General features: G+C 43.9%; 4 protein-coding genes and 7 non-coding genes across 11 annotated transcripts in view; all 11 read left to right on the forward strand.

Annotated features, from left to right (window-relative positions):
- The first annotated feature begins 24,995 nt into the window (after nt 1–24,995).
- Nucleotides 24,996–58,560, forward strand: LOC120036837 (transmembrane protein 19-like). The gene is made up of 8 exons (XM_038983150.1): nt 24,996–25,175; nt 25,566–25,716; nt 26,540–26,653; nt 35,453–35,590; nt 37,856–37,932; nt 38,055–38,232; nt 54,963–55,172; nt 57,465–58,560. Exons 2-8 carry the CDS (start codon nt 25,587–25,589, stop codon nt 57,623–57,625), a joined length of 1,008 nt encoding a protein of 335 aa, XP_038839078.1. The 5' UTR covers nt 24,996–25,175; nt 25,566–25,586; the 3' UTR covers nt 57,626–58,560.
- LOC120036838 (12-(S)-hydroxy-5,8,10,14-eicosatetraenoic acid receptor-like) lies at nt 27,264–29,027 on the forward strand. Its single transcript, XM_038983151.1, has one exon. The coding sequence runs from the start codon at nt 27,486–27,488 to the stop codon at nt 28,443–28,445; it is 960 nt and encodes a 319-aa protein (XP_038839079.1). The 5' UTR covers nt 27,264–27,485; the 3' UTR covers nt 28,446–29,027.
- trnak-cuu lies at nt 45,085–45,157 on the forward strand. Its single transcript has one exon. It is a non-coding gene; the product is annotated as a tRNA-Lys (tRNA).
- On the forward strand, nt 45,896–45,968 carry trnak-cuu. Its single transcript has one exon. It is a non-coding gene; the product is annotated as a tRNA-Lys (tRNA).
- On the forward strand, nt 48,952–49,024 carry trnak-cuu. Its single transcript has one exon. It is a non-coding gene; the product is annotated as a tRNA-Lys (tRNA).
- On the forward strand, nt 49,434–49,506 carry trnak-cuu. Its single transcript has one exon. It is a non-coding gene; the product is annotated as a tRNA-Lys (tRNA).
- Nucleotides 53,820–53,892, forward strand: trnak-cuu. Its single transcript has one exon. It is a non-coding gene; the product is annotated as a tRNA-Lys (tRNA).
- trnak-cuu lies at nt 54,705–54,777 on the forward strand. Its single transcript has one exon. It is a non-coding gene; the product is annotated as a tRNA-Lys (tRNA).
- Nucleotides 58,561–58,953: 393 nt separating the features above from the next.
- Nucleotides 58,954–59,026, forward strand: trnak-cuu. Its single transcript has one exon. It is a non-coding gene; the product is annotated as a tRNA-Lys (tRNA).
- Nucleotides 59,027–65,449: 6,423 nt separating this feature from the next.
- On the forward strand, nt 65,450–99,218 carry LOC120036840 (ras-related protein Rab-21). Its single transcript, XM_038983153.1, has 7 exons — nt 65,450–65,811; nt 90,920–90,979; nt 91,868–91,975; nt 92,284–92,347; nt 95,526–95,580; nt 95,872–95,960; nt 96,239–99,218. The coding sequence occupies exons 1-7, from the start codon at nt 65,671–65,673 to the stop codon at nt 96,379–96,381; spliced, it is 660 nt and encodes a 219-aa protein (XP_038839081.1). The 5' UTR covers nt 65,450–65,670; the 3' UTR covers nt 96,382–99,218.
- Nucleotides 99,219–128,140: 28,922 nt separating this feature from the next.
- Nucleotides 128,141–144,179, forward strand: part of LOC120036839 (TBC1 domain family member 15-like) — a 49,829-nt gene continuing 33,790 nt past the window's right edge. Inside the window, exons 1-5 of the mRNA XM_038983152.1 lie at nt 128,141–128,220; nt 128,877–128,975; nt 129,067–129,138; nt 132,300–132,462; nt 133,492–133,717. Coding sequence (XP_038839080.1) covers nt 128,197–128,220; nt 128,877–128,975; nt 129,067–129,138; nt 132,300–132,462; nt 133,492–133,717 — 584 coding nt within the window. The 5' untranslated portion in view covers nt 128,141–128,196. The remainder of the gene's footprint in view (nt 128,221–128,876; nt 128,976–129,066; nt 129,139–132,299; nt 132,463–133,491; nt 133,718–144,179) is intronic.

Genomic DNA, 144,179 nt, shown 5'->3' on the forward strand with positions numbered 1-144,179 from the left:
TGGTCATCAATATGTTGAACATGGAGACACTAACCATCTCTGTCTGTGGTCATCAATATGTTGAATATGGAGACACTAACCATCTCTGTCTGTGGTCGTCAATAGATTGAATATGGAGACACTAACCATCTCTGTCTGTGGTCATCAATATGTTGAATATGGAGACACTAACCATCTCTGTCTGTGGTCGTCAATAGATTGAATATGGAGACACTAACCATCTCTGTCTGTGGTCATCAATATGTTGAATATGGAGACACTAACCATCTCTGTCTGTGGTCATCAATATGTTGAACATGGAGACACTAACCATCTGTCTGTGGTCATCAATATGTTGAACATGGAGACACTAAACATCTCTGTCTGTGGTCATCAATATGTTGAATATGGAGACACTAACCATCTCTGTCTATGGTCATCAATATGTTGAATATGGAGACACTAACCATCTCTGTCTGTGGTCATCAATATGTTGAACATGGAGACACTAACCATCTGTCTGTGGTCATCAATATGTTGAACATGGAGACACTAACCATCTCTGTCTGTGGTCATCATTATGTTGAACATGGAGACACTAACCATCTCTGTCTGTGGTAATCAATATGTTGAACATGGAGACACTAACCATCTCTGTCTGTGGTAATCAATATGTTGAACATGGAGACACTAACCATCTCTGTCTGTGGTCATCAATATGTTGAACATGGAGACACTAACCAGCTCTGTCTGTGGTCATCAATATGTTGAACATGGAGACACTAACCATCTCTGTCTGTGGTCATCAATATGTTGAACATGGAGACACTAACCATCTCTGTCTGTGGTCATCAATATGTTGAACATGGAGACACTAACCATCTCTGTCTGTGGTCATCAATATGTTGAATATGGAGACACTAAACATCTGTCTGTGGTAATCAATATGTTGAATATGGAGACACTAACCATCTGTCTGTGGTAATCAATATGTTGAATATGGAGACACTAACCATCTGTCTGTGGTCATCAATATGTTGAATATGGAGACACTAACCATCTCTGTCTGTGGTAATCAATATGTTGAATATGGAGACACTAACCATCTGTCTGTGGTCATCAATATGTTGAATATGGAGACACTAACCATCTCTGTCTGTGGTAATCAATATGTTGAATATGGAGACACTAAACATCTCTGTCTGTGGTAATCAATATGTTGAACATGGAGACACTGACCATCTCTGTCTGTGGTAATCAATATGTTGAATATGGAGACACTAAACATCTCTGTCTGTGGTAATCAATATGTTGAACATGGAGACACTAACCATCTATGTCTGTGGTAATCAATATGTTGAATATGGAGACATTAAACATCTCTGTCTGTGGTAATCAATATGTTGAATATGGAGACACTAACCATCTCCGTCTGTGGTAATCAATATGTTGAACATGGAGACACTAACCATCTCTGTCTGTGGTAATCAATATGTTGAATATGGAGACACTAACCATCTCTGTCTGTGGTAATCAATATGTTGAATATGGAGACACTAACCATCTCTGTCTGTGGTCATCAATATGTTGAACATGGAGACACTAACCATCTCTGTCTGTGGTCATCAATATGTTGAATATGGAGACACTAACCATCTCTGTATGTGGTCATCAATATGTTGAATATGGAGACACTAACCATCTCTGTCTGTGGTAATCAATATGTTGAACATGGAGACACTAACCATCTCTGTCTGTGGTAATCAATATGTTGAACATGGAGACACTAACCATCTATGTCTGTGGTAATCAATATGTTGAACATGGAGACACTAACCATCTCTGTCTGTGGTAATCAATATGTTGAACATGGAGACACTAACCATCTCTGTCTGTGGTAATCAATATGTTGAACATGGAGACACTAACCATCTCTGTCTGTGGTAATCAATATGTTGAATATGGAGACACTAAACATCTCTGTCTGTGGTAATCAATATGTTGAACATGGAGACACTAACCATCTCTGTCTGTGGTAATCAATATGTTGAACATGGAGACACTAACCATCTCTGTCTGTGGTAATCAATATGTTGAATATGGAGACACTAACCATCTTTGTCTGTGGTAATCAATATGTTGAATATGGAGACACTAACTATCTGTCTGTGGTCATCAATATGTTGAATATGGAGACACTAAACATCTCTGTCTGTGGTAATCAATATGTTGAATATGGAGACACTAACCATCTCTGTCTGTGGTCATCAATATGTTGAACATGGAGACACTAACCATCTCTGTCTGTGGTCATCAATATGTTGAATATGGAGACACTAAACATCTCTGTCTGTGGTCATCAATATGTTGAATATGGAGACACTAAACATCTCTGTCTGTGGTCATCAATATGTTGAACATGGAGACACTAACCATCTCTGTCTGTGGTAATCAATATGTTGAATATGGAGACACTAAACATCTCTGTCTGTGGTAATCAATATGTTGAATATGGAGACACTAACCATCTTTGTCTGTGGTAATCAATATGTTGAATATGGAGACACTAACCATCTTTGTCTGTGGTAATCAATATGTTGAATATGGAGACACTAAACATCTCTGTCTTTGGTAATCAATATGTTGAATATGGAGACACTAACCATCTGTCTGTGGTCATCAATATGTTGAACATGGAGACACTAACCATCTCTGTCTGTGGTAATCAATATGTTGAATATGGAGACACTAAACATCTCTGTCTGTGGTAATCAATATGTTGAATATGGAGACAGTAACCATCTCTGTCTGTGGTAATCAATATGTTGAATAAGGAGACACTAACCATCTCTGTCTGTGGTAATCAATATGTTGAATATGGAGACACTAAACATCTCTGTCTGTGGTCATCAATATGTTGAATATGGAGACACTAACCATCTCTGTCTGTGGTCATCAATATGTTGAACATGGAGACACTAACCATCTCTGTCTGTGGTCATCAATATGTTGAATATGGAGACACTAACCATCTCTGTATGTGGTCATCAATATGTTGAATATGGAGACACTAACCATCTCTGTCTGTGGTAATCAATATGTTGAACATGGAGACACTAACCATCTCTGTCTGTGGTAATCAATATGTTGAACATGGAGACACTAACCATCTATGTCTGTGGTAATCAATATGTTGAACATGGAGACACTAACCATCTCTGTCTGTGGTAATCAATATGTTGAACATGGAGACACTAACCATCTCTGTCTGTGGTAATCAATATGTTGAACATGGAGACACTAACCATCTCTGTCTGTGGTAATCAATATGTTGAATATGGAGACACTAAACATCTCTGTCTGTGGTAATCAATATGTTGAACATGGAGACACTAACCATCTCTGTCTGTGGTAATCAATATGTTGAACATGGAGACACTAACCATCTCTGTCTGTGGTAATCAATATGTTGAATATGGAGACACTAACCATCTTTGTCTGTGGTAATCAATATGTTGAATATGGAGACACTAACTATCTGTCTGTGGTCATCAATATGTTGAATATGGAGACACTAAACATCTCTGTCTGTGGTAATCAATATGTTGAATATGGAGACACTAACCATCTGTCTGTGGTAATCAATATGTTGAACATGGAGACACTAAACATCTCTGTCTGAGGTAATCAATATGTTGAATATGGAGACACTAACCATCTGTCTGTGGTAATCAATATGTTGAACATGGAGACACTAACCATCTGTCTGTGGTAATCAATATGTTGAATATGGAGACACTAACCATCTCTGTCTGTGGTAATCAATATGTTGAATATGGAGACACTAAACATCTCTGTCTGTGGTAATCAATATGTTGAATATGGAGACACTAACCATCTCTGTCTGTGGTCATCAATATGTTGAACATGGAGACACTAACCATCTCTGTCTGTGGTCATCAATATGTTGAATATGGAGACACTAAACATCTCTGTCTGTGGTCATCAATATGTTGAATATGGAGACACTAAACATCTCTGTCTGTGGTCATCAATATGTTGAACATGGAGACACTAACCATCTCTGTCTGTGGTAATCAATATGTTGAATATGGAGACACTAAACATCTCTGTCTGTGGTAATCAATATGTTGAATATGGAGACACTAACCATCTCTGTCTGTGGTAATCAATATGTTGAATATGGAGACACTAACCATCTCTGTCTGTGGTAATCAATATGTTGAATATGGAGACACTAAACATCTCTGTCTGTGGTCATCAATATGTTGAATATGGAGACACTAACCATCTCTGTCTGTTGTAATCAATATGTTGAATATGGAGACACTAACCATCTCTGTCTGTGGTAATCAATATGTTGAATATGGAGACACTAAACATCTCTGTCTGTGGTAATCAATATGTTGAATATGGAGACAGTAACCATCTCTGTCTGTGGTAATCAATATGTTGAATAAGGAGACACTAACCATCTCTGTCTGTGGTAATCAATATGTTGAATATGGAGACACTAAACATCTCTGTCTGTGGTCATCAATATGTTGAATATGGAGACACTAACCATCTGTCTGTGGTCATCAATATGTTGAACATGGAGACACTAACCATCTCTGTCTGTGGTCATCAATATGTTGAATATGGAGACACTAAACATCTCTGTCTGTGGTCATCAATATGTTGAATATGGAGACACTAACCATCTCTGTCTGTGGTAATCAATATGTTGAACATGGAGACACTAACCATCTCTGTCTGTGGTCATCAATATGTTGAACATGGAGACACTAACCATCTGTCTGTGGTAATCAATATGTTGAATATGGAGACACTAACCATCTCTGTCTGTGGTAATCAATATGTTGAACATGGAGACACTAACCATCTGTCTGTGGTAATCAATATGTTGAATATGGAGACACTAACCATCTGTCTGTGGTCATCAATATGTTGAATATGGAGAAACTAACCATCTCTGTCTGTGGTCATCAATATGTTGAATATGGAGACACTAACCATCTGTCTGTGGTAATCAATATGTTGAACATGGAGACACTAAACATCTCTGTCTGTGGTCATCAATATGTTGAACATGGAGACACTAACCATCTGTCTGTGGTAATCAATATGTTGAACATGGAGACACTAAACATCTCTGTCTGTGGTAATCAATATGTTTAATACGGAGACACTAAACATCTGTCTGTGGTAATCAATATGTTGAATACGGAGACACTAAACATCTGTCTGTGGTAATCAATATGTTGAATATGGAGACACTAAACATCTCTGTCTGTTGTAATCAATATGTTGAATACGGAGACACTAACCATCTCTGTCTGTGGTAATCAATATGTTGAACATGGAGACACTAACCATCTGTCTGTGGTAATCAATATGTTGAATACGGAGACACTAAACATCTGTCTGTGGTAATCAATATGTTGAATATGGAGACACTAACCATCTGTCTGTGGTAATCAATATGTTTAATACGGAGACACTAAACATCTGTCTGTGGTAATCAATATGTTGAATACGGAGACACTAAACATCTGTCTGTGGTAATCAATATGTTGAATATGGAGACACTAAACATCTCTGTCTGTGGTAATCAATATGTTGAATACGGAGACATTAACCATCTCTGTCTGTGGTAATCAATATGTTGAACATGGAGACACTAACCATCTGTCTGTGGTCATCAATATGTTGAACATGAAGACACTAACCATCTCTGTCTGTGGTAATCAATATGTTGAATATGGAGACACTAACCATCTCTGTCTGGTCATCAATATGTTGAATATGGAGACACTAACCATCTCTGTCTGGTCATCAATATGTTGAATATGGAGACACTAACCATCTCTGTCTGTGGTCATCAATATGTTGAATATGGAGACACTAACCATCTCTGTCTGTGGTAATCAATATGTTGAACATGGAGACACTAACCATCTCTGTCTGTGGTCATCAATATGTTGAATATGGAGACACTAACCATCTCTGTCTGTGGTAATCAATATGTTGAACATGGAGACACTAACCAACTGTCTGTGTTCATCAATATGTTGAACATGGAGACACTAAACATCTCTGTCTGTGGTAATCAATATGTTGAATATGGAGACACTAACCATCTCTGTCTGGTCATCAATATGTTGAATATGGAGACACTAACCATCTCTGTCTGTGGTCATCAATATGTTGAATATGGAGACACTAACCATCTCTGTCTGTGGTAATCAATATGTTGAATATGGAGACACTAACCATCTCTGTCTGTGGTAATCAATATGTTGAACATGGAGACACTAACCATCTCTGTCTGTGGTCATCAATATGTTGAACATGGAGACACTAACCATCTCTGTCTGTGGTCATCAATATGTTGAACAAGGAGACACTAACCATCTCTGTCTGTGGTCATCAATATGTTGAACATGGAGACACTAACCATCTGTCTGTGGTCATCAATATGTTGAATATGGAGACACTAACCATCTCTGTCTGTGGTCATCAATATGTTGAATATGGAGACACTAACCATCTCTGTCTGTGGTCATCAATATGTTGAATATGGAGACACTAACCATCTCTGTCTGTGGTAATCAATATGTTGAACATGGAGACACTAACCAACTGTCTGTGTTCATCAATATGTTGAATATGGAGACACTAACCATCTCTGTCTGTGGTAATCAATATGTTGAATATGGAGACACTAACCATCTCTGTCTGGTCATCAATATGTTGAATATGGAGACACTAACCATCTCTGTCTGTGGTCATCAATATGTTGAATATGGAGACACTAACCATCTCTGTCTGTGGTAATCAATATGTTGAATATGGAGACACTAACCATCTCTGTCTGTGGTAATCAATATGTTGAACATGGAGACACTAACCATCTCTGTCTGTGGTCATCAATATGTTGAACATGGAGACACTAACCATCTCTGTCTGTGGTCATCAATATGTTGAACAAGGAGACACTAACCATCTCTGTCTGTGGTCATCAATATGTTGAACATGGAGACACTAACCATCTGTCTGTGGTCATCAATATGTTGAACATGGAGACACTAACCATCTCTGTCTGTGGTCATCAATATGTTGAATATGGAGACACTAACCATCTCTGTCTGTGGTAATCAATATGTTGAACATGGAGACACTAACCATCTGTCTGTGGTAATCAATATGTTGAATACGGAGACACTAACCATCTCTGTCTGTGGTCATCAATATGTTGAATATGGAGACACTAACCATCTCTGTCTGTGGTCATCAATATGTTGAACATGGAAACACTAACCATCTCTGTCTGTGGTAATCAATATGTTGAATATGGAGACACTAACCATCTCTGTCTGTGGTCATCAATATGTTGAATATGGAGACACTAACCATCTCTGTCTGTGGTAATCAATATGTTGAATATGGAGACACTAACCATCTCTGTCTGTGGTAATCAATATGTTGAATATGGAGACACTAACCATCTCTGTCTGTGGTAATCAATATGTTGAACATGGAGAAACTAATCATCTGTCTGTGGTAATCAATATGTTGAATATGGAGACACTAACCATCTCTGTCTGTGGTCATCAATATGTTGAATATGGAGACACTAACCATCTCTGTCTGTGGTCATCAATATGTTGAATATGGAGACACTAACCATCTCTGTCTGTGGTAATCAATATGTTGAATATGGAGACACTAAACATCTCTGTCTGGTCATCAATATGTTGAACATGGAGACACTAACCATCTCTGTCTGTGGTAATCAATATGTTTAAAATGGAGACACTAACCATCTGTCTGTGGTAATCAATATGTTTAAAATGGAGACACTAACCATCTGTCTGTGGTCATCAATATGTTTAATATGGAGACACTAACCATCTCTGTCTGTGGTCATCAATATGTTGAATATGGAGACACTAACCATCTCTGTCTGTGGTCATCAATATGTTGAATATGGAGACACTAACCATCTCTGTCTGTGGTAATCAATATGTTGAATATGGAGACACTAACCATCTCTGTCTGTGGTAATCAATATGTTGAATATGGAGACACTAACCATCTCTGTCTGTGGTCATCAATATGTTGAATATGGAGACACTAACCATCTCTGTCTGTGGTAATCAATATGTTGAATATGGAGACACTGACCATCTCTGTCTGTTGTCATCAATATGTTGAATATGGAGACACTAACCATCTGTCTGTGGTAATCAATATGTTGACATGGAGACACTAACCATCTGTCTGTGGTCATCAATATGTTGAATATGGAGACACTAACCATCTGTCTGTGGTAATCAATATGTTGAACATGGAGACACTAACCATCTCTGTCTGTGGTCATCAATATGTTGAACATGGAGACACTAACCATCTCTGTCTGTGGTAATCAATATGTTGAATATGGAGACACTAACCATCTCTGTCTGTGGTCATCAATATGTTGAATATGGAGACACTAACCATCTCTGTCTGTGGTCATCAATATGTTGAATATGGAGACACTAACCATCTCTGTCTGTGGTCATCAATATGTTGAATATGGAGACACTAACCATCTCTGTCTGTGGTCATCAATATGTTGAATATGGAGACACTAACCATCTCTGTCTTTGGTCATCAATATGTTGAATATGGAGACACTAACCATCTCTGTCTGTGGTAATCAATATGTTGAATATGGAGACACTAACCATCTCTGTCTGTGGTAATCAATATGTTGAATATGGAGACACTAACCATCTCTGTCTGTGGTCATCAATATGTTGAATATGGAGACACTAACCATCTCTGTCTGTGGTCATCAATATGTTGAATATGGAGACACTAACCATCTCTGTCTGTGGTCATCAATATGTTGAACATGGAGACACTAACCATCTCTGTCTGTGGTAATCAATATGTTGAACATGGAGACACTAACCATCTCTGTCTGTGGTCATCAATATGTTGAATATGGAGACACTAACCAGCTCTGTCTGTGGTCATCAATATGTTGAACATGGAGACACTAACCATCTCTGTCTGTGGTAATCAATATGTTGAATATGGAGACACTAACCATCTATGTCTGTGGTCATCAATATGTTGAATATGGAGACACTAACCATCTCTGTCTGTGGTAATCAATATGTTGAATATGGAGACACTAAACATCTCTGTCTGGTCATCAATATGTTGAACATGGAGACACTAACCATCTCTGTCTGTGGTAATCAATATGTTTAAAATGGAGACACTAACCATCTGTCTGTGGTAATCAATATGTTTAAAATGGAGACACTAACCATCTGTCTGTGGTCATCAATATGTTTAATATGGAGACACTAACCATCTCTGTCTGTGGTCATCAATATGTTGAATATGGAGACACTAACCATCTCTGTCTGTGGTCATCAATATGTTGAATATGGAGACACTAACCATCTCTGTCTGTGGTAATCAATATGTTGAATATGGAGACACTAACCATCTCTGTCTGTGGTAATCAATATGTTGAATATGGAGACACTAACCATCTCTGTCTGTGGTCATCAATATGTTGAATATGGAGACACTAACCATCTCTGTCTGTGGTAATCAATATGTTGAATATGGAGACACTGACCATCTCTGTCTGTGGTCATCAATATGTTGAATATGGAGACACTAACCATCTGTCTGTGGTAATCAATATGTTGACATGGAGACACTAACCATCTGTCTGTGGTCATCAATATGTTGAATATGGAGACACTAACCATCTGTCTGTGGTAATCAATATGTTGAACATGGAGACACTAACCATCTCTGTCTGTGGTCATCAATATGTTGAATATGGAGACACTAACCATCTCTGTCTGTGGTAATCAATATGTTGAATATGGAGACACTAACCATCTCTGTCTGTGGTCATCAATATGTTGAATATGGAGACAATAACCATCTCTGTCTGTGGTCATCAATATGTTGAACATGGAGACACTAACCATCTCTGTCTGTGGTCATCAATATGTTGAACATGGAGACACTAACCATCTGTCTGTGGTCATCAATATGTTGAATATGGAGACACTAACCATCTCTGTCTGTGGTCATCAATATGTTGAATATGGAGACACTAACCATCTCTGTCTGTGGTCATCAATATGTTGAATATGGAGACACTAACCATCTCTGTCTTTGGTCATCAATATGTTGAATATGGAGACACTAACCATCTCTGTCTGTGGTAATCAATATGTTGAATATGGAGACACTAACCATCTCTGTCTGTGGTAATCAATATGTTGAATATGGAGACACTAACCATCTCTGTCTGTGGTCATCAATATGTTGAATATGGAGACACTAACCATCTCTGTCTGTGGTCATCAATATGTTGAATATGGAGACACTAACCATCTCTGTCTGTGGTCATCAATATGTTGAACATGGAGACACTAACCATCTCTGTCTGTGGTAATCAATATGTTGAACATGGAGACACTAACCATCTCTGTCTGTGGTCATCAATATGTTGAATATGGAGACACTAACCAGCTCTGTCTGTGGTCATCAATATGTTGAACATGGAGACACTAACCATCTCTGTCTGTGGTAATCAATATGTTGAATATGGAGACACTAACCATCTCTGTCTGTGGTAATCAATATGTTGAATATGGAGACACTAACCATCTCTGTCTGTGGTAATCAATATGTTGAATATGGAGACACTAACCATCTGTCTGTGGTCATCAATATGTTGAATATGGAGACACTAACCATCTGTCTGTGGTCATCAATATGTTGAATATGGAGACACTAACCATCTCTGTCTGTGGTCATCAATATGTTGAATATGGAGACACTAACCATCTGTCTGTGGTCATCAATATGTTGAATATGGAGACACTAACCATCTCTGTCTGTGGTAATCAATATGTTGAATATGGAGACACTAACCATCTCTGTCTGTGGTAATCAATATGTTGAATATGGAGACACTAACCATCTGTCTGTGGTCATCAATATGTTGAATATGGAGACACTAACCCTCTCTGTCTGTGGTCATCAATATGTTGAATATGGAGACACTAACCATCTGTCTGTGGTCATCAATATGTTGAATATGGAGACACTAACCATCTGTCTGTGGTAATCAATATGTTGAATATGGAGACACTAACCATCTGTCTGTGGTAATCAATATGTTGAACATGGAGACACTAACCATCTCTGTCTGTGGTCATCAATATGTTGAACATGGAGACACTAACCATCTGTCTGTGGTCATCAATATGTTGAATATTGAGACACTAACCATCTCTGTCTGTGGTCATCAATATGTTGAATATGGAGACACTAACCATCTCTGTCTGTGGTCATCAATATGTTGAATATGGAGACACTAACCATCTCTGTCTGTGGTCATCAATATGTTGAATATGGAGACACTAACCATCTCTGTCTGTGGTAATCAATATGTTGAACATGGAGACACTAACCATCTCTGTCTGTGGTCATCAATATGTTGAATATGGAGACACTAACCATCTCTGTCTGTGGTCATCAATATGTTGAACATGGAGACACTAACCATCTCTGTCTGTGGTCATCAATATGTTGAACATGGAGACACTAACCATCTGTCTGTGGTCATCAATATGTTGAATATGGAGACACTAACCATCTCTGTCTGTGGTCATCAATATGTTGAATATGGAGACACTAACCATCTCTGTCTGTGGTCATCAATATGTTGAATATGGAGACACTAACCATCTCTGTCTGTGGTAATCAATATGTTGAATATGGAGACACTAACCATCTCTGTCTGTGGTAATCAATATGTTGAATATGGAGACACTAACCATCTCTGTCTGTGGTCATCAATATGTTGAATATGGAGACCCTAACCATCTATGTCTGTGGTCATCAATATGTTGAATATGGAGACACTAACCATCTCTGTCTGTGGTCATCAATATGTTGAACATGGAGACACTAACCATCTCTGTCTGTGGTAATCAATATGTTGAACATGGAGACACTAACCATCTCTGTCTGTGGTAATCAATATGTTGAATATGGAGACACTAACCATCTCTGTCTGTGGTAATCAATATGTTGAACATGGAGACACTAACCATCTGTCTGTGGTAATCAATATGTTGAATATGGAGACACTAACCATCTCTGTCTGTGGTCATCAATATGTTGAACATGGAGACACTAACCATCTGTCTGTGGTAATCAATATGTTGAATATGGAGACACTAACCATCTCTGTCTGTGGTCATCAATATGTTGAATATGGAGACACTAACCATCTCTGTCTGTGGTCATCAATATGTTGAATATGGAGACACTAACCATCTCTGTCTGTGGTCATCAATATGTTGAACATGGAGACACTAACCATCTCTGTCTGTGGTAATCAATATGTTGAATATGGAGACACTAACCATCTCTGTCTGTGGTCATCAATATGTTGAATATGGAGACACTAACCATCTCTGTCTGTGGTCATCAATATGTTGAATATGGAGACACTAACCATCTCTGTCTGTGGTAATCAATATGTTGAATATGGAGACACTAACCATCTCTGTCTGTGGTAATCAATATGTTGAATATGGAGACACTAAACATCTCTGTCTTTGGTAATCAATATGTTGAATATGGAGACACTAACCATCTGTCTGTGGTCATCAATATGTTGAACATGGAGACACTAAACATCTGTCTGTGGTAATCAATATGTTGAATATGGAGACACTAACCATCTCTGTCTGTGGTCATCAATATGTTGAATATGGAGACACTAAACATCTGTCTGTGGTCATCAATATGTTGAATACGGAGACACTAACCATCTCTGTCTGTGGTCATCAATATGTTGAATATGGAGACACTAACCATCTCTGTCTGTGGTAATCAATATGTTGAATATGGAGACACTAACCATCTGTCTGTGGTCATCAATATGTTGAATATGGAGACACTAACCATCTGTCTGTGGTAATCAATATGTTGAATATGGAGACACTAACCATCTGTCTGTGGTAATCAATATGTTGAATATGGAGACACTAACCATCTCTGTCTGTGGTCATCAATATGTTGAACATGGAGACACTAAACATCTGTCTGTGGTAATCAATATGTTGAATACGGAGACACTAAACATCTGTCTGTGGTAATCAATATGTTGAATATGGAGACACTAAACATCTGTGGATGGATGCTTCTGTAAAAGTAACTAAACTCAGCAAATAAAGAAACGTCCTCTCACTGTCAACTGCGTTTATTTTCAGCCAACTTAACATGTGTAAATATTTGTATGAACATAACCAGATGCAACAACTGAGACATAAACTGAACAAGTTCGACAGACATGTGACTAATAGAGGAGGCAGGTAGCCTAGTGGTTAGAGCGTTGGACTAGTAACCGTAAAGGTTGCAAGATCGAATCCTCGAGCTGACAAGGTACAAAATCTGACATTCTGCCCCTGAACAAGGCAGTTAACCCACTGTTCCTGGGGGAATGGCCCTAGCTCTGATCCAACAGGTCCCAGATGTGCTCAATGGGATTGAGATCTGGGCTGTTTGCTGGCCATGGCAGGAAATCACTCACAGTATGAATGGTGGCATTGTCATGCTGGAGGGTCATATCAGGATGAGCTTGCAGGAAGGCTACCACATGAGGGAGGAGGATGTCTTCCCTGTAAGGCACAGCGTTGAGATTGACTGCAATGACAACAAGCTCAGTCCGATGATGCTGAGACACCGCCCCAGACCATGACGGACCCTCCAACTCCAAATCGATCCTGCTCCAGTGTACAGGCCTCGGTGTAACGCTCATTCCTTCGACGATAAACGAGACTCCGACCATCACCCCTGGTGAGACAAAACCACGACTCGTCAGTGAAGCAGCACTTTTTGCCAGTCCTGTCTGGTCCATAGGCAACAATGTTGCCGGTGATGTCTGGTGAGGACCTGCCTTTGAACAGGCCTACAAGGCCTCAGTCCAGCCTCTCTCAGCTTATTGCGGACAGTCTGAGCACTGATGGAGGGATTGTGCGTTCCTGGTGTAACTCGGGCAGTTGTTGTTGCTATCCTGTACCTGTCCCGCAGGTGTGATGTTCGGACGTACCGATCCTGTGCAGGTGTTGTTACACGTGGTCTGCCACTTCGAGGACGATCAGCTGTCCGTCCTGTCTCCCTGTAGCGCTGTCTTAGGCGTCTCACAGTACGGGCATTGCAATTCATTGCCATGGCCACATCTGCAGTCCTCATGCTTCCTTGCAGCATGCCTAAGGAACGTTCACACAGATGAGCAGGGACCCTGGGCATCTTTCTTTTGGTGTTTTTCAGAGTCAGTGGAAAGGCCTCTTTAGTGTCCTAAGTTTTCATAACTGTGACCTTAATTGCCTACCATCTGTAAGCTGTTAGTGTCTTAACGACCGTTCCACAGGTTCATGTTCATTAATTGTTTATGGTTCATTGAACAAGCATGGGAAACAGTGTTTAAACCCTTTACAATGAAGATCTGTGAAGTTATTTGGATTTTTACGAATTATCTTTGAAAGACAAGGTCCTGAAAAAGGGACATTTCTTTTTTTGCTGAGTTTATTTTTTAACTTCTTAAAGCATTGTTGGTTAAGGCCTTGTCAGTAAGCATTTCACTGTAAGGTCTACACCTGTTGTATTCGGCGCATGTGACAAAAACAATTTGATTTGATGTAGTGCTACTTTTGACCAGAGCCCTACATCGACCTTAAATTCTCCATCTGAATCTATCCATACAGCCTTTACATTGATATCACTAACAGCCCCTGAGTGAAACTATTCTTACACCCCCTCTGTATGTTAATTTCCTTGCCTCCTGCGCTGTGATTGGATGCCAGAAAGCATGCCAGGAAATGCATTAAAATAATACCTTTAGATGGATCCAGGCTGTAGAGGCGAGCGAGGCTCTTCTGAGTGGTTCTGTTCTCTTCTGGGTATTGGAAACACACCAATACCCATTGGGTTGATTGGTTGACTGGTTGATTCTGTTATTGTTCCAAGAACTGCCATAGGCTAAGCACAGGACCAAATCTTTATTGACCATGGAATCCAAAAGATCCATCTCATGGTTGATAAATAATGTCCTAGTTTTTCTGTGTATTTCATATCTCTCTCCTTCTCTCTGTCTCTCTTTTAAGTATGCAGGCACATGCACACACACACACACACACACACACACACTACACATACACTACACATACAAACACCAACACACACACATTTACTACACATACACAACACATAAACAAGCACCGCCGCCCCACTGTCCACACACAACTACTGAGAAACAACACAGAGACTTGCTCCCCGAGGGAGTGCATTATGAGCACGATGGCCTGGGCCAGTAAAGGGAATACAGGCCATTCTTCCCCAAGCAGACTGAACATCATGACATCACCTAGTTCTGGGAACAGAGGTCTATGTATCCACCCATAGAGATACAACTGTGTTCTATGTTCTAGAATCTAACTAGTGTTCTGTGTGTCCACCCATAGAGATACAACTGTGTTCTATGTTCTAGGATCTAACTAGTGTTCTGTGTGTCCACCCATAGAGATACAACTGTGTTCTATGTTCTAGAATCTAACTAGTGTTCTGTGTGTCCACCCATAGAGATACAACTGTGTTCTATGTTCTAGAATCTAACTAGTGTTCTGTGTGTCCACCCATAGAGATACAACTGTGTTCTATGTTCTAGAATCTAACTAGTGTTCTGTGTGTCCACCCATAGAGATACAACTGTGTTCTATGTTCTAGAATCTAACTAGTGTTCTGTGTGTCCACCCATAGAGATACAACTGTGTTCTATGTTCTAGAATCTAACTAGTGTTCTGTGTGTCCACCCATAGAGATACAACTGTGTTCTATGTTCTAGAATCTAACTAGTGTTCTGTGTGTCCACCCATAGAGATACAACTGTGTTCTATGTTCTAGAATCTAACTAGTGTTCTGTGTGTCCACCCATAGAGATACAACTGTGTTCTATGTTCTAGAATCTAACTAGTGTTCTGTGTGTCCACCCATAGAGATACAACTGTGTTCTATGTTCTCTAACTAGTGTTCTGTGTGTCCACCCATAGAGATACAACTGTGTTCTATGTTCTAGAATCTAACTAGTGTTCTGTGTCCACCCATAGAGATACAACTGTGTTCTATGTTCTAGAATCTAACTAGTGTTCTGTGTCCACCCATAGAGATACAACTGTGTTCTATGTTCTCTAACTAGTGTTCTATGTTCTAACTAGTGTTCTATGTTCTAACTAGCGTTCTATGTGTCCACCGTAGAGATACAACGGTGTTCTATGTTCTAACTAGTGTTCTATGTTCTAACTAGCGTTCTATGTGTCCACCCGTAGAGATACAACTGTGTTCTATGTTCTCTAACTAGTGTTCTATGTTCTAACAAGTGTTCTATGTTCTAACTAGTGTTCTATGTTCTAACTAGCGTTCTATGTGTCCACCCGTAGAGATACAACGGTGTTCTATGTTCTCTAACTAGTGTTCTATGTTCTAACAAGTGTTATATGTTCTAACTAGTGTTCTATGTTCTAACTAGCGTTCTATGTGTCCACCCGTAGAGATACAATGGTGTTCTATGTTCTCTTACTAGTACTCCATGTTCTATCTCTGTGTTCTATGTTCTCTTACTAGTGCTCCATGTTCTATCTCTGTGTGTCCACCAGAGTAGAAGTTTTCAGATTCTTCATGTTCTATCTCTGTGTGTCCACCAGAGTAGAAGTTTTCAGATTCTCCATGTTCTATCTCTGTGTGTCCACCAGAGTAGAAGTTTTCAGATTCTTCTTGCTTTGATAGCCCACCACTATATTATGTCCATTGTACATACTTGGGTAACTTAACTAATTGTCAAGTTTCAATTTTATTAGTCGTATGTACGGGATACGCGTGGTATACATCGTCCAATGAAATGCTTACTTGTAGGTTCCTTCTGGAAAATGCAACCAATAAGAAATTATACAATATAAGAATTTGAACATAAAATAAACAGCTCAGTAGAATAGAATAAACCTTTTAGCATCAATATAATACAGTAAGACACAGTTTATAGAACAATATTTACATGTGTATTGAGGAAGGAGGATGGGGGGGGCAGTGTGTAAACTGAGCAGTATTTAGTCATCATAATAAGGGAGTCTTATTGATGCACTGGGTCGTATTCACCACCCGCTGGAGGGCCTTGTTCTAGTGATGTACTGGGTCGTATTCACCACCCGCTGGAGGGCCTTGTTCTAGTGATGTACTGGGTCGTATTCACCACCCGCTGGAGGGCCTTGTTCTAGTGATGTACTGGGTCGTATTCACCACCCGCTGGAGGGCCTTGTTCTAGTGATGTACTGGGCCGTATTCACCACCCGCTGGAGAGCCTTGTTCTACTGATGTACTGGGACGTCTTCACCACCCGCTGGAGAGCCTTGTTCTAGTGATGTACTGGGCCGTATTCACCACCCGCTGGAGAGCCTTGTTCTAGTGATGTACTGGACCGTCTTCACCACCCGCTGGAGGGCCTTGTTCTAGTGATGTACTGGGCCGTCTTCACCACCCGCTGGAGGGCCTTGTTCTAGTGATGTACTGGGCCGTCTACACCACCCGCTGGAGGGCCTTGTTCTAGTGATGTACTGGGCCGTCTACACCACCCGCTGGAGGGCCTTGTTCTAGTGATGTACTGGGCCGTATTCACCACCCGCTGGAGGGCCTTGTTCTAGTGATGTACTGGGCCGTATTCACCACCCGCTGGAGGGCCTTGTTCTAGTGATGTACTGGGCCGTATTCACCACCCGCTGGAGGGCCTTGTTCTAGTGATGTACTGGGCCGTATTCACCACCCGCTGGAGGGCCTTGTTCTAGTGATGTACTGGGCCGTATTCACCACCCGCTGGAGGGCCTTGTTCTAGTGATGTACTGGGCCGTCTACACCACCCGCTGGAGGGCCTTGTTCTAGTGATGTACTGGGCCGTATTCACCACCCGCTGGAGGGCCTTGTTCTAGTGATGTACTGGGCCGTCTTCACCACCCGCTGGAGGGCCTTGTTCTAGTGATGTACTGGGCCGTCTTCACCACCCGCTGGAGAGCCTTGTTCTAGTGATGTACTGGACCGTCTTCACCACCCGCTAGAGAGCCTTGTTCTAGTGATGTACTGGGCCGTATTCACCACCCGCTGGAGGGCCTTGTTCTAGTGATGTACTGGGCCGTCTTCACCACCCGCTGGAGGGCCTTGTTCTAGTGATGTACTGGGCCGTCTACACCACCCGCTGGAGAGCCTTGTTCTAGTGATGTACTGGGCTGTCTTCACCACCCGCTGGAGAGCCTTGTTCTAGTGATGTACTGGGCCGTCTTCACCACCCGCTGGAGAGCCTTGTTCTAGTGATGTACTGGGCCGTCTTCACAACCCGCTGGAGAGCCTTGTTCTAGTGATGTACTGGGCTGTCTTCACCACCCGCTGGAGAGCCTTGTTCTAGTGATGTACTGGGCCGTATTCACCACCCGCAGGAGAGCCTTGTTCTAGTGATGTACTGGGCCGTCTTCACCACCCGCTGGAGAGCCTTGTTCTAGTGATGTACTGGGACGTCTTCACCACACGCTGGAGAGCCTTGTTCTAGTGATGTACTGGGCCGTCTACACCACCCGCTGGAGGGCCTTGTTCTAGTGATGTACTGGGCCGTATTCACCACCCGCTGGAGAGCCTTGTTCTAGTGATGTACTGGGCCGTCTACACCACCCGCTGGAGGGCCTTGTTCTAGTGATGTACTGGGCCGTCTTCACCACCCGCTGGAGAGCCTTGTTCTAGTGATGTACTGGGCCGTCTTCACCACCCGCTGGAGAGCCTTGTTCTAGTGATGTACTGGGCCGTCTACACCACCCGCAGGAGAGCCTTGTTCTACTGATGTACTGGGTCGTATTCACCACCCGCTGGAGAGCCTTGTTCTAGTGATGTACTGGGCCGTCTTCACCACCCGCTGGAGGGCCTTGTTCTAGTGATGTACTGGGCCGTCTACACCACCCGCTGGAGAGCCTTGTTCTAGTGATGTACTGGGTCGTATTCACCACCCGCTGGAGGGCTTTATGGCCGTGGACAGAGCAATTTCCGTAACAAGCCGTGATGCAACTGGTCAGGACGCTCTGGAAGGTGCAGCAGTAGTTTTATGGAGGAGGACTCTTGACAAGAGTGTTGTTGGTTCATGTCAAGTCCTTGGTGATGTGGACGACAAGGAACTTAAAACGTCTGACTCGCTCTACTGGCTAAATCCATTTTGAATTCTATCACTTTTTGACAGCATCCCTTTTGATTTAAACAGAACTTTCCATACAGGTTTTCCCATTAAAGAAGTGGTCAGAGAATGACTTTTTGGACCTGAATGCTAAAACCATTCAGGAGATCAAAGTGCTCAGAGTTGACCCATTTAGCATACCCCACTATACCATGAGACATACCCCACTATACCATGAGACATACATGTCTTCATCACATCATACCCCACTATACCATGAGACATACCCCACTATACCATGAGACATACCCCACTATACCATGAGACATACATGTCTTCATCCCTTCATACCCCACTATACCATGAGACATACCCCACTATACCATGAGACATACCCCACTATACCATGAGACATACCCCACTATACCATGAGACATACCCCACTATACCATGAGACATACCCCACTACACCATGAGACATACCCCACTACACCATGAGACATACCCCACTATACCATGAGACATACCCCACTATACCATGAGACATACCCCACTACACCATGAGACATACCCCACTACACCATGAGACATACCCCACTATACCATGAGACATACCCCACTCTACCATGAGACATACCCCACTACACCATGAGACATACCCCACTATACCATGAGACATACCCCACTACACCATGAGACATACCCCACTATACCATGAGACATACCCCACTATACCATGAGACATACCCCACTATACCATGAGACATACCCCACTACACCATGAGACATACCCCACTACACCATGAGACATACCCCACTATACCATGAGACATACCCCACTATACCATGAGACATACCCCACTACACCATGAGACATACCCCACTACACCATGAGACATACCCCACTATACCATGAGACATACCCCACTCTACCATGAGACATACCCCACTACACCATGAGACATACCCCACTATACCATGAGACATACCCCACTACACCATGAGACATACCCCACTATACCATGAGACATACCCCACTATACCATGAGACATACCCCACTATACCATGAGACATACCCCACTATACCATGAGACATACCCCACTATACCATGAGACATACCCCACTATACCATGAGACATACCCCACTATACCATGAGACATACCCCACAATACCATGAGACATACCCCACAATACCATGAGACATACCCCACTATACCATGAGACATACCCCACTATACCATGAGACATACCCCACTATACCATGAGACATACCCCACTATACCATGAGACATACCCCACTATACCATGAGACATACCCCACTCTACCATAAGACAGACATGTCTTCATCACTGGAAAAGATAAACGGTATCATTTAAAATCTTACAAACACAGCTGTCAAACGTTTTTAAATAATTTCTTGAGACAAAATAGATTTTTTTTAACCTTAAATATCAATTATATAAAACGTGTAAACTTCGATTTGTTTTCATATTCACATATGTTGTAGCTTAGTCACTATCTTACATCATCTTAGGTTTTTTGTGTTGGGCCCACCATCAGTTGAGACACAACATGCTCTTGAATACAGGGTTGGTGTCATGTTTTGGCTGATAAATGTACTAAAATAGGAATATAATTGAAATGTAAACTTTCAAATGGTACCACAGAGATGGTTGGAGGTCCACACATAAGAGATTGTTGACTCGGTGTCCACATCACTAATGAATTATCATGGTCCACACACACCAACACAGTCGTGAAGAAGGCAACGACAACATCTCTTCCCCAGGAGAAGGAGGCTGCTAAGATTTGGCATGGGGCCCTCAGATCCTCAAAAAGTTATACTTCTGTACCTCTTGGTATGGCAACTGCTTGGCGTCTGACTGCAAGACGTTACAGAGGGCAGTGCGTATGGCCCAGTACATCACTGGGGCCGAGCTCCCTGCCATCCAGGACTTCTATACCAGACAAGGTATCAGAGGAAGACCCTAAAAATTGTCAAAGACTCCAGCCACCCAAGTCATAGACTGTTCTCTCAGCTACCTTACAGCAAGCGGTACCGATGCACCAAGCCTGGAACCAACAGAAGCCTGAACAGCTTCTACCCCCAAGCCATAAGACTGATAAATAGCTAGTTAAATAGTTAATCAAATACAGTAGCTACCTGGACTATCGAAATCATGAATCAGCTGGCATCATTTTGATGGATATATGCAAAGAAATGTCAATTGAAAAAAGGTCAAACAAAACGAAGTGCAGCTAGTTTTCAGACTTTCCATCGTCAGTTTGAAGTGATTGTGTTAGCTGTGTTGTTAGCTGTGTTGTTAGCTGTGTTGTTAGCTGTGTTGTTAGCTGTGTTGTTAGCAGTGTTGTTAGCTAGCTCTTCTGAACAACACAGTCCTGACGAGAGAGCACATTTTCTATGCCAGGCGAAATCGCTCCTCATTAGCTCATTGTTATTGATGTATCCAAATAAATTTCGCTAGAAAACAGCTTAAACAAATGCAAATGAAGCTACTGTTATTATTCTGGCTGCACTGTTTGACGTGACTGTAAGTTAGCCATAGTTGGCTAGCTAGCTAGCTAGCACGGGATAAGAACTTTGCCAGCTAGTATGGAATGGAACTTTTAGAAGGAACGACTGGGTAACGTCCATAGATACAGACATAAAGACTTAACGATTGGGTCGTGTCTCTGGCAACCGAACCGATAGAATGAACGACCAGCCGGTTTAGGTAGCAACAACCCTAGATTTGAGTTGGGACTATATCTTGTAGAAGGATGAAATAGTATGAATAAATTAATACAAATAATGTTTTTAATGAAAATACGTCAATCATTATTTGAATATGTTGCTAACCCATTGTATAAAAGTGATAATGCCGGTGTTTGGAGGATATATTGGCACGGTTTGCCGGCCCTCGACGAACTACACCCCCGTGTCAATATATCCTCCAAACACCAGCTTCTCGGGCATTATCACTTAAACGCCAACTGCTTGAGAGTACTTAGTCATTATGAGTATAATGTGTGTCTGTCATATCCTTTATATTAATGTTCTAGACTGAGCAGAATACATGGGTTGAAATCTGGATGGAAATCTGAATTGAGTGTATTCATTGATCATGGGTTGATGTGATTTAAAGTGGGGTGAGATCCCCCTCTACTGGGCGGATATTGTAACTACAGGTATCCTGTTCTACTCTTGAAATAGTTCACTGTTGTCTAGGCCCAGGCCTGGGGTTTTATTGGGTGTTTTGTAACTCTGATAGGCCTATTCATTAATTAGTCTCGGTCCATTGGGGTTTTTCGGGGGGTTTTCAACTTTGATAGACCTATTAGTTAATTAGTATGTCCAGCCTGGGGCTTTATCAGGCGGGATTTGCAAATCTGATAGGCCTATTCCTTAATTCATGTTGCAAGAATTTCCCCCACAGATGTCCCACAGAACAGACGTGGTTATTACTCTGACGTAGACACGGTCTAAACCCTCTATGAATGTATATAAATATAATGTATGTCTTTCAGTTCGTCTTTCTAGAAGGCATTGAAAACAATAATTGGAACTAATAAATATTTTAACGACATACTTCTGAGATAATGTCCGTGTGGTTGAACTGTTGGAACCAACACACCACTGTGAAGCCGTGGTTTCCTGGTATTACAGGAAAACAGCTATGAAGTTTCCTGGTATTACAGGGCTCAATCAAAGAGTCCTCAGTCAGTGGCGGGGGCTTCTTGATATCACGTCATACGACAAATTATTTGACATGCTTTTTGATTCAGGGTGAATCCAAGTCCGCTTCAATAAAAAGTCATTACGACGGTTTGATTTCAGAAGGTAGTGATAGAGGATTTTCGACCAGCAGACAATTTCGTTATATTTGGGTAGGTAACAAGGGCTTTTAACCATAATGCTTTATAGTGTACACACTATTGTACTTTGATGGTAAACTATTGGTGGTGAGTTTGTTTGTAAAGAAAGAGTGTTATGTTTAGCTTTTATTGTAACAGAAGACGACTCCACTCCCTGGAACTGAAAGTTGATCGTTTTATGAAATCGCAGTAATAGCCAATGCCTGCTAATGACTACTCTTATATTGACACACAGGTGAATTAATTGTACATAAGTATATTAAACATGTAAAATAGGCTAGTGCAAAGGTTGTCTCGGTACTTGCTTAGCTAGTACCACTTCCTCGGATTCGATCCACATCTGACGCGAACTCGGGACCTCAGCCTTCTTCCATTAAAAGAAAGGTCATGTTACCTCAACAGATAGCTAATGAGGCGATGCAAGCGGGACACCTAGGCTAAGGAGTAAGTTTCACACATCTCCATGTGCCACGCTAGCCACTATAACATGCCTGGTTTACACTCTTTATAAAATGTCAGGGGCCTCATTTATCAATATTGCTAGAAACTATTCTAAAATACTACTTATGAACGGAATGTAGAATGTTCCTACGCATAGAAAAATTGTGATTTGTTTATTTATTTTATATAAAATAAATGAACAAAATAAACAAATCACACTTTTTCTATGCGTAGGAACATTCTACATTCCGTTCATAAGTAGTATTTTAGAATAGTTTCTAGCAATATTGATAAATTAGGCCCCCTATATATATATATATATATATATATATATATATATATTAATTAACCTTTATTTAACTAGGCAAGTCAGTTAAGAACAAATTCTTTGGGGAACGATATCTGATAAACCAATCTGTACTTTATGTAAAAAGTACCACCGGTCTCTAAAAACGCGCTCTGCGAAATGCAGTGTGTGCCAGATCTTCTAACAGCGCATGATAAGCCATCTCTCATTTGATTTCCATTATCTCAGTCTTTTATAGTATTTCTACAATGGTTTAACTTTAACACTTGCCTCTAATTTAACATATTACTGTACAGTATATGGATTATTATCATAAAAAATGCACTGATGTGGTCAAATTACATATAGCCTGTCAATATGTGTTGCATGAATTCACAATTGAAATACAATTCAATCGAAAAATGATGTAATTATTCCTCAGAAAAATTTCACACATTTCCAACATATATTTTCCACACGCTTGACAAGCAGTTCCCTTAATCCACCACTTGGCACTGTGCCTACGCATGTTTATGGCTGTGCGTAAATTTACTCAGTCACACTCAAGCAAACGTTCATATTGATAAATCTCACACTTTGCGTGGAAATGATCCCACGCATGGTTTATGCACAGATTTGTGCCTGCACATGGTTGATACATGAGGCCCCTGAAATTCATGATGTTTAAATGTATGTAAGTAATACATGGATATCCTAATAGTGAAAAAAATCACATAAACGCTCAATAATATATTTGATTTTGTATTTATTACTCAAACGTATTGATGGATTTGTGTTTGGTGAATAATTTATTTTTATGAAATATGAGCACTGAAGCTTTAATCTGACAGATTAGCGGAAATACGCATTTATTTCTTTAAATCCACATCCAGTTCTCAGTCAACAATGAAAGTGACCCGCTGGGAAATCATAAGGGAATGTAGTATTTCATTATGCATTACGTTTTCTTAGGGAGTTGAGAAAATTGGGTAGGATTTAGACATTTCCTGTCTTTGGTCCACACTCCAGTCCAGTTGGTGGCGGTAATGCACCTTAAAGTTGGTTTCCAACCGCCATAAAACATCCACAGAAGATAAACAAAGAATCCTGTGTTTTGAAATCTGACTACGCTACAGTACTGTGACAGCTGTGAATCGTCTCATCTCGCTAAGTTATCTTATAGGGACAAGTTACATTAGCTAGTTGTTTTGGCACTTCTCCACAATGGAAGAAGCAGGATACACAAGCCATGGCTTCGGCTACTTCAGGTGCAACCTTTACCCTATTTTCTTTATCCCACTTTCTGACGTATTAGCTTGCTAGCTAGCGGCTAGTTCCACACCAGTAGACATCTAACGTTAGTTAGCTAGTTGGCTAGCGACATATGGCGCTGTCCGGTCAGTCTTACGTTTTTAGGGGTAATGGCCTGGTCCTACCTAGCCTGGGCAGCTGTTAGTGGGTTTATGATGGAGATCCATAAAGCCCACCAGCGTCTGCCCAGACTAGCCTGGTCCTAGATCTGCCTGGTGTGTCAATGTGCCCACAGGAGTTGGCAAGACAGTACAAACAGACCTTGGACCAGGCTACTAACTGTCCCCTGTAAGCCATCTGTCATATAACTAAACAAGTGCCTAAGGTAATGTCGATGACTTCCACAGGTTCTATTCACTTCTTCCACAATGATTTTTGAGGATGAGATACTAATGAAAGAATACCTGTGGATGATGACTGATATGATCGTGTTGTGTGCCACCCTGGCCATCTCCCTCTTCTTCTGGATCATTTCCATCACAGCCAGCACATATTATGGTAAGACACACGTGCGTGCACATGCTCACACACACCTTGTCATTTATGTCCAGTGTTTTCCCTACCATAGTTGGTTATAAAAAGTTTGTTAACCCTTTAAAAAATAAAAATAAATCTTCTGCATAAATGTGCCCTAAAATGTCATCAGATCTACATCCAAGTCCTACTCCTAATAATAGATCAAGTTAATCTGATTAAACAAATAACACAAAAATAATTGTACTTTTGAATTTCTTTATTGAGAAAATGTATCCAACATTACATTTCTTTGTGGGAAAAAGTATGTGAATCTCTAGATTAATGAGCTCAAAGTGGATTAAAGTAGTCAAAAGTTTAGTATTTGGTCCCATATATAAGTAAGAATAGAAGATGTTTCAGAACACTTCTAAATGAATCCTGATAGTGCCATGATTAAGAAAAAAAACATGAATGAATCATGAATACGGATGAGTGAGAAGTTTAGAGGCTGCAAAACATGCTCACATGCTCTCACCGTTACCCATAAGAGGGGAGAACATGTTTTGTTGCAGAAATAGAGACAGTGCTAAAGGGTGCAAACTTTCTCTCAACACTATATAAACAAGATGGGCCCCCCTTTCTAGTTCTGTTGCCCCCCCACCTAGCTCTGTTGCCCCCCTGCCTAAAAGAGAGAGGCTTCTATTCACCTCATTCCAGAGTATAGACAAGGAGAGCTGGTTTCAGTAGTAGATGTTTGTTCAAGAGGAGGAAGCCCGGCTTCATGAAACACTATTATCTAGAGCTATAACCTAATTCAATGCGTACCTGTGTGTATAGCTGAGTCCTGGACCTTCTGTCATTCCAGGCACTCTCCAGCCGGTGTCTCCATGGCGATGGTTGTTCTCCATCCTGGTTCCTCTGACTCTCACCACACGGGCCCTGAAGAAGAGGAGTCTGGACCACAGCGGTGCCCTGGGAGGTAAACAAACATTAGAACAAGAAATCCATGAATCAAAATAAAACTTTCCTGCTCATGAGGTTTTCTATGACATCCAGCTAAGAACTGCCTGTGTCTTCACCTTGTAGTTCTGTGGGTTTAATCAATCAAGACGTGTTATGACAGCCTCAACTCCATTTGAATTCCCACGGATGTGTTGTGTAACCAGCAGCACGCCCCTGCACTTACCTAGGCCTACTTCATGTAGGAATTCAGCAGGGAGTTGCAAGAAAATATGTAGCAAAGGAAAAAGGTCACTTATATGCAGATATTTAATTTAACTAGGCAAGTCAGTTAAGAAAAAATTCTTATTTAAAATGACGGCCTAGGAACAGTGGGTTAACTGCCTTGTTCAGGGGTGGAACGGCAGATTTTTACCTTGTCAGCTCAGGGATTCGATCCAGCAACCTTTCGGTTACTGGCCCAACGCACTAACCACTAGGCTACCCTGCCGCCCCAATATGACAAATATGGGAAAAAATAGTTGTTGTGTGTTGATGCAATGTCTTCCACTATATCCTCAATCCCTCATGGGACCAGCTGCTTATCTATTGGTCCTGTGTTGACTCGCCTACTCAGGAATGGAAGGTGCTCAACCAACAAGTCTGAACAATTTACCACTGCTGCCTGGGGGGAATTACTTCCAGACTGAAGTACAGTCCTTCAGTTTCACCAAGTCTGCACACGGAATAGGAGCTTCCCTTAAACAGACTCACTTGGCGGTGAGGACTCTGGAGGACTGCTTTTCCTTCTTAAGGATTTGGACAGGATCAGACTTTGACTGTAAACGGGACAGGTTTTGACAGTTCATATTATGGAAGAGGATCTTCTGAATGATAACTGCACAGCGGATAATCTGCCCTTGTACACATTTTACGCCTCTGTGATGATTGTGGAGTTCAGCCTGGCTCTGCCTCTTAACCTCTCAGTGCTTTACCTCTTCATCTTCAAGCTGGAGTTCTGGAAACGGGACTCCAACAACATTTTCCTGTTCAATCTCGTGTTGGCTGACCTTCTTCTGCTCGGCTGTTTGCCAGTGAACGCGTATCATTTCCTTCACGGAGAGCGGCAGAGTGTGGACGGAAACATCTGCAAAACCATGCTCTTCATGCTGTTCCTGAACCGAGGCGCCAGTATCGGCTTCCTGGCTGTCATTTCACTCGATCGCTACTTCAACGTGGTACATCCTGGGAACAAGGACGTTGTCCTCAAAAAGTCCCCTCATATATCTGTCATCATCTGGCTAGTACTGCTCCCTTTGACAATCCCCACCATGCTGAAGACTGGCTGCTGTAGCAGTCATGGGGACATCACTGACACTCTGAGAGAGGTTGTGTTTTTCACCCAGATTCTCATCCCTTTCTTTGTGTTGGTGTACTGCACGGTCCGCATTGTCAACAGACTCAAAAAGAAGACAGTAGGTGACACGACCAAGCTGCGTCGAGCAGTGTTTCTGGTCACCTCTGTCATGCTGGTCTTTTCTATCTGTTTCCTGCCTTGTACCATAGCTAGAATTGTTCTGTTGATTGTCAGAGCCATGGATTTACAAAATGCTGAGAATATAGCTGTTCAGGTCTATGATGGTTTCATAGTTTTTTCCCACATGGATTGTCTAGTGGACCCAATTGTGTACTGCTTAAGCAGCACTAAGTTCAAACGCCTCTACCTGAAAACTTATTGCCCCTGTCTACTGAGAAACAACGCAGAAACGGCTGAAAGAACAAACCCAACACGAACCAACTTAAATCTAAAACGCAACAACAATACACTGTAGCTAGTAGGTAATAATGCTTCTGGGTGTGGTAGTGGGCGTGGCCACCGTTTTTAAAAGAGAGTTTCTTGCAATTATACACTTTCATGGGGCTGAGAATTTTTGGTATTAAAAAAAATAAAAAAATAAATAAATTCCTGCAGTTCTACACATTTTGCCATGGCTTATGCCGTATAACTAACATGTTCTTAAAACAAATCTATTGGGGCCCCATGCCATGACATTTTTTACATTTTAGATTCTCTCTGACTGTCTAGTTTTTATTTTGGTGATGGTTAGTTCTCAAAGATGACCTTATTTAAAAAGATATAGCTCCATTCTCTTTTCGACATACTTTATATCTGGTTTTAGTCGTTTTAAGTTCACACTGAAAACGTTTTTACAGTATTCATATTTTTTTTGGTGTGGCGGCCCGCCGCTGCTAATTGAATATAGGGGAAGCACTGGCATGTTCAGCTTTTGTTTGCCAAATCAGACTGTGATTCAATACTGGTTTCTGTTATGATCAGTCATCGGTTTCTTTCACCTGTGATGTCATCATGTTAAACAGATCATCATGATGCTGTTACTAATTGTCTGGGTCAAATAAATATTCTCCACAAATGATGCTCCCATAAAAATGATTGCTACTACTACTACTACTACCACGACAACAACAGCTGATAAGAGCTACCCCCTCCTCCCTTGGAGAGGTAAGACCACATTATATACTACTACCACCACTACTACAACTACTACTAGTAGTACTACAACAGCTGATAGGAGCTACCCCCTCCTCCCTTGGAGAGGTAACACCACATTATATACTACTACTACTACTACCACCACTACTACTTCTAGTACTACAACAGCTGATAAGAGCTACCCCCTCCATTGGAGAGGTAAGACCACATTACAGTTGAAGTCGGGAGTTTACATATACTTAGGTTGGAGTCATTAAAACTCTTTTTTTCAACCACTCCACACATTTCTTGTTAACAAACTGTAGTTTTGACAAGTCGGTTAGGACTTTTACTGTGTGCATGACACAAGTCATTTTTCCAACATTTGTTTACAGACAGATTATTTCACTTATAATTCACTGTATCACAATTCCAGTGGGTCAGAAGTTTACATACACTAAGTTGATTGTGCCTTTTTAAACAGCTTGGAAAATTCCAGAAAATTTTGAGTCGATTGGACGTGTACCTGTGGATGTATTTCAAGGCCTACCTTCAAACTCAGTGCCTCTTTGCTTGACATCATGGGAAAATCAAAAGAAATCAGCCAAGACCTCAGAAAAAGAATTGTAGACCTCCAGACGTCTGGTTCATCCTTGGGAGCAATTTCCAAATACCTGAAGGTACCACGTTCATCTGTACAGGCAATGGTACGCAAGTATAAACACCATGGGACCACGCAGCAGTCATACCGCTCAGGAAGGAGACGCGTTCTGTCTCCTAGAGATGAACGTACTTTGGTGCGAAACGTACAAATCAATCCCAGAACAACAGCAAAGGACCTTGTGAAGATGCTGGAGGAAACGGGTACAAAGGTATCTATATTCACAGTAAAACGAGTCTTATATCGACATAACCTGAAAGGCCCCTCAGCAAGGAGGAAGCCACTGCTCCAAAACCGCCATAAAAAAGCCTGACTACGGTTTGCAACTGCGCCTGGTGACAAAAATCGTACTTTTTGGAGAAATGTCCTCTGGTCTGATGTAACAAAAATACAACTGTTTGGCCATAATGACCATCGTTATGTTATGAGGGAAAATGGGGAGGCTTGCAAGCCGAAGAACACCATCCCAGCTGTGAAGCACGGGGGTGGCAGCATCATGTTGTGGGGGTGCTTTGCTGCAAGAGGGACTGGTGCACTTCACAAAATAGATGGCATCATGAGGCAGGAAAATGATGTGGTTATATTGAAGCAACATCTCAAGACATCAGTCAGGAAGTTAAAGCTTGGTTGCAAATGGGTCTTCCAAATGGGCAATGACCCCAAGCATACTTCCAAATTATTATCAGGATTAAATGTCAGAAATTGTGAAAAACTGAGTTTAAATGTATTTGGCTAGGGTGTCTGTAAACTTCCGACTTCAACTGTATATACTACTACTACCACTACTACTACTACTAGTACTAGTACAACAGCTGATAGGAGCTACCCCCTCCTCCATTGGAGAGGTAAGACCACATGATCTACTACTACTACCTCCACTACTACTACTACCACCACTACTTTGATGAGGTCAATTAATAAATACTTTTTATATAGTGTGAGAGTATTTGTATTAAATTCCAATTATACATACTGTACCTCTCATTTTATGATATCTATATCCACTGTATAATACTATTCAGTGTCTATATATGTACTGCATGCTAATATTCAGTATCTTTATATCTACTGTATAATACTATTCAGTATCTATATATCTACTGTATAATACTATTCAGTATCTACAGTGGGGCAAAGAAGTATTTAGTCAGCCACCAATTGTGCAAGTTCTCCCACTTAAAAAGATGAGAGGCCTGTAATTTTCATCATAGGTACACTTCAACTATGACAGACAAAATGAGAAAAAAAATTCCAGAAAATCACATTGTAGGATTTTTAATGAATTTATTTGCAAATTATGGTGGAAAATAAGTATTTGGTCACCTACAAACAAGCAAGATTTCTGGCTCTCACAGACCTGTAACTTCTTCTTTAAGAGGCTCCTCTGTCCTCCACTCGTTACCTGTATTAATGGCACCTGTTTGAACTTGTTATCAGTATAAAAGACACCTGTCCACAACCTCAAACAGTCACACTCCAAACTCCACTATGGCCAAGACCAAAGAGCTGTCAAAGGACACCAGAAACAAAATTGTAGACCTGCACCAGGCTGGGAAGACTGAATCTGCAATAGGTAAGCAGCTTGGTTTGAAGAAATCAACTGTGGGAGCAATTATTAGGAAATGGAAGACATACAAGACCACTGATAATCTCCCTCGATCTGGGGCTCCACGCAAGATCTCACCCCGTGGGGTCAAAATGATCACAAGAACGGTGAGCAAAAATCCCAGAACCACACGGGGGAGACCTAGTGAATGACCTTCAGAGAGCTGGGACCAAAGTAACAAAGCCTACCATCAGTAACACACTACGCCGCCAGGGACTCAAATCCTGCAGTGCCAGACGTGTCCCCCTGCTTAAGCCAGTACATGTCCAGGCCCGTCTGAAGTTTGCTAGAGAGCATTTGGATGATCCAGAAGAAGATTGTGAGAATGTCATATGAAACCAAAATAGAACTTTTTGGTAAAAACTCAACTCGTCGTGTTTGGAGGACAAAGAATGCTGAGTTGCATCCAAAGAACACCATACCTACTGTGAAGCATGGGGGTGGAAACATCATGCTTTGGGGCCGTTTTTCTGCAAAAGGACCAGGATGACTGATCCGTATAAAGGAAAGAATGAATGGGGCCATGTATCGTGAGATTTTGAGTGAAAACCTCCTTCCATCAGCAAGGGCATTGAAGATGAAACGTGGCTGGGTCTTTCAGCATGACAATGATCCCAAACACACCGCCCGGGCAACGGAGTGGCTTCGTAAGAAGCATTTCAAGGTCCTGGAGTGGCCTAGCCAGTCTCCAGATCTCAACCCCATAGAAAATCTTTGGAGGGAGTTGAAAGCCCGTGTTGCCCAGCAACAGCCCCAAAACATCACTGCTGTAGAGGAGATCTGCATGGAGGAATGGGCCAAAATACCAGCAACAGTGTGTGAAAACCTTGTGAAGACTTACAGAAAACGTTTGACCTCTGTCATTGCCAACAAAGGGTATATAACAAAGTATTGAGAAACTTTTGTTATTGACCAAATACTTATTTTCCACCATAATTTGCAAATAAATTCATTAAAAATCCTACAATGTGATTTTCTGGATTTTTTTTCTCATTTTGTCTGTCATAGTTGAAGTGTACCTATGATGAAAATTACAGGCCTCTCTCATCTTTTTAAGTGGGAGAACTTGCACAATTGGTGGCTGACTAAATACTTTTTTGCCCCACTGTATATGTACTGTATAATACTATTCAGTATCTATATATGTACTGTATGATAATATTCAGTATCTATATATCTACTGTACAATACTATTCAGTATGTGCATTCAGAAAGTATTCAGACCCCTTGATTTTCCACATTTTGTTACTTTACAGCCTTATTCTAAAATGGATTAAATAGTTTTTTTCCTCAATCTACAAACACAATACCTCATCATGACATCACAATAACCCATAATGACATCACAATACCCCATAATGACAAACCAAAAACAGGTTTTTAGACATTTTTGCACATTTGATAAAAATGTAAAAAACATATCACGTTTACATAGTTATTCAGACCTTTTACTGAGTACTTTGTTAAAGCTTTGCCATTACAGCCTAAAGTCTTCTTGGGTATGACGCTCCAAGCTTGGCACACCTGTATTTGGGGAGTTTCTCCCATTCTTCTCTGCAGATCCTCTCAAGCTCTTTCAGGTTGGTTGGGGAGCGTCGCTGCACAGCTATTTTCAGGTCTCTCCAGAGATGTTCGATCAGGTTAAAGTCCGGACTTTGGATGGCCCACTCAAGGACATTCAGAGACTTGTCCCAAAGCCTCTCCTGCGTTGTCTTGGCTGTATGCTTAGGGTCATTGTCCTGTTGGAAGGTGAACCTTCGCCTCAGTCTGAGGTTGTAAGCGCTCCAGAGCGGTTTTCTTCAAGGATCTCTCTGTACTTTGCGCCGTTCATCTTTCCCTCAATCCTGACTAGTCTCCCAGTCCCTGATGCTAAAAAACATCCATGGTGCCAGGTTTCCTCCAGACGTGACGCTTGACATTCAGGCCAAAGGGTTCAATCTTGGTTTCATCAGACCAGAGAATCTTGTTTTTCATGGTCTGAGAGTCTTTAGGTGCCTTTTGGCAAACTCTGAGAGGGCTGTCATGTACTTTTTACTGTGGTCTGAATATGTAAATAAGGTATTATTTAAAAATGAATAATACATTTGCAAAAATTCTAAACCTGTTTTCGCTTTGTGATTATGGGGTAATGTGTGTAGATTTAAAATGTTTAAATCCATTTTAGGATAATGTGGAAGAAGTCAAGGGGTCTGAATACTTTCCGAATGCACTATATAATACTATTAAGTATACAGTACTAGTCAAAAGATTGGACACCTTCTCATTCCAGGGTTTTTCTTTATTTTTACTATTTTCTACATTGTAGAATAATAGTGAAGACATCAAAACTATAAAATAACACATATGGAATCATGTAGTAACCAAAACAGTGTTAAATAAATCTAAATAATATTTTAGATTCTTCAAAGTAGCCACCCTGGAATGAGAAGGTGTCCAAACTTTCTGAATATCTCCGTGTCCAGTATGAAGGAAGTTACATGTAGTTTCGTGAGCCAACGCTAACTAGCATCGCCCATATACTTCCAGGCAATGTGCTATCTACATCTAACTTCCTTTATACTGGACACGGAGACATACAAATGTTATCCGAGAGTTCATCTGACTCTGGTGAAGTAGATAAAGGGCCTCATTGCCAGAATCCCAAGTATCACTTTAACCTTTAGGGGTCTCTGTTGGCTGTTTTAATGCTATGATTCATTCTAAGATGCATTCCACACAGTTCCAGCAGCCCCAGGCGTACGCGTGTGAGGAGAGTGGTTGCTCCTGACGCCAGTCACACATTAGCCAGGCCATCGGCAGTCCTCGTGATGTAGTGATCTGGATCTGGGAGGAATTAATTAGTCACCATTGTTTTAATCAGGGTCTGGGCTGAGTCACATTATTCAACTGACTGAAGCAGTCTATTCATGTACTAATTGGTACATTCCACAGCAGAATAGCCCAGAAATATTTTTGGTATAGCAGATTGTTCTGGCAATTCTCACATAGAATCTTTGAGGAAGGTTCTTTTGACATTTGTATCAAACTATTTTTGAGAAAATCATGAGGGAATTGTTAATTTTAGGCTCTTTTTAAACCTGTACATGCCTCCTGTAAGACCCTATGACCCTTGAACCATACATGATACAGACAACATCTTGGAGTCAATATACTCATTATAGTGTCCTCTCAAATATGGAGTACATCTAGATTCAGAAATAAGTGTTACCACATTTACTTTACCCAACATAACAAAAATATGAATTAATTCAACAATATACTCTTCAAAGATGTCAAATTTCAGATTGGATTCTCTGGTACTTTAAGAGAACCCATTTTATACATAGAAATGTACATTATAGGTCATTAACCAATCACATGATTGCACATTCAGCAAATCACCAGCAGAGGGAGTTCTTTTTGAATCCATTTTCCCATTCACTGTGTTAGTGGTGTTCATAAAATTTACATTTACATTTAAGTCATTTAGCAGACGCTCTTATCCAGAGCGACTTACAAATTGGTGCATTCACCTTATGATGTGTACCATAACTTAAATTATCAGAGAGCCCACTCTGGTAATGTGATGTATTTGTAGAGTATATTGTTCCAAACAATGTCTTAAAATGAACTAAATAAAAAAAAAATACTTTTCAGATATTCATATGAATATTTAATGTTCAATAAATGAATGTTAAAAAAAAAAAATGTATTTCATAATCAAGACATACTCCATATGGTACACTATAAGGAGTATATTGACAACAAGATGTCTGTATCGTGTACAGTTCACAGATCATAAGGTCTTACAGGAGGCATATATACAGTAGGTCTAAAAAGGGCATAAAATGGCCACTTTCATCAGGATTTTCTCAAACATTATACGGCGAGAGTAGATGTTCTGATAAGGTAGTTAGACCTAGTTTGTAACCTGGTCCCAGATCTGTTAGAGCCAGCTCCTGTGGCTGTTGTTATGTCAAACAAACACGTGGTCATAACAACGGCCAAAAGAGTTGGCTATAAACAAGTACAAACAGATCTGGGATCTGGCACGTGTGTTAGAATTGCATTGTTTTCATGCTTTTGTTCCCTGTCCCTACAGCCCTGCTGGTCGGCTTCATCCTCACCATGGCCAACATGAGTTTCTTCTCCGCCCTGCTGGCTTTCTTCATCACCTCCTCCAAGCTGACACGCTGGAAAGAAGAGGTCAAGAAGAAGCTAGACTCTGACTATAAAGAAGGTAACGAGTTACAGCAGCTAGACCAGCAGCTAGACCAGCAGCTAGACCAGCAGCTAGACCAGTAGCTAGACCAGCAGCTAGACTCTGACTATAAAGAAGGTAACGAGTTACAGCAGCTAGACCAGTAGCTAGACCAGCAGCTAGACCAGCAGCTAGACCAGCAGCTAGACCAGCAGCTAGACCAGCAGCTAGACCAGTAGCTAGGCTCTGACTACAAAGAAGGTAACGAGTTACAGCAGCTAGACCAGCAGCTAGACCAGCAGCTAGACTCTGACTATAAAGAAGGTAACGAGTTACAGCAGCTAGACCAGCAGCTAGACCAGTAGCTAGGCTCTGACTATAAAGAAGGTAACGAGTTACAGCAGCTAGACCAGTAGCTAGACCAGTAGCTAGACCAGCAGCTAGACCAGCAGCTAGACCAGCAGCTAGACCAGCAGCTAGACCAGCAGCTAGACCAGTAGCTAGAGACCAGTAGCTAGAGACCAGTAGCTAGAGACCAGTAGCTAGAGACCAGTAGCTAGAGACCAGTAGCTAGAGACCAGTAGCTAGAGACCAGTAGCTAGACCAGTAGCTAGACCAGCAGCTAGACACCAGCAGCTAGACCAGCAGCTAGACACCAGCAGCTAGACACCAGCAGCTAGACCAGCAGCTAGAGACCAGCAGCTAGAGACCAGCAGCTAGAGACCAGCAGCTAGACCAGCAGCTAGACCAGCAGCTAGACTCTGACTATAAAGAAGGTAACGAGTTACAGCAGCTAGACCAGCAGCTAGGCCAGTAGCTAGGCCAGTAGCTAGGCCAGCAGCTAGACCAGCAGCTAGGCCAGCAGCTAGACTCTGACTATAAAGAAGGTAACGAGTTACAGCAGCTAGGGACCAGTAGCTACACCAGCAGCTAGACCAGCAGCTAGACTCTGACTATAAAGAAGGTAACGAGTTACAGCAGCTAGACCAGCAGCTAGACCAGCAGCTAGGCCAGCAGCTAGGCCAGTAGCTAGGCCAGCAGCTAGACCAGCAGCTAGGCCAGCAGCTAGACTCTGACTATAAAGAAGGTAACGAGTTACAGCAGCTAGACCAGCAGCTAGGCCAGCAGCTAGACCAGCAGCTAGGCCAGTAGCTAGACCAGCAGCTAGACCAGCAGCTAGACCAGCAGCTAGACCAGCAGCTAGACTCTGACTATAAAGAAGGTAACGAGTTACAGCAGCTAGGCCAGCAGCTAGGCCAGCAGCTAGGCCAGCAGCTAGACCAGTAGCTAGACCAGCAGCTAGACTCTGACTATAAAGAAGGTAACGAGTTACAGCAGCTAGGCCAGCAGCTAGGCCAGCAGCTAGACCAGCAGCTAGACTCTGACTATAAAGAAGGTAACGAGTTACAGCAGCTAGGCCAGTAGCTAGACCAGCAGCTAGACTCTGACTATAAAGAAGGTAACGAGTTACAGCAGCTAGGCCAGCAGCTAGACCAGCAGCTAGACCAGCAGCTAGACTCTGACTATAAAGAAGGTAACGAGTTACAGCAGCTAGACCAGCAGCTAGACTCTGACTATAAAGAAGGTAACGAGTTACAGCAGCTAGGCCAGTAGCTAGACCAGCAGCTAGACTCTGACTATAAAGAAGGTAACGAGTTACAGCAGCTAGGGACCAGCAGCTAGACCAGTAGCTAGACCAGTAGCTAGACCAGTAGCTAGACCAGCAGCTAGACTCTGACTATAAAGAAGGTAACGAGTTACAGCAGCTAGGGACCAGCAGCTAGACCAGTAGCTAGACCAGCAGCTAGACCAGCAGCTAGGCCAGCAGCTAGACTCTGACTATAAAGAAGGTAACGAGTTACAGCAGCTAGGGACCAGTAGCTAGACCAGCAGCTAGACCAGCAGCTAGACTCTGACTATAAAGAAGGTAACGAGTTACAGCAGCTAGGGACCAGCAGCTAGACCAGCAGCTAGACCAGCAGCTAGACCAGCAGCTAGGCCAGCAGCTAGACCAGCAGCTAGGCTAAATGACTCTCTAGAGACATTCAGTCCACACCCCAGTCAGGCCACACTCCAGTAAGCAACAGCCTGCTACTGGATGGCTAGTCTGCCTCAGTCAGTGATATCGTTTTTTTTAAACATACAAACACCTGCGTAAGTCATTTGATCTTAAAGGGATAGTTCACCTTTTTTGAAGTGTAGCTTATTTAACAAAGAAACCCACCCCCAGGGAAGTCAAAAGGAAGTGAAACATTTTTTTTTGTTTTAACTATCATTTTAACGTGTGTCCCCTTTGCCCTCCAGGTGGTCAGAGGAACTGGATACAGGTGTTCTGTAACGGTGGTGTCCCCACAGAGCTGGCCCTGCTATATATGATCGAGGTCAATCAATCAATTCATTATATATTTGAATACATATAACAGCTGCCTCAGCCAAGTGAGCCAACCTTACATCTATCACTCATCTGAGGTTATTTCCATTGTGTGGTCCTGGTTCTAATCAGGTGGGTCCAGGGGAGATGCCGGTGGACTTTGGGAAGCAGTACTCAGCCTCCTGGATGTGTCTGTCTCTGCTGGGGGCCTTGGCTTGCTCTACGGGGGACACCTGGGCATCAGAGGTGGGGCCCGTCCTCAGTCAGACCAAACCCCGCCTCATCACCTCCTGGAGAGAGGTCCCTACAGGTACACACACACCTGGGCATCAGAGGTGAGGCCCTTCCTCAGTCAGACCAAACCCAGGGTCATCACCTACGTAAAGGGCCTTAGAGTGTGTGTGTGTACACTACCATTCAAAAGTTTGGGGTCACTTAGAAATGTCCTTGTTTTTTTTTTTTAAATGGTCCATTTAAAATAACATCAAATTGATCAGAAATACAGTGTAGACATTGTTAATGTTGTAAATTACTATTGTAGCTGGAAACGGCTGATTTAAAAAAATATATATAAAAAAATATAAAAAAATCATAATGGAATATCTACATAGGCGTACATAGGCCCATTATCAGCAACTATCACTCCTGTGTTCCAATGGCACGTTGTGTTAGTGAATCCAAGTTTATAATTTTAAAAGGCTAATTGATCATCAAAAACTATTTTGCAATTATGTTAGCACAGCTGAAAACTGTTGTGCTGATTTTAAAGAAGCAATACAACTGGCCTTCTTTAGACTAGTTGAGTATCTGTCACGCCCTGGCCTTAGTTATCTTTGTTTTCTTTATTATTTTAGTTAGGTCAGGGTGTGACATGGGGAATGTATGTGTTTTTGTAGTGTCTAGGGGTGTTGTATGTGTATGGGGCAGTGTCTAGTGTAGTTGTCTAGGTAAGTCTATGGTTGCCTGAAGGGTTCTCAATCAGAGACAGCTGTCATTCATTGTCTCTGATTGGGAGCCATATTTAAGGCAGCCATAGGCATTAGGTTAATGTGGGTAATTGTCTATGTTGTACGTTTGATGCTTGTGTATGCACTTACGTCATTAGCTTCACGGTTGTTTGTTGTTTTGTTTAGTTTGTAAGTGTTTAGTTCGTGGTTCATCTTCGTCTAATAAAATATGTATTTTTCTCACGCTGCGCCTTGGTCCACTCTCTCACCTCAAGACGACCGTGACAGAATTACCCACCAGAATCGGACCAAGCAGCGAGAATCAAGGCAGCAACAGCGAACACAGGACTATAGGAATTGGGAGGAAATTCTGGACCGCGAAGTACCAGGAGAATATAACCGCCCCAAAGCTGAGCTGGAGGCAGCGAAAGCAGAGAGGCGGCGTTTTGAGGAGCTAGCACGGAAGCAGGAGAAGGATCTGGGCTATAATACCTGGGAGGAGATCGACAGATGGGCGATCGACCCAAGGAGAGTACCGGAGCCCGCCTGGGATTCGATGGAGCAATGTGCGGAGGGATACCGGCGAATGGAGGCAGCACGACGACGCGGTAGGAAGCCTGTGAGTCAAGCCCAAAAATTTCTTGGGGGGGGGGGGGGGGGGGGGGGCTAAAGGGTAGTGTGGCGAAGTCAGGTAGGAGACCTGCGCCAACTTCTCGATCTTACTGTGGAGAGCGAGAGTACGGGCAGACACCGTGTTACGCAGTAGAGCGCATGGTGTCTCCTGTACGTGTGCATAGCCCGGTGCGGTACATACCAGCTCCTCGTATCGGCCGGGCTAGATTGAGTTTTGAGCCGGATGTCATGAAGCCGGCCCAACGCATCTGGCCACCAGTGCGTCTCCTCGGGCCGGCTTACATGGCACCAGCCTTACGCATGGTGTCCCCGGTTCGCCTACATAGCCCGGTGCGGGTTATTCCACCTCCCCGCACTGGTCGGGCGACGGGGAGCATATAACCAGGTAAGGTTGGGCAGGCTCAGTGCTCAAGGGAGCCAGTACGCCTGCACGGTCCGGTATTTCCGGCGCCACCTCCTCGCCCCATCCCAGTACCACCAGTGCCTACACCACGCACCAGGCTTCCTGTGCGTCTCCAGAGCCCTGTTCCTCCTCCACGCACTCTCCCTGTGGTGCGTGTCTCCAGCCCAGTGCCTCCAGTTCCGGCACCACGCATCAAGCCTCCTGTGCGTCTCCAGAGCCCTGTACGCACTGTTCCTTCTCCCCGTACTCGCCCTGATGTGCGTGCCCTCAGCCCGGTACCACCAGTTCCGGTACCACGCACCAGGCCTATAGTACGCCTTGAGAGTCCAGTGTGCCCTGTTGTTGTTCCCCGCACTAGCCTGATGGTGCGTGTCCTTAGACCGGTACCTCCAGTTCCGGTACCACGCACCAGGCCTACAGTGCGTCTCAGCCGGCCAGAGTCTGCCGTCTGCCCAGCGGCGCCTGAACTGCCCGTCTGCCCAGCGGCGCCTGAACTGCCCGTCTGCCCAGCGGGGCCTGAACTGCCCGTCTGCCCAGCGGCGCCTGAACTGCCCGTCTGCCCAGCGGCGCCTGAACTGCCCGTCTGCCCAACGGCGCCTGAACTGCCCGTCTGCCCAACGGCGCATGAACTGCCCGTCTGTACTGAGCCTTCAAAGCCGCCCGTCTGTACTGAGCCTGCAAAGCCGCCCGTCTGCCATGAGCCTTCAGAGCCGTCCGCCAGACAGGAGCCGCTAGAGCCGTCCGCCAGACAGGAGCCGCTAGAGCCGTCCGCCAGACAGGAGCCGCTAGAGCCGTCCGCCAGACAGGAGCCGCTAGAGCCGTCCGCCAGACAGGAGCCGCTAGAGCCGTCCGCCAGACAGGAGCCGCTAGAGCCGTCCGCCAGACAGGAGCCGCTAGAGCCGTCCGCCAGACAGGAGCCGCTAGAGCCGTCCGCCAGACAGGAGCCGCTAGAGCCGTCCGCCAGACAGGAGCCGCTAGAGCCGTCCGCCAGACAGGAGCCGCTAGAGCCGTCCGCCAGACAGGAGCCGCTAGAGCCGTCCGCCAGACAGGAGCCGCTAGAGCCGTCCGCCAGACAGGAGCCGCTAGAGCCGTCCGCCAGACAGGAGCCGCTAGAGCCGTCCGCCAGACAGGAGCCGCTAGAGCCGTCCGCCAGACAGGAGCCGCTAGAGCCGTCCGCCAGACAGGAGCCGCTAGAGCCGTCCGCCAGACAGGAGCCGCTAGAGCCGTCCGCCAGACAGGAGCCGCTAGAGCCGTCCGCCAGACAGGAGCCGCTAGAGCCGTCCGCCAGACAGGAGCCGCTAGAGCCGTCCGCCAGACAGGAGCCGCTAGAGCCGTCCGCCAGACAGGAGCCGCTAGAGCCGTCCGCCAGACAGGAGCCGCTAGAGCCGTCCGCCAGACAGGAGCCGCTAGAGCCGTCCGCCAGACAGGAGCCGCTAGAGCCGTCCGCCAGACAGGAGCCGCTAGAGCCGTCCGCCAGACAGGAGCCGCTAGAGCCGTCCGCCAGACAGGAGCCGCTAGAGCCGTCCGCCAGACAGGAGCCGCTAGAGCCGTCCGCCAGACAGCCATGACCAGCCAGAGCCGTCCGCCAGACAGCCATGACCAGCCAGAGCCGTCCGCCAGACAGCCATGACCAGCCAGAGCCGTCCGCCAGACAGCCATGACCAGCCAGAGCCGTCCGCCAGACAGCCATGACCAGCCAGAGCCGTCCGCCAGACAGCCATGACCAGCCAGAGCCGTCCGCCAGACAGCCATGACCAGCCAGAGCCGTCCGCCAGACAGCCATGACCAGCCAGAGCCGTCCGCCAGACAGCCATGACCAGCCAGAGCCGTCCGCCAGACAGCCATGACCAGCCAGAGCCGTCCGCCAGACAGCCATGACCAGCCAGAGCCGTCCGCCAGACAGCCATGACCAGCCAGAGCCGTCCGCCAGACAGCCATGACCAGCCAGAGCCGTCCGCCAGACAGCCATGACCAGCCAGAGCCGTCCGCCAGACAGCCATGACCAGCCAGAGCCGTCCGCCAGACAGCCATGACCAGCCAGAGCCGTCCGCCAGACAGCCATGACCAGCCAGAGCCGTCCGCCAGACAGCCATGACCAGCCAGAGCCGTCCGTCAGACAGCCATGACCAGCCAGAGCCGTCAGACAGCCATGACCAGCCAGAGCCGTCAGACAGCCATGACCAGCCAGAGCCGTCAGCCAGCCATGACCAGCCAGAGCCGTCAGCCAGCCAGGATCCGCCATCCAGTCCGGTGCTGCCACTCAGTCCGGTGCTGCCCCTTAATCCAGTGGGGTTAATTTGGAGGGTGGCCATTTGGAGGAGGCTACCAAAGCGGGTATTGACAATGGTGGAGTGGGGGCCACGTCCCGCACCCGAGCCGCCGCCATGATGGGGCCCACCCCGGACCCTCCCCTTTCTGTGTCAGGTTTTGCGGCCGGAGTCCGCATCTTTTGGGGGGGGTACTGTCACGCCCTGGCCTTAGTTATCTTTGTTTTCTTTATTATTTTAGTTAGGTCAGGGTGTGACATGGGGAATGTATGTGTTTTTGTAGTGTCTAGGGGTGTTGTATGTGTATGGGGCAGTGTCTAGTGTAGTTGTCTAGGTAAGTCTATGGTTGCCTGAAGGGTTCTCAATCAGAGACAGCTGTCATTCATTGCCTCTGATTGGGAGCCATATTTAAGGCAGCCATAGGCATTAGGTTAATGTGGGTAATTGTCTATGTTGTACGTTTGATGCTTGTGTATGCACTTACGTCATTAGCTTCACGGTTGTTTTGTTTAGTTTGTAAGTGTTTAGTTCGTGGTTCGTCTTCGTCTAATAAAAGAAGATGTATTTTTCTCACGCTGCGCCTTGGTCCACTCTCTCACCTCAAGACGACCGTGACAGTATCTGGAGCATCAGCATTTGTGGATTCGATTAAGGACTCAAAATGGCCAGAAACAAAGACCTTTCTTCTGAAACTTGTCAGTCTATTCTTGTTCTGAGAAATGAAAGCTATTGCATGCGAGAAATTGCCAAGAAACTGAAGATCTCGTACAACGCTGTGTACTACTCCCTTCACAGAACAGCGCAAACTGGCTCTAACCAGAATAGAAAGAGGAGTGGGAGGCCCCGGTGCACAACTGAGCAAGAGGACAAGTACATTAGTGTGTCTAGTTTGAGAAACGGACGCCTCACAAGTCCTCAACTGGCAGCTTCATTAAATAGTACCCGCAAAACACCAGTCTCAACGTCAACAGTGAAGAGGCAACTCCGGGATGCTGGCCTTCTAGGCAGAGTTGCAAAGAAAAAGCCATATCTCAGACTGGCCAATTTAAAAATAAAAGATTAAGATGGGCAAAAGAACACAATCTTAATATTTTATTTCTTTGGCCAGTCTGAGATATGTCTATGTAGATATTCCATTTTAAAAATCAGCCGTTCCCAGCTACTATAGTCATTTACAACATTAACAATGTCTACACTGTATTTCTGATCAATTTTATGTTATTTTAATGGACAATTTTCTTTGCTTTTCTTTCAAAAACAAGGACTTTTCTAAGTGACCCCAAACTTTTGAAAGGTAGTGTATTTATGTTATGTTATGTATGTATGTATGTATGAATGCCAGTCAAAAATGTGGACACCTACTCATTCCAGGGTTTTCTTTATTTTTACTGTTTTCTACATTGTAGAATAAGTGAAGACAAACTATGAAATAACACGCATGGAATCATGTGGTGTTAAACAAATATATTTTATATTTGAGATTCTTCAAAGTAGCCACACTTTGCTTTGATGACCGCTTTGCACACTCTTGGCATTCTCTCAACCAGCTCCATGAGGTAGTCACCTGGAATGCATTTCAATTACCAGGTGTCCCTTGTTAATTTGTGGAATTTCTTTCCTTAATGCGTTTGAGCCAATCAGTTGTGTTGTGAAAAGGAAGATAGCCCTAGTATACAGAAGATAGCCCTATTTGGTTTAAGACCAAGCGAAGAGAAACAACAGTCCATCATTACTTTAAGACATGAAGGTCAGTCAATTCTTGAAAATGTCAAGAACTTTGAAAGTTTCTTCAAGTGCAGTCGCAAAAACCATCAAGCGTTATGATGAAACTGGCTCTCATGAGGACCGCCACAGGAAAGGAAGATCCAGAGTTACCTCTGCTGCAGAGGATAAGTTCATTAGAGTTACCAGCCTCAGATTGCAGCCCAAATAAATGCTTCACAGAGTTCAAATAAGACACATCTCAACATCAACTGTTCAGAGGAGACTGTGTGAATCAGGCCTTCATGGTTGAATTGCTGCAAAGAAACCACTACTAAAGGACACCAATAAGAAGAAGAGACTTGCTTGGGCCAAGAAATACGATCAATGGACATTAGACCGGTCAAAATTTGGTCTAAAGAGTCCAAATTTAAGATGTTTGGTTCCAACCGCCGTGTCTTTGTGAGACGCAGAGTAGGTGAACAGAGGATCTTTGTATCTGTGGTTCCCACCGTGAAGCATGGAAGAGGTGGTGTGGGGGTGCTTTGCTGATGACACTGTCTGTGATTTATTTGGAATTCAAGGCACACATAACCAGCATGGCTACCACAGCATTTTGCAGCGATACGCCATCCCATCTGGTTTGCGCTTAGTGGGACTAACATTTTGTTTTTCAACAGGTTAATGAGCCAAAACACACTTCCATGCTGTGTAAGGGCTTTTTGACCAAGAAGGAGAGTGATGGAGTGCTGCATCAGATGACCTTGCCTCCACAATCATCTGACCTCAACCCAAATGAGATGGTTTGGGATGAGGGACTGCAGAGTGGAAAAGGAAAAAGAGTGGAATAGCAGCCAACAAGTGCTCAGCATATGTGGGAACTCCTTCAAGACTGTTGGATAATCATTCCTCATGAAGCTGGTTGAGAGAATGCCAAGAGGGTGCAAAGCTTTCAAAGCAAATGGTGGCTGCTTTGAAGAATATAAAATATACTACATGATTCCATATGTGTTATTTCAGAATTTATCTTCACTATTGTTTTACAATGTAGAAAGTAGTAAAAAATGAAGAAAAACCTTGGAATGAGTAGGTGTCAACTTTTGACTGGTACTGATATGGAGAGAGAGAGAGCCTGGTGAGGTCTGTCAGTGGACAAGGTTGGGTCACGTCCTGTGAGGTCTGTATGTGGGGGGTGTTATATAGTGATGCAAGCCCGGCTAGCTCAGTCGGTAGAGCATGAGACTCTTAATCTCAGGGTCGTGGGTTCGAGCCCCACGTTGGGCGCTGACCTTTTGATTTGGATACCATTGATCCTCAGAGGCTCGGGGCCAGTTTCCTGGACACAGATTATAGTCCTCGACTGAAAAGCACTACCTATGAACAATATCAAATGGGCATGCTTTCTAGACTAGGACTTAATGGGTGTCTGGGAAACCAGCCTTAGAGGTATAGTGGTTAATACACATGCTACATAAATGACCAGTATTTGTTGACTGTGTAGCTTCATCACCCGAGGGATAAGTACTAGGGTGATGAAATAGAGGACTGGTGAAATCCAAGAGGCAGGGTTGGTTCACGCCCTGAGATCTGTCAATGGGCAGGGTTGGTTCAGACCCTGAGATCTGTCAATGGGCAGGGTTGGTTCACGCCCTGTGAGGTCTGTCAGTGGGCAGGGTTGGTTCACGCCCTGTGAGGTCTGTCAATGGGCAGGGTTGGTTCAGACCCTGAGATCTGTCAATGGGCAGGGTTGGTTCATGATCTGTGAGGTCTGTTAGTGGGCAGGGTTGGTTCACGCCCTGTGAGGTCTGTCAATGGGCAGGGTTGGTTCACGCCCTGTGAGGTCTGTCAGTGGGCAGGGTTGGTTCACGCCCTGTGAGGTCTGTCAGTGGGCAGGGTTGGTTCACCCCCTGTGAGGTCTGTCAGTGGGCAGGGTTGGTTCACGCCCTGTGAGGCCTGTCAGTGGGCAGGGTTGGTTCACGCCCTGTGAGGTCTGTCAGTGGGTGGTGTTATATAGTGATGCAAGCCCGGCTAGCTCAGTCGGTAGAGCATGAGACTCTTAATCCCAGGGTCGTGGGTTCGAGCCCCACGTTGGGCGCTGACCTTTTGATTTGAAAGCCTTTCTTCTGATAAATGTGTGAGAAAATCAAATTTTATTTGTGTACATACATACATACATACATATATATTATGATACACAGTACCAGTCAAAAGTTGACTCACCTACTCTTTCAAGGGTTTATTTTTAATACATTTGGAACAATTTCTACATACCTGTTTTCACTTTGTCATTATGGGGTGTTGTGAGTAGATTGCTGAGGATTTTTTATTTAATCCATTTTAGAATAACGCTGTAACGCAACAAAATGTGGATAAAACAGAGGGGTCTGAATACTTTTTGAAGGCACTTGTATATAAATAACGAGTAACGACTAAACTAATGTTTATAATGGTGTTATTATGCTCTGTAATGGTGCTTTGTCCTATCACAAGTGGAGGATCAGGGTATAGGACAGGATCAAAGGTCATGTCATGCTGCCATGAGGCTTGTTAACAGGAAGTTAAAGGATTTATGCATATTCAGGCTATGTCTGGCAGGCTCTGTCTCTCTACAGGGGGGATCATGAGACCTTTTGGACCATGGCTTTCAGCCCCACACTATGTCTAAGTCCAAATGGCACAAATACCCTGGTCAAAAGTAGTGCACTATGTAGGGAATAGGGTGCCATTTGAGTTGCAGGCTGTATGTAGAAAGAAGGTAATTATGTTTGAGAGTTTGTTACTGTCTCTAGACTAGTCATTTACTAACCTGGTCTGACAGTTATTACATGTTGGGCTGGTGTGTTATTTACCAACCTGGTCTGACAGTTATTACATGTTGGGCTGGTGTGTTATTACCAACCTGGTCTGACAGTTATTACATGTTGAGCTGGTGTGTTATTTACCAACCTGGTCTGACAGTTATTACATGTTGGGCTGGTGTGTTATTTACCAACCTGGTCTAACAGTTATTACATGTTGGGCTGGTGTGTTATTTACCAACCTGGTCTGACAGTTATTACATGTTGGGCTGGTGTGTTATTTACCAACCTGGTCTAACAGTTATTACATGTTGGGCTGGTGTGTTATTTACCAACCTGGTCTAACAGTTATTACATGTTGGGCTGGTGTGTTATTTACCAACCTGGTCTAACAGTTATTGCATGTTGGGCTGGTGTGTTATTTACCAACCTGGTCTAACAGTTATTACATGTTGGGCTGGTGTGTTATTTACCAACCTGGTCTGACAGTTATTACATGTTGGGCTGGTGTGTTATTTACCAACCTGGTCTGACAGTTATTACATGTTGGGCTGGTGTGTTATTTACCAACCTGGTCTGACAGTTATTACATGTTGGGCTGGTGTGTTATTTACCAACCTGGTCTAACAGTTATTACATGTTGGGCTGGTGTGTTATTTACCAACCTGGTCTAACAGTTATTACATGTTGGGCTGGTGTGTTATTTACCAACCTGGTCTAACAGTTATTACATGTTGGGCTGGTGTGTTATTACCAACCTGGTCTGACAGTTATTACATGTTGGTGTGTTATTTACCAACCTGGTCTGACAGTTATTACATGTTGGGCTGGTGTGTTATTTACCAACCTGGTCTGACAGTTATTACATGTTGGGCTGGTGTGTTATTTACCAACCTGGTCTAACAGTTATTACATGTTGGGCTGGTGTGTTATTTACCAACCTGGTCTAACAGTTATTACATGTTGGGCTGGTGTGTTATTTACCAACCTGGTCTAACAGTTATTACATGTTGGGCTGGTGTGTTATTACCAACCTGGTCTGACAGTTATTACATGTTGGTGTGTTATTTACCAACCTGGTCTGACAGTTATTACATGTTGGGCTGGTGTGTTATTTACCAACCTGGTCTGACAGTTATTACATGTTGGGCTGGTGTGTTATTTACCAACCTGGTCTAACAGTTATTACATGTTGGGCTGGTGTGTTATTTACCAACCTGGTCTAACAGTTATTACATGTATGGCTGGTGTGTTATTTACCAACCTGGTCTGACAGTTATTACATGTTGGTGTGTTATTTACCAACCTGGTCTAACAGTTATTACATGTTGGGCTGGTGTGTTATTTACCAACCTGGTCTAACAGTTATTACATGTTGGGCTGGTGTGTTATTTACCAACCTGGTCTAACAGTTATTACATGTTGGGCTGGTGTGTTATTTACCAACCTGGTCTAACAGTTATTACATGTTGGGCTGGTGTGTTATTTACCAACCTGGTCTGACAGTTATTACATGTTGGGCTGGTGTGTTATTTACCAACCTGGTCTGACAGTTATTACATGTTGGGCTGGTGTGTTATTTACCAACCTGGTCTAACAGTTATTACATGTTGGGCTGGTGTGTTATTTACCAACCTGGTCTGACAGTTATTACATGTTGGGCTGGTGTGTTATTTACCAACCTGGTCTAACAGTTATTACATGTTGGGCTGGTGTGTTATTTACCAACCTGGTCTAACAGTTATTACATGTTGGGCTGGTGTGTTATTTACCAACCTGGTCTGACAGTTATTACATGTTGGGCTGGTGTGTTATTTACCAACCTGGTCTGACAGTTATTACATGTTGGGCTGGTGTGTTATTTACCAACCTGGTCTAACAGTTATTACATGTTGGGCTGGTGTGTTATTTACCAACCTGGTCTAACAGTTATTACATGTTGGGCTGGTGTGTTATTTACCAACCTGGTCTGACAGTTATTACATGTTGGTGTGTTATTTACCAACCTGGTCTGACAGTTATTACATGTATGGCTGGTGTGTTATTTACCAACCTGGTCTAACAGTTATTACATGTTGGGCTGGTGTGTTATTTACCAACCTGGTCTGACAGTTATTACATGTTGGTGTGTTATTTACCAACCTGGTCTAACAGTTATTACATGTTGGGCTGGTGTGTTATTTACCAACCTGGTCTAACAGTTATTACATGTTGGTGTGTTATTTACCAACCTGGTCTAATAGTTGTGTTATTTTGGGATGTAGTGGATTGTATCTCCAAGCCCGGCTAGCTCAGTCGGTAGAGCATGAGACTCTTAATCTCAGGGTCGTGGGTTCGAGCCCCACGTTGGGCGCTGACCTTTTGATTTGGATACCATTGATCCTCAGAGGCTCAGGGACAGTTTCCTGGACACAGATTATAGTCCTCGACTGAAAAGCACTACCTATGAACAATATCAAATGGGCATGCTTTTTAGACGAGGACTTAATGGGTGTCTGGGAAACCAGCCTTAGATGTATAGTGGTTGATACAAATGCTACATAAATGACCAGTATTTGTTGACTGTGTAGCTTCATCACCCGAGGGATAAGTACTAGGGTGATGAAATAGAGGGCTGGTGAAATCCAAGAGGCAGGGTTGGTTCACGCCCTGAGATCTGTCAATGGGCAGGGTTAGTTCAGACCCTGTGATGTCTGTCAGTGGGCAGGGTTGGGTCACCCCCTGTGAGGTCTGTATGTGGGGGGTGTTATATAGTGATGCAAGCCCGGCTAGCTCAGTCGGTAGAGCATGAGACTCTTAATCTCAGGGTCGTGGGTTCGAGCCCCACGTTGGGCGCTGACCTTTTGATTTGAAAGCCTTTCTTCTGATAAATGTGTGAGCAAATCAAATTTTATTTGTGTACAATACATACATACATACAGTGGGGAGAACAAGTATTTGACACACTGCCGATTTTGCAGGTTTTCCTACTTACAAAGCATGTAGAGGTCTGTAGAATTTATCATAGGTACACTTCAACTGTGAGAGACGGAATCTAAAACAAAAATCCAGAAAATCACATTGTATGATTTTTAAGTAATTAATTAGCATTTTATTGCATGACATAAGTATTTGATACATCAGAAAAGCAGAACTTAATATTTGGTACAGAAACCTTTGTTTGCAATTACAGAGATCATACGTTTCCTGTAGTTCTTGACCAGGTTTGCACACACTGCAGCAGGGATTTTGGCCCACTCCTCCATACAGACCTTCTCCAGATCCTTCAGGTTTCGGGGCTGTCGCTGGGCAATACAGACTTTCAGCTCCCTCCAAAGATTTTCTATTGGGTTCAGGTCTGGAGACTGGCTAGGCCACTCCAGGACCTTGAGATGCTTCTTACGGAGCCACTCCTTAGTTGCCCTGGCTGTGTGTTTCGGGTCGTTGTCATGCTGGAAGACCCATCTTCAATGCTCTTACTGAGGGAAGGAGGTTGTTGGCCAAGATCTCGCGATACATGGCCCCATCCATCCTCCCCTCAATACGGTGCAGTTGTCCTGTGCCCTTTGCAGAAAAGCATCCCCAAAGAATTATGTTTCCACCTCCATGCTTCATGTTTGGGATGGTGTTCTTGGGGTTGTACTCATCCTTCTTCTTCCTCCAAACACTGCAAGTGGAGTTTAGACCAAAAAGCTCTATTTTTGTCTCATCAGACCACATGACCTTCTCCCATTCCTCCTCTGGATCATCCAGATGGTCATTGGCAAACTTCAGACGGGCCTGGACATGCGCTGGCTTGAGCAGGGGGACCTTGCGTGCGCTGCAGGATTTTAATCCATGACGGCGTAGTGTGTTACTAATGGTTTTCTTTGAGACTGTGGTCCCAGCTCTCTTCAGGTCATTGACCAGGTCTTGCCGTGTAGTTCTGGGCTGATCCCTCACCTACCTCATGATCATTGATGCCCCACGAGGTGAGATCTTGCATGGAGCCCCAGACCGAGGGTGATTGACCGTCATCTTGAACTTCTTCCATTTTCTAATAATTGCGCCAACAGTTGTTTCCTTCTCACCAAGCTGCTTGCCTATTGTTCTGTAGCCCATCCCAGCCTTGTGCAGGTCTACAATTTTATCCCTGATGTCCTTACACAGCTCTCTGGTCTTGGCCATTGTGGAGAGGTTGGAGTCTGTTTGATTGAGTGTGTGGACAGGTGTCTTCTATACAGGTAACGAGTTCAAACAGGTGCAGTTATGAGTGGAGAACAAGAGGGCTTCTTAAAGAAAAACTAACAGGTCTGTGAGAGCTGGAATTTTTACTGGTTGGTAGGTGATCAAATACTTATGTCATGCAATAAAATGCTAATTAATTACTTAAAAATCATACAATGTGATTTTCTGGATTTTTGTTTTAGATTCCGTCTCTCACAGTTGAAGTGTACCTATGATAAATTTTACAGACCTCTGCAGGTTTTCCTACTTACACTGCCGATTTTACATGCTTTGTATCAAATACTTGTTCTCCCCACTGTACATACATACATATATATATATATATATATATATATTATGATACACAGTACCAGTCAAAAGTTGACTCACCTGCTCATTCAAGGGTTTATTTTAAATACATTTGGAACAATTTCTACATACCTGTTGTCACTTTGTCATTATGGGGTATTATGTGTAGATTGCTGAGGATTTTTCATTTAATCCATTTTAGAATAACTCTGTAATGTAACAAAATGTGGGAAAAACTGAGGGGTCTGAAACCTTTTTGAAGGCACTTGTATATAAGTAACGAGTAATAACTAAACTAATGTTTATAATGGTGTTATTATGCTCTGTAATGGCTTTGTCCTATCACAAGTGGAGGATCAGGGTATAGGACAGGATCAAAGGTCATGTCATGCTGCCATGAGGCATGTTAACAGGAAGTTAAAGGATTTATGCATATTCAGGCTACGTCTGGCAGGCTCTGTCTCTCTACAGGGGGGATCATGAGACCTTTTGGACCATGGCTTTCAGCCCCACACTAAGTCCAAATGGCACAAATACCCTGGTTAAAAGTAGTGCACTATGTAGGGAATAGGGTGCCATTTGAGTTGCAGGCTGTATGTAGAAAGAAGGTAATTATGTTTGAGAGTTGTTACTGTCTCTAGACTAGTCATTTACTAACCTGGTCTGACAGTTATTACATGTTGGGCTGGTGTGTTATTTACCAACCTGGTCTAACAGTTATTACATGTTGGGCTGGTGTGTTATTTACCAACCTGGTCTAACAGTTATTACATGTTGGGCTGGTGTGTTATTTACCAACCTGGTCTAACAGTTATTACATGTTGGGCTGGTTTGTTATTTACCAACCTGGTCTGACAGTTATTACATGTTGGGCTGGTGTGTTATTTACCAACCTGGTCTGACAGTTATTACATGTTGGGCTGGTGTGTTATTTACCAACCTGGTCTGACAGTTATTACATGTTGGTGTGTTATTTACCAACCTGGTCTAACAGTTATTACATGTTGGGCTGGTGTGTTATTTACCAACCTGGTCTGACAGTTATTACATGTTGGGCTGGTGTGTTATTTACCAACCTGGTCTGACAGTTATTACATGTTGGTGTGTTATTTACCAACCTGGTCTAACAGTTATTACATGTTGGGCTGGTGTGTTATTTACCAACCTGGTCTGACAGTTATTACATGTTGGGCTGGTGTGTTATTTACCAACCTGGTCTAACAGTTATTACATGTTGGGCTGGTGTGTTATTTACTAACCTGGTCTGACAGTTATTACATGTTGGGCTGGTGTGTTATTTACCAACCTGGTCTAACAGTTATTACATGTTGGGCTGGTGTGTTATTTACCAACCTGGTCTAACAGTTATTACATGTTGGGCTGGTGTGTTATTTACCAACCTGGTCTAACAGTTATTACATGTTGGTGTGTTATTTACCAACCTGGTCTAACAGTTATTACATGTTGGGCTGGTGTGTTATTTACCAACCTGGTCTGACTGTTATTACATGTTGGGCTGGTGTGTTATTTACCAACCTGGTCTAACAGTTATTACATGTTGGTGTGTTATTTACCAACCTGATCTAACAGTTATTACATGTTGTCCCCAGTCCACCTGGCCTTGCTGCTATTCCAGTTTCAACTGTTCTGCCTGCGGTTATGGAACCCCTACCTGTCCCAGACCTGCTGTTTTCAACTATTAATGATCGGCTATGAAAGCCAACTGACATTTATTCCTGATTATTATTTGACCATGCTTGTCACTTATGAACATTTTGAACATCTTGGCCATGTTCTGTTATAATCTCCACCCGGCACAGTCAGAAGAGGACTGGCCATCCCTCATAGCCTGGTTCCTCTCTAGGTTTCTTCCTAGGTTTTGGCCTTTCTAGGGAGTTTTTCCTAGCCACCGTGCTTCTACACCTGCATTGCTTGCTGTTTGGGGTTTTAGGCTGGGTTTCTGTACAGCACTTCGAGATATTAGCTGATGTACGAAGGGCTATATAAAATAAACTTGATTTGATTTTGATTTGATGTTGGTGTGTTATTTACCAACCTGGTCTGACAGTTATTACATGTTGGGCTGGTGTGTTATTTACCAACCTGGTCTGACAGTTATTACATGTTGGGCTGGTGTGTTATTTACCAACCTGGTCTGACAGTTATTACATGTTGGTGTGTTATTTACCAACCTGGTCTAACAGTTATTACATGTTGGGCTGGTGTGTTATTTACCAACCTGGTCTGACAGTTATTACATGTTGGGCTGGTGTGTTATTTACCAACCTGGTCTGACAGTTATTACATGTTGGGCTGGTGTGTTATTTACCAACCTGGTCTAACAGTTATTACATGTTGGGCTGGTTTGTTATTTACCAACCTGGTCTGACAGTTATTACATGTTGGGCTGGTGTGTTATTTACCAACCTGGTCTGACAGTTATTACATGTTGGGCTGGTGTGTTATTTACCAACCTGGTCTGACAGTTATTACATGTTGGTGTGTTATTTACCAACCTGGTCTAACAGTTATTACATGTTGGGCTGGTGTGTTATTTACCAACCTGGTCTGACAGTTATTACATGTTGGTGTGTTATTTACCAACCTGGTCTAACAGTTGTGTTATTTTGGGATGTTGTGGATTGTATCTTCAAGCCCGGCTAGCTCAGTCGGTAGAGCATGAGACTCTTAATCTCAGGGTCGTGGGTTCGAGCCCCACGTTGGGCGCTGACCTTTTGATTTGGATACCATTGATCCTCAGAGGCTCAGGGACAGTTTCCTGGACACGGATTATAGTCCTCGACTGAAAAGCACTACCTATGAACAATATCAAATGGGCATGCTTTTTAGACTAGGACTTAATGGGTGTCTGGGAAACCAGCCTTAGAGGTATAGTGGTTAATACACATGCTACATAAATGACCAGTATTTGTTGACTGTGTAGCTTCATCACCCGAGGGATAAGTATTAGGGTGATGAAATAGAGGACTGGTGAAATCCAAGAGGCAGGGTTGGTTCACACCCTGTGATCAAATCAAATTTTATTCGTCACATGCTCAGAATACAACAGGTACATTGAAATGCTTACTGACAAGGTCTTAACCAACAATGCAGTTCAAGAAATAGAGTTAAGAATATATTAACTCAATAAATAAAAAATGTAATAAAAAGTCACCTTAAAGAACAATAAGGAGGCTATATACAGGGGCACCAGTTAGTCAGACACGAGAGGCTTGGTTGGAAAGAAAGTCAATTAACTGTTGACTGACTGTTCAGTCAACAACTTTACACATTGAGTAAGAGGATAAAAGACTGGGTGAAATGTGAAAGGGGACAGGGTTGGAGGCAGTTAATTGAAATGTAATGTAAATAATGTTTATCTATTGACAGTGCGTCTCCACTAACAACTATTCACAGTGTTGCGTAAGAAGAGCCTTGACAGTAACTGACTGTGGCAGGTGATGTGAAAACTAGGAAGGGGCGGGGTTCCTGACTCATTTTGACATGCCTATGTGCGGGGGAATTCCAGTTACCCTCAGGCCCGGCTAGCTCAGTCGGTAGAGCATGAGACTCTTAATCTCAGGGTCGTGGGTTCGAGCCCCACGTTGGGCGGCAGTGTTTTGTGTTGAGTCTGTAGCCTCTGAGACAGACTTTGACACAGTTTTAAAGTAGATACAGTCATCACTTCCTGTTAATAGTGTAGTCTTCCTGCATCCTGTTCCTAACAATGCTCCTCCCCATGAGACTAGTCAAACATGTTGTAAAGGGTGTTAACTGTTCAACTCCTCTTTTCACAGGGACCAATGGAGGAGTGACCCCAGTGGGTCTACTGGCTAGCTTCCTGGGGGGCCTGGCAGTGGGCGTGGCTTACTATATCTCTCAGATCCTATTGGTCCGTGACCTTCACCTGGCTGATCCCCAGTGGCCAATCATAGTCTATGGAGCCATGGCTGGCCTAATTGGGTCCATGTTGGACTCTGTCCTGGGAGCACACTGGCAGTACTCAGGTGGGTCTGTCAACGATGAGTTATTCATGTGTTATTATCAGGGATTAGTTATGTTATTATCAGGGATTAGTTATTAATGTGTTATTATCAGGGATTAGTTATGTTATTATCAGGGATTAGTTATGTTATTATCAGGGATTAGTTATGTTATTATCATCAGGGATTAGTTAATATTATCATCAGGGATTAGTTATGTTATCATCAGGGATTAGTTAATATTATCATCAGGGATTAGTTAATATTATCATCAGGGGTTAGTTAATATTATCATCAGGGATTAGTTAATATTATCATCAGGGATTAGTTATGTTATCATCAGGGATTAGTTATGTTATCATCAGGGATCAGATATTCACGTTATCATCAGGGAAAAGTATACATAGCTAACTCAAGATATAGATTAATATAACAGTGCATTCAGACCCCTGAATATATACAGTGCATTCAGACCCCTGAATATATACAGTGCATTCAGACCCCTGAATATAACAGTGCATTCAGACCCCTGAATATAACAGTGCATTCAGACCCCTGAATATATACAGTGCATTCAGACCCCTGAATATATACAGTGCATTCAGACCCCTGAATATATACAGTGCATTCAGACCCCTGAATATATACAGTGCATTCAGACCCCTGAATATATACAGTGCATTCAGACCCCTGAATATATACAGTGCATTCAGACCCCTGAATATAACAGTGCATTCAGACCCCTGAATATATACAGTGCATTCAGACCCCTGAATATAACAGTGCATTCAGACCCCTGAATATAACAGTGCATTCAGACCCCTGAATATATACAGTGCATTCAGACCCCTGAATATATACAGTGCATTCAGACCCCTTGACTTTTTCCACATTTTATGTTACAACCTTATTCTAATTTTTACATTTAAAAAAAAAAGTCACTCAATGCCCCATAATGACAAAGCAAAAACTGTTTTTTAGTTATTCAGACCCTTTATTTAGTACTTTGAAGCACCTTTGGCAGTGATTACAGCCTCGAGTCTTCTTGGGTATGACGCTACAAGCTTGGCACACCTGTAATTGGGAAGTTTCTCTCATTCTTCTCTGCAGATCCTCTCAAGCTCTGCCAGGTTGAATGGGGAGCGTTGCTGCACAGCTATTTTTTAGGTCTCCAGAGATGTTCGATCAGGTTCAAGTCCGGGGTCTGGCTAGGCCACTAAAGGACATTCAGAGACTTTTCCCGAAGCCACTCCTGTGTTGTCTTGGCTGTGTGCTTAGGGTCGTTGTACTGTTGGAAGGTGAACCTTCGCCCCAGTCTGAGGTCCTGAGCTCTCTGGAGCAGGTTTTCAACAAGGATCTCTCTGTACTTAACTCCGTTCATCTTTCCCTCGATCCTGACTAGTCTCCCAGTCCCTGCCACTGAAAAACATCCCCACATCATGATTCTGCCGCCACCATGCTTCACTGTAGGGATGGTGGCAGGTTTCCTCCAGACGTAACGCTTGGCATTCAAGCCAAAGAGTTCAATCTTGGTTTCATCAGACCAGAGAATCTTGTTTCTCATGGTCTAAGAGTCTTTTAAGTGCCTTTTGGCAAACTCCAAACTCTTGGTGACCTTCAATGCTGCAGACAGTTTTTGGTACCCTTCCCCAGATCTGTGCCTTGACACAATCTTGTCTCTGAGCTCTACGGCTCTACGGCTATGACCTTGTGAGCGCTGCGGACAATTCCTTCGACCTCATGGCTTGGTTTTTGCTCTGACATGAATTGTCAACTGTTGGACCTTATAAAGACAGGTGTGTGCCTTTCCAAATCATGTCCAATCAATTGAATTTACCACATGTGGACTCCAATAAAGTTGTAGAAACATGTCAAGGTTGATTAATGGAAACAGGATGCCCCCGAGCTCAATTTCGAGTCTCATAGCAAAGGGTCTGAATACTTATGTAAATAAGGTATTTGTTTATTTTTTATACATTTGCAAAAATTCTAAAAACCTGTTTTCACTTTGTCGTTATGGGATATTGTGTTTAAATTGAGTTGTTTTCTTCTTCATTGAATACGTTTTAGAATAAGGCTGTAACAAAATGTGGGAAAAGTCAAGAGGTCTGAATAATTTCTGAATGCACTGTATATGTTATTCATTTATTTGGATTTTTTCATGTTTAAAAAAAAAAAAAAAAGTATGTATAGATGTTTGATATCCATTATTTTAGCAGGTTCTTGAAGTGTCTTTCTTGAATTTAAAACATTGCAGGCATTTAAAAAAAATGTCTGCTCCACTCTTACGCATGTATGATGTCCCTTCTTCCCCAGGCTACGACGAAAGCCTCGGAAAGGTTGTTAACTATGCGTCTGTGACAACTAAGCGGATATGTGGGAAGCCTATCCTGGACAACAATGGCGTTAACCTCTTCTCTTCCATCATAGTAGCTCTGGTTCTTCCTGGTGTTGCATGGAGCTTCTGGCCTCACTAGGGAAGGAACTCTTTACGTTTCCCTGATTTTCTGTTTTGTCAACAATTTTTTTTTTGCAAAAAAATGTTTTGCTTGTTGTATTGAAGTCGTGCCACTAATGTTTTATACTTTACCTAGTATGGTGTAGCTTGCTGTCTAAGGAATTAGAGTTACCATGCTATAACTAACCTCACAACTCTGTGTTTGTCTTTATGGTAATACATTTGTTGACCTTAGTTTAATCATCTAGATTTCAGTTGTTTACTAAAATGCATTACGTGCATGGACTATAGGAGAGTTGTTTTTTCTGTTTGATTGATTGAATCTTTTGCTAAACTTGTTGTAATACTCTTGAGTAGGCCTACACCCTACACTCTACACCCTACACTAGAGAAGGGAAGGGGTGAGAGAAGCCTACACCCTACACTAGAGAAAGGGTGAGAGAAGGGAAGGGGTGAGAGAAGCCTACACTAGGGATGGGGAAGGGGTGAGAGAAGCCTACACCCTACACTAGAGAAGGGATGGGGAAGGGGTGAGAGAAGCCTACACCCTACACTAGAGAAGGGAAGGGGTGAGAGAAGCCTACACCCTACACTAGAGAAGGGATGGGGTGAGAGAAGGGAAGGGGTGAGAGAAGCCTACACCCTACACTAGAAGGGATGGGGTGAGAGAAGCCTACACTAGAGAAGGGATGGGGTGAGAGAAGCCTACACTAGAGAAGGGATGGGGTGAGAGAAAGAAGGGACAGTGTTATGTCGCCAGCCCCCCAAACATAACACTGTCCTATAATATAAGCGGATGAACTCCTTTATGAATGTGGTTTGTAATGGTTGTTTTGATAAACTCCTTTATGAATGTGGTTTGTAATGGTTGTTTTGATAAAGTGTCGGCATCCTGTGGTAAGTGATTCATTGATGCTGTAAAGCAATTAGCATTGGAATAAATACTTAATGGATTTTTTGCCTTATTGCATCATATAAATGTTGAGAGGGCAACATAACCAGTGATGATTACCCTTTCTAGGACCATGACCTGAGTACATATTACACCAGCAGCTGATCTAGAATCAGGGCCTGTATTCACAAAACCTTTTAGAGTAACAGTGCTGATATATGATCAGTTTTACGTTTAGATTTATATTGAATAAGATGACATGGACAGGAGGAACCTGATTCTAGATCAGCACTCCTACTCAGACGCTTTGTGAACGCAGTGGTGAACACGCCGTGTAATTACTTACATCAGTCTTGGAGCGAGTTCTGTGTGAATTCTAAGAAAAGAGAGGGCTGGAAGGGGGCAGGGTTCGCGCCTCATGGTTTGTAAAGGGGGAGTTTCCTTATGTTACGCAAGCCCGGCTAGCTCAGTCGGTAGAGCATGAGACTCTTAATCTCAGGGTCGTGGGTTCGAGCCCCACGTTGGGCGCATATCTTTTGAAAGATCGCTTTAATCCTTCTCAATAAATAAAATACGAAGTTCTTAGTTTGAACAAAAATGTTGATATTCTCTGTACACTTGAAGTCTGGTGCTGTGTGTTTGATATATAGAAAAAGTGCCTGTTCCTCCTGCACACAATGCTGAAGAATAGGGCTATCTACGTTTGAAAAGGGCTTTTATGTGTTTGACAATAATTAAAAGTATTCGACTTGGAGTTTATTTCCCCCCCCATAAAAATCACAACGTACACTGAGAAAATAAATTATGAGGTATGTCAAAACATGTTTTCTGAGAGGGTGGGGTTTGTTATGCTTGTGCCGTGGCAACTACCAATGAGAGGAGCGTATTTGAAATACGTCATGGAGCACCACTTTCGAAATGTCCTATTTGACATGAACTCAGCTGATCGTTACTAAACTAACTGGATCTCAAGCCTTGACTACTTTTTCCTGCTGCTTGACTGTGGCTAATAACATTTTTTAAAAGAAGGTGGGTTCTTAACGGCTACAATTAACATGTACTTGGTATAATCAATTACATAATTTCAACGATTAACAGTTCGTATTAGTAACAATATTACATGCAGCAACGCTAGAGCGTACGTTATTGTATGCAAGTTACAACAATGTTTACATAATTGGCTATGGATACAATGGCTCAAAACACTAAACTGTCGCTAATGTCATGATGGCTTTCTGCAGGGAAAATGAGCTCTGGAAAAGCACTGCAGTCGGTGTCTCCTCACAACAATCAACAGCCGCCGACACCAAGCCTGGCGAAAAGAAAGACAATTCAAGAGAAGTAAGTTGTGAAAGTAGGAATGATTGTTAGATTAATGCATGTTAAACTTACAGTTTTTATACAGTATCATTTATGCAATGTGTATTACAATAGTGGCTTGTCGCCTTCCTTCCCGCCCGAGAGCCCCTCAGTGGAGGTGTCATAATACCCATAAAACCTAGCGGTCAAGCAGGGAAATGGTTCCAATCGAGGGATTTGAGAAACACTCAAATAAGGGCTGTGTTTTGTGTAGGTTTACCCTGGCATTTTGATAACCATGTAAGTTTCTCGCGGACATGGTGATTTCTCAATATATACTGCTCTATATACTGTGTGATTTGAAAATGTTATTTAGCGTCAACGTGGACATCGTGCAAGACTACAAATCCCTGCAAGCTCCAGGACATTATCTCTAGCTGGCACCTTTGCAAACAGGTGCATTTAAAGACATTTAGCCAATTTATTCATTACTACGTTTAGTTAGTTAATCCAGAGATTCTTACCTTTGCCTCGATTCGACTGTCTCGTCCAGAACATGGCATTTGTAGTTCTTTATGATAGCCACATTAGCAGCCAATTGGCATTTCATTTGTTGGGGGTAAATACAGGCAAATATGTTGATAAGTCACCTTGTCCCGAGAGACTTGTTATCAAAACGTCAAGCCAGGGTAAGCCTACATGAAACACAGCCCTTATTGTACGTGTTTCTAAAATCCCCTATGAGGAGAAATGAATGGTGAAAAACCATTTCGAACCATTTCCCTGTTGGACCGCTAGGTATTATGATTCATACTGTGGTACTCTATGTTTGGGGTGGAGACATGAGCATCTCATTATATAAAGATTTGTCTCCCCTCCTCAATTCAGTTTAGAGAGGAAGAGAGGCCCAACTCAGTGGAAAATCTGTCTTCCTCCAGCAGGTGGTGTTTTTTTCTGCCCACCAAGTAAGGAGTTTGTATGGAGTGTTGAATTTGTTCAACCAAAAAATAATTCCACCAATCCAAAGCAAGGACAGGCGGGAGCTAGACAGTCCGCCGTGCCGCTTTGTGGACAACAACTCCCGTTAGAGCGGCGAGACATGTATCTTGCCAGTATATACATTATCTTCATTTCAATTCACCCACTGGGGTATAATAAGCTCTCCCCTTTGCAAATAGTTCTGGTTACCATGTGAGAGATGACTTATAACCCACGGGAGAGTGCCCCTAGTCAGGGTCATGGCTAGAAGGGATTCGGCTTTACTCAAATTAATATAAAAATATATTTATTAGCATTTTAGCTGACCGTAACCCTTTTCTTAACCTAATTATCCTAACCTGCTACTGTAATTATCCTTTAACTACCCTGCTGTGTAAGTTCTCCTAACTTGCTACGAAAAAGTAAAACCTGACGTTAATTTGACAAAAGCTGGAATCCCTTCTAGCTAGTCAAAGCCAGAGGGTTGTATTTTTAAATCTTCACATTTTCAAACGATCAATTTATATTTTCCAACGGGGCTGTACATTTGGGTGTTTTTTTTTTTTTTTTTTTTTTCTCGCCTGAGTAGCCTCGTCTAATGTTCAGCGGAATAACAACACAATGTCAAATACATGTAGCCTAGTCAAATGATGAACATCAATCACATTGACCGTTACTCTCTGGCGGGAATTCCACTAAAGGTCCGTATGTAGCCAAACGTAGCTGCTGCTCATTCCCTTTGTTCGATAAATGGTTTTTAAAAAGTAAGCCCCCGCCCTATGGGACTCCCGATTACGGCTGGTTGTGATACAGCCCGGGATCAAACCAGGGTCTGTAGTGACGCCTCTGGCACTGAGATGCAGTGCCTCAGACCGCTGCGCCACTCGGGAGGCCATCTATACACACATAGTCTAAGTTCAAATACACCCAAGCTGCGTTAATTGTATGGTAATATACTTTTTATGAATTTTAAATCCGATCTAATTAAATGATGGACAGTTTTCATTGATCCAAGAAGTGATCTTGTGTGAAAACCCCTATGGAGGAATGTTGGTGTGCTGCCTGTAAACTAGTGGTATGTTATATATTTTATTTTTTAAGGGGGTAGATCAGCTTTAGTATTGTAAAGCTGTAATGTAATTGTTCTGCATAATTTCCAATCCCCCATATATATTTTGTTTGTAAATATAAATACACATGCATACATACCAATTCATATACAGTACCAGTCAAAAGTTTAGACACACCTATTCATTCCAGGGTTCTTCTTTATTTTTCTATTTTCTACATTGTAGAAAAACTATGAAATAACACACATGGTATCAGGTAGTAACCAAAAAAAGAGTTAAACAAATCAAAATATATTTGAGATTCTTCAAAGTAGCCACCCTTTGCCTTACGTTTTCCAGCTTCCACTTGCCTCTTCCCTTTGCGATAGTGCTGTAATTAGTTGGTTGTAATTTTGGGTAGAGCAGACATTTCCATATGTCTGTGTTAGCTGCATATGTGACAACTCCACCAGTTCTATTTCTGATATCATTTACAAAGATTATATATTTTAATTTTTATCAACAATATTTTTATTTATTTTTTATCAATTACTATATTTGAGTTTAACCACTATTTGTTGTACTGTTTGTTCTGTCTGGTGGATTAAACTGAAATTGCAACCAAGTTTCTATGGCTTGTTTTAAAAATAACGATATTTTGGAGATGATTTCGTTTTCAAATAATCGGAAGTGAGGTTGTAATATGAATAAAGGGGGAAAAAGCCATTCTTGAACATGAGGTGAGACATTCTTAAAACTTCGGCAGACCGAGTGAGAGGGTCGTCACACCCTGGATTTCTAAACCCTTAATATTATTGTTGGATCTGATTTTTTTAACAACTAACATTTCGATGGCAATAATAAATAGATATGCTGATAGTGGACAACCTTGTTTTACCTCTCTTGACAGTTTAAAACTTTCTGAGAAGTAGCCATTATTTACTATTTTACACCTAGGGTTACTATACATAACTTTAACCCATTTTATAAAAGATTCTCAAAAATTGAAATAATCCAGGCATTTGTATATAAACTTCAGTTGTACTTTATTAAAGGCCTTTTCAAAGTCGGCTATGAAAATCAGGCCTGGTTTCCCAGATTTTTCATAGTATTCTATTGTTTCCAGTACTTGTCTTTATATTATCTCCAATGTATTGTCCGTGTAAAAAAAAAACTGTTTGATTAGGATGAATAATATCCGACAATACCTTTTTAATTCTATGCGCTAAGCATTTTGCTTGAATTTTTGCGTCACAACACTGAAGTGTAAGAGGCCTCCAATTTTTTTTAAATGGACTGGATCTTTATATTTACCACATGGCTCCTGTTTCAATAATAATGAAATCAGACCTTGTTGAGTACCTGATACCATGTATATAGAAGTGGTTAAAACATGCTAATAATGGTCCTCTGAGTATATCAAAAAAGGTTTGGTATACCTCCACTGGTATGCCATCCCGCCCTTGAGTTTTCCCAGACTTAAAGGCTTTAATTGCATCAAGAAGTACCTCATCTGTAATTTGGCATTCACTAGTTGGATGATTGCTTGATATATTCTCTTGCTCTCTTTCTTGTGCTACTCTCACTCTCTTTCTCTATTGCCTTGTGTGGCAATGTAGGTCTGCAATAAGGAGTCCAACAGACAATGTGATGTCCCCATGTACAAGACAGCTCATGAAGAAAGCTATCAAGGACATGTAAGTATAATTAAAATGTCTCTGTCAGACAAATGTTATTTGTTTTTGTTTCATTTGACTGACATTTGGAGTATGTGGATTGACTATATTTCTGTAACTGGAGCAGGCTGTGTAATCTAAATGCCATTTTTACATTTGTTTATTCTTGATTCCAGACCGTCATCTCCCAGACCCAGACGGGAAGCAAAAGAGAACACTGCAAATAAATGAATGACCTTTTTATGTACAGTGTGATGTCTTTACGGTATTCCTCTCTCTGCTAAGATGGTCAGATCAATCAATCATTGACACTTTCCTGACATTATACTGTCTTAAGATGTTCTTACTAACCAAGCTGCTCACACTTTATTGATCCTTTATGCAATATGGTGTATATGGGGGGGGGGGGGGGGGGGGGGGGTTATATTCTTCATTAATATGGTGTATATGGGGAGGGGGGGGGGGGGTATAGTCTTCATTAATATGGTGTATATGGGGGGGTTTATATTCTTCATTAATATGGTGTATATGGGGGGGGGGGGGTATAGTCTTCATTAATATGGTGTATATGGGGGGGTTTATATTCTTCATTAATATGGTGTATATGGGGGGGGGGTTATATTCTTCATTAATATGGGGGGGAGGGGTTATGTTCTTCATTAATATGGTGTAAATGTGGGGGGGTTGTTATTTTCTTCATCTAAATCGCACTGTGTTTTTCATTGTTTTTCTTGTGAATGTTTAATGCTATTTGCACTTTAGAGGACATATGCTGTTTATTGTACACTGCTTTAAGTGGTGGGGGTGTTATCTCAAACAAGTGTTCTGTATGTATGCCCTTTGCACAGGTTGACTTCCATGGTTTAAAAACATTAAGTAGACTACTTTATATTCTGTTTGTACATTGGCTTTATGTTGCTCAGTTTTCAATATGTAACTAGCAAAAAAAGGACTTGGCTCACTGCTTTCAATAAACATATTTGATATGGAGGAGATCACTTGTGTGACTGAGTCATCAGGCATGTATGACAATTCCTGTCTTACGTTTGTTTTTTCCATTGAAGGTGATATTCAAGAGGTTTGTTGTGACCGTAACTAGTGTTGGATAAGGCTGTAGTGAAGCTCTGTTTGGTTTGATATGTCCTAGAGATCATTTCAATACCAATTTGACCAGAAGTCCCACCAGCGCGTTGCGACTCACATGAGACCCTGAACAAGGCCGGTGAGCCGTTCGTCGTTAGTGCGCTTAATTTTTTTTGCTATGCGATAGCTGCTAAAAGAAAGGCGTTTTAACTTTTCCACAACAGTGCCTTAGATTTTTTGAAGTATGATCGTTATCTAGTTAAGATTAGGGTAGACATTCAGAAAATGACCCCTTACGTCTCTAGTAGAAATAGGTCAAGTTTGAACAAAACAAGCATACTTCTTTCTGAAACGAAGATTCAAGGCTTCGCTCACTGTGTGTATGTACAGCATGGGGGATTTCCGCATCTTGTTCTGGGAGCCTTTCAATAATTATGATATTTTGATGCGAAAATAAGTAGATTTGTCAGAAATGCATAAATAAAATAGCACTGCCATATGGCTCAGAGGAGAAATAGATTCCTCATGATTTATGTGTGACAAATTATTCTCACTTGGGAGGGTCTTGCAGTGATAATGATCCTGGTAAACCAACCAACCACAATAATGATAACCTATCATAATACAATCAAAACAATATTCTGTTTTTAGGAGTTATTATACTGACTACTGGGCTTCTTACTTTTAGTCTTTCAAACTGTCTTATTTCGATTACAGTTTTTCTAAATGTTCTAATTTCTGTATTCTTTACTCTAACATATATTATGATTGATGCTCCATTGGGAAAATAGACTGAGCCTCTGTTCAGCTCCAGCACTTTCGATTGTTGCTGTCCAGTTCATCATATGATCCCATAGCATGACGTAGAAAGAGACGCCATTAGTAGGGGTTGAGAGGGGAGAGCAGAGCGAACCAGCGAGCTTAGGGTGGGGGAAATCAGTTTGGTCTACAAGAGCTGGGCGAGTGAGATTTGTTCCAATTCTGATTCGTGTCCTCGACGTCTTGATTTCGATTTGAGTCATCTAATGTGATTAGAGGGAGATACTTCGACTGGGCTACTTGTATTCCTAATCATATTTATTTCACCATGGCGGCTGGCGGCGGAGCAGGCAACAAAACCTACTCTTTCAAGGTGGTTTTGTTGGGAGAGGGCTGTGTGGGCAAGACATCGCTCGTGTTGCGGTATTGTGAAAATAAATTCAACGACAAACACATCACCACACTTCAGGTACGTTGATTACGTGGCTAACTGGATGTGTGATTCAATCTTGTCCAGACTACAAAGGGTTAAATGTGCTATGTAGAAAATAGAAAAGGCGAACTAGCTAACGTTACCCTAGCTGCTAGTGATAGCCTGTCACTAACACCAACAGTCATTCATCTGTGTCGCAGCTAGCTAACGTTAGCTAGTTTTTGGCAGTCCACTGCAGGTCACTGCAACCTGTTCAACATGGTTATTTAGGGTGTTTACCAAGATGGCTAGCTAGCTAACAATTCTGATAACGATAATGTATTCTAATAACGATAAGCCTGCCAACTAAATTGACTAACGCCCGATAGCTATTGTAGTTAGCTAGCTTTCATAGTAGCCAACTGTCACAGCTTTAAAAATAAGCGATCTAAAAGCTTTATCTCAACTATACATTGGTGCTATTAATCATGAAACAAGTGTTTTTCAACGTGAATGTGGTAGAGGTGAATTAGCCCCAATGAACAGGAAGTAGCCCACTCACAGAGTAACCAACAACAACCAGCACCCAGGTTTAACTTCCTGTCCAGTGGTCAGAAAGCTTCGCCAGCTGCCCCAAACGTGGCCCTGCAGGACACTTGACTGAACTGAACAAGGAATGAACTACTATGACATAGCATTTATGCAGAGTAGAGAAAGGGCAAGTTTACTCCACACCTAAAATCGCATTGAGATGGACAACACAGACCGGATCTGTCAGTAAGCTCAGGGCTTCTCATAGCAGTAGGTTGCACAATATGTTGTTTTGCATTGCCGGACGTGATACGGGTTCTAGGTGTTTCTAGTAGGCCTTTCCAGTGCTGTTACCAAACGTATCTTATTCTATGAATCAATACGATTGTGCTGCCACATAATCACACATTACTAGGGTATCAAATTCAATCCTCTACGATCACAGTTGCTGTCAAGCAGTCTTAACTAGTGTACTAAGCAATTTCTTTGTACTTTGCATTACTGCAAACAGTTAAACCTGTTGCTGACTCTCTGGAAAGTGTTCAACTGTAGCGAAGTTGGCTTACCGGTAGGTTAGTTATGAACTTAGAATGGCCTGTGTTTATTGCTCTCCTGAAAGAAGAGGCAGCATAACTCCTTGTCATTTCCTACCAGGACATCACAAGAGGGTGTTTATTACTCAAGGCAATGATGAGAGGAGCTGAATAGGAAGGTGGTTCACTGCTGCACTGCCAGTGGGCCTCGAGTCTTAGAGACTAGAGAAGTGGTCTTCTCGGATCCCGAAAATGAGCTCCAAACTGAATTGGATCTGTGAAATTCCCATCCGAGAAAGACAGGACGCAGTCATTTCTTCTTCTTCTTCAAAATCAGTATTGGATCTGAGATGGACCAGGGTCTGTATCACATCCAAAAGATTAAAAATGACGTTTTATTTACACAAAAGCAAGCAAAATATACTGAAAAATAACAATTTCAAAGATTTTAACGAGTTAAAGTTAATTTAAGTAATTTATTAGGTTCTTATCTATGGATTTCACATGACTGGGAATGAAATAATGCAACATCTTTGGTGGACATTCCTGCATGCCAGTAGAACATAACCTCAACTTGAGACATCTGTGGCATAACTACATATTTTAGTGGACTTTTATTGTCCACAGCACAAGGTGAACTTGTGTAATTATCATGTTTAATCAGCTTCTTGATATGCCACACCTGTAAGCTGGATGGATTATTTTGGCAAAGAAGAAATGCTCACTAACAGGGATGGAAACAAATTTGAGAATCTTTTTGTGTGTATGGACATTTTCAGGGGTCTTTTATTTCAATACTACACATTTTAGTTGTGTAGTTTTGACTTGTCTGGCAGTGAATGTTAATGTTGCACATGTATTTTTAGATGTATTTAAAATAATTGATTTGTTGTTTAGTATTTTCATAAATGACATCCAGAATTTAAAATGTTGGGACAAGAAGGGATAGGGTGTGTGGTGGAGATGCACCGGCATGTCTCTCTACAGAATGCGCTCTGTCTCCTGCTAATTCGTGCACATTCATTATTTAATTGTTTGAGTTTACACTTTTTAATGTTTATTTGTTTTAATATATTTTGCTTGAGCATGCATAAAGTACCTGGCCTGCGTGCAGATGTAGGCCTATAGGTCTAAAAGTTTCCATTTGGTGATGTCTGATAGTATGTCTCATTAACGCACCATAACTTGAGCTGCGAAGCTTCTGAGTATTTTTTGTGTCACATTACGTCAATGCCTCCATTGCAAATAGTTCCTTACTGTATTCAAAAAAGATTTTCAACACTCCTTTTTGATAGACCTAACCATCGTGCCTCGGTGTGAATTAGCATCATATTTCTGAAACCCATATCTCCACTGGAAACTGGTCATAAAATAGGCTACCTTAACACTTATCCTTTGCACAAATACAACTGTCTGTCCTGAGCGCATCATTGGCATGGCAGACAGTGAGGGCCCAAGCGGCCCAGTTGAAACAATGTCGCAAGTTCCCTGTAGGGAGAGCTCAAGCCAGACAGAGACAGGCGGAGGATAGGGATTAATATATTGAAATAACCTGAACCAACTCTGCCATGCGCAGAAAAAGTGATTTTAATCTGGATATTTTCTTCAAGTATAATTTCAGATTTAGTCTGCATTTCACATATTTTCACACAGATCCTAGTTCCTTCTCGGGGTAATGGGTTTCAGGTATATTTGTGAAGACCTCTAGACTAGAGTTTGCGCTCTACTGCACTGCCAGTGAGCTTTGAGTCTTCAAGCTCAGACACTCCGGTAGGATTGTCAAATGTTTCCCGGAGACAGTACTTGGCACCTCTGACTGTCGACACTCAATCTCTTTTGTGTTCACACAGCAACGACCTTGGAAGTCGTCAGCTACTCAGCCTTGTTAAAATACTCCAAACCAGAAGGTGGCAGTGGCATTGTTTGGCAATGGATATCCGTGCGTATTGCTTGTGGTCTAGAATCCAAGCTGTCTGCGCTAATGTTGCCATTTTTTGTAGAAAGCCCTTGTTTATACTAGCCAGATGGCCACAGCTAGATAACTACCTAGCAAGATGACAAATAAACATTTTAATTCACTCTCCATAACATACTCCATAGCATATTCGCTAGCTGGCACAACATTGCTAGCAAGCTAAGGACACTGCACTAACTCGGCAGCTGTTTCATGGAAACTAGCTAGTCCATTGTGATTTAATTATGTCAACTAGCTACAGTGGTTAGCTGGCTTGGAGGAAGCATTTAGTGTTGTGTGTATTTAGGCTGTGTGATGGTAGCTAGCTATGTAGGATATGAAGTGTGATTGGCTCATCCGTGGATGTACAGAGAAAATGGCCTCTTTTAGTTCACTTTTACATTTTACATGCTCTCTGATTGGCTCAAAGTCAACTTGTTGGCCACTGACGAGCATTGTGATAGGTTGGTCGCCACTGGGTCGGCACGCCACAGGTACTGCTTTTGTTCTAGCAGGAGAAGGACCCGCCTCCCACTGTGATAACGACCTATCGACAGTTCCGGTGTATCAAACAGTTGTTTCAAGGCCTATTGCAATAGGCCTAGTTGTCAGGTGACCATTGTCTCTTTTTCAGTAGTGCTGTTATTGTTTTGTTTACAGTAGTAGGCCTACATTATTATTGTGTGATCCTAAGTAAACAGACTTTCAGTGCCAGCTCATTGACAGCAGTAGGGTATGCTACAGTCAGTCTCCTCATGACGATGGTGCTCTAATCTCACACCCACTAAGCAAGGTAATTGTGGTTAAAAGGGCAGCTGTGATGCCAACAGCCTGGTATCACACCCGTATTACTAATACCAATATAACCCCCCCGGGAGCTTGCCCTTGCTTGTGGACTCTCTCACAGGTGACTGGTAGGTCTCTCTTGTTAGTGCAAAGTGAATATTAGTCATTCTTTGCTGTCAATCCTTTGGGGTCAAAGTAAAAATGTGGTAAACCTGTCTTGAATGGCCAACTTGAAACTGCTATTTCCCAGCGAACATCATTTTAATATTTGGAAAGCCCCCCCTTTGAAACTACACGCTCAGGCATAAAACAGTTGTGACACTGCTTGTGTGTGAACCAACTATAATTTCCACCTTGGTCCTGCTTTATTTCCTGTTCACTGTGTGGTCATTGCACAGTTTCCTGAGATACAATAGGCAGCAAGAGACTGTTATTCATTTATTAGACATTTTGCAGGATAAAATCTCTTCAGATGCATATTCTCATTTTCAAGAGTCCACGTTCTCATTTACAGGGGCATAGTTACAGGGCAGAGGGGGGGATGAATGAGCCAATTGGAAGTTGGGGATGATTAGGGGCCCATGGTGGTATGAAGGCCAGATTTTAGCTAGGACACCGGGGGTTAACACCCCTAATCTTACCATAAGTGCCATGGGATCTTTAGTGACTACATAGTCAGGATACCCGTTTAACGTCCCATCTGAAAGACGACGCCCTTCACAGGGCAATGTCCCCAATCACTGCCCTGGGGCATTGGGATATCTTTTTTTTGTTTTTACACCAGAGGAAATAGTGCCTCCTACTGGCCCTCCAACACCACTTCCAGCAGCATCTGGTCTCCCATCCATGGACCGACCAGGACCAACCCTGCTTAGCTCCAGAGGTGGGATGCTGCTGGCTTTTATACACAAAAAAAAACTCTAACAATACTTAGAAACAAGAATAATATGTCAACTATTGTCTAATTACAAACAACTTAAATGAACAGAAAACAAGGCATCAGTAAACATGCCGTCCCCCACATGCACTCCCCTCCCCTTGGGCCAATTGAGATGGCTTGTGACCCAACACGTTTCAGGAAATTACTATAGCTCCCGCCTAGGGCCAATCAGCGTCATTTAATGAATGCTGGATCTCTATGGCAAGACTCATCATTTCACCCAAGTTTTGTCAAAATCGTGCCAGTGCTGTCTGAGATTGCGTGTGACTAATGTACTAATGGACGGAGACAGATCCACAGTTGCCTCCCCGATTTCATCATGGGGGACAATGATATGTTGTACAACTAAGTATCCTAGTGGTTAGAGAGTTGGACTTGTAACCGAAAGGTTGGAAGATCGAATCCCCAAGCTGACAAGGTAAACATCTGTCGTTCTTCCCCTGAACAAGGCAGTTAACCCACTGCTCCTAGGCTGTCATTGAAAATAAGAATTTGTTCTTAACTGACTTGCCTAGTTAAATAAAGGTAAAACAATATATGTTTATTAGGTAATGGTTTGTTTGAGAAATACAATGTGTGGTCAGTGTAAAACAAAGTTCAATGGATAGATAGTGATGGCCTATAATGACCGGTGTTGTGTGTGCTCAATTTTGAGTCTCATAGCAAAGGGTCTGAATACTTATGTAAATAAGGCTACATTTGCATAAAATTCTAAAAACGTTTTTTGGCTTTGTCATTATGGGGTATTGTGATGTCATTATGGAGTATTGTGATGTCATTATGGGGTATTGTGATGTCATGATGGGGTATTGTGATGTCATGATGGGGTATTGTGATGTCATGAGGTATTTTGTGTAGATTGCTGAGTATACTTTTTTTGACTCCATTTTAGGATAAAGCTGTAACGTAACTAAATTTGGAAAGGTCAATGGGTCTGAATGCTTTCCGAAGGCACTGGAAATGGCTAATTAAGCAGCCCATATGATAAGGCAGAACTTGTAGACTAGAACAGAAAGCAGCAGCACAGATCAAAGGAGGAACTAGTGATCAAACCTGAGTTGGTAAGTAGCCTGTCTTTGGTCGAGCGAGAGCGGTTTTCCTTGCTCCCTCCCACTATCAAACAGTGAGGGTTTTTTTTCTTCATGAAAGTAACACTAATATAACACGTTACTTTCCACACAAAGTAATATTGTAAAGTAATGCATTTACATTTAGTTAAATGTAACAAGTAATATTACTTTTTCAAGTAACTAATCCCAACACTGATTATGACGATGTCATAAACTGTCGCTTACAATCTATTTACCTAGTTTAGTAGGCCACTTCAGTGTCCAAATAATATGGTAGCCTAAACAAGCCCAGTAAACACACAGGCCTAGTGTTCAATCTTTTATTAATGATCATGATCTGTCCCGATGTTGACGTACCCTAGGCTAGCCTAAATGTCAACATCCATTGATGCCATGGAAACATCAGCCGGAATGACAACAGGAGAAGATTTGCCTGGACAGCCCCTAGCAGATATTATGCCATGTTTGCCCTTTCCTCTGAAATGAGCCATGAAATGAGCCACTTCGAGACCACTACAGGCAGTCAGACTAGACTGTGAGTGAACTTTGGCACCAGCCCATAATTCTACTGTCATGTAAGCTAGTTGTAGTGTAGTAGTCTTGCCAACCCCAAGCTGTTCTGAACCCTGTCTTCAGGTCATCCTAGGCCTCAGACCCTTTTCCCACTACTGAGCCAAGCTGTTCTGAACCCTGTCTTCAGGCCATCCTAGGCCTCAGACCCTTTTGACACTACTGAGCCAAGCTGTTCTGAACCCTGTCTTCAGGTCATCCTAGGCCTCAGACCCTTTTCACACTACTGAGCCAAGCTGTTCTGAACCCTGTCTTCAGGTCATCCTAGGCCTCAGACCCTTTTGACACTACTGAGCCAAGCTGTTCTGAACCCTGTCTTCAGGCCATCCTAGGCCTCAGAGCCTTTTCCCACTACTGAGCCAAGCTGTTCTGAACCCTGTCTTCAGGTCATCCTAGGCCTCAGACCCTTTCACACTACTGAGCCAAGCTGTTCTGAACCCTGTCTTCAGGCCATCCTAGGCCTCAGAGCCTTTTCCCACTACTGAGCCAAGCTGTTCTGAACCCTGTCTTCAGGCCATCCTAGGCCTCAGACCCTTTTCACACTACTGAGCCAAGCTGTTCTGAACCCTGTCTTCAGGCCATCCTAGGCCTCAGACCCTTTTCACACTACTGAGCCAAGCTGTTCTGAACCCTGTCTTCAGGCCATCCTAGGCCTCAGACCCTTTTCACACTACTGAGCCAAGCTGTTCTGAACCCTGTCTTCAGGCCATCCTAGGCCTCAGACCCTTTCACACTACTGAGCCAAGCTGTTCTGAACCCTGTCTTCAGGCCATCCTAGGCCTCAGACCCTTTTCACACTACTGAGCCAAGCTGTTCTGAACCCTGTCTTCAGGTCATCCTAGGCCTCAGACCCTTTCACACTACTGAGCCAAGCTGTTCTGAACCCTGTCTTCAGGCCATCCTAGGCCTCAGACCCTTTTCACACTACTGAGCCAAGCTGTTCTGAACCCTGTCTTCAGGCCATCCTAGGCCTCAGACCCTTTTCACACTACTGAGCCAAGCTGTTCTGAACCCTGTCTTCAGGCCATCCTAGGCCTCAGACCCTTTTCACACTACTGAGCCAAGCTGTTCTGAACCCTGTCTTCAGGTCATCCTAGGCCTCAGACCCTTTTCACACTACTGAGCCAAGCTGTTCTGAACCCTGTCTTCAGGCCATCCTAGGCCTCAGACCCTTTTCACACTAGTGAGCCAAGCTGTTCTGAACCCTGTCTTCAGGTCATCCTAGGCCTCAGACCCTTTTCACACTACTGAGCCAAGCTGTTCTGAACCCTGTCTTCAGGTCATCCTAGGCCTCAGACCCTTTTCACACTACTGAGCCAAGCTGTTCTGAACCCTGTCTTCAGGCCATCCTAGGCCTCAGACCCTTTTCACACTACTGAGCCAAGCTGTTCTGAACCCTGTCTTCAGGTCATCCTAGGCCTCAGAACCTTTTGACACTACTGAGCCAAGCTGTTCTGAACCCTGTCTTCAGGTCATCCTAGGCCTCAGAACCTTTTGACACTACTGAGCCAAGCTGTTCTGAACCCTGTCTTCAGGCCATCCTAGGCCTCAGACCCTTTTCACACTACTGAGCCAAGCTGTTCTGAACCCTGTCTTCAGGCCATCCTAGGCCTCAGACCCTTTTCACACTACTGAGCCAAGCTGTTCTGAACCCTGTCTTCAGGCCATCTTAGGCCTCAGACCCTTTCACACTAGTGAGCCAAGCCTCAACGACGCACTTAGTGACCGTTCTCTCTTCATGGTGTTTTGGGAAACATTTTACAACTTTGGCCGTTGTAGGAAAGATGCATCGATAAAACACTCGTAAGCCTTAATTCCATCGCTATCTGGAAACTGGGCCCAGGTTGTTAGCTTAGCCTAGACACGCTCAGGTTGTTAGCTTAGCCTAGACACGCTCAGGTTGTTAGCTTAGCCTAGACACGCTCAGGTTGTTAGCTTAGCCTAGACGCGCTCAGGTTGTTAGCTTAGCCTAGACGCGCTCAGGTTGTTAGCTTAGCCTAGACACGCTCAGGTTGTTAGCTTAGCCTAGACCCGCTCAGGTTGTTAGCCTGGCCTAGACGCGCTCCCGTTGTCCAGAGGTCAGCAAGGGTCAGGTGAAGAGAAAGTGTCCTGAATTGACTTGGCCTGCCACCACAGCCGTTTAACCTCCACAGTAATGGCTGCTGTGAAGTGTAGATAAAATATAGCCCTAGCATTTATTTTCTTCTTGCATGTAAATCAAATCAAATCAAATGTATTTATAAAGCCCTTCTTACATCAGCTGATGTCACAAACAGAAACCCAGCCTAAAACCCCAAACCGCAAGCAATGCAGGTGTAGAAGCACGGTGGCTAGGAAAAACTCCCTCAAAAGGCCAAAACCTAGGAAGAAACCAAGAGAGGACCAGGCTATGAGGCTATGTAAACAGTTAGGCTTAGATATCACCCATGTTTACGTATGGTTAACCTAATAAACCGTCCATTTTTAGAAGGCACCAAAGGTTTCGTCGACTAACTCTGAATTGTAATCAATAGCTCTTCACTGGCTTTGTGCTGTCAGTATTGTAAACTCTTTAACAAACCCTCCCACACAGGCTCCTGACTCCTTGTTTCTACATGTCAGAAAAGGAAAGTGACTGTTTTCTAGCACAGCTACCTCAGAGCCAAGTTGCTTTTGTTTCTAGTGAAAACGCTGCCTTGGCTGTAACCTGACCCTCCCACAAGGAGAGAGGGAGGAAGGAAGGAGTAGGGTCGTATTCATTAGGACACACAAATGAAAACAAATGGGAGTGTTTCTTATTGGACTCCAGGTTAAGTAGTCCGTCCCCTCGTTTCCGTCCTGTTCCTTCCGTTTGTTGCCTAATGAACACAACCCAGGCCTATTGTTTTGGGTAACTGTCTTTTAGGTTCACACACTCCTCAGCTGAACAGTAAAGGAGAAACGGGGGGGGTGAGAATAACTTGCAGTTCGTTAGCTGGAGAGAATTCAGGTTTAGTTAATCATGACTGACTCTTAACTCTCATTTAAATACTCGTCCAAACTGTCAGCTCGATTAGGCAATGTTTGGACATAGTCCCATGATGACTACGAAGTATCCCAAATGGCACCCTATTCGCTATTTAGTGCACTACTTTTGACCAGGGCTCTATGGTCAAAGGTAGTGCACTATATAGGGAATAGGGTGCCATTTGGAATGCTGAGCTGTAATCCAGCTTTGTTTCATCACACTCAAATATGAATATAAGTTTTAGCCTATTAATCTTTTAAGCTACAGAACCCGGTAATATAATTCAGCCATGGTTGGTGCGTTGTGTGAATAACAGTCTGTGTTTCTCTGGTCTAGTAGGCTACATGCTGGACTGGAGCTTCTGGGGTGTTACAAAACCCAAACATGCATAACAATCATCCTTTTGTTGTGTGTCCCTGGGAAGTCATTGAAATGGCCAGTTAACAATGAATCTATAATGATCTCGTGTGTTGTTTTTGAGGGAATATTCTTATTAGGTCACTTTTATATAATACACATATTTATACTTTCCTCCCCCATTTGCAATACAGCTGAATTGAACTGTTTAGAATATTGTTCCTTTCAAGAGATTCCAATCATTCACATGCAAATGAGGCCTAACTGCCATGTATAATGACATCACAACGTAAGATTTGATACAGAAGCAGGTGTTTAGCATCCACTTGAGTGATAAGCCCTCATTGAAAGCCAACACCCCCACCCCACATGGCTGCTGGGAGAGGCAGCCATGCCCTGGGCTGTCCTGGGGGAGGCAGCCATGCCCTGGGCTGTCCTGGGGGAGGCAGCCATGCCCTGGGCTGTCCTGGGGGAGGCAGCCATGTCCTGGGGGAGGCAGCCATGTCCTGGGCTGTCCTGGGGGAGGCAGCCATGCCCTGGGGGAGGCAGCCATGCCCTGGGCTGTCCAGGGGGAGGCAGCCATGCCCTGGGCTGTCCTGGGAGAGGCAGCCATGCCCTGGGGGAGTAAGCCATGCCCTGGGCTGTCCTGGGGGAGGCAGCCATGCCCTGGGGGAGGCAGCCATGCCCTGGCTGTCCTCCTCTCCTGGGTCATATTCATTAGGCACCAAACTGGAGAAAATTTATAGAAATTGGGAAGGACTCCCTGAGTTTGAAATGCATGTTTTTCTGTTGCAAAACGTGTGTCCTAATGAATAGGAAACAGCTCCCAGTGATCCAGTTTCACTGACATCCTACTGCTGATACCATCACCCACCTTTGTCTGCCCACTAAACTGGAAGGTCTGGTAGGAAGGCCCACTGTAGACTTGGTAAGTGGATTGATCAGTTGACTGATGGGTAGGTAGGTCATGGTGAAATATATAACAGATCACATCGAACTGCTTTCCCTCTTCCGTACACATAGGCCTAGTTCTCACACACACACATTACACACAACCACGTGATGTATTGCAGATCAGGCATGGTCAGTGGAAAGGCCTTAGCAGCCAGCCAGAGATTTGTAATGATGTGAGTCTAGGTCAAAGGATCGTCATCTAGCCCAGAGAGGGGTACGCTTCTGTGCTGCTAATAGCTTAACCTGCATGTTTCACATCCCCCAATGTTAAGTGTTATGGATCAGGATTGGAGGTGGATGCTCTAGGCCTATTTTAGTTTATTTTTCCATGCAGGTTGCAGTTAACCTTGTTCCTGGATCTGTTGGTGATGTCTTGCCAACTCTTATGGTTGAAATTAACATAGGGTTGGCCTGGCAAGACGGCACAAACAAGAGTATCAGGACCAACCAAGAGTATCAGGATACTATCTAAGTGTTGATGACCAACCAAGAGTATCAGCATACTATCTAAGTGTTGATGACCAACCAAGAGTATCAGGATACTATCTAAGTGTTGATGACCAACCAAGAGTATCAGGATACTATCTAAGTGTTGATGACCAACCAAGAGTATCAGGATACTATCTAAGTGTTGATGACCAACCAAGAGTATCAGGATACTATCTAAGTGTTGATGACCAACCAAGAGTATCAGGATACTATCTTAAGTGTTGATGACCAACCAAGAGTATCAGGATACTATCTAAGTGTTGATGGTAAGCAGAAAGTGTCAGTTGAGGCAGCTGTAGGGTATAATAGGTTAGCACTGCAGAGATAAGGCTTTGCACCAAATGGTACCCTATTCCAGGTGTCTAGGTCCAAAAGGTTTCTTAACAGCTTCTACCCCCAAGCCATAAGACTCCTGAACAGCTAATCAAATGGCCACCCAGACCCCTCTTTTACACTGCTGCTTCTGTCTGTTTATTATCTATGCATAGTTACTTTACCTTTACCTACATGTACATATTACCTCAATTACCTTCACTAACCAGTGCCCCCACACGTTGACTGTACTGGTACCCCCTGTATATAGCCTCCACATTGACTCAGTACCGGTACCCCCTGTATATAGCCTCCACATTGACTCAGTACCGGTACCCCCTGTATATAGCCTCCACATTGACTCAGTACCGGTACCCCCTGTATATAGCCTCCACATTGACTCAGTACCGGTACCCCCTGTATATAGCCTCCACATTGACTCAGTACCGGTACCCCCTGTATATAGCCTCCACATTGACTCAGTACCGGTACCCCCTGTATATAGCCTCCACATTGACTCAGTACCGGTACCCCCTGTATATAGCCTCCACATTGACTCAGTACCGGTACCCCCTGTATATAGCCTCCACATTGACTCAGTACCGGTACCCCCTGTATATAGCCTCCACATTGACTCTGTACCGGTACCCCCTGTATATAGCCTCCACATTGACTCAGTACCGGTACCCCCTGTATATAGCCTCCACATTGACTCAGTACCGGTACCCCCTGTATATAGCCTCCACATTGACTCAGTACCGGTACCCCCTGTATATAGCCTCCACATTGACTCAGTACCGGTACCCCCTGTATATAGCCTCCACATTGACTCAGTACCGGTACCCCCTGTATATAGCCTCCACATTGACTCAGTACCGGTACCCCCTGTATATAGCCTCCACATTGACTCAGTACCGGTACCCCCTGTATATAGCCTCCACATTGACTCAGTACCGGTACCCCCTGTATATAGCCTCCACATTGACTCAGTACCGGTACCCCCTGTATATAGCCTCCACATTGACTCAGTACCGGTACCCCCTGTATATAGCCTCCACATTGACTCAGTACCGGTACCCCCTGTATATAGCCTCCACATTGACTCTGTACCGGTACCCCCTGTATATAGCCTCCACATTGACTCTGTACCGGTACCCCCTGTATATAGCCTCCACATTGACTCTGTACCGGTACCCCCTGTATATAACCTCCACATTGACTCAGTACCGGTACCCCCTGTATATAGCCTCGCTATTGTTATTTTACTGCTGCTGTTGAATTATTTGTTACTTTTATTTTCTATTTTTTACTTAACACTTAAACTCTGCAAAAAAAGAAACGTCCTCTCACTGTCAACTGCGTTTATTTTCAGCAAATTTAACGTGTAAATATTTGTATGAACATAAGATTCAACAACTGAGACATAAACTGAACAAGTTTGACAGACATGTGACTAACAGAAATGGAATAATGTGTCCCTGAACAAAGGGGGGGGTCAAAATCAAAAGTAACAGTCAGTATCTGGTGTGGCCACCAGCTGCATTAAGTACTGCAGTGCATCTCCTCATGGACTGCACCAGATTTGCCAGTTCTTGCTGTGAGATGTTACACCACTCTTCCACCAAGGCACCTGCAAGTTCCCGGACATTTCTGGGGTCGAATGGCATTAGCCCTCAGCCTCCGATCCAACAGCTCCCAGACGTGCTCAATGGGATTGAGATCCGGGCTCTTCGCTGGCTATGGCAGAACACTGACATTCCTGTCTTGCAGGAAATCATGCTGGAGGGTCATGTCAGGATGAGCCTGCAGGAAGGGTACCACATGAGGGAGGAGTATGTCTTCCCTGTAACACACAGCGTTGAGATTGCCTGCAATGACAACAAGCTCAGTCCGATGATGCTGAGACACCGCCCCAGACCATGACGGACCCTCCACCTCCAAATCGATCCTGCTCCAGAGTACAGGCCTCGGTGTAACGCTCATTCCTTCGATGATAAACACGAATCCAACCATCACCCCTGGTGAGACAAAACTGTGACTCATCAGTGAAGAGCACTTTTTGCCAGTCCTGTCTGGTCCAGCAACGGTGGGTTTGTGCCCATAGGCGACGTTGTTGCCTGTGATGTCTGGTGAGGACCTGCCTTACAACAGGCCTCCAGCCTCTCTCAGCCTATTGCGGACAGTCTGAGCACTGATGGCGGGATTGTGCGTTCCTGGTGTAACTCGGGCAGTTGTTGTCATCCTGTACCTGTCCCGCAGATGCGATGTTCGGATGTACTGATCCTGTGCAGGTGTTGTTACACGTGGTCTGCCACTGCGAGGACGATCAGCTGTCCGTCCTGTCTCCCTGTAGCGCTGTCTTAGGCGTCTCACAGTACGGATATGGCCACATCTGCAGTCCTCATGCCTCCTTGCAGCAGGCCTAAGGCACGTTCACGCAGATGAGCAGGGACCATGGGCATCTTTCTTTTGTTGTTTTCCAGAGTCAGTGGAAAGGCCTCTTTAGTGTCCTAAGTTTTCATAACTGTGACCTTAATTGTCTACTGTCTGTAAGCTGTGTCTTAACGACCGTTCCACAGGTGCATGTTCATTAATTGTTTATGGTTCATTGAACAAGCATAGGAAACAGTGTTTAAACACTTTACAATGAAGATCTGTGAAGTTATTTTGATTTTTCCGAATTATCTTTGAAAGACAAGGTCCTGAAAAAGGGACACTTCTTTTTTTGCTGAGTTTATTTTCCTTAACTTCTTAAAGCATTGTTGGTTAAGGGCTTGTAGTGCTACTTTTGACCAGAGCCCTACATCGACCTTAAATTCTCCATCTGAGTCTATCCATACAGCCTTTACATTGATATCACCTACAGTCCCTGAGAGAAGCTATTCTTACACCCCCTCTGTATGTTAATTTTCTTGCCTCCTGCGCTGCGATTGGATGCCAGGAAGCATGCTAGGAAATGCATTAAAATAATACCTTTAGATGGATCCAGGCTGCAGAAAGGCTATGCTGGAGAGGGGCTGCATCCCAAATGGCCCCTTATATCTCCTATATAGTGCACTACTTATGACCCCTGGAATAGATAGAACGTAGCTCAGAGATTTAACATTCAAAATGGGTGAATCGTTCCTTTTTAAAGGGAAAAAATTCTTAAGATTTCAAACAACACTTGAACCCAGGGGGTGTGAAGTGATGCAGGAGGTGTTGCAGCCAGGAGGCTTCCTGTTAGAGCTAGCTGCTATTTCAGGAAGATTCGCAGACCAAGGGATTTAAATGGAAAGAAATAGCCTAAATAATGTCAGGTTGACAGGCCCTCATGTTGTAATGGGAGGTAGTAATGTCAGGTTGACAGGCCCTCATGATGTAATGGGGGGTATTAATGTCAGGTTGACAGGCCCTCATGATGTAATGGGAGGTATTAATGTCAGGTTGACAGGCCCTCATGATGTAATGGGAGGTATTAATGTCAGGTTGACAGGCCCTCATGATGTAATGGGAGGTATTAATGTCAGGTTGACAGGCCCTCATGTTGTAATGGGAGGTAGTAATGTCAGGTTGACAGGCCCTCATGATGTAATGGGGGGTATTAATGTCAGGTTGACAGGCCCTCATGATGTAATGGGAGGTATTAATGTCAGGTTGACAGGCCCTCATGATGTAATGGGAGGTAATAATGTCAGGTTGACAGGCCCTCATGATGTAATGGGAGGTATTAATGTCAGGTTGACAGGCCCTCATGATGTAATGGGAGGTATTAATGTCAGGTTGACAGGCCCTCATGATGTAATGGGAGGTATTAATGTCAGATTGACAGGCCCTCATGATGTAATGGGAGGTATTAATGTCGGGTTGACAGGCCCTCATGATGTAATGGGAGGTATTAATGTCAGGTTGACAGGCCCTCATGATGTAATGGGAGGTATTAATGTCAGGTTGACCGGCCCTCATGATGTAATGGGAGGTATTAATGTCAGGTTGACAGGCCCTCATGATGTAATGGGAGGTTTTAATGTCAGGTTGACAGGCCCTCATGATGTAATGGGAGGTTTTAATGTCAGGTTGACAGGCCCTCATGATGTAATGGGAGGTGGTAATGTCAGGTTGACAGGCCCTCATGATGTAATGGGAGGTAGTAATGTCAGGTTGACAGGCCCTCATGATGTAATGGGAGGTAGTAATGTCAGGTTGACAGGCCCTCATGATGTAATGGGAGGTAGTAATGTCAGGTTGACAGGCCCTCATGATGTAATGGGAGGTATTAATGTCAGGTTGACAGGCCCTCATGATGTAATGGGAGGTATTAATGTCAGGTTGACAGGCTGATGTAATGGGAGGTAGTAATGTCAGGTTGACAGGCTCTCATGATGTAATGGGAGGTAATAATGTCAGGTTGACAGGCCCTCATGATGTAATGGGAGGTAGTAATGTCAGGTTGACAGGCTCTCATGATGTAATGGGAGGTATTAATGTCAGGTTGACAGGCTCTCATGATGTAATGGGAGGTATTAATGTCAGGTTGACAGGCCCTCATGATGTAATGGGAGGTAGTAATGTCAGATTGACAGGCCCTCATGATGTAATGGGAGGTAGTAATGTCAGGTTGACAGGCCCTCATGATGTAATGGGAGGTATTAATGTCAGGTTGACAGGCCCTCATGATGTAATGGGAGGTATTAATGTCAGATTGACAGGCCCTCATGATGTAATGGGAGGTAGTAATGTCAGGTTGACAGGCCCTCATGATGTAATGGGAGGTAGTAATGTCAGGTTGACAGGCCCTCATGATGTAATGGGAGGTATTAATGTCAGGTTGACAGGCCCTCATGATGTAATGGGAGGTATTAATGTCAGGTTGACAGGCCCTCATGATGTAATGGGAGGTATTAATGTCAGGTTGACAGGCCCTCATGATGTAATGGGAGGTATTAATGTCAGGTTGACAGGCCCTCATGATGTAATGGGAGGTATTAATGTCAGGTTGACAGGCCCTCATGATGTAATGGGAGGTATTAATGTCAGGTTGACAGGCCCTCATGATGTAATGGGAGGTAATAATGTCAGGTTGACAGGCCCTCATGACGTAATGGGAGGTAATAATGTCAGGTTGACAGGCCCTCATGACGTAATGGGAGGTATTAATGTCAGTCAGGTTGACAGGTCCTCATGATATAATGGGAGGTATTAATGTCAGGTTGACAGGCCCTCATGATGTAATGGGAGGTAGTCATGTCAGGTTGACAGGCTCTCATGATGTAATGGGAGGTATTAATGTCAGGTTGACAGGCTCTCATGATGTAATGGGAGGTATTAATGTCAGGTTGACAGGCTGATGTAATGGGAGGTATTAATGTCAGGTTGACAGGCCCTCATGATGTAATGGGAGGTATTAATGTCAGGTTGACAGGCCCTCATGATGTAATGGGGGGTAGTAATGTCAGGTTGACAGGCCCTCATGATGTAATGGGAGGTATTAATGTCAGGTTGACAGGCCCTCATGATGTAATGGGAGGTATTAATGTCAGGTTGACAGGCCCTCATGATGTAATGGGAGGTAGTAATGTCAGGTTGACAGGCCCTCATGATGTAATGGGAGGTAGTAATGTCAGGTTGACAGGCCCTCATGATGTAATGGGAGGTTTTAATGTCAGGTTGACAGGCTCTCATGATGTAATGGGAGGTATTAATGTCAGGTTGACAGGCTGATGTAATGGGAGGTAGTAATGTCAGGTTGACAGGCCCTCATGATGTAATGGGAGGTATTAATGTCAGGTTGACAGGCCCTCATGATGTAATGGGAGGTATTAATGTCAGGTTGACAGGCCCTCATGATGTAATGGGAGGTATTAATGTCAGGTTGACAGGCCCTCATGATGTAATGGGAGGTATTAATGTCAGTCAGGTTGACAGGCCCTCATGATGTAATGGGAGGTATTAATGTCAGGTTGACAGGCCCTCATGATGTAATGGGAGGTTTTAATGTCAGGTTGACAGGCCCTCATGATGTAATGGGAGGTATTAATGTCAGGTTGACAGGCCCTCATGATGTAATGGGAGGTATTAATGTCAGGTTGACAGGCCCTCATGATGTAATGGGAGGTTTTAATGTCAGGTTGACAGGCCCTCATGATGTAATGGGAGGTATTAATGTCAGGTTGACAGGCCCTCATGATGTAATGGGAGGTATTAATGTCAGGTTGACAGGCCCTCATGATGTAATGGGAGGTATTAATGTCAGGTTGACAGGCCCTCATGATGTAATGGGAGGTAATAATGTCAGGTTGACAGGCCCTCATGATGTAATGGGAGGTATTAATGTCAGGTCCTCATGATGTAATGGGAGGTATTAATGTCAGGTTGACAGGCCCTCATGATGTAATGGGAGGTAATAATGTCAGGTTGACAGGCCCTCATGACGTAATGGGAGGTATTAATGTCAGTCAGGTTGACAGGTCCTCATGATGTAATGGGAGGTATTAATGTCAGGTTGACAGGCCCTCATGATGTAATGGGAGGTATTAATGTCAGGTTGACAGGCCCTCATGATGTAATGGGAGGTATTAATGTCAGGTTGACAGGCCCTCATGATGTAATGGGAGGTATTAATGTCAGGTTGACAGGCCCTCATGATGTAATGGGAGGTATTAATGTCAGGTTGACAGGCCCTCATGATGTAATGGGAGGTAGTCATGTCAGGTTGACAGGCTCTCATGATGTAATGGGAGGTATTCATGTCAGGTTGACAGGCTCTCATGATGTAATGGGAGGTATTAATGTCAGGTTGACAGGCCCTCATGATGTAATGGGAGGTAGTAATGTCAGGTTGACAGGCCCTCATGATGTAATGGGAGGTAGTAATGTCAGGTTGACAGGCCCTCATGATGTAATGGGGGGTATTAATGTCAGGTTGACAGGCCCTCATGATGTAATGGGGGGTAGTAATGTCAGGTTGACAGGCCCTCATGATGTAATGGGAGGTATTAATGTCAGGTTGACAGGCCCTGATGATGTAATGGGAGGTAGTAATGTCAGGTTGACAGGCTCTCATGATGTAATGGGAGGTATTAATGTCAGGTTGACAGGCCCTCATGATGTAATGGGAGGTAGTAATGTCAGGTTGACAGGCCCTCATGATGTAATGGGAGGTAGTAATGTCAGGTTGACAGGCCCTCATGATGTAATGGGAGGTATTAATGTCAGGTTGACAGGCCCTGATGATGTAATGGGAGGTAATAATGTCAGGTTGACAGGCCCTCATGATGTAATGGGAGGTATTAATGTCAGGTTGACAGGCCCTGATGATGTAATGGGAGGTAATAATGTCAGGTTGACAGGCTCTCATGATGTAATGGGAGGTTTCCGTTTACAGCCCTTCTACTTGGTGACTTCAAGGTGCAGTCAGTCAATAATGACCTCCATAGAGAATGGATGCTAAGTGTGTTTTATTGATCAGATCTAATAGTAGAATATGAGAGAGAGGCTGTGCCTTGGTACTGTACAGTGTATAGGTCTAATGGGAAGGGAAATGAAGATCAATCCTGACTGGAAATGAAGCTTTCATGTCCTGCTTTTCCATAAGCTTCTATGTCTTCCATTCCATCACTTGTTACTTGAGGAACAGAGCCATGAGCAATATCCATCTGATGAGGAAGAGATATGGTAAGGAAATGGTTCAAGGGGATTGGATCAGATTGTTGTAGGGGGTTAAACATCGCTGTAGGAAGCTTGGACGTTGACCTGAGCTGACCTTGGGGATTGGATCAGATTGTTGTAGGGGGCTAAACATCGCTGTAGGAAGCTTGGACGTTGACCTGAGCTGACCTTTGGGATTGGATCAGATTGTTGTAGGGGGCTAAACATCGCTGTAGGAAGATAAGCAGACATGAGAGTTGGAGGCCCACAGCCTGACCATCTGCCAACAGATCCACAGATTCATGAATGTGTTAAACCATCAGTTTGGCAGCAAGTTGAGCTGTGGTTCTGCTTCCTTGGAGACGAACGGTTTCTTTGGGTTGCTGTAGTCATTATATCTGCTGTCTGAAAGGTCTCTGACTCACTTCCTCACCTTCCCCCTCTGCTTGCCTAGTTTGCTGTAGGAGACCAATGCAAATTACAGTCGGCCTGGAAGTTATTTGTTTTATATCTAGTTTTTTAAATTTAACTAGGCAAGTCAGTTAAGAACAAATTCTTATTTACAATGACTGCCTACACCGGCTGTAATCGCTGCCAAAGGTGCCTCAACAAAGTACTGACAGTACAGAGTAAAGGGTCTGAATACTTATGTAAATGTGATATTTCCGTTTATTTATTTATTTTTATTTTTTTATATAAATTAGCAAAACTTTCAAAAACTGTTTTTCCTTTGTCATTATGGGGTATTGTGTGTAGATTGAGGGGATTTTTTTTTTTTAATCAATTTTAGATTAAGTCTGTAACCTAACAATGTGGAAAAAGTCAAGAGGTCTGAATGCTTTCTGAAGGCGCTGTATGTGATAGGTCTACCATTTTGTAAAACACAACAAAAAGACTGCGGTCCCGGACAGCACATAAAAAAGACCCGTGCTTACTGGGCTGTAGCCTACCATGTCTGTGTAACCGATGTGAAATGACTAGCTAGTTACTGGGCTGTAGCCTACCATGTCGGTGTAACCGATGTGAAATGACTAGCTAGTTACTGGGCTGTAGCCTACCATGTCTGTGTAACCGATGTGAAATGACTAGCTAGTTAGTGGGGTGTAGTCTACCATGTCGGTGTAACCGATGTGAAATGACTAGCTAGTTACTGGGGTGTAGTCTACCATGTCGGTGTAACCGATGTGAAATGACTAGCTAGTTACTGGGCTGTAGCCTACCATGTCGGTGTAACCGATGTGAAATGACTAGCTAGTTAGTGGGGTGTAGTCTACCATGTCGGTGTAACCGATGTGAAATGACTAGCTAGTTACTGGGCTGTAGCCTACCATGTCGGTGTAACCGATGTGAAATGACTAGCTAGTTACTGGGGTGTAGCCTACCATGTCGGTGTAACCGATGTGAAATGACTAGCTAGTTAGTGGGGTGTAGTCTACCATGTCGGTGTAACCGATGTGAAATGACTAGCTAGTTACTGGGCTGTAGTCTACCATGTCGGTGTAACAGATGTGAAATGACTAGCTAGTTACTGGGCTGTAGCCTACCATGTCGGTGTAACCGATGTGAAATGACTAGCTAGTTACTGGGGTGTAGTCTACCATGTCGGTGTAACCGATGTGAAATGACTAGCTAGTTACTGGGGTGTAGCCTACCATGTCGGTGTAACCGATGTGAAATGGCTAGCTAGTTACTGGGCTGTAGCCTACCATGTCGGTGTAACCGATGTGAAATGGCTAGCTAGTTACTGGGCTGTAGCCTACCATGTCGGTGTAACCGATGTGAAATGACTAGCTAGTTACTGGGCTGTAGCCTACCATGTCGGTGTAACCGATGTGAAATGACTAGCTAGTTACTGGGCTGTAGCCTACCATGTCGGTGTAACAGATGTGAAATGACTAGCTAGTTACTGGGCTGTAGCCTACCATGTCGGTGTAACCGATGTGAAATGACTAGCTAGTTACTGGGGTGTAGCCTACCATGTCGGTGTAACCGATGTGAAATGACTAGCTAGTTACTGGGCTGTAGCCTACCATGTCGGTGTAACCGATGTGAAATGACTAGCTAGTTACTGGGGTGTAGTCTACCATGTCGGTGTAACCGATGTGAAATGACTAGCTAGTTACTGGGGTGTAGCCTACCATGTCGGTGTAACCGATGTGAAATGGCTAGCTAGTTACTGGGCTGTAGCCTACCATGTCGGTGTAACCGATGTGAAATGACTAGCTAGTTACTGGGCTGTAGCCTACCATGTCGGTGTAACCGATGTGAAATGACTAGCTAGTTACTGGGCTGTAGCCTACCATGTCGGTGTAACAGATGTGAAATGACTAGCTAGTTACTGGGCTGTAGCCTACCATGTCGGTGTAACCGATGTGAAATGACTAGCTAGTTACTGGGGTGTAGCCTACCATGTCGGTGTAACCGATGTGAAATGACTAGCTAGTTACTGGGCTGTAGCCTACCATGTCGGTGTAACCGATGTGAAATGACTAGCTAGTTACTGGGCTGTAGCCTACCATGTCGGTGTAACCGATGTGAAATGACTAGCTAGTTACTGGGCTGTAGCCTACCATGTCGGTGTAACCGATGTGAAATGACTAGCTAGTTACTGGGCTGTAGCCTACCATGTCGGTGTAACCGATGTGAAATGACTAGCTAGTTACTGGGCTGTAGCCTACCATGTCGGTGTAACCGATGTGAAATGACTAGCTAGTTACTGGGGTGTAGCCTACCATGTCAGTGTAACCGATGTGAAATGACTAGCTAGTTACTGGGGTGTAGCCTACCATGTCGGTGTAACCGATGTGAAATGACTAGCTAGTTACTGGGCTGTAGCCTACCATGTTGGTGTAACCGATGTGAAATGACTAGCTAGTTAGTGGGGTGTGCGTTAATAGCGTTTCAATCGGTGACGTCACTCGCTCTGAGACCTTGAAGTAGTTGTTCCCCTTGCTCTGCAAGGGCTGCGGCTTTTGTGGAGCGATGCTTCGAGGGTGGCTGTTGTCTATGTGTGCAGAGGGTCCCTGGTTCGAGCCCAGGTAGGGGCGAGGAGAGGGACGGAAGCTGTACTGTTACATCGGCCCTCAATGGAATGTTCTGAATGCCCATCCGTGTGTTACGCCCACCGTCTGTAAAACAGGCCGTTACATTGGCTTTATTAGTCCTGATTCCTGTGACTAATCAATCTGGCTATTTAAACTGTGGATATCAGCTACCCAACTTTATCAGGAGGAGATATCCTGAGTCTGTTTGCATTGTGTTTACACAGCGGGAAATGCAGAAGTATTTTCTCTTATAAAAGTTTCAGTCTCATTACTTTGTCATCCATTTTATCTCCAGGCTGAAGGCTACAGAAAATGCCACATACTCTTTCTACCTTATCCTATATCTGATACATTTATGTTAGATTCGTTTTTTGTCGTAATGTTGGTGGAGTGCTGCAGCGACCAATCTCTCCAACAGCACGCTGGAGAGGAACGCTGGTAATGGACAAGATAAATATTTTGTGTCCCTGCCGTTGACAAAGTGGGCACTGCTTATCACAGCGCGGCATCAGCGCCAATATGCCACTGGTTGAGAGAAATTGTCATTGTTTTTGGGCAGAATTATGTGAGGTTTTATGTGTTGTTGGGGGTGCGTCTTGGTCAGTTGAGCTCAGAAAATGTCGCCCTTGTCAATCTGCCTAATCTTGCCTAATGAGAGGTCCGGCCCTGGTCTCACCTCATTCCTCTCTCTGTCAGAGCTCTTTGTCTCTCTCTCCCTCAGACTTCAATTCTCCTCAGGACACTTTATTTATTCCTCTGTTAGTCTCCACCTCTTCAGAGCAGCCAAAAGCTTTTTATTGGTCAGTCATCACTGGGCTGTTCCTGGCTGAGAGACAGAGGCTCCAGGCAGACAGCCGGGTCATTAGCTCTGCCCAGAGCCGACTAGAGATACTGGCCAGCTCTAGAAGCTAATGAGAGGATCCTGGGTAAAATACCTTCCTGCTGGAGAAAGGTTGTTTGTGATTGTGATGTGGTATGTTGTCTGAGTTCACACCTTTTCACTTTCATTGTTAGTTTCTGTCTTGGAGGAAAACGAGATGCTTTGGAGGTAACTGGTTTAGTTGTGAGGCAGGAACCAATATGCAGTCTTTGTCATCCTCCACCAAGGCACATTTTGAACATGTCTCTACTCTAACTGGGCGTCTGGATGCCTGGCTGAAACGTGTGGAAATGGCCTGGCCTGTGTTGTCTTGTCTTATAGCTGCAGAAAGAAAAACCATAACGACAACATTTGAGAGGTGTTGCGTCATGTATGAACTGAACACTGATTGTCAATCATTTACCCAACTATCATACCTCACACAGTAGGCTTCGTCTTCAGATTACTTTCCCTGACATTCATCAGTTATGAATCTGTATCCAAAGAAAAACCACATCTAAATGCTCTCCAATGGATTTTTTAGTTATTTTTTACCCCTTTTTCTCCCCAATTTCGTGGTATCCAATTGGTAGTTAGTCTTGTCCCATCGCTGCAACTCCCGTACGGACTCGGGAGAGGCGAAGGTCGAGAGCCGTGCGTGTTCCAAAACAAGACCCAGCCAAGCCGCACTGCTTCTTGACACAATGCTCGCTTAACCCGGAAGCCAGCCGCACCAATGTGTCGGAGGAAACACCGTACAGCTGACAACCGTGCATGCGCTCGGCCCGCCACAAGGAGCGTGATGGGACGATGACATCCCAGGTGGCCAAACCCTGCCCTAATCTGGATGACGCTGGGCCAATTGTGCGCCGCCTCATGGGTCACCCGGTTGCGGTCGGCTGCAACACAGCCTGAAATCGAACCAGGATCTGTAGTGACGCAGCTAGCACTGCTGCTCCCCAATGTTTTTAACAAGGCCTAGTAATCCCATCAGTATCCTCAGGTTTTCCTGGATTAGCCTACGTGACTGAGCTGTTCTACTGTACTATCTGGATAGCGTGTTGCCGTGGATACAGGGGACTGACTGGAATTCTAGAACCCTGCTGAGCAACACGTGATTGTGATCATATGCTGGTGGACTGAGAGCGGGGATACAATGTGTCCTCAGCTAGCCTAGTCAATCTGACTGGGCCTTAATGACATGCAATATGTCCTCAGCTAGCCTAGTAAATCTGACTGGGCCTTAATGACATTAGCAGATGTTGTTGTATCTTCATGCTGTTTTAAAACTCATTATCTGTTTCTCTCACTCTCTCAAACTGTCAGTTCTATTACAAATCTAAAGCTCAGAGGCAGGCAGATGCTGAAATGTCAGTCTGAGAAAGAAATTAGGATCTCCTTTCTGGTAATCTTTCCTCTGACAGTCGGGTGAATTATAAAGTTATTGCCTACCCTTTCCTGAGTAGAACACCCATTCAACTAAATGTCTTCATTTCTCAACAGAGCTCTTTTCATTATGGAATCCCTTTGTGTCTTAATGAGGAAGAGAATGTAGAGATGATGATGATGTTACCGCAACAGAGATTGTGGATGGGAACAGAATGACTTGACTTACTAAAGTTGTCAAAGTATATAGTGTAGTTGTTACATACTAAGAAGGAACGTGTTCCCCACGGAATGGTTTTCCAGGTAGATGACTGGGCTAAAAGGGGATCGTTTTCCCAATGACACACATCCACTGCCAGGCAAGACTTGGCAAGGGGGAGCCTATCCCTGTCCCTGTTCACCAGGGCCCGTGTCACAGCTGATGTCTGTCCCTGTTCACCAGGGCCCGTGTCACAGCTGACGTCTGTCCCTGTTCACCAGGGCCCGTGTCACAGCTGACGTCTGTCCCTGTTCACCAGGGCCCGTGTCACAGCTGATGTCTGTCCCTGTTCACCAGGGCCCGTGTCTCAGCTGACGTCTGTCCCTGTTCACCTGGGCCCGTGTCACAGCTGATGTCTGTCCCTGTTCCTCCCTGTGCGTCTTACGTGTTTCTTCACAGCACCTTGTTGATAGGAGCTGAATCTAGTTAATACTGTGTCAGTTAAAACAGGGCCTGTTACTGTGTGTGTTTCTCCAGACACGTGACTAATGTGTTTTTGTCTCTTCCAGGCCTCCTTCCTCACCAAGAAGCTCAACATCACAGGGAAGAGGGTGAACCTGGCCATATGGGTAAGGCCTGCTCTCTCTCAGCGTGTCGGACACTCCTCTGGGTCCCAAAATACATGGTGCACTGCTTTTGACCAGGGCTCATATGGGGAACAGGATGTAGATCCCTTCATCTGCTTTGACTTCCTGTTCCTCCTCGAAGAAATGACATGGTCCTGCAGTGATCTCCCTCTGTCCTGTAACACATGGTCCTGCAGTGATCTCTCTGTCCTGTAACACATGGTCCTGCAGTGATCTCTCTCTGTCCTGTAACACATGGTCCTGCAGTGATCTCTCTCTGTCCTGTAACACATGGTCCTGCAGTGATCTCTCTCTGTCCTGTAACACGTGGTCCTGCAGTGATCTCTCTCTGTCCTGTAACACATGGTCCTGCAGTGATCTCTCTCTGTCCTGTAACATATGGTCCTGCAGTGATATCTCTCTGTCCTGTTACACATGGTCCTGCAGTGATCTCTCTCTGTCCTGTAACACATGGTCCTGCAGTGATCTCTCTCTGTCCTGTAACATATGGTCCTGCAGTGATATCTCTCTGTCCTGTTACATATGGTCCTGCAGTGATCGCTCTCTGTCCTGTAACACATGGTCCCGCAGTGATCGCTCTCTGTCCTGTAACATATGGTCCTGCAGTGTAACATATGGTCCTGCCTCATTTGATGCAATAGGAACATGAATTTGGCATCCATTTTGATTTGAGTCAGTCTGTTGCAGGCAGAGAGAGATGCATCGTTTACATTATTTGGCTGAATCAGTCTGGCTTGCAGGTGTTTCTTCCTTCTTGTGTGTAATGTTGTTCTTGCCACCAATCTGTAGCCAGTCACTGTCCATGGTTAGTGTTTCAAACAGTCTTTTTCCAGAGGCTTGAACGGTGGTCTCTCTCTCTCTCCACCCCAGGATACAGCAGGTCAGGAGCGGTTCCACGCGTTAGGTCCCATCTACTACAGAGACTCCAACGGAGCCATATTGGTCTATGACATCACAGATGAGGACTCTTTCCAGAAGGTAGCTATGATCTCCTCGGGGGGAGAACAGCAGGGCTGTGTCCCAAAGAGCACCCTAATCCCTATACGATGCACTACATTTGACCAGGGCCCATAGGGAAACAGGGTGCTATTAGGAACACAGCCTCTGAAGAGAAGAACATAATTTCAAAAATGTGTTACATAGAAATGTCCAGATATATTACTGAAATATTTTCTATTGATTTACATATTCATATTTAATTTGCATCAGTGTCTCGTGTTCTAATGTTGAAATTTGTTTTCTTGAACTGTAAATCGATGTGAAATGTAATGTTTTTTGCTTTGTAGGTGAAAAACTGGGTCAAAGAATTGAGAAAAATGTTGGGGAATGAGATTTGTTTATGTATAGTAGGTAAGTTATTGCAGACCATAGCTAACTTTTCACTTTTCAACACTTCTTATTTTATTGTCTGTCACATTTCACTCTTGCAAATGGATCGATCTTGAAGGGGCGCAGAGAATTTATTTTAGTTACGGGCCCTGCAATTAAATAGAAATCCTAATAATTTCATTATAATGTTGCCAGGATGTAGGGAGTCGAGTACATAGTTTGATTGTCTCGGATATTCTGTTGCCTCCAAATTTCAGTCACGTAAGACAAGCTGTCAGACAGCTAAATGTGCTCCAAACACATCCCATTGCTCTCTCCCTCTGAAATGTCCAAACTAAAGCCTAGAACTTTCAACCCTGACGTTCACAAAGTTCTCTCTGACCAGCAGCTGTGGAACCTTTCAAATGCAGGACGAGTTGCACGGAGGAAATAATTGTTGACCTTGTTGTGGTTACATCCTGCTAAATATTTATGTGATATCTTAACTAGAGCCCGACCCATATGGGAATTTTGGGTCCAATACCGATTTTAGGGAGGCAACAGTCACCGATTTCGATATATTGTTTTTTTTAGAGGTGGAATGAAAAACACACTTTTTTTTCTCACAAATTGTGTTCTAAAGGTTTAACAGATACTCAAAATTATGATTTCTTAACAAAATAATAAAAATAACGCATCATTTAAGAACATTCTATTTGTTGTTTACAAGATAACAACCAAAAAGCTACTATATCCTAAATAAATATGAAAGTAAATACAAAAACCGTTGTTCAGTTTACCTTCTTAGACAAATATTTAAGTTGTACCTATCTATGGCAGTGCATAAGAATACAGAGGTGTCTGTGCTGAAACACCACAAGCACACTAATTAACAAGGTCTCAAAGTCAATCTGAAACTGCACTGTTCACAACCTAGGCAGTGAGATGCAGTTCGTAATATCACCACTAGATGTCAGGTCATGTAAAGAAACACTTCATGGTAACCTCCCAATGAGAGCTTGTTATGACACGCACACGCTAGTTGTTCATTATGAAACATGTTTTCTTACTGAAACCATCATGTAAATTACACACTTATTCAATACAACATTTATTATTTCAACCAATGGCATGTGTTGATGACTAAAAATGTTCATGCTAGAAAATCCTTACCACACTGGTTTTAGTCACACGTTCTAATTTAACTAGCTGGCTAACAATCTAATCTCGTCATGAATGCAAGCACATGGCCTGAATGACAGATCTGCGCCAACTGTCTTGCTTTTTGCAGATTGTATATTTCAGAAAAACGACCTAAAATCCAATTGGGCCAGATAGTAACGGTGTTCTTTTAGTAGCAAGGATGACTGGTCACTTTGGCACCAGTCCAGTAGCACAGTACACAAGTAGCACAGATTGCTGGCTAACTACCGTTGCTGGCTAGCTAGGCTAACTACCGTGCTGGCTAGCTACAAGCCTAACTAACGTTAACGAAGTGAAAAATGTGATGAGGACAGGGCTGCTTGCTTGGTGAAGTGTACTTTATTTACTTATTCAAATATGCTGTCGCTGGCTGTGGCAAACTACTCACTGTCAACCCACCATGGCTACTCTCTCTCACGTTGTGATGCTTTATGATGCTCAGCGAGCAGTCCATAGAGCGCCCTCTTCAGACGGATTTGTTTATTCTATCTATATAATATCTGCGCTTTAGCTGTGGAATAAAGATACAAATATTTTTGTAAAAGGCTAATATCGGCCGAAATTTATATATATATTTTTATATTGGTCAATCAATCAAATGTATTTATAAAGCCCTTTTTGAATCAGTCGATGTCACAAAGTGCTGTACAGAAACCCAGCCTAAAACCCCAAACAGCAAGCAATGCAGGTTTAGAAGCACGGTGGCTAGGAAAAACTCCCTAGAAAGGTCAGAACCTAGGAAGAAACCTAGAGAGGAACCAGGCTCTGAGGGGTGGCCAGTCGTCTTCTGGTTGTGCCGGGTGGAGATTATAACAGTACATGGCCAAGATGTTCAAACGTTTATAGATGACCTGCAGGTTCAGATAATAATAATCACATATTGGTCAACCGATTTATGGGATCTAATCTTAACTAGACAAACTTCCATAGAAAGTTATTTTAATTGTTTTCTCACAAAAATTAGGGGGGAAAATGACCATATACTGAACAAAAATATTAACGCAACGATTTTACTGAGTTACAGTTCATATAAGGAATTCGGTCAATTGCAGCCATAGGTTGGCCTGGGCAGGGGTGCAGCCATAGGTTGGCCTGGGCAGGGGTGCAGCCATAGGTTGGCCTGGGCAGGGGTGCAGCCATAGGTTGGCCTGGGCAGGGGTGCAGCCATAGGTTGGCCTGGACAGGGGTGCAGCCATAGGTTGACCTGGGAGGGCGTAGGCCCACCCACTTGGGAGCCAGGCCCATCCACTGAGCAATCAGAAGAAGAAAAAAATTCCCCACAAATGGACTTTGTTACTGATAGAAATTATGGTAGAGAAATGAACATTCAATCCCCTGGCAATAGCTTTGGTTCCAATTGCCCGCTCCCTCAAAACTTGAAACTTCTGTGACATTGTGTTGTGTGACAACTACATTTTTTTTAGTGGCCCTTTATTGTCCCCAGCACAAGGTGCACCTGTGTAATGATCATGGTGTTTAATCAGCTTATTGATATGCCACGTCTGTCAGGTGGATGGATTATCTTTGCAAAGGAGAAATGCTCACAAACAGGAATGTAAATACATTTGTGCACAATATTTGAGAGAAATTTTTGTCAGTATGGAACATTTCTGCGTTCTTTTATTTTAGCTTATGGGACCAACACTTTACATGTTGCATTTTATATTTTTGTTATATATATATATAATACACACTGAGCAAATATATATATATATATAACACTATATGTCTATCTATCTATATATATATATATATATATATATATATATATGGTGTAATTGTTTGTGATGGTCAATGACTTCTACATTGTAAATCATGAGTTAAACTAACGCTGTCAAGATAAACATGACTGTTGCAGTCACGACCCCCATCACATGACAGGGGTCTAACCTCAATGGTCTCTTCCTGGTTAAATAAAGTGTGCCTTCAATCTACTATACGTACAGTTGGTGGTGCTAATGTTAAATATACAGTATGTGATCTCTAAACTAATAGATCCTCTTTGTTCTTCTCTTAGGTAATAAAGTAGATCTGGAGAAGGAGAGACATGTATCAGTTGAAGAGGCAGAAGGGTTCGTTTTGTCACTCTTCTCCTTGTACAGCAGGGGTGTTTAGTCTTATCAGCTTATGGTGCTGTACTGCTTTTGGAGTACCTTTTCATAACGTTGTCTAAACAGGAAGTCGACAGCCTTCTTTTGTTTGGATGTTGATGTAATTGAATGGTGATTGGTCTGAATGTTAACTAAACGTGATTGGTCGGAATATTGATAACTAAAAACACACATTTGTCTGAGTGTTGACAACTGAATGGTGATTGGTGTAACGGATTGGTCTGTCTTCTCTGTGGATTCCTCTCCTCACAGGTATGCAGAGTCAGTGGGGGCAAAACACTACCACACATCAGCCAAATTAAACAAGGGAATAGAAGAACTGTTCCTTGACCTGTGTAAAAGTAAGCAGCTGTTCTCACATGTTATGGAATAGTGATGATGAATGTACCGGCTCAGGTTGAGACAAAAATAAAATACTTGAAACGATTTATATTATGATGGACCAACTGGTAGGACTTTGATATTTGTTGGTAGTACTTCTAAATTTTGTAGATTGGACTTAAAGCTTTTGTTTGTAGGATGTTTGGCTTTTCTTGGTTGTAGGACTTTCAGCTTTTGTTGGTAGGACTTTGGTCTCCCACAGTATTGACTCTCCCTCTCGTCTACCTTTTGTTGACAGGAATGATGGAGACGGCCCAAGCAGAGGAGAGGGCGAAGGGTAACGGAGCCAGCCAGTCAACGACATCACGAAGGGGCGTACAGATCGTGGACGATGACCCTCAAGCCGCCACGGCCGCGGGGGGCTGCTGCTCATCCGCTTAACCTCCACCCTCCACATCCCAACTTACCCCCCCACCTCCATGTCCCAACTTACCCCCCCACCTCCATGTCCCAACTTACCCCCCACCTCCACGTCCCAACTTACCCCCCCACCTCCATGTCCCAACTTACCCCCCACCTCCATGTCCCAACTTACCCCCCCACCTCCATGTCCCAACTTACCCCCCCACCTCCACATCCCAACTTACCCCCCCACCTCCACATCCCAACTTACCCCCCACCTCCACGTCCCAACTTACCCCCCACCTCCACGTCCCAACTTACCCCCCACCTCCATGTCCCAACTTAACCCCCACCTCCACGTCCCAACTTACCCCCCACCTCCACGTCCCAACCTACCCCACCCTCCCCCTTCCCCCCCCCTTAAGCAACCAGGACTGTTGCCTCTGCCCTCAGCCTCCCCTCTCATCTCCCTCCTTATGACATGAAGACTGCTGTTCTCCCTCTGAGTCATCGTACACTTTACTCACTACACTTCTCCCTCTATGGAACAATGTGCTGGCTTATATACTATTCTTTATACTGTAATATTCATTCATTGGTGCCCATTCCTGACCCATCCATATGAGACTTCTGACACCCCCTGCTGACCCATCCGTATGAGACTTCTGACACCCCCTCCTGACCCATCCATATGAGACTTCTGACACCCCCTGCTGACCCATCCATATGAGACTTCTGACACCCCCTGCTGACCCATCCATATGAGACTTCTGACACCCCCTCCTGACCCATCCGTATGAGACTTCTGACACCCCCTGCTGACCCATCCGTATGAGACTTCAGACACCCCCTGCTGACCCATCCGTATGAGACTTCTGACACCCCCTGCTGACCCATCCGTATGAGACTTCTGACACCCCCTGCTGACCCATCCGTATGAGACTTCAGACACCCCCTGCTGACCCATCCGTATGAGACTTCTGACACCCCCTGCTGACCCATCCGTATGAGACTTCTGACACCCCCTGCTGACCCATCCGTATGAGACTTCTGACACCCCTTTCTGACCCATCCGTATGAGACTTCTGACACCCCCTGCTGACCCATCCGTATGAGACTTCTGACACCCCCTCCTGACCCATCCGTATGAGACTTCTGACACCCCCTCCTGACCCATCCGTATGAGACTTCTGACACCCCCTCCTGACCCATCCGTATGAGACTTCTGACACCCCCTCCTGACCCATCCGTATGAGACTTCTGACACCCCCTCCTGACCCATCCGTATGAGACTTCTGACACCCCCTGCTGACCCATCCGTATGAGACTTCTGACACCCCCCCCGACCCATCCGTATGAGACTTCTGACACCCCCCCCGACCCATCCGTATGAGACTTCTGACACCCCCTGCTGACCCATCCGTATGAGACTTCTGACACCCCCTCCTGACCCATCCGTATGAGACTTCTGACACCCCCTCCTGACCCATCCGTATGAGACTTCTGACACCCCCTGCTGACCCATCCGTATGAGACTTCTGACACCCCCTGCTGACCCATCCGTATGAGACTTCTGACACCCCCTGCTGACCCATCCGTATGAGACTTCTGACACCCCCTGCTGACCCATCCGTATGAGACTTCTGACACCCCCTGCTGACCCATCCGTATGAGACTTCTGACACCCCCCGCTGACCCATCCGTATGAGACTTCTGACACCCCCCGCTGACCCATCCGTATGAGACTTCTGACACCCCCTGCTGACCCATCCGTATGAGACTTCTGACACCCCCTGCTGACCCATCCGTATGAGACTTCTGACACCCCCTGCTGACCCATCCGTATGAGACTTCTGACACCCCCTGCTGACCCATCCGTATGAGACTTCTGAGTGATGAAGAGGTGAAGAGAACATGAAAGGAAGGAATCTGCCTCCTCTGTCTTTCTACAAACTAGCAGATGGACTTCTAACACACTAGTGTGAAATACACACTCACACACTGTCGTGAAATACACACACACACACTGTCCCCACCTCTCTCAAATGAACACAAACCAACAGACTACATTATAACTCATAAACACTCATACCCCAGATTTCTAGGCCTTTTTTTTTGCGAGGATAATGTGCATGATGAGGTGATCCGTCTCTGAAGGCTGCATTTGGTTTCTCTTTAGAAAGAAGAAAAAAAAACTGATCTTTATTGTTGATAAACTAAAGTACATGTTGTATGGAAATGTGTCCAAGCCCTCGGTACTGCTTCTTCTTCTGTGGTGGTGAAGTGGTGAAAGCCCTCTGATTCCGTCATCCAGCTCTTTTCTTGGCCTGTGTTCATAAAGCTTCTCGGTAGGAGTCCCACCTGTCTCTGTAACCTTATTGAGTTCTAAAAGAGTAAACTGATCCTAGATCAGCGTTTCTGCTCTGAGACCCTTTATGAATACAGACATTGTGCTTTTTCAATAACAAAAAAAAAAACGTAAGTTCTCTCTTCCCCTCCTTTCTCTTGATCTTTCTCTCTGATTTAAACAGCAGATGTTCTGCACTGACCCGTCACTGTCAATGCTTTTGTTATACTGCGTTTTCTTCCTGTTTGCTGAGTTTCTCTGTGAAAAATGTAAATGACAACAACAACAAATACATTTAAAAAAACAACCCAAAAAACGGATGAAGAGTATGAATAACGTTGGATGTTTTATCTGCTTTTTACAGGCTTTGGGGAAAGGATACGCAGGTGTAGGAAAGTGTACAATAGTCTTAATGATTGTAAAATGAAATAACAATTGTGGATGAAAGCACACTTTCTGGAATTGTAATTTTTTTAACTGCTAGTGTCGTGTGTTTTGTAATAGAACAATTATAACTATTTACAACGCAGAGGTGTCAAATACATTGTCATTCTTTTTAATGAAACTATTGAAGCTTCACTACACATCCTCCAACCGTTTTGAACTTAGACTCAAACATATTCAGAATACATAGCGTTAGGTAGTCACGTACTGCTTCTGATTGGAGGAGAACATGTTCTACTGCTTCTGATTGGAGGAGAACATGTTCTACTGCTTCTGATTGGAGGAGAACATGTTCTACTGCTTCTGATTGGAGGAGAACATGTTCTACTGCTTCTGATTGGAGGAGAACATGTTCTACTGCTTCTGATTGGAGGAGAACATGTTCTACTGCTTATGATTGGAGGAGAACATGTTCTACTGCTTATGATTGGAGGAGAACATGTTCTACTGCTTATGATTGGAGGAGAACATGTTCTACTGCTTATGATTGGAGGAGAACATGTTCTACTGCTTATGATTGGAGGAGAACATGTTCTACTGCTTATGATTGGAGGAGAACATGTTCTACTGCTTATGATTGGAGGAGGACATGTTCTACTGCTTATGATTGGAGGAGGACATGTTCTACTGCTTCTGATTGGAGGAGGACATGTTCTACTGCTTCTGATTGGAGGAGAACATGTTCTACTGCTTCTGATTGGAGGAGGACATGTTCTAAAAGTGTAACTTCCTGAGACTATACCAACGGACTGTGATCACCAACACCATGTATAGAAGTTCTCCTGGCGCCGGCTACACCAAGAGGAGACCTACGGGGAGGGAGACTTCATTCCAGATCTCATGTTATTTAATTACATGTCTATGGTGGATTTCTGCAGGGAAACGGGGAGAGATTCATGATTGGTCTCTGCTCTACAGACCTGGGTTCAAAGACTATTCAACAACGTTTGCTTGAGCCAGATAGGCAGGGTTTTCACTTTTAGTTCCACACGCAGTCACAGCTAAAGTATTGGTAATGATATGGAATAGTGTTGGTAATGATATGGAATAGTGTTGGTAATCATGGAATAGTGTTGGTAATGATATGGAATAGTATTTGAACCCAGATGTGCTACTCTGCCCTGGTTTATCCTCACCAGGATGAAAAGCTTCATTTCATTTGCTGACTGGTTAAACCCAGTCATTACAGCCTCTGGTCTCCATAAGACTTAACCATACAGTGCTGACTGGTTAAACCCAGTCACTACAGCCTCTGGTCTCCATAAGACTTAACCAGACAGTGCTGACTGGTTAAACCCAGTCACTACAGCCTCTGGTCTCCATAAGACTTAACCATACAGTGCTGACTGGTTAAAACCAGTCACTACAGCCTCTGGTCTCCATAAGACTTAACCATACAGTGCTGACTGGTTAAACCCAGTCACTACAGCCTCTGGTCTCCATAAGACTTAACCATACGGTGCTGACTGGTTAAACCCAGTCACTACAGCCTCTGGTCTCCATAAGACTTAACCATACAGTGCTGACTGGTTAAACCCAGTCACTACAGCCTCTGGTCTCCATAAGACTTAACCATACAAGGTAGAACTACATACTGTATCCACACCGTGATAAAGAGAGATTCCCCTACACCAGGGCTGTCCAACCCTGTTCCTGGAGATCTACCGTCCTGTAGGTTTTCACTCCAACCCTGTTCCTGGAGAGCTACCGTCCTTTAAGTTTATACTCCAACCCTGTTCCTGGAGATCTACTGTCCTGTAGGTTTTCTCTCCAACCCTGTTCCTGGAGATCTACTGTCCTGTAGGTTTATACTCCAACCCTGTTCCTGGAGATCTACTGTCCTGTAGGTTTTCACTCCAACCCTGTTCCTGGAGATCTACTGTCCTGGTAGGTTTATACTCCAACCCTGTTCCTGGAGATCTACTGTCCTGTAGGTTTTCTCTCCAACCCTGTTCCTGGAGATCTACTGTCCTGGTAGGTTTATACTCCAACCCTGTTCCTGGAGATCTACTGTCCTGTAGGTTTTCACTCCAACCCTGTTCCTGGAGATCTACTGTCCTCGAGGTTTATACTCCAACCCTGTTCCTGGAGATCTACTGTCCTCGAGGTTTATACTCCAACCCTGTTCCTGGAGATCTACTGTCCTGTAGGTTTATACTCCAACCCTGTTCCTGGAGATCTACTGTCCTGTAGGTTTTCTCTCCAACCCTGTTCCTGGAGATCTACTGTCCTGTAGGTTTATACTCCAACCCTGTTCCTGGAGATCTACTGTCCTGTAGGTTTTCACTCCAACCCTGTTCCTGGAGATCTACTGTCCTGGTAGGTTTATACTCCAACCCTGTTCCTGGAGATCTACTGTCCTGTAGGTTTTCACTCCAACCCTGTTCCTGGAGATCTACTGTCCTGTAGGGTTTCTCTCCAACCCTGTTCCTGGAGATCTACTGTCCTGGTAGGTTTATACTCCAACCCTGTTCCTGGAGATCTACTGTCCTGTAGGTTTTCACTCCAACCCTGTTCCTGGAGATCTACTGTCCTGTAGGTTTATACTCCAACCCTGTTCCTGGAGATCTACTGTCCTCGAGGTTTATACTCCAACCCTGTTCCTGGAGATCTACTGTCCTCGAGGTTTATACTCCAACCCTGTTCCTGGAGATCTACTGTCCTGTAGGTTTATACTCCAACCCTGTTCCTGGAGATCTACTGTCCTGTAGGTTTTCTCTCCAACCCTAATCTAGCACACCTGATTCTAATAATTAGCTGGTTCATAAACTGAATCGGGTTAGTTACAACTGGGGTTGAAAGGAAAACCTACAGGAGTGTAGCTCTCCAGGAACAGGGTTGGACAGCCCTGCCCTACACATTTGACAAGCTCAGTCTTCAATGAAGTAGTCTTCATGGTTTGGGTTGTTCTAGAGGCTGGTAACATGTAAATGATGGTCTTTCACTACTGTTGCTGTGGCTCTAAACACTGGTTCCATGCAAATATGTTCTTGGACTAGTGTAAGAGATAGTGGAAACTCCCTCTAGCCCATGCATAGTCCTACACCAATTCAATGCTTTTAAATGTGTGTGGAAGGAGATCATGAGAATTGGTATGCATGTTCATTGCAAACCCTGTCTGTCCCTGTGGTGAGCTCCTCTCACTCCAGTAACTACAACCAACCATGTCTGAAGCCTGGCTGGTTCCACACGAGGCAGGCAGCCATCAGAGCTGCGTCATTCTCTGGGGCTAGAGCTTCCTGCCTCAGATCAGCTGATTGTAACATTCAGTGAGGTGAAATGTTCAGATTGTAGCAGATGGAAATGTAATGTATAGCTGATGCATTCAATTCACTGTTCTACACGACGGATATCTGTCCTACACGACGGACGATATCTGTTCTACACGACGGACGATATCTGTACTACACGACGGACGATGTCTGTTCTACACGACGGACGATGTCTGTTCTACACGACGGACGATGTCTGTTCTACACGACGGACGATGTCTGTACTACACGACGGACGATGTCTGTTCTACACGACGGACGATGTCTGTTCTACACGACGGACGATGTCTGTTCTACACGACGGACGATGTCTGTTCTACACGACGGACGATGTCTGTTCTACACGACGGACGATGTCTGTACTACACGACGGACGATGTCTGTTCTACACGACGGACGATGTCTGTTCTACACGACGGACGATGTCTGTTCTACACGACGGACGATGTCTGTTCTACACGACGGACGATGTCTGTTCTACACGACGGACGATGTCTGTTCTACACGACGGACGATGTCTGTTCTACACGACGGATATCTGTCCTACATGAGTCCCATAGGGTGGCGCACAATTGGCCCAGTGTCGTCCGGGTTTGGCCGGGGTAGGCCGTCATTGTAAATAAGAATTTGTTCTTAACTGACTTGCCAAGTTAAATAAAGGTTAAATAAAAAAATATATAAATAAATGTGGAAGTCTACCTAAATATCCATTTACACCACTCAGATGATACCCATGTCATTTAAACCATACGAATGGGTGATTCTGCTGACTGTCGAGATACTTTTGTGTATATAGTGAATCCCCTTAAAATTAGTGGACTCGGCAATTTCAGCCCCACCCGTTGTTGTCCAGTGTATAACATCAAGCACACAGCCATGCAATCTCATTGGCAGTAGAATGGCTTTACTGAAGAGCTCAGTCACTTTCAACGTGGCACCGTCATAGGATGCCACTTTTCCAACAAGTCAGTTCGTCAAGTGTAGGCTCTGCTAGAGCTGCCCCGCTCAAATGTAAGTGCTGTTATTGTGAAGTGGAAACGTCTAGGAGCAACAACGGCTCAGCTGCGAAGTGGTAGGCCACACAAGCTCACAGAACGGGACCGCTGAAGCACGTAACGCGTAAACATTATCTGTCCTCAGTTGCAACACTCACTACCGAGTTACAAACTGCTTCTGGAAGTGTAACCGATGTGAAATGGCTAGCTAGTTAGCGGTGGTGCGCGCTAATAGCGTTTCAATCGGTGACGTCACTCGCTTTGAGACCTTGAAGTAGTGGTTCCCCTTGCTCTGCAAGGGCCGCGGCTTTTGTGGAGCAATGGGTAACGATGCTTCGTGGGTGAATGTTGTTGATGTGTGCAGAGGGTCCCTGGTTCGCGCCCGGGTCGGGGCGAGCGGACGGGCTAAAGTTAAACTGTTACAGAAGCAATGTCAGCACAATAACTGTTCGTCGGGAGCTTCATGAAATGGGTTTCCATGGCCGAGCAGCCGGACACAAGCCTAAGATCACCATGCTCAATGCAAAGTGTTGGCTGGAGTGGTGTAAAGCTTTCCACCATTGGACTCTGGAGCAGTTGAAATATGTTCTCTGGAGCGATGAATCACGCTTCACCATCTGGCAGTCCAATGGACGAATCTGTGTTTGGTGGATGCCAGGAGAACGCTACCTGCCTCTATGAATAATGCCAACTGTAAAATGTGGTGGTCTGTTGCAGTTTTTCATGGTTCGGGCTAGGCCCCTTAATTCCAGTATAGGGAAATCTTTATTCTACAGCATACAATGACATTCTAGATTGTTCTGTGCTTCCAACTTTGTGGCAACCTGTTTCAGCATGACAATGCTCCCGTGCACAAAGCGAGGTCCATACAGAAATGGCTTGTTGAGATCGGTGTGGAAGAACTTGACTGGCCTGCACAGAGTCCTGACCTCAACCCCATCGAACACCTTTGGGATGAATTGGAACGAATGAATACACTAGTCTGAAGCCAGGACATCATGTCTATGATGACATTAATCATCACCTTAAAGAGCTACTCCGGTAGCAAAAAGTAAAAGTAGCACTCACAAGCCAAAAGTGGTCCCCGGAAATGGCATACTACGTCACATACAGTTGAAGTCGGAAGTTTACATACACCTTAGCCAAATACATTTAAACTTCTTATGGCTGCATCCCGCTACCGGGATCGATATGACAGCAGCCAGATAAAGTGCAGGGCGCCAAATTCAAAAAACAGAAATCTCATAATTAAAATTCCTCAAACATACATGTGTCTTATATCATTTTAAAGGTATTCTTGTTGTTAATCCCACCAAAGTGTCCGATTTCAAATATGCTTTTCAGCGAAAGCACTACAAACGATTATGTTAGGTGACCATCAAACCACAAACAGGCACAGCCATTTATCCAGTGAAAGATAGCAGTCAGATAAAGTGGAAATAGAGATCAAATTAATCACTAACCTTTGATTATCTTCATCAGATGACACTCATAGGACTTCATGTTACACAATACATGCATGTTTTGTTTGATAAAGTTCATATTTATAACATTGGCGCGTTAGATTCACTAGTTCCAAAAACATCCAGTGATGGTGCATAGCCACATCGTTTCAACAGAAATACTCATCATAAATATAGATGATAATACAAGTTATACACATGGAATTATAGATATACCTCTCCTTAATGCAACCGCTGTGTCAGATTTCAAAAAAACTTTACAGAAAAAGCAAATCATGCAATAATCTGAGACGGAGCTCAGAACAATAGCCAAATTAGCCGCCATGTTGGACTCAACAGAAACCAGAAAATACATGATAAATGTTTCCTTACCTTTGATGAACTTCATCAGAATGCAGTCCTAGGAATCCCAGGTCCACAATAAATGCTTGATTTGTTCAATAATGTCCGTTATTTATGTCCAATTAGCTACTTTGGTTCGCGCCTTCGGTAAACAATTCTAAAGTCAGAAAGCGCCTCCACTATAACGTGACGAAATGTCCAAAAGTTCTGTAACAGTCAGTAGAAACATGTCAAACGATGTACTGAATCAATCTTTAGAATGTTGTTAACATCTTGAATAACGTTCCAACCGGAGAATTAGATTGACTTCAGAAGAGCGGTGGAACGGACATCCTACTCACGTGAAGGCGCATGGTGAATGCGTGATCAGCCCGTGGAAGTGATTACTCATTCCTGTCTCCTTCGGCCCCCCTTCACATTAGAGTCATCAGACAAAGTTCTGTTGACTATTGACATCTAGTGGAAGCCGTAGGAAGTGAAAACTCATCTATATCTCACTGTCATTTCAATTGAGAGCATGGTTGAAAATCTGACACCTCAGAAACAATTCAAACAGGAAGTGGAACTTCTCAGGTTTTTGCCTGCCATATGAGTTCTGTTATACTCACAGACATAATTCAAACAGTTTTAGAAACTTCAGAGTGTTTTCTATCCAATATGAATAATAATATGCATATATTAGCAACTGGGACTAAGGAGCAGGCCGTTTAATATGGGCACCTCTGTGCACCTTTCATCCAAGCTTCTCAATACTGCCCCTGCAGCCATAAGAAGTTAAACTCAGTTTTTCACAATTCCTGACATTTAATCCTTGTAAAAATTCCATGTCTTAGGTGTTAGGATCACCACTTTATTTTAAGAATGTGAAATGTCAGAATAATAGTAGAGAGAATTATTTATTTCAGCTTTTATTTCATCACATTCCCAGTGGGTCAGAAGTTTACACACACTCAATTAGTATTTGGTAGCATTGCCTTTAAATTGTTTAACTTGGGTCAAACGTTTCGGGTAGCCTTCCACAAGCTTCCCACAAAAAGTTGGTTGAATTTTGCCCCATTCCTCCTGACAGAGCTGGTGTAACTGAGTCAGGTTTGTAGGCCACCTTGCTCGCTCACGCTTTTTCAGTTCTGCCCACACATTTTCTATAGGATTGAGGTCAGTGCTTTGTCATGGCCACTCCAATACCTTGACTTTGTTGTCCTTAAGCCATTTTGCCACAACTTTGGAAGTATGCTTGGGGTCATTGTCCATTTGGAAGAACCATTTGCGACCAAGCTTTAACTTCCTGACTGATGTCTTGAGATGTTGCTTCAATATATCCACATCATTTTCTTTCCTCATGATGCGTCTATTTTGTGAAGTGCACCAGTCCCTCCTGCAGCAAAGCACCCCCACAACATGATGCTGCCACCCCCGTGCTTCACGGTTGGGATGGTGTTCTTCGGCTTGCAAGCCTCACCCTTTTTCCTCCAAACATAACGATGGTCATTATGGCCAAACAGTTCTATTTTTGTGTCATCAGACCAGAGGACATTTCTCCAAAAAGTATGATCTTTGTCCCATGTGCAGTTAAACTGTAGTCTGGCTTTTTTATGGCGGTTTTGGAGCAGTGGCTTCTTCCTTGCTGAGCGGCCTTTCAGGTTATGTCAATATAGGACTCGTTTAACTGTGGATATAGATACTTTTGTACCTGTTTCCTCCAGCATCTTTACAAGGTCCTTTGCTGTTGTTCTGGGATTGATTTGTACTTTTTGCACCAAAGTACGTTCATCTTTAGGAACTCGTTTCCTTCCTGAGCGGTATGATGGTTGCGTAGTACCATTGTGTTTATACTTGCGTACTATTGTTTGTACAGATGAATGTGGTACCTTCAGGCGTTTGGAAATTGCTCCCAAGGATGAACCAGACTTGTGGAGGTGTACAATTTTTTTTCTGAGGTCTTGGCTGATTTCTTTTGATTTTCCCACGATGTCAAGCAAAGAGGCACTGAGTTTGAAGGTCGGCCTTGAAATACATCCACAGGTACACCTCCAATTGACTTAAATGATGTCAATCAGAAGCTTCTAATGTCATGACATAATTTTCTGGAATTTTCCAAGCTGTTTAAAGGCACAGTCAACTTAGTGTATGTAAACTTCTGACCCACCGGAATTGTGATACGGTGAATTATAAGTGAAATAATCTGTCTGTAAACAATTGTTGGAAAAATTACTTTTGTCATGCACAAAGTAGATGTCCTAACCGACTTGCCAAAACTATAGTTTGTTAACAAGAAACGTGCGAGAGGCTGACGCTCATTGGCTATAACTGCTAGGGGGCTGGCCCACGTTGGGGGAAATGTTGAGAAATGTATTTAAAAAAACAGTTGCTTTTAAACTAGGGATTTGATGGTTAATTGAGGTAAAGTAATTCTGCTCACAGATTAAGCATGTATGACCTATATATGGACACATCCAGCCCAAAGAGGGAGGTTTAGAAAAAAGACTTTCTTAGTTGCCAAAGTACTGCATGTCTGTAACTGACTTTCTGCACTCTACATCGTATATATATTTTTATAAGACATATGTTCGTTTCATTCTCTTAATATAAAGAATTCTGTTAACACACCAAGTATTTCAGAGAGTGTTTACTGTCTGCCAGTGGATCAATAAAAACGTTGAACTTAGACACCAGAACACGCAACATCGGCACCTATCCAAGGACAGTTAAGTATTAACAATAAATGACTGAGTAAATGGTTCACTATTCATCTGTATATAATTCTTGAGTTTAGGTGTTTGATACCAAAGGATCCCAGAGTTGATCTGAAAGATGAGGACCTTTGTTGTTCTGCTGTTTGTTCTCTGCAGCTGTCTCTCTGAGCATCAGGTTTTTCACATTACAGACAATGCCAAGAAGCCAATCTTTATGGAAACCACACTGAGGGCCAGCGAGAGCCAGGTGGAGGAACAGAGAGTCCTACTCCAGGAGCTGAGAGCCATTGTGGCTCAACAGAGCACCAAACTGAATGAGATGGCAGCCAGCGTGGAGGAACTGAAGAGAGAGAACAGAGAGAGACCGAAGGTGGCCTTCTCAGCCTCGCTGTCTGAATCCAAAGGACCAAATAGTGATGATGTCATCCTGGTCTACAAACATGTCTTCAACAATATTGGTGAGGCTTACAGTCCGGTGACGGGTATCTTCAGAGCACCGGTTAATGGAGTCTACTACTTCACATACACTGCCTTTACAACCTCCAGCAAGGGGAGAAGAGTGTCGCTGTTTAAAAACGAACTTCTAATGGTGACTGTGACCGATGACGTTTCAGACTCCGAGGACGGTGGATCCAATGGTGTCACACTGCAGTTGGATGCAGGAGATGAGGTCTACACTCGTCTGGTGGCAGAATTTAACGTATTTGATGACAAGAACCACCACAGCACCTTCTCTGGCTTTCTGCTCTTCACGTAGAAAACAGTTCCTTCCACAGCTGAATCCTACTGCTTTGTAATGATTTGATGACATATAGTACTATGACATCACAATGTTTATGGCTTTTTGTGTGAACTAAGCATTGATAACAAGGTGAAAAACAAACAATCTTGTGTCTTCATCATTTAACCCAACGCATCAGAATCAGAACCAACCAGTCCAACAGGATGTATTAAGCTTGAGTTATTCAGTTATTTTTGTACGGACCGGATCGGGTGATGCAATCTTTGTGCTGCTTTGTGGAAGAATGAAAGTGTAGACCTGATTCTCTTCTTAATAACTGACTACTGAATGATTTTATAAATAATTTGTTTGATCAATGAGACAGAATTGTCACGATCGTCAATGGGAGAGAGTGAGGACCAAAATGCAGCGTGTGGAAAGTACATCTTCTTTATTTAAGAATGAAGACGAAAACGAAATGAATACTATACAAACTAAACAAAACAACAAAACAGACGACCGTGAAGCTATACAAACATAAGTGCTGACACTAAACACTTAGACATAGACAATTACCCACAAATGCATGATGCCCATGGCTGCCTTAAATATGGCCCCCAATCAGAGACAAATGAAAGACATCTGTCTCTGATTGAGAACCACTCAGGCAACCATAGACATACCTAGACACATTCACTCAACCATAGACATACCTAGAAACATTCACTCAACACAAACTCATACACTATACCCAACACCCCCTTTACCATATAACCACCCAAAACGACAAAACACAAACATTCCCCATGTCACACCCTGACCTAACTAAAATAATAAAGAAAACAAAGAATACTAAGGCCAGGGCGTGACAGTACCCCCCCCCAAAAGGTGCGGACTCCGGCCGCAAAACCTTACACATAAAGGGAGGGTCCGGGGTGGGCCTTAATATGGCGGCGGCTCGGGTGCGGGACGTGGCCCCCACTCCACCATTGTCAATATCCGCTTCGGTGTCTCTGGTAGATCCTGGCTGACTGGCGGCTCTGGAAGATCCTGGCTGGCTGGCGGCTTCGGAAGATCCTGGCTGGCTGGCGGCTCTGGCTGCTCATGGCTGGCTGGCGACTCTGGCTGCTCATGGCTGGCTGGCGACTCTGGCTGCTCATGGCTGGCTGGCGACTCTGGCTGCTCATGGCTGGCTGGCGACTCTGGCTGCTCATGGCTGGCTGGCGACTCTGGCTGCTCATGGCTGGCTGGCGACTCTGGACGCTCATGGCTGGCTGGCGACTCTGGACGCTCATGGCTGGCTGGCGGCTCTGGACGCTCATGGCTCGCTGACGGCTCTGGACGCTCATGGCTCGCTGACGGCTCTGGACGCTCATGGCTGGCTGACGGCTCTGGACGCTCATGGCTGGCTGGCGGCTCTGGACGCTCATGGCTCGCTGGCGGCTCTGGCAGATCCTGTCTGGTTGGCGGCTCTGGCAGATCCTGTCTGGTTGGCGGCTCTGGCAGATCCTGTCTGGTTGGCGGCTCTGGCAGATCCTGTCTGACGAATGGCTCAGATGGCGCTGGGTAGACGGATGGCTCAGATGGCGCTGGGTAGACGGATGGCTCAGATGGCGCTGGGGAGACGGATGGCTCAGATGGCGCTGGGGAGACGGATGGCTCAGATGGCGCTGGGGAGACGGATGGCTCTGGCCGGATGAGGCGCACTGTAGGCCTGGTGCGTGGTGCCGGAACTGGAGGCACCGGGCTAAGGACACGCACCTTCAGGCTAGTGCGGGGAGAAGGAACAGGGCATACTGGACCCTGGAGACGCACATTAGGCCTAGTGCGTGGTGCCGGAACTGGAGGCACCGGGCTAAGGACACGCACCTTCAGGCTAGTGCGGGGAGAAGGAACAGGGCATACTGGACCCTGGAGACGCACATTAGGCCTAGTGCGTGGTGCCGGAACTGGTGGTACCGGGCTGGGGACACGCATCTCAGGGCTAGTGCGGGGAGCAGCAACAGGATGCACAGGACTCTGGAGACGCACAGGAGGCTTGGTGCGTGGTGCCGGAATTGGTGGTACCGGGCTGGAGACACGCACCATAGGACGAGTGCGTGGAGGAGGAACAGGGCTCTGGAGACACACTGGAAGCCTGGTGCGTGGTGTAGGCACTGGTGGAACTGGACTGGGGCGGGGAGGTGGCGCCGGAAATACCGGACCTTGCAGGCGTACTGGTTCCCTTGAGCACCGAGCCTGCCCAACCTTACCTGGTTGAATGCTCCCCGTCGCCTGACCAGTGCGGGGAGGTGGAATAACCCGCACCGGGCTATGTAGGCGAACCGGGGACACCATGCTGGTGCCATGTATGCCGGCCCGAGGAGACGCACTGGAGACCAGACGCGTTGAGCCGGCTTCATGGCACCTAGCTCAATGCCCAATCTAGCCCTACCAGTGCGGGGAGGTGGAATAACCCGCACCGGGCTATGAACACGTACAGGAGACACCGTGCGCTCTACTGTGTAACACGGTGTTCGCCCGTACTCCCGCTCTCCACGGTTAGCCTGGGAAGTGGGCGCAGGTCTCCTACCTGCCCTCGGCCCACTACCTCTAAGCCCCCCCCTAAGAAATTTTTTGGGCTGACTCACAGGCTTCCTACCGCGTCGTCGTGCTGCCTCCATTCGCCGGTATCCCTCCTCGCACTGCGCCAGAGAATCCCAGGCGGGCTCCGGCACTCGCCCTGGGTCGATCGCCCACCTGTCGATCTCCTCCCACGTAGTGTAGTCCAGATTACGCTCCCATTGCCATTCCTCTTTGCGCTGCTCCTGTTGCCGCTTATCACGCTGCTTGATCCCGCATTGGTGGGTAATTCTGTCACGATCGTCAATGGGAGAGAGTGAGGACCAAAATGCAGCGTGTGGAAAGTACATCTTCTTTATTTAAGAACGAAGACGAAAACGAAACGAATACTATACAAACTAAACAAAACAACAAAACAGACGACCGTGAAGCTATACAAACATAAGTGCTGACACTAAACACTTAGACATAGACAATTACCCACAAATGCATGATGCCCATGGCTGCCTTAAATATGGCCCCCAATCAGAGACAAATGAAAGACATCTGTCTCTGATTGAGAACCACTCAGGCAACCATAGACATACCTAGACACATTCACTCAACCATAGACATACCTAGAAACATTCACTCAACACAAACTCATACACTATACCCAACACCCCCTTTACCATATAACCACCCAAAACGACAAAACACAAACATTCCCCATGTCACACCCTGACCTAACTAAAATAATAAAGAAAACAAAGAATACTAAGGCCAGGGCGTGACAAGAATGGGAAGTTGGGTAGTGTCCTCCATGTTTTGTCTAATGCTTAAAGAAATGTTCTTCTCCAATTAAGAAAGATAACGACTAAATAATATTTCAGTTAAATGATTTCTTTTAATTTTTGGGAGGTAAAGTAGTGCATAAATAACTGGTTATCATTTATCATTGGTTTCTCTTCACTCTTAGAAGCCAGATGGTACATTGAGAAACAACTGATCTAATATTAAATAAAATCAACGAAACAATAAGTCAAGAATATCTATTGGTTAGTAATAATATCATGATGTCTTCTTCTTTTTAAATATCATAAACCAAACAAGAAACAAAAATTAAAAATTAAATTACAAACAGAAAAAAAAGGCAATTTACATAATTTGAAAAATAAATCTGACTTCAACGTCCATTATGTAGTAAGAAACATAACATGTTACATGATCCTTACATGTTTTATATGTATATACTGAACTAAAGTAGAAATACAACATGCAACAATTTCAACTATTTTACTGAGTTACAGTTCATATAAGGAAATCAGTCAATTGAAATGAATTCATTAGGCCCTAATCTATGGATTTCACATGACTGGGCAGGGGGCACAGCTGGGGAGCCAGGCCCAGCCAATCAGAATGAGTTTTTCCCCACAAAAGGGCTTTCTTACAGACATAAATACTCCTCAGTTTCATCAGCTATCCAGGTGGCTGGTCTCAGATGATCCCACAGGTGAAGATGGCGGATGTGGAGGTCCTGGGCTAGGCAGAAAGCACTGAGCTGAAACACCCGCGTTTTGGAGCTGCCAAGAAAACAAGAAGACACCATGTTTGTATGCGGCTTCATTACCTCAATTATCTTTTTTTTGCAAACTGATATGTGACACGTATTAATGACAAAATAACATGCAAAACAGGTAGAGCAATTTTTGTTTGTATAAAGAGATTGGAACAGAGGGCAGCCCTATATATACAGAGGTTGGAACAGAGGGCAGCCCTGTATATACAGAGATTGGAGCAGAGGGCAGCCCTGTATATACAGAGGTTGGAACAGAGGGCAGCCCTGTATATACAGAGGTTGGAACAGAGGGCAGCCCTGTATATACAGAGGTTGGAGAGATTGGAGCAGAGGGCAGCCCTGTATATACAGAGATTGGAGAGATTGGAGCAGAGGGCAGCCCTGTATATACAGAGATTGGAGAGATTGGAGCAGAGGGCAGCCCTGTATATACAGAGATTGGAGAGATTGGAACAGAGGGCAGCCCTGTATATACAGAGATTGGAGAGATTGGAACAGAGGGCAGCCCTGTATATACAGAGATTGGAGAGATTGGAACAGAGGGCAGCCCTGTATATACAGAGATTGGAGAGATTGGAGCAGAGGGCAGCCCTGTATATACAGAGGTTGGAACAGAGGGCAGCCCTGTATATACAGAGGTTGGAACAGAGGGCAGCCCTGTATATACAGAGATTGGAACAGAGGGCAGCCCTGTATATACAGAGATTGGAGCAGAGGGCAGCCCTGTATATACAGAGATTGGAACAGAGGGCAGCCCTGTATATACAGATATTGGAGCAGATGGCAGCCCTGTATATACAGAGATTGGAGAGATTGGAACAGAGGGCAGCCCTGTATATACAGAGATTGGAGAGATTGGAACAGAGGGCAGCCCTGTATATACAGAGATTGGAGAGATTGGAACAGAGGGCAGCCCTGTATATACAGAGATTGGAGCAGAGGGCAGCCCTGTATATACAGAGATTGGAGCAGAGGGCAGCCCTGTATATACAGAAGTTGGAACAGAGGGCAGCCATGTATATACAGAGGTTGGAACAGAGGGCAGCCCTGTATATACAGAGATTGGAGCAGAGGACAGCCCTGTATATACAGAGATTGGAACAGAGGACAGCCCTGTATATACAGAGGTTGGAGCAGAGGTCAGCCCTGTATAAACAAAGATTGGAACAGAGGGCAGCCGTACTACTGCATCCGTTGAGCATTTCAGGGGTTAATTGCCTTGCTCAAAGGCACAACGGCAGGTGATTGCATCTAGGTTATTGATACTTGCAACTCTTCAGTTGCCGGCCCACTTCCGACCAGAATTCGAACGTTACTGGTCCGCTTCTCTAACCTCTAGGTTCCCTGCCACCCCCAAAGGAAATGATCATCCAACGGGGGGCTTGAACCAACGACACTGAGATTAAGAGATCAGGCTCCACCCACTGAGCTAGCCAGGCAATGATTTGAACAATCTGGTTATGTGATGGTTTTTATCTGGTTATGTGTTGGTTTTTATCTGGTTATGTGATGGTTTTTATCTGGTTATGTGATGTTGGTTTTTATCTGGTTATGTGTTGGTTTTTATCTGGTTATGTGATGGTTTTTATCTGGTTATGTGATGGTTTTTATCTGGTTATGTGATGGTTTCTATCTGGTTATGTGTTGGTTTTTATCTGGTTATGTGATGGTCTTTATCTGGTTATGTGATGGTTTTTATCTGGTTATGTGTTGGTTTTTATCTGGTTATGTGTTGGTTTTTATCTGGTTATGTGATGTTTTTTTATCTGGTTATGTGATGGTTTTTATCTGGTTATGTGATGTTTTTTATCTGGTTATGTGATGGTTTTTATCTGGTTATGTGATGGTTTCTATCTGGTTATGTGTCGGTTTTTATCTGGTTATGTGTTGGTTTTTATCTGGTTATGTGATGGTTTCTACCTGTTTATGTGATGGTTTTTATCTGGTTATGTGATGGTTTTTATCTGGTTATGTGATGTTGGTTTTTATCTGGTTATGTGATGTTGGTTTTTATCTGGTTATGTGTTGGTTTTTATCTGGTTATGTGTTGGTTTTTATCTGGTTATGTGATGGTTTTTATCTGGTTAGGTGATGTTGGTTTTTATCTGGTTATGTGATGGTTTTTATCTGGTTATGTGATGGTTTTTATCTGGTTATGTGATGTTGGTTTTTATCTGGTTATGTGATGGTTTTTATCTGGTTATGTGATGGTTTTTATCTGGTTATGTGATGGTTTCTATCTGGTTATGTGTTGGTTTTTATCTGGTTATGTGTTGGTTTTTATCTGGTTATGTGATGGTTTCTACCTGTTTATGTGATGGTTTTTATCTGGTTATGTGATGGTTTTTATCTGGTTATGTGATGGTTTTTATCTGGTTATGTGATGTTGGTTTTTATCTGGTTATGTGATGTTGGTTTTTATCTGGTTATGTGATGTTGGTTTTTATCTGGTTATGTGATGGTTTTTATCTGGTTATGTGATGGTTTCTATCTGGTTATGTGTTGGTTTTTATCTGGTTATGTGGTGGTTTTTATCTGGTTATGTGATGGTTTTTATCTGGTTATGTGATGGTTTTTATCTGGTTATGTGATGGTTTTTATCTGGTTATGTGGTGGTTTTTATCTGGTTATGTGGTGGTTTTTATCTGGTTATGTGGTGGTTTTTATCTGGTTATGTGGTGGTTTTTATCTGGTTATGTGGTGGTTTTTATCTGGTTATGTGATGTTGGTTTTTTTCTGGTTATGTGATGTTGGTTTTTTTCTGGTTATGTGATGTTGGTTTTTTTCTGGTTATGTGTTGGTTTTTATCTGGTTATGTGATGGTTTTTATCTGGTTATGTGTTGGTTTTTATCTGGTTATGTGTTGGTTTTTATCTGGTTATGTGATGGTTTTTATCTGGTTATGTGATGGTTTTTATCTGGTTATGTGATGGTTTTTATCTGGTTATGTGTTGGTTTTTATCTGGTTATGTGTTGGTTTTTATCTGGTTATGTGATGGTTTTTATCTGGTTATGTGATGGTTTTTATCTGGTTATGTGATGCTTTTTATCTGGTTATGTGTTGGTTTTTATCTGGTTATGTGATGTTGGTTTTTATCTGGTTATGTGTTTGTTTTTATCTGGTTATGTGTTTGTTTTTATCTGGTTATGTGATGGTTTTAATCTGGTTATGTGATGGTTTTTATCTGGTTATGTGATGGTTTTTATCTGGTTATATGATGGTTTCTATCTGGTTATGTGTTGGTTTTTATCTGGTTATGTGTTGGTTTTTATCTGGTTATGTGATGGTTTTTATCTGGTTATGTGATGGTTTTTATCTGGTTATGTGTTGGGGTCTATCTGGTTATGTGTTGGTTTTTATCTGGTTATGTGATGTTTTTTATCTGGTTATGTGATGGTTTTTATCTGGTTATGTGATGGTTTTTATCTGGTTATGTGTTGGTTTATATCTGGTTATGTGTTGGTTTTTATCTGGTTATGTGATGGTTTTTATCTGGTTATGTGATGGTTTTTATCTGGTTATGTGTTGGTTTTTATCTGGTTATGTGTTGGTTTTTATCTGGTTATGTGTTGGTTTTTATCTGGTTATGTGTTGGTTTTTATCTGGTTATGTGATGGTTTTTATCTGGTTATGTGATGGTTTTTATCTGGTTATGTGATGGTTTTTATCTGGTTATGTGATGGTTTCTATCTGGTTATGTGTTGGTTTTTATCTGGTTATGTGATGGTCTTTATCTGGTTATGTGATGGTTTTTATCTGGTTATGTGTTGGTTTCTATCTGGTTATGTGTTGGTTTTTATCTGGTTATGTGATGTTTTTTTATCTGGTTATGTGATGGTTTTTATCTGGTTATGTGATGGTTTTTATCTGGTTATGTGTTGGTTTTTATCTGGTTATGTGTTGGTTTTTATCTGGTTATGTGATGGTTTTTATCTGGTTATGTGATGGTTTTTATCTGGTTATGTGATGGTTTTTATCTGGTTATGTGATGGTTTTTATCTGGTTATGTGTTGGTTTTTATCTGGTTATGTGATGGTTTTTATCTGGTTATGTGATGGTTTTTATCTGGTTATGTGATGCTTTTTATCTGGTTATGTGTTGGTTTTTATCTGGTTATGTGATGTTGGTTTTTATCTGGTTATGTGTTTGTTTTTATCTGGTTATGTGTTTGTTTTTATCTGGTTATGTGATGGTTTTAATCTGGTTATGTGATGGTTTTTATCTGGTTATGTGATGGTTTTTATCTGGTTATATGATGGTTTCTATCTGGTTATGTGTTGGTTTTTATCTGGTTATGTGTTGGTTTTTATCTGGTTATGTGATGGTTTTTATCTGGTTATGTGATGGTTTTTATCTGGTTATGTGTTGGGGTCTATCTGGTTATGTGTTGGTTTTTATCTGGTTATGTGATGGTTTTTATCTGGTTATGTGATGGTTTTTATCTGGTTATGTGATGGTTTTTATCTGGTTATGTGTTGGTTTATATCTGGTTATGTGTTGGTTTTTATCTGGTTATGTGTTGTTTTTTATCTGGTTATGTGATGGTTTTTATCTGGTTATGTGATGGTTTTTATCTGGTTATGTGTTGGTTTATATCTGGTTATGTGTTGGTTTTTATCTGGTTATGTGTTGGTTTTTATCTGGTTATGTGATGGTTTTTATCTGGTTATGTGATGGTTTTTATCTGGTTATGTGATGGTTTTTATCTGGTTATGTGATGGTTTTTATCTGGTTATGTGATGGTTTCTATCTGGTTATGTGTTGGTTTTTATCTGGTTATGTGATGGTCTTTATCTGGTTATGTGATGGTTTTTATCTGGTTATGTGTTGGTTTCTATCTGGTTATGTGTTGGTTTTTATCTGGTTATGTGATGTTTTTTTATCTGGTTATGTGATGGTTTTTATCTGGTTATGTGATGTTTTTTATCTGGTTATGTGATGTTTTTTATCTGGTTATGTGATGGTTTCTATCTGGTTATGTGTTGGTTTTTATCTGGTTATGTGTTGGTTTTTATCTGGTTATGTGATGGTTTCTACCTGTTTATGTGATGGTTTTTATCTGGTTATGTGATGGTTTTTATCTGGTTATGTGATGGTTTTTATCTGGTTATGTGATGTTGGTTTTTATCTGGTTATGTGATGTTGGTTTTTATCTGGTTATGTGTTGGTTTTTATCTGGTTATGTGTTGGTTTTTATCTGGTTATGTGATGTTGGTTTTTATCTGGTTATGTGATGTTGGTTTTTATCTGGTTATGTGATGGTTTTTATCTGGTTATGTGATGTTGGTTTTTATCTGGTTATGTGATGGTTTCTATCTGGTTATGTGATGGTTTTTATCTGGTTATGTGATGGTTTTTATCTGGTTTTGTGGTGGTTTTTATCTGGTTATGTGGTGGTTTTTATCTGGTTATGTGGTGGTTTTTATCTGGTTATGTGGTGGTTTTTATCTGGTTATGTGGTGGTTTTTATCTGGTTATGTGATGTTGGTTTTTATCTGGTTATGTGTTGGTTTTTATCTGGTTATGTGTTGGTTTTTATCTGGTTAAGTGATGTTGGTTTTTATCTGGTTAAGTGATGTTGGTTTTTATCTGGTTATGTGATGGTTTTTATCTGGTTATGTGATGTTGGTTTTTATCTGGTTATGTGATGGTTTCTATCTGGTTATGTGATGGTTTTTATCTGGTTATGTGATGGTTTTTATCTGGTTTTGTGGTGGTTTTTATCTGGTTATGTGGTGGTTTTTATCTGGTTATGTGGTGGTTTTTATCTGGTTATGTGGTGGTTTTTATCTGGTTATGTGGTGGTTTTTATCTGGTTATGTGATGGTTTTTATCTGGTTATGTGATGTTGGTTTTTTTCTGGTTATGTGTTGGTTTTTATCTGGTTATGTGTTGGTTTTTATCTGGTTATGTGATGGTTTTTATCTGGTTATGTGATGGTTTTTATCTGGTTATGTGATGGTTTTTATCTGGTTATGTGTTGGTTTTTATCTGGTTATGTGATGGTTTTTATCTGGTTATGTGATGGTTTTTATCTGGTTATGTGTTGGTTTTTATCTGGTTATGTGATGGTTTTTATCTGGTTATGTGATGGTTTTTATCTGGTTATGTGATGGTTTCTATCTGGTTATGTGTTGGTTTTTATCTGGTTATGTGATGTTTTTTATCTGGTTATGTGATGGTTTTTATCTGGTTATGTGATGGTTTTTATCTGGTTATGTGATGGTTTTTATCTGGTTATGTGTTGGTTTTTATCTGGTTATGTGATGGTTTTTATCTGGTTATGTGTTGGTTTTTATCTGGTTATGTGTTTGTTTTTATCTGGTTATGTGATGGTTTTTATCTGGTTATGTGGTGGTTTTTATCTGGTTATGTGACGGTTTCTATCTGGTTATGTGTTGGTTTTTATCTGGTTATGTGGTGGTTTTTATCTGGTTATGTGATGTTGGTTTTTATCTGGTTATGTGTTGGTTTTTGTCTGGTTATGTGTTGGTTTTTATCTGGTTATGTGTTGGTTTTTATCTGGTTATGTGTTGTTTTTTATCTGGTTAGGTGATGTTGGTTTTTATCTGGTTATGTGATGTTGGTTTTTATCTGGTTATGTGATGGTTTCTATCTGGTTATGTGTTGGTTTCTATCCGGTTATGTGTTGTCATTGTGTATCATTGTGTTGTTATCGTTATATTTGTGCGTCATTGTGTTGTTGTCAGTGTGTATAATGGTGTTGTTGTCATTGTGTTGTTGCCATTTTGTGTCATTGTGTTGTTGTCATGGTGTATTGTTGTGTTGTTGTCATGGTGTATCATTGTGTTGTTGTCATGGTGTATCATTGTGTTGTTTTCATGGTGTATCGTTGTGTTGTTGTCATGGTGTATCATTGTGCTGTTGTCTTTGTTTATCATTGTGTTGTTGTCATGGTGTATCATTGTGTTGTTGTCATGGTGTATCGTTGTGTTGTTGTCATGGTGTATCATTGTGCTGTTGTCTTTGTTTATCATTGTGTTGTTGTCATGGTGTATCATTGTGTTGTTGTCATGGTGTATCATTGTGTTATTGTCATGGTGTATCATTGTGCTGTTGTCTTTGTTTATCATTGTGTTGTTGTCATGGTGTATCATTGTGCTGTTGTCATGGTGTATCATTGTGCTGTTGTCTTTGTGTATCATTGTGTTGTTGTCATGGTTTATCATTGTGTTGTTGTTCTGGTGTATCATTGTGATCTATGTGGAATTTACATGTTTTTTTACATGTCTCGTCCTTACCTGCTGCAAAACCAATTGCCCTCTGGGACAAATCAAATTCCATCCATAAATCCCTTTCTATATCATCAGTCACAAAGTGCTTTTACCGCAAGCCGGCCTAGATCCCTGTGCAAGCAGCAGTATAGTGACAAGTAAACATCTCCTTAGAAGGAAGAAACCTTGAGAGGAACAAGAGTCAGGGAGAAACTTAATTTCTCCTCGGCTCCTTCTCAAAACCCATTGGAGGAGAAGATCAGAGGGGAAGGACCTCTAGCTTTTTCCCAATGTGTTTTGAGATGGAGAAGAGGAGAGAGACGACGCGAGGAGTATGCATTTGAGATTCTCCCTCAGACGGGAGGAGACCCATCCTCCTCGCAGGTTGACGTTTAATGTCATTAATTTTGCCCTGGAGGCAGAACTTGCGTGATTTTCATTAGATGGGCCAGCAGCAAAGTCAAAATAGGCTATATTGTAAAAGTTCATGAAAACAAACATTTGCTTCTTGGTCTTCTTTTAAGTTTGGGATTAGTCATTAGGGTTAGCAGTGTGGTTAATTTTAGGTTAAAATTGATATTTTATGACTTTGTGGCTGTGCCAGCTAGTGAACACTCTGCAGGCTGCCTCTAGGGCAAGATTCATGACAATAAATGCCAAACTGCATCCTCCTCTTGCTGTACTGGTTAGAAGCTAATAATACATAAGACCACTAGGTGGCGACATCACACCAGGAAAACTAATGGGAACCGTGAACATAGACCAAGGTGGTGACATCACACCAGGAAAAATAATGGGAACCGTGAACACAGACCAAGGTGGTGACATCACACCAGGAAAACTAATGGGAACCGTGAACACAGACCAAGGTGATGACATCACACCAGGAAAACTAATGGGAACCTTGAACACAGACCATGGTGGTGACATCACACCAGGAAAACTACTGGGAACCGTGAACACAGACCAAGGTGGTGACATCACACCAGGAAAACTACTGGGAACCGTGAACACAGACCAAGGTGGTGACATCACACCAGGAAAACTAATGGGAACCGTGAACACAGACCAAGGTGGTGACATCACACCAGGAAAACTAATGGGAACCGTGAACACAGACCAAGGTGGTGACATCACACCAGGAAAACTACTGGGAACCGTGAACACAGACCAAGGTGGTGACATCACACCAGGAAAACTAATGGGAACCGTGAACACAGACCAAGGTGGTGACATCACGCCAGGAAAACTACTGGGAACCGTGAACACAGACCAAGGTGGTGACATCACACCAGGAAAACTACTGGGAACCGTGAACACAGACCAAGGTGGTGACATCACGCCAGGAAAACTACTTGCCAGGTTTCCTGGAGAAGTTCACTGACACTTTTTACAGAATGACATCAATAACCTCATGAAAACAGTGACCTGTGTTTTTAAAGACGTTAGTCGGTGTGTGTGTATATATTTGTGCTCATGTGTGTCCGTGCGTGTGTAGGAGGGCACCATGGAGAGAGTATTCATTTTTAATCATATACGAAACTGCACTCGTCCTCTGTCTACCTGTGGAAGTCATCATCATCTTTGGTGGTTGAGTGAACCAGAGACCGAGCAGTTCTTCACGGAGTGTTTGGACTTGAACTTAGAACGTTATTACTGACTGCTGTAGCCTCCAGTGGGAACAGACTGAGTGGTGAGTTAGAACGGTTTATGAGAAAGTGATACACACTTCCCTTCAGACTCATCCAGGGGTCATCCCAGATACCCCTTCTCCTTCTCTCCTGAAATATTAGCCTCATCCATCCCAGAGACACCTTCTCCTTCTGTCCTGAAATATTAGCCTCATCCATCCCAGATACCCCTTCTCCTTCTGTCTCCTCTGAAATATTAGCCTCATCCATCCCAGATACCCCTTCTCCTTCTGTCTCCTCTGAAATATTAGCCTCATCCATCCCAGAGACACCTTCTCCTTCTGTCTCCTCTGAAATATTTGCCTCATCCATCCCAGAGACACCTTCTCCTTCTGTCTCCTCTGAAATATTAGCCTCATCCATCCCAGAGACACCCTCTCCTCCTGTCTCCTCTGAAATATTAGCCTCATCCATCCCAGAGACACCTTCTCCTTCTGTCTTCTCTGAAATATTAGCCTCATCCATCCCAGAGACCCCTTCTCCTTCTGTCTCTTCTGAAATATTAGCCTCATCCATCCCAGAGACACCCTCTCCTCCTGTCTCCTCTGAAATATTAGCCTCATCCATCCCAGAGACCCCTTCTCCTTCTCTCCTGAAATATTAGCCTCATCCATCCCAGAGACACCTTCTCCTTCTGTCTCCTCTGAAATATTAGCCTCATCCATCCCAGAGACCCCTTCTCCTTCTCTCCTGAAATATTAGCCTCATCCATCCCAGATACCCCTTCTCCTTCTGTCTCCTCTGAAATATTAGCCTCATCCATCCCAGAGACACCTTCTCCTTCTGTCTCCTCTGAAATATTAGCCTCATCCATCCCAGAGACCCCTTCTCCTTCTCTCCTGAAATATTAGCCTCATCCATCCCAGAGACTCCTTCTCCCTCTGTCTCTGCTGAAATATTAGCCTCATCCATCCCAGATACCCCTTCTCACTCTGTCTCTGCTGAAATATTAGCCTCATCCATCCCAGATACCCCTTCTCCTTCTGTCTCTCCTGAAATATTAGCCTCATCCATCCCAGAGACTCCTTCTCCCTCTCTCTCCTGAAATATTAGCCTCATCCATCCCAGATACCCCTTCTCCTTCTGTCTCTCCTGAAATATTAGCCTCATCCATCCCAGAGACTCCTTCTCCCTCTGTCTCTTCTGAAATATTAGCCTCATCCATCCCAGAGACCCCTTCTCCTTCTCTCCTGAAATATTAGCCTCATCCATCCCAGAGACACCTTCTCCTTCTGTCTCCTCTGAAATATTAGCCTCATCCATCCCAGAGACCCCTTCTCCTTCTCTCCTGAAATATTAGCCTCATCCATCCCAGATACCCCTTCTCCTTCTGTCTCCTCTGAAATATTATCCTCATCCATCTCAGAGACCCCTTCTCCTTCTGTCTCTTCTGAAATATTAGCCTCATCCATCCCAGATACCACTTCTCCTTCTGTCTCTCCTGAAATATTAGCCTCATCCATCCCAGATACCACTTCTCCTTCTGTCTCTCCTGAAATATTAGCCTCATCCATCCCAGATACCCCTTCTCCTTCTGTCTCCTCTGAAATATTATCCTCATCCATCTCAGAGACCCCTTCTCCTTCTGTCTCTTCTGAAATATTAGCCTCATCCATCCCAGATACCCCTTCTCCTTCTGTCTCTCCTGAAATATTAGCCTCATCCATCCCAGAGACTCCTTCTCCCTCTGTCTCTTCTGAAATATTAGCCTCATCCATCCCAGATACCCCTTCTCCCTCTGTCTCTCCTGAAATATTAGCCTCATCCATCCCAGATACCCCTTCTCCTTCTGTCTCTCCTGAAATATTAGCCTCATCCATCCCAGAGACTCCTTCTCCCTCTGTCTCTCCTGAAATATTAGCCTCATCCATCCCAGATACCCCTTCTCCTTCTGTCTCTCCTGAAATATTAGCCTCATCCATCCCAGATACCCCTTCTCCTTCTGTCTCTCCTGAAATATTAGCCTCATCCATCCCAGAGACTCCTTCTCCCTCTGTCTCTCCTGAAATATTAGCCTCATCCATCCCAGAGACTCCTCCTTCTCCCTCTGTCTCTGCTGAAATATTAGCCTCATCCATCCCAGAGACCCCTTCTCCCTCTGTCTCTCTCTCTAACTCTCACACTATTTCTCCCACTTCTATCTCTCTTCTGTGAAGACAAAGAGGTCTTACAGGAGCCAGAAGAGGTAAATGTGTGAGCTGGTCTGTAAATGGAGCATTTCCAGCTTTAATTTGCTATTAAGTGAGAACAAGATGCACTAAATTATACATTAGAAAGAGAGAGAGGAGAAAGAGAGAACCCACTGACTCCCCTATCAGATCACAGCAAAATCACATTCTACTTGAACAGAGCAATATTCAATCATGAGGCGTCAAAGCCGAACAAACTGCATACTATTAGGAAATGCTATAGATGGAAGGAAAGTAGTGTAGAAACCTACCAGAAAGTAATTAATCAACAACAAATTCAATCCCTTTTAGACAACTTCCTGGACAAAACGTTTCACTGCAATAGCGAAGTTGTAAACTTGGCAGTAGAAAGCCTAAATTGCTTCACTATCAAATCTAAACATTTCAACCAGACAACCTAAGAAAATGAACAACAATGACAAATGGTTTGATGAAAAGTGCAAAATCCCAAGAAATGAATTGAGAAAAATATCTAACCAAAAACACAGAGATCCAGATAACCTGAGCCTACGCCTTCACTATTGTGAATCACTAAAACAATACAGAAATACACTGAGGAAAAAGAAGGAACAGCACGTCAGTAATCAGCTCAATGTAATTGAAGAATCCATAGACTCTAAACACTTCTGGGAAAATTGGAAAACACAAAATAGTTATCTATCCAAAATGGAGATGTATGGGTTAACCACTTCGCAAAATATTGTTTTTATAACAAAGAACAAACAGCAAAAAAACACACATGAACAATAGAAAATATTAGTCAGCTATTAAAGACTACCAAAACCCACTGAATTCTCCAATTACCTTGAATGAACTACAGGACAAAATAAAAACCCTCCAACCCAAAAAGGCCTGTGGTGTCGATGGTATCCTACATGAAATTATAAATTATACAGACCACAAATTTCACTTGGCTATACTTAAACTCTTTAACATCGTCCTCAGCTCTGGCATCTTTCTTAAAACTTGGAACCAAGGACTTGATCACCCCAATCCACAAAAGTGGAGACAAATCCGACCCCAATAACTACAGTGAGATATGTGTCAACAGTAACCTTGGGAAATTCTCTGCATTATCACTAACAGCAGACTCCTACATTTCCTCAGTGAAAACAAGTTATTGAGCAAATGTCAAATTGTCTTTTTACCAAATTACCGTGCGACAGGCCACATATTCACCATGCACCCCCTTATTGACAAACAAAACACAACAAAAGCAAAGTCTTCTCATGCTTTGTTGATTTCAAAAAAGCTTTTGACTCAATTTGGCATGAGTGTCAGCTATACACATTTATGGAAAGTGGTGTTGGGGGAAAAACATACAACATTATAAAATCCATGTACACAAACAACAAGTGTGCGGTTAAAACAGGCATAAAACACACCCATTTCTTTCCAAAGGGCCAGGGGGTGAGACAGGGATGCAGCTTGATCCCAATCCTCTTCAACATATATCTTAATGAGCTGGCGAGGGCACTAGAACAGTCTGCAGCACCCGGCCTCGCCCTACTAGAATCTGAAGTCAAATGTCTACTGTTTGCTGATGATCTGGTGCTTCTGTCCCCAACCAAGGAGGGCCTACAGCAGCACCTAGATATTCTGCACAGATTCTGCCAGACCTGGGCCCTGACAGTAAATCAATCAATCGAATGTATTTATAAAGCTCTTCTTACATCAGCTGATGTCACAAAGTGCTGTACAGAAACCCAGCCTAAAACCCCAAACAGCAAGCAATGCAGGTGTAGAAACAATGTGGCTAGGACAAACTCCCTAGAAAGGCCAGAACCTAGGAAGAAACCTAGAGAGGAACCAGGCTATGAGGGGTGGCCAGTCCTCTTCTGGCTGCGCTGGGTGGAGATTATAACAGAACATGGCCAAGATGTTCAAATGTTCATAGATGACCAGCAGGGTCAAATAATAATAATCACAGTGGTTGTAGAGGGTGCAACAGGTCAGCACCTCAGGAGTAAATGTCAGTTGGGTTTTCATAGCTGATCATTCAGAGTATCTCTACCACTCCTGCTGTCTCTAGAGAGTTGAAAACAGCAGGTCTGGGACAGGTAGCACGTCCGGTGAACAGGTCAGGGTTCCATAGCCGCAGGCAGAACAGTTGAAACTGGAGCAGCAGCACAGCCAGGTGGACTGGGGACAGCAAGGAGTTATCAGGCCAGGTAGTCCTGAGGCATGGTCCTAGGGCTCAGGTCCTCCGAGAGAGAGAATTTATTTATTTTTAAATAAGAGAAAGAAAGAGAAAAAGAGAGAGAGAGAATTAGAGAGCATGCTTAAATTCACACAGGACACCGGATAAGACAGAAGAAGCACTCCAGAGATAACAGACCGACCCTAGCCCCCCGACACATAAACTATTGCAGCATAAATAAGACAAAAATAATGGTGTTCCAAAAAGGTCCAGTCGCCAGGACCACAAATACAAATTCCATCTAGACACCGTTGACCTGGAGCACACAAAAACGATACATACCTTGGCCTAAACATCAGCACCACAGGTAACTTCCACAAAACTGTGAACAATCTGAGAGACAAGGCAAGAAGGATCTTCTATGCCATCAAAAGGAACATCAAATTTGACATCCCAATTAGGATCTGGCAAAAAATAATTGAACCAGTTATAGAACCCATTGCCCTATAGTTGTGAGGTCTGGGGTCCGCTCATCAACCAAGAAGAAACTGAGAAAACTAGAATGCTATTTGGCCCTAAACAGAGAGTACACAGTGGCAGAATACCTGACCACTGTGACTGACCCAAGATGAAGGAAGGCTTTGACTATGCACAGACTCAGTGAGCATAGCCTTGCTATTGAGAGAGCCTGCCATCGGCAGACCAGCCTCTCAAGAGAAGACAGGCTATGTGCACACTGCCCACAAAATGAGGTGGAAACCGAACTGCACTTCCTAACCTCCTGCCAAATGTATGACCATATTAGAGACACATATTTCCCTCAGATACACAGACCCACAAAGAATTTGAAAACAATCCAATTTTGATAAACTCCCATATCTACTGGGTGAAATACCAGTGTGACATCACAGCAGCAAGATTTGTGACCTGTTGCCACAAGAAAAGGGCAACCAGTGAAGAACAAACACCATTGTAAATACAACCCATATTTATGCTTATTTATTTTCCTTTTTGTACTTTAACTATTTACACATTGTTACAACACTGTACATAGACATAATATGACATTTGAAATGTCTCTATTTCTTTTAAACTTTTGGTATTTATTATTGTCTATTTCACTTTTGTTTATTATCTATTTCACTTGCTTTGGCAATGTAAACATGTTTCCCATGCCAATAAAGCCCTTTGAATTGAAGAGAGAGAGTTGATTTTATCACCTGCTCGCTTAATAAGGTATGACACCAGTCTTTGACCGGTACCCCCTGTACATAGCCTTGCTAGTTATTTTATTGTTGCTCTTTAATTATTTCTTATTTTTCTTTTTTGTTATTTTTCTTTTTTTAATTTTTTACTTCAGTTTATTTTAGTAAGTAATTCTTAACACTTATTTTTCATTAAACTGCATTGTTTGTTAAGGGCGTGTAAGTAAGCATTTCACTGTAAGGTCTACACCTGTTGTACATGTAACAAATACAATTTGATTTGATGGTTTGACTGAATATGTACAGGGTTTTTCAACCTTTGTCTGGAATAATAGCCCTAAATGAAACATTAAACAACATCCTATGACAACGTCCAAAGGTGCCACCTCCCACTCTTACTGCTGGGTGTAATCATTAGTCCAAACAGTTGCAAAAAACCCCGAGAGATTCTATTGGACAGATTAAGGTAGGTCCCTCCCCGTTTCGTTCCGTTTACGAAACGTTTTGCAACAGAATCGGGATAATGACTACACCCCTGTTAACGCTAATGTTCCCTGGCGGATGTTTACGGAAGTGGAAGCTTGAACAATAAACAGTTCAATTAATAATCTCTGTTGTATGCGAGATAGACTCAACTATGTCAATGATCTCGTTAATTACGTCGTTGGTTTACAATGAACGTGTCAAAGATCATATATACTTTTTTCCTACTGTATTATTGCCTGTATGTTTGTTTATTCCATGTGTAACTCTGTGTTGTTGTTTGTGTCGAACTGCTTTGCTTCATCTTGGCCAGGTCGCAGTTGTAAATGAGAACTTGTTCTAAACTAGCCTACCTGGTTAAATAAAGGTCAAATAAAAAGACATGTGAAAAACGGATTCAGCAACACCCAATGACGAGTATTTAGTTATTTATTCTACCCCCCTCCCACAACTCAAAACAACTGGAAACACGTGAGCTGTGCTACTACTTCGTCGTCAGCTGAGACAGGCGACATGGCGACTTCAGCGGGCTTCAAGGTGCTGAGAAAACAGATTTGTGGCATTTCGTATTTTTTAATGTGCTTTGTTTTGTTCGCATTGTCAATGGATCATGTTGTCTGTGAGGTTTTGTAAATATTTAACCGAAATCAGTTGGCTAGAAGTTGAACAAGCCATTGTCGACACTTGACAGCTAACGTTAGCTAGTAGAAGTTGCCTGTCCAGTTGGCAGAGTAGTTTCAGGTGAAACAAAGTGGTTTGCGGTCATAAGAAGTTACTTGTAAAACTCGTAAAACTGTCGACTTCCAGAATACCAACAGGCTCGTGTTGTTAGCTTTCATAGTGACAAGTTGAGCTAACTTGTTGTACTAGCAACCACCAAAACAAACATGCAAAACAGTTTAAAAGTGGTCAGGAAGTTGGTTGAGCCAGCTACCTAGCTAGCCACAACATCACACTCCTGAAAAGGTAGAACGGTGGAAGAATGTGAATTTGGTCAATGTCCAAAGAGCCGCCAGCAAAATCATAAACATTACAGCAAATGTATCCCATTACATTGTCACATGGAAACGGCACTTGATTTGGATGAAGTTAGCTAGCTAGGTACATTCGGCCTATTTGTTTACCAAGTCTCCAACAACAACATACAATGAGTTGTATTAATCTCTGAATGTATTTCCCTCGTTCTCGCTCAGGTTCTATATGAGCATGATGGAGTTTTTATACACACCAACCCAGAAAGGAGTGAGGAGCAGGATTCTCTCACTTCAGGATCCCTGCGCGTCCTGGACCAGGTATGTCATTATAGAACAGAATGAGATGTATCCTTCCCTGTTAAAATGTCCACAGATCAGACTCAACATTCCTTCTCGTCATTTCTACCAGGATGGAGACCTAGTGCTGGAATATAAACCCATGGAAGATGTCGACCACTCTGCCATGCTGTGTGCTGCCAAGGTTAGACTTTATTTACATATCTTTTTTTTATTTAATATTCCTTGTTTCAGGTCATCATAAACAAAGTGTACACATGTACATATATTAAAATACCAACAAGATTTAGACTCTTATCAATCTTACTGGTAAATTCATATAGAAACACTGCTAATTGGCTCGGCCACAACTGTTGTCTGGTGCTGATAATACAGACACAGTGCAATTTGTTTAACATGGAAATAGCTGTTCTATCATTCAGCCTACAGTAGCAGCCAATGTGTGGTGTTCAATGAGGCCTACATTCCATGAGACTTTTGAACAAAATACACCCAGGTCTTGACATGAACCTGTTTTATCCACTTGTCCTTCAGACAAGGTGACTGGAAATGGTGTTTGATGCAAGAAACCACTTTACAAAATAAAATGTCATTATTATTCCAACATTATTACAGAGAACCAGACAAATTATACTACCCTCTGCCTATTGGATACTTAGCTTATTTAAGCCTGTCTCAAAATACAAAACTGCCCCTTTAAGACAAAAAAAAGCTCTTTACCTGACTCACATTTCAAAGATGTCTAGAAATGTACAGGTTTTGTGGTCTTGCAGGAAGCAACCACTCCCCTATTGCTGACTACAGATGATCTATAACTGGGCTAATACCAATGTAATTAGAACAGTAAAACTAAACGTTTTGTCATACCCGTGGTATACGGTCTGATATACCACGGCTATCAGCAAATCAGCAATCAGGGCTTGAACCACCCAGTTTATAATTGTGTGTGTATAGGCCTACTGCAGCTCTGATTGGTTATGCCACCGGTCTGTGTAGAGTACGGGCTGAGTGGTGCCTGTCAATGCAATAGAATCATACACCGATGTGTTCTGCCTACAAAAAGAAAATCTCTTGCATAGTTAGTTTTGCCTACCAAGTCTTGCACAATTAGTTTTGTTTCGGGATGTTGCGTTGAAAGTGGCTAATAACGCATTGACTCGATCACAATTCCCACAGTGAAGGGAAACGTTGATAGTGTTAACTAAAGGGGGGAAAACTCTCTAAAGTTGAGTGAAGTTCAATCTCGTGCTTCTCTTAAAGGGAACATTAGTCACGATTAGGATGACAACACTCCACATTGTATATGTTGGCTTGGCTGTATCCATGGTGACACATCAGTTGTCTTGAGAGCTCGATGATGACTGTCAAACCACACTCTGGCTCCAATCACCTTGGTCATGTGACAGCAGCATCGCTTCATGTTTCCTGTCTCTGTTTCTCTGCTGCACTAGAATAAAGATGTTCTAGTGATCTCTGACTGAAATAAAAACCCTGATAGCAGAGATGCAACAGGAAACCAAAGCCCTGAAGTATATCCTAAATCTAAAATGGTTCATCCCGGTCGTGATGAACACACATGGCTAGCTCATCTCTTCATAGAAACTAACTCTCCTCTCTCCATCAGCCACTCAGGACAGATGTCTGTCCGTTAGGTTCTCTGTGGAGGAAAAAAACATCCCCTATTCTCTTTCTCTGTCAAAACCGGTTTAATTTGAATAGCCTCTCTCATAGTATTTCCAGCCTTTTCTGTATATATCTGTACCACTACCTACACAGCCAGCCACTCAGCCAGCCAGAACTATGTACTGTATATATATATAGTACTGTATATGGGTGTGTGTGTGTACTGTATATAGATAGTACTGTATATATATATATATATATATATATATATATATATATATATATATAGTACTGTATATGGGTGTGTGTGTACTCTATATAGATAGTACTGTGTATATATATATATATATATATATATATATATATATATATTACTGTATATGGGTGTGTACTGTATATAGATAGTACAACATTTTGGGGTCACTTAGACATTTCAAAAAATGGCAGATTTAAAAAAAAAATGGAATATCTACATAGGTGTACAGAGGCCCATTTATCAGCAACCATCACTCCTGTGTTCCAATGACACATTGTGTTAGCTAATCCAAATGTATCATTTTTAAAGGCTAATTGATCATTAGAAAACCCTTTTCACAGAACAGTGCAAACTGGTTCTAACCAGAATAGAAAGAGGAGTGGGAGGCCCCGGTGCACAACTGAGCAAAAGGGCAAGTACATTTGTGTCTAGTTTGAGAAACAGACGCCTCGCATGTCCTCAACTGGCAGCTTCATTAAATAGTACCCGCAAAACACCAGTCTCAACGTCAACAGTGAAGAGGCGACTCCAGGATGCTGGCCTTCTAGGGGCAGAGTTGCAAAGAAAAAGCCATATCTCAGACTGGCCAATTAAAAAGAAAAGATTGAGATGGGAAATAGAACAGACACTGGACAGAGGAAGATTTTGGGGGGAAAAAAGTGTTATGGACCGATGAATACGAGTTTGAGGTGTTCGGATCGCAAAGAAGAACATTCATGAGACGCAGAAAAGATGATGGAGGAGTGCTTGACGCCGTCTATCAAGCATGTTGGAGGCAATGTGATGGTCTGGGGGTGCTTTGGTGGTGGTAAAGTGGGAGATTTGTACAGGGTAAAAGGGATCTTGGAAGAAGGAAGGCTATCACTCCATTTTGCAACACGGCGCTTAATTGGATCCAATTTCCTCCTACAACAGGACAACAACCCAAAGCACAGCTCCAAACTATGCAATAACTATTTAGGGAAGAAGCAGTCAGCTGGTATTCTGTCTATAATGGAGTGGCCAGCACAGTCACCGGATCTCAACCCTATTGAGCTGTTGTGGGAGCAGCTTGACCGTATGGTACGTAAGAAGTGCCCATCAAGCCAATCCAACTTGTGGGAGGTGCTTCAGGGAGCATGGGGTGAAATCTCTTCAGATTACCTCAACAAATTGACAACTAGAACGCCAAAGGTCTGCAAGGCTGTAATTGCTGCAAATGGAGGATTCTTTGACAAAAGCAAAGTTTGAAGGACATAATTATTATTTCAATTAAATCATTATTTATAACCTTGTCAACATCTTGACTATTTCCTATTCATTTTGCAACTAATTTCAGGTATGTTTTCATGGAAAACAAGGACATTTCTGAGTGACCCCAAACTTTTGAACAGTAGTGTAGATAGTACATTATATGGGTAGTTGTGTGTACTGTATATAGTACCGTATGTGGGTGGGTCTGAGTATACCTGTATTCTCTCTCCCAGGAGTCTAGCTCCGTGTTTGAATGGGGCCAGCGGCACCAGGGTCCGAGCCAAGACCCAGGAGACCACCCACCCAGGCAGGTGGAGCACCAGCTGAGCTGTGAGACTGCGTGGGACATGGTTCACACTGTTCAGTTCAGGAAGAAACCCAGCAACAATGGAACAGGTGAGTGGGAGAGAACACAGCAGAGCACCCTAGAACACAGCAGAGCACCCTAGAACACAGCAGAGCACCCTAGAACACAGCAGAGCACCCTAGAACACAGCAGAGCACCCTAGAACACAGCAGAGCACCCTAGAACACAGCAGAGCACCCTAGAACACAGCAGAGCACCCTAGAACACAGCAGAACAGAGCAAGCCCCGGTAGGCCACGGAAGAATGGCCATTTTTTAAACCTTTTTATTTAGTCAGGGGAAGTCATGGAGAACATATCAATGACTTAGCATCATCATGCTTCCTCTACGGAGAGCCAAAATGTCACACTTCGTTACCTGTCCAGCTGATATATTGTCATTACCTGTAGCCTACTGCAATGAAACAAGTCTGGTTTCTTTGAACTGTCAAGTCTCTCTCATATATATATGTGTGTGTGTATATATATATATATATCATTTCTCCCTCTCTGGCTGGAATTCCAAAACACCTCTCCTCTTAACGTCCAGAAGCTGCTTTAGCGGAGCGACCGTGATTAAGTTGGTTGGAGGAGAGGAGACTAATTGCTTCAGTTTCCCCACAGTACGATCAATCTTCTCCAGCAGGCCCCTGGGGGATTAATCAGGCCTCCTGCTACTTCCTGCTCTGCAGACATTTAAATGTCAAGAGAGTCAAATTAAAAAGCATTACACATGGATCTATACAACTCTAGATGAAGTGTGGCATGGACGTTGTGTTGCTTGTCTCTCTGCATTAGGAAAACCCCTAGAGAGAATACACACACATACTCTCATTATGTGTGTCTCTTCTGTGTGTGTGCATCTGTAGTGTTGGGTATCTAAACCCCCCCCTCTCCCTCTCTCCCGCCTCATTATGTGTGTGTCTCTTCTGTGTGAGTGCATCTGTAGTGTTGGGTATCTAAGCCCCTCTCTCTCTCTCTCTCTCTCTCTCTCTCTCTCTCTCCCCCTCACCTCATTGTGTGTGTTTCTATGTCTGTGTATATCCTGTATCTAAACCCCTCTCTCTCCCTCTCTCTCCAGGTGCTCCTCCTAAACCCGCTCCCATCCCAGAGAAGAGTAAGGGTTCCCGGCTGTTCTTCCATCTCAGTGACCTGGCCTCGGTCAGGGTGAAGGAGGAGGGCTGGTCCTACCTGGTGTTCACCCTCAGAGACCGCAACATGGGGGTGGAGCTGCCTGCCCTGCACTTTCACCAGGGAGGTAGTGAAGACTTCCTGGACTGTCTCAGGAAGTACATGCTGCTGACAGAGTACGTAGACCAGACAGTAAATATACATGCTGCTGCTCAGAGTACGTAGACCAGACAGTAAATATACATGCTGATCACAGAGTACGTAGACCAGACAGTAAATATACATGCTGATCACAGAGTACGTAGACCAGACAGTAAATATACATGCTGATCACAGAGTACGTAGACCAGACAGTAAATATACATGCTGCTCAGAGTACGTAGACCAGACAGTAAATATACATACTGATCACAGAGTACGTAGACCAGACAGTAAATATACATGTTGATCAGAGTACGTAGACCAGACAGTAAATATACATGCTGATCACAGAGTACGTAGACCAGACAGTAAATATACATGCTGCTCAGAGTACGTAGACCAGACAGTAAATATACATGCTGATCACAGAGTACGTAGACCAGACAGTAAATATACATACTGATCACAGAGTACGTAGACCAGACAGTAAATATACATGCTGATCACAGAGTACGTAGACCAGACAGTAAATATACATGCTGATCACAGAGTACGTAGACCAGACAGTAAATATACATACTGATCACAGAGTACGTAGACCAGACAGTAAATATACATGCTGATCACAGAGTACGTAGACCAGACAGTAAATATACATGCTGATCACAGAGTACGTAGACCAGACAGTAAATATACATACTGATCACAGAGTACGTAGACCAGACAGTAAATATACATGCTGCTCAGAGTACGTAGACCAGACAGTAAATATACATGCTGCTGACAGAGTACATAAACACACTCAACTTAGTCTCTCAAAGACAGAACTGAGGGAGCGGGGCCCGGTGAGGGAGCGGTGAGGGAGCGGGGCCCGGTGAGGGAGCGGTGAGGGAGCGGGGCCCGGTGAGGGAGCGGTGAGGGAGCGGGGCCCGGTGAGGGAGCGGTGAGGGAGCGGGGCCCGGTGAGGGAGCGGGGCCGAGCAGAGCTGTCACGCCCTGGACAGATACAGTCCAGAACACACCGCGCTCCAGAATTGAAAGTCTTTCCCAGTGCTGGAGATGATTGCTTGTAGGAAAGTATGAACCCCCCCCCCCCAGCCAGATGTAGACTATTCTGCTGTAAGAAACAAAGTGACCCGGCGCCCACACACCAGGTGGTCTGGTTAGTTCTGTGGCCGCATGTGAACAGGCGTTGAAACTGAGGCTGTGTCCCAAATGGCACCCTATTCCCTATATAGTGCACTACTTTTGACCAGAGTCCTATGAGCCTTGGTAGAAAGTAGTGCGCTATATAGGGAATAGGGCGCCATTTGGTACACATCCTGAAAGTGGTTTCTGTTCAGCTTCCTCTCTGCCAGGTTCAGTTAACTAAAAATGTAATGCATTTTATTTGTCACATGCTTTCCTAAACAACAGGCAGGTTTAGACATTGAAATGCTTTTAGTTTAGGGCTTTACCTTTTCCAACTATGTAGAGAGAAAGATCAAACTAAAAACACACATGCTGTGAGGGGGGGAGAGAGGCTAGAGGGAGGGGGGGAGAGAGGCTAGAGGGAGGGGGGGAGAGAGGCTAGAGGGAGGGGGGGAGAGAGGCTAGAGGGAGGGGGGGAGAGAGGCTAGAGTGGGGGGGGGGGAGAGAGGCTAGAGTGGGGGGGGGGGAGAGAGGCTAGAGTGGGGGGGGGGGAGAGAGGCTAGAGTGGGGGGGGGGGAGAGAGGCTAGAGTGGGGGGGGGGGGAGAGAGGCTAGAGTGGGGGGGGGGGGAGAGAGGCTAGAGTGGGGGGGGGGGGAGAGAGGCTAGAGTGGGGGGGGGGGGGAGAGAGGCTAGAGTGGGGGGGGGGGGGAGAGAGGCTAGAGTGGGGGGGGGGGGAGAGAGGCTAGAGTGGGGGGGGGGGAGAGAGGCTAGAGTGGGGGGGGGGGGGAGAGAGGCTAGAGTGGGGGGGGGGAGAGAGGCTAGAGTGGGGGGGGGGAGAGAGGCTAGAGTGGGGGGGGGGGGAAGAGAGGCTAGAGTGGGGGGGGGGGGGAGAGAGGCTAGAGTGGGGGGGGGGGAGGAGAGAGGCTAGAGTGGGGGGGGGGGGAAGAGAGGCTAGAGTGGGGGGGGGGGGGAAGAGAGGCTAGAGTGGGGGGGGGGGGGGAAGAGAGGCTAGAGTGGGGGGGGGGGGGGGAAGAGAGGCTAGAGTGGGGGGGGGGGGAGAGAGGCTAGAGTGGGGGGGGGGGGGGGGGAGAGGCTAGTGGGGGGGGGGGGGAGAGTGGGGGGGGGGGGAAGAGAGGCTAGAGTGGGGGGGGGGGAAGAGAGGCTAGAGTGGGGGGGGGGAGAGGCTAGAGTGGGGGGGGGGGGGGGGGGAAGAGGCTAGAGTGGGGGGGGGGGGAGAGGCTAGAGTGGGGGGGGGGGGGGGAAGAGAGGCTAGAGTGGGGGGGGGGGGAGAGGCTAGAGTGGGGGGGGGGGGAAGAGGCTAGAGTGGGGGGGGGGTAGAGAGAGGCTAGAGTGGGGGGGGGGTAGAGAGAGGCTAGAGTGGGGGGGGGGGGGAGAGAGGCTAGAGTGGGGGGGGGGGAAGAGAGGCTAGAGTGGGGGGGGGGGAAGAGAGGCTAGAGTGGGGGGGGGGGAAGAGAGGCTAGAGTGGGGGGGGGGAGAGGCTAGAGTGGGGGGGGGGGGAGAGAGGCTAGAGTGGGGGGGGGGGAGAGAGAGGCTAGAGTGGGGGGGGGGGGAGGGAGAGGCTAGAGTGGGGGGGGGGGAGGGAGAGGCTAGAGTGGGGGGGGGGGGAGAGAGAGGCTAGAGTGGGGGGGGGGAGAGGCTAGAGTGGGGGGGGGGGGGGGAGAGAGAGAGGCTAGAGTGGGGGGGGGGGAGAGGCTAGAGTGGGGGGGGGGGGAGAGAGGCTAGAGTGGGGGGGGGGAGGGAGAGGCTAGAGTGGGGGGGGGGGGGAGAGAGAGGCTAGAGTGGGGGGGGGGGAGAGAGGCTAGAGTGGGGGGGGGGAGAGAGGCTAGAGTGGGGGGGGGGGGGGGGAGAGAGAGGCTAGAGTGGGGGGGGGGGGAGAGAGAGGCTAGAGTGGGGGGGGGGGGGAGAGAGGCTAGAGTGGGGGGAGAGGCTAGAGGGGACCTCAAGTCTCATGTTTATCACGGACAGTCACAACAGGTACATGGTTAACTCTGAAGAAGGAATACATTAATTATCCCCCTGTATGTTCCTCTCTGCTGTTATCCCCCTGTATGTTCCTCTCTGCTGTTATCCCCCTGTATGTTCCTCTCTGCTGCTATCCCCCTGTATGTTCCTCTCTGCTGTTATCCCCCTGTATGTTCCTCTCTGCTGTTATCCCCCTGTAGGTTCCTCTCTGCTGTTATCCCCCTGTAGGTTCCTCTCTGCTGTTATCCCCCTGTAGGTTCCTCTCTGCTGTTATCCCCCTGTAGGTTCCTCTCTGCTGTTATCCCCCTGTAGGTTCCTCTCTGCTGTTATCCCCCTGTATGTTCCTCTCTGCTGTTATCCCCCTGTAGGTTCCTCTCTGCTGTTATCCCCCTGTAGGTTCCTCTCTGCTGTTATCCCCCTGTATGTTCCTCTCTGCTGTTATCCCCCTGTAGGTTCCTCTCTGCTGTTATCCCCCTGTAGGTTCCTCTCTGCTGTTATCCCCCTGTAGGTTCCTCTCTGCTGTTATCCCCCTGTAGGTTCCTCTCTGCTGTTATCCCCCTGTAGGTTCCTCTCTGCTGTTATCCCCCTGTAGGTTCCTCTCTGCTGTTATCCCCCTGTAGGTTCCTCTCTGCTGTTATCCCCCCTGTAGGTTCCTCTCTACTGTTATCCCCCTGTAGATTCCTCTCTGCTGTTATCCCCCCTGTAGGTTCCTCTCTGCTGTTATCCCCCCTGTAGGTTCCTCTCTGCTGTTATCCCCCTGTAGGTTCCTCTCTACTGTTATCCCCCTGTAGGTTCCTCTCTGCTGTTATCCCCCTGTAGGTTCCTCTCTGCTGTTATCCCCCTGTAGGTTCCTCTCTGCTGCTATCCCCCCTGTAGGTTCCTCTCTGCTGTTACCCCCCTGTTGGTTCCTCTCTGCTGTTATCCCCCTGTAGGTTCCTCTCTGCTGCTATCCCCCTGTAGGTTCCTCTCTGCTGTTATCCCCCTGTATGTTCCTCTCTGCTGCTATCCCCCTGTAGGTTCCTCTCTGCTGTTATCTCCCCTGTAGGTTCCTCTCTGCTGCTATCCCCTTGTAGGTTCCTCTCTGCTGCTATCCCCCTGTAGGTTCCTCTCTGCTGTTATCTCCCCTGTAGGTTCCTCTCTGCTGCTATCCCCCTGTAGGTTCCTCTCTGCTGTTATCTCCCCTGTAGGTTCCTCTCTGCTGCTATCCCCCTGTAGATTCCTCTCTGCTGTTACCCCCCTGTTGGTTCCTCTCTGCTGCTATCCCCTTGTAGGTTCCTCTCTGCTGCTATCCCCTTGTAGGTTCCTCTCTGCTGTTACCCCCCTGTAGATTCTTCTCTGCACCTTTGTTAGCAGATATAATGGCCAGAAAGAGAGGTTAAACTGTATCCTTGCGTATGATGGTAAATTAAGTGGGTGTGGGTGTAATTCCTATATTCACCACTAGAGGGCTTCAGGGTCTATGGAAGTCAGTCCATTCAGTTGCAGTCAAATATATTAATATCATTACACAATTCACTATTTCTTCTAACATATGTCAGAATTCACCAATCTAATGGTGTTCCCACATTTATTTGTTTGATTTACAACTGGCACAGGACCCCCAAAAAATGTGACCGAAACTGAAATTCAGGGCTCCCGAACGGCGCAGCAGTCTAAGGTACTGCATCACAGTGCAAGAGGCGTCACTACATTCCCTGGTTCGAAATCCAGGTTGTATAACATCCGGCTGTGATTTGGAGTCCCATAGGGCGGCGCACAATTGGCCCAGCGTCGTCCGTGTTTGGCCGGGGTAGGCCGTGTTTGGCCGGGGTAGGCCGTCATTGTTAAAAAAGAAAAATTGTTCTAAACTGACTTGCCAAGTTAAATAAAGGTTAAATAAAAAAATATCTATTTTTTTTATTAATTAAGATTTTTCACTTCCAACTAAAAAATGGGCTGGACCAAATTATTCAAAATTCTAATGAATTTGGTTGGAGGCAAGTAATTCTCGGCAAGTGTAATTTATTCTACTTGTAGTAAGTTGCAGGTGCCTGCAGGGTTTAAATGGCCGTTCAACCAGTTTTGAAAAGCATCTGTAGTACTTCATCACATCAAATGTTTATTTGTCACATGCTTCGTAAACAACAGGTGTAGACTAACAGTGAAATGCTTCCTGACGGGCCATTTTACCAACAACGCAGAGTTGAACATAAAAAATGTAGAACGTGACACGAGGCATAAATACACAGTGAGTAAAAATAACATGGCTATATACAGGAAGTACCAATACTGAGTTGATGTAGAGGGGTATGCGGTAATAATATGGCTATATACAGGAAGTACCAGTACTGATTTGATGTAAACGGGTATGAGGTAATAACATGGCTATATACAGGAAGTACCAGTACTGAGTTGATGTGCAGAGGTACTAGGTAATTGAGGTGGATATGTACATTTAGGTAGGGGTAAAGTGACTAGGCAACAGGATAGATAATAGACGGTGGTAGCAGCATATGTGGTGAAAGCGAGTGTGTGTGTGTGTGTGGGGTCAGTATGTGTGTTGGGGTGTGAACTGTGTGTGTGTGTGAGCACGTGGGTCGAGTCCAGTGTGTGTGTGTTGGGGTGTGAGCTGTGTGTGTGTCAGCATGTGGGTAGAGTTCAGTGTGTGTGACTCTTGTTTAGCAGTCTTATGGTTTGGGGATAGAAGCTGTTCAGAGTCCTGTTGCTTCCAGACATTGGTACCGTTTGCCGTGTGGTAGCAGAGAGAACAGTCATCGACTTGGGTGGCCTTCCTCTGACACCGCCTGGTATACAGGTCCTGGATGGCAGGAAGCTCCGCCCCAGTGATGTCATCACGTGAACAGCTGTTCTTCTTCGTTGTCTGTAGGCTACTAGAAGATGTTGTGTTTCACGTCAGCAGTGCAGCACCCTGTATAATAACTCATCAACTGTGACTGTATCCAGTTAGTATTCTGATAATATATGTACGGTGCATTCAGAAAGTGTTCAGACCCCTTCACTTTTTCCTACATTTTGTTACGTTACAGCTTTAATCTAATATGGATTCACTTTTTTTTCCCCTCATCAATCTACACACAATACCCCATAATGACATCACAATACCCCATAATGACATCACAATACCCCATAATGACATCACAATACCCCATAATGACATCACAATACCCCATAATGACATCACAATACCCCATAATGACATAGCAAAAACTGTTTATTAGACTTTTTTTTCAAATGTATAAAACATTTAAAATATAATTTACGTAAGTATTCAGACCCTTTACACAGTACTTTTTTGAATAACCTTTGGCAGCGATTACAGCCTTGAGTCTTCTTGGTTATGACACTACAAGCTTGGCACACCTGTATTTGGGGAGTTTCTCCCATTCTTCTCTGCAGATCCTCTCAAGCTCTGTCATGTTGGATGGGGAGCGTCGCTGCACAGCTATTTTCAGGTCTCTCCAGAGATGTTCGATCGGGTTCAAGTCCGGGCTCTGGCTGGGCCATTCAAGGACATTCAGAGACTTGTCCTGAAGCCCCTCCTGCATTGTCTTGGCTGTGTGCTTAGGGTCGTTGTCCTGTTGGAAGTTGAACCATCGCCCCATTCTGAGGTCCTGAGCGCCCTGGAGCAGGTTTTCATCATGGATCTCTCTGTACTTTGCTCTGTTCATCTTTCCCTCGATCCTGACTAGTCTCCCAGTCCCTGCCACTGAAAAACATCCCCACAGCATGATGCTGCCCCAACCATGCTTCACCGTAGGGATGGTGCCAGGTTTCCTCCAGACGTGACACTTGGCATTCAGGACAAAGAGTTCAATCTTGGTTTCATCAGACCAGAGAATCTTGTTTCTCATGGTCTGAGAGTCTTTAGGTGCCTTTTGGCAAACTCCAAGCGGGCTGTCATGTGCCTTTAACTGAGGATTGGCTTCCGTCTGGCCACTCTAGCATAAAGGCCTGATTGGTGGAGTGCTGCGGAGTTGGTTGTCCTTCTGGAAGGTTCTCCCATCTCCACAGAGGAACTCTGGAGCTTTGTCAGAGTGACCATTGGGTTCTTGGTCACCTCCCTGACCAAGGCCCTTCTCCCCTGATTGCTCAGTTTGGCCAGTAGCCTAGTTTAATTCATATGATTATTATTGGCAATCTCATCAACTGGTGTTACTGCTGATGTTTTTTACAACATATTATAATGTTTTATGAAGGCGTGACTGTATCCATCACAGTATTGATGTGAACGTGTCCTGTTGGCCAGCGCTCAGTGTACACGGTTTGGTACAGTAACCAGGTCTGTGTTGACTCAGTGTACACGGTTTGGTACAGTAACCAGGTCTGTGTGTGCTCAGTGTACACGGTTTGGTACAGTAACCAGGTCTGTGTTGACTCAGTGTACACGGTTTGGTACAGTAACCAGGACTGTGTTGACTCAGTGTACACGGTTTGGTACAGTAACCAGGTCTGTGTTGACTCAGTGTACACGGTTTGGTACAGTAACCAGGTCTGTGTGTGCTCAGTGTACACGGTTTGGTACAGTAACCAGGTCTGTGTGTGCTCAGTGTACACGGTTTGGTACAGTAACCAGGTCTGTGTTGACTCAGTGTACACGGTTTGGTACAGTAACCAGGTCTGTGTGCGCTCAGTGTACACGGTTTGGTACAGTAACCAGGTCTGTGTGCGCTCAGTGTACACGGTTTGGTACAGTAACCAGGTCTGTGTGCGCTCAGTGTACACGGTTTGGTACAGTAACCAGGTCTGTGTGTGCTCAGTGTACACGGTTTGGTACAGTAACCAGGACTGTGTTGACTCAGTGTACACAGTTTGGTACAGTAACCAGGTCTGTGTTGACTCAGTGTACACGGTTTGGTACAGTAACCAGGTCTGTGTTGACTCAGTGTACACGGTTTGGTACAGTAACCAGGTCTGTGTTGACTCAGTGTACACGGTTTGGTACAGTAACCAGGTCTGTGTTGACTCAGTGTACACGGTTTGGTACAGTAACCAGGTCTGTGTTGGCTCAGTGTACACGGTTTGGTACAGTAACCAGGTCTGTGTTGGCTCAGTGTACACGGTTTGGTACAGTAACCAGGTCTGTGTTGACTCAGTGTACACGGTTTGGTACAGTAACCAGGACTGTGACTCAGTGTACACGGTTTGGTACAGTAACCAGGTCTGTGTTGACTCAGTGTACACGGTTTGGTACAGTAACCAGGTCTGTGTTGACTCAGTGTACACGGTTTGGTACAGTAACCAGGTCTGTGTTGGCTCAGTGTACACGGTTTGGTACAGTAACCAGGTCTGTGTTGACTCAGTGTACACGGTTTGGTACAGTAACCAGGACTGTGTTGACTCAGTGTACACGGTTTGGTACAGTAACCAGGTCTGTGTTGACTCAGGAGTAGAGCTGTTAACACGGACTACCTGACATCTATGAAAGGACACTACAGGACCACCATGGGTATGTTTGGTTTTGTTTCATTATGTCCCTACACATTGATGACCTCCCCATAAGGAGTAGAAAGTAGTGTGGTTTGTTTTACCATATACTGTGACATCAGCATGGTGCTATACATAGCGGTGCTGTGAGAACAGAGCCCACAGCATACAGCCCCCAGCGGTGCTGTGAGGACAGAGCCCACAGCATACAGCCCCCAGCGGTGCTGTGAGGACAGAGCCCCCAGCGGTGCCGTGAGAACAGAGCCCCCAGCATACAGCCCCCAGTGGTGGTGTGAGAACAGAGCCCCCAGCGGTGCTGTGAGGACAGAGCCCACAGCATACAGCCCCCAGCGGTGCTGTGAGGACAGAGCCCACAGCATACAGCCCCCAGCGGTGCTGTGAGAACAGAGCCCCCAGCATACAGCCCCCAGCGGTGCTGTGAGAACAGAGCCCCCAGCATACAGCCCCCAGCGGTGCTGTGAGAACAGAGCCCCCAGCATACAGCCCCCAGCGGTGCTGTGAGAACAGAGCCCCCAGCATACAGCCCCCAGCGGTGGTGTGAGAACAGAGCCCCCAGCATACAGCCCCCAGCGGTGCTGTGAGAACAGAGCCCCCAGTGGTGCTGTGAGAACAGAGCCCCCAGCATACAGCCCCCAGCGGTGCCGCGAGAACAGAGCCCCCAGCATACAGCCCCCAGCGGTGCTGTGAGAACAGAGCCCCCAGCGGTGCCGCGAGAACAGAGCCCCCAGCATACAGCCCCCAGCGGTGCTGTGAGAACAGAGCCCCCAGCATACAGCCCCCAGCGGTGCCGCGAGAACAGAGCCCCCAGCGGTGCCGCGAGAACAGAGCCCCCAGCGGTGCCGCGAGAACAGAGCCCCCAGCATACAGCCCCCAGCGGTGCCGCGAGAGCAGAGCTCCCAGCGGTGCCGCGAGAGCAGAGCCCCCAGCGGTGCCGCGAGAACAGAGCCCCCAGCATACAGCCCCCAGCGGTGCCGCGAGAACAGAGCCCCCAGCATACAGCCCCCAGCGGTGCCGCGAGAACAGAGCCCACAGTTAAGGGGACCGGTGTTTGTACAGTCGGCGTTACTTAACATGAATGTCATTTACAGGAGGCTTCATTGCTCATCCAGCAGTGATTTATGGGGGTTCTGCTGCGCTGCTACAGAACCTGGGAGGAGAGACACTCTCTGGTCTAACGTAGTGCAGGTAACAGGGAATAGGGCTCTGGTCTAATGTAGTGCAGGTAACAGGGAATAGGGCTCTAGTCTAATGTAGTGCAGGTAACAGGGAATAGGGCTCTGGTCTAATGTAGTGCAGTAAACAGGGAATAGGGCTCTAGTCTAATGTAGTGCAGTAAACAGGGAATAGGGCTCTGGTCTAATGTAGTGCAGGTAACAGGGAATAGGGCTCTGGTCTAATGTAGTGCAGTAAACAGGGAATAGGGCTCTGGTCTAATGTAGTGCAGGTAACAGGGAATAGGGCTCTAGTCTAATGTAGTGCAGGTAACAGGGAATAGGGCTCTGGTCTAATGTAGTGCAGGTAACAGGGAATAGGGCTCTAGTCTAATGTAGTGCAGGTAACAGGGAATAGGGCTCTGGTCTAATGTAGTGCAGGGAATAGGGAATAGGGCTCTAGTCTAATGTAGTGCAGTAAACAGGGAATAGGACTCTGGTCTAATGTAGTGCAGGTAACAGGGAATAGGGCTCTAGTCTAATGTAGTGCAGGTAACAGGGAATAGGGCTCTGGTCTAATGTAGTGCAGGTAACAGGGAATAGGGCTCTGGTCTAATGTAGTGCAGGTAACAGGGAATAGGGCTCTGGTCTAATGTAGTGCAGTAAACAGGGAATAGGGCTCTAGTCTAATGTAGTGCAGGGAATAGGGCTCTGGTCTAATGTAGTGCAGGTAACAGGGAATAGGGCTCTGGTCTAATGTAGTGCAGGTAACAGGGAATAGGGCTCTG

Source organism: Salvelinus namaycush, unplaced genomic scaffold (genome assembly GCF_016432855.1).
Source record: "Salvelinus namaycush isolate Seneca unplaced genomic scaffold, SaNama_1.0 Scaffold148, whole genome shotgun sequence".
NCBI lineage: Eukaryota > Metazoa > Chordata > Actinopteri > Salmoniformes > Salmonidae > Salvelinus > Salvelinus namaycush.

Excerpts from the sequence above, each read along its gene's own strand:
- LOC120036837 (XM_038983150.1), top strand. The coding sequence starts at position 25,587 with ATGATTTTTGAGGATGAGATACTAATGAAAGAATACCTGTGGATGATG. Across the intron at positions 26,654-35,452 it reads CCACAGCGGTGCCCTGGGAG|CCCTGCTGGTCGGCTTCATC; the intron begins GTAAACAAACAT and ends CTGTCCCTACAG. Across the intron at positions 35,591-37,855 it reads AGACTCTGACTATAAAGAAG|GTGGTCAGAGGAACTGGATA; the intron begins GTAACGAGTTAC and ends TTTGCCCTCCAG.
- LOC120036838 (XM_038983151.1), top strand. The coding sequence starts at position 27,486 with ATGGAAGAGGATCTTCTGAATGATAACTGCACAGCGGATAATCTGCCC.
- LOC120036840 (XM_038983153.1), top strand. The coding sequence starts at position 65,671 with ATGGCGGCTGGCGGCGGAGCAGGCAACAAAACCTACTCTTTCAAGGTG. Across the intron at positions 92,348-95,525 it reads GATTTGTTTATGTATAGTAG|GTAATAAAGTAGATCTGGAG; the intron begins GTAAGTTATTGC and ends TTCTTCTCTTAG. Across the intron at positions 95,581-95,871 it reads TCAGTTGAAGAGGCAGAAGG|GTATGCAGAGTCAGTGGGGG; the intron begins GTTCGTTTTGTC and ends CTCTCCTCACAG.